Source organism: Phyllostomus hastatus, unplaced genomic scaffold (genome assembly GCF_019186645.2).
Source record: "Phyllostomus hastatus isolate PE091 unplaced genomic scaffold, TTU_PhHast_1.1 phas_scaffold_501, whole genome shotgun sequence".
Taxonomy (NCBI): Eukaryota; Metazoa; Chordata; class Mammalia; order Chiroptera; family Phyllostomidae; genus Phyllostomus; species Phyllostomus hastatus.
In genome coordinates, this window is record NW_025334033.1 from 23,602,059 (window position 1) to 23,719,621 (window position 117,563).

At 37.0% G+C, this 117,563-nt stretch overlaps 1 protein-coding gene across 10 annotated transcripts; it reads left to right on the plus strand.

Annotated features, from left to right (window-relative positions):
* Nucleotides 1-27,917: 27,917 nt before the first annotated feature.
* Nucleotides 27,918-114,830, plus strand: RNF111 (ring finger protein 111). 10 transcript variants are annotated; one of them, XM_045822966.1, is made up of 14 exons: nucleotides 27,918-28,285; nucleotides 66,198-67,093; nucleotides 75,902-76,028; nucleotides 79,709-79,872; nucleotides 83,274-83,468; nucleotides 94,362-94,681; nucleotides 98,287-98,545; nucleotides 102,929-103,277; nucleotides 105,071-105,223; nucleotides 106,295-106,421; nucleotides 110,000-110,092; nucleotides 111,344-111,439; nucleotides 112,609-112,736; nucleotides 114,370-114,830. In XM_045822966.1, the coding sequence occupies exons 2-14, from the start codon at nucleotides 66,217-66,219 to the stop codon at nucleotides 114,485-114,487; spliced, it is 3,006 nt and encodes a 1,001-aa protein (XP_045678922.1). In that variant the 5' UTR covers nucleotides 27,918-28,285; nucleotides 66,198-66,216; the 3' UTR covers nucleotides 114,488-114,830. The 10 variants fall into 10 exon arrangements, with proteins under 10 accessions (XP_045678922.1, XP_045678929.1, XP_045678930.1 ...); XM_045822973.1 differs by having other exon boundaries at nucleotides 112,633-112,736; XM_045822974.1 differs by having other exon boundaries at nucleotides 105,098-105,223.
* Nucleotides 114,831-117,563: the final 2,733 nt, after the last annotated feature.

A 117,563-nucleotide genomic window follows, 5' to 3' on the forward strand; every position in this document is an offset into this window, starting at 1 on the left:
AGATCAAAAGAAAAAACGACATTATAACCTGACATCCGGGTAGTTCTTTGTGGTTTATGGTCCACTCTGACATGCAATAACCCACTAGATCTTTCCGGACTCAGTGAGGTAAAGTTCTGGGAGGCTTAGGGAGATTAAATGTATTGTTCAGGTAGCTGGTAGGTATGTGGACGAACTGGTGATCTAATCCTGGTTTCCTGATTCCTAGCTCTGTCTAGCTGTCTCTATGCAGTCATAGAATTTCAGAATTCAAAGGTTCTTCAGAAATCTTCTGGCACAATCCTCCATCTTTTTTTTTTCTTTTTTTAGGAACATGTGTCCATCTTTTCTTTTTAAAGTGTATTAAGATTTTAAGAAATATATCTAGGGACCCACATCTTGTCACTAAACCTCAGATCTCATTCTGGTGTCCTTCCTACTCAGTCACCATATTCTCACCTTCTGTGAAGCTTTTAAAAAAAGGTTATATACTAAACTAAAGCCAGTATTATATTTAAAGTGAATGAGGCCTTGGTGGGTGCAGCTCAGTGCATTGAGTGCTGGCCTGTGAACCAAAACGTCCGCAGCTGTATTGCCAGGTCCCCCGTAGGGTGTGTTTCAGAGGCAACCAATCAGTGTATCTCTCACACATTGATGTTTCTTTCCCTCTCTTCCTTCTCTCTTTTAGAGAGAAGGGAACTTCTCTCTAAAAATAAATAAAAATTAAAATCTTAAAAATAAGTAAATAAAGTGAATGAGGTTTTCTTTGTCTAAATGTTACAGAACAAGGGGAGCCTGGGACAATATCCTATTACCCAAAGGAACCCCCCAGGTTCATTATGTTTGCTGCCAGAGGAAAGACGTCTCTCAATGCCAGAGATTCGTGAAAAGGAAAGGAAATGTTTATTTAATGCTATACAGACTTAAAGTAGTGACCTAATGTCTTTATCAAAATCCCAAAGTCCCTTAAAACACCCACAAACACACACAGTCCTTCCTTCCCCCTTTGCCCAGTCTGGGGTACCGTATCTCAGAAAAAGAAATAGAAGTCCGTGGCTCAGGCAGCTCCCGGTTCTTCCCAGTAATCCGTCTCGGTGGGTAGGCCTCCCTCAGTTCCTGGCACCATCAGCTGTGTCGCCGGGATCTCTGCTAAAGCCGGGTGGTGGTTCCCCCTTCTGAAGCTGCGGGGGTCCCCACTCTGGCAAAGCCGTGTGGCTCTCTCTCCACTGCCCCAGCCACGTGGTCCTCTCTGCACAATGGCTGCGGGAGTCTCCATTCTGCCAAAGCCGCGTGGTTCTCCCTGCTCAATGGTTGCAAGGAGGGGGGCATCACCACTCTGCCAAAGCTGAGTGGCGGTTCTCTGCTAAAGCCACATGGTGATTCTCTCTCGCAGGGCTGCGGGAGTCCCCACTCTGCTAAAGACCGAGTGGTTCTCTCTCCACTGCCGCAGCCATGTGATTCTCCCCACAATGGCTGCCGCGTCTGGGTTTAAAATCCCTGCATCTGGGTTTAAATCCCCGTGCCAACCCTCCACTGCAGCCTCATTTCCAACTCCTCCTACAATCAATTACAACCTGCCAGCATTCTCAAAGCCTTCCAGCTTCACTGGGCTGCCCTCTTGAGTCTGGGCAGGCGTAGCCCCATGTCCTGGAGCCAATCTTCTCCAAGCTCCCGTGCAGGCGCTGTAACTCAGGGGACCTGCCCCCCAGTTACGTCTTGGTGGAGAAGTTACTTCCATTCCCCTGGCTCAGAGCAGGGCTACAGCTATTTAACATATCTAAGCAACCAGTTGAAGGTTATAGATGTGTTAAATGACCACACCAGAGGTTAGCTGAAAAGCTGTTGCTATGCAAAACAGCTCTCAAAGGCCCTGCTCCAGTGTTTCTTCCCCAACACACACCTGCGGGTGGGGGCAGTGAGGACTATCCTAATCTTTCCTGAACACCTTGAGTTCTGGACCCCATTCCAAATCCCTGTTTGGGGTCTCCCTCTTGGCTGCACCCTGTTACATAAATAATCCATTAATGGAGGTATATTAAAACAGAGATCTGGCCCTGTCAGGTGGGTCAGTTGGTTGAGCTTCACCCTGTACACCAAAAAACTGTGGGTTTGATTCCAGGTCAGGGCACATACCTAGTTTACCAATTCCATCCCCAGTCAGGGTTTGTGCAAGAGACAAACCTATGGATGTTTCCCTCTCCCTTTCTCTTTCTCTAAAAATCAATAAACATATGTGTGCCCTCTCATATGATACACTTGAAAAGAACACATCACCTGCCAAAAATGCCGAGAAGTTTCCTGAATCTCGTAAGCAAACAGTCAGACAAATCCAATTGTAGGACATTCTACAAAGTATGTGGTCTGGAGTCTTCAAAAAAAGCAAAATCATAAAAGTGTTAAAAAACAAAAATTCAATCAAGTAAATTTGAATATCTAATTGTCTTTATTGAGCAATCACAAATCTGGTAGCATTCCATCCAACAAGTAGAGAGTTACTCAGAGAAACTTTACAAATGGAAGGATTTAATAGGCAGAAAATGGGTGCAGCTAGAAAGCTATTAGCAAAAGAAAGAAAGAAAGAAAGAAAGAAAGAAAGAGAAAGAAAGAAAGAAGGAAAGAAAGAAAGAAGGAAAGAAAGAAAAAGAAAGAATTCTTTCAGGCAAGCTTGCCTTCCCCTTAGGGGGTTATTTATCAAACAGATTGCCTAAACTCCCTTTGAGAGATAGAGAAGACCCTCAAGACAGATCACCTCATTGGTATTGACCAGAAAATTACCAATTTACCTATTAAGGTTACTTTCCTGGAGAACGTTGAAACTGCAGTTAGGTGAGGTATTAAGTCTGGGTTTGCCCTTAAGTACAAGTGAGTCCATCCTGGACCTGAATTGTGTGGACTTCAGTAATTTTTCTGGGACAAATGCCCAGGAGCATGAGTGCTATGTGAAAAACAAAAGGTTGATATCCCTAATATAAAAAGAGCTTCTGAAAGTGTTACAGAACACAACAAGGGGGGGCCTGGGACAATATACTATTATTGAAAGAAGGCCCCGGGTCCGTTGTGTCCGCCGCCCTAGGAAAGATGTCTCTCAATGACAGAGATTTGTGAAAAGGAAAGGAAATGTTTATTTAATGCTATACAGACTTCAAGTAGTGACCTAGTGTCTTCATCAAAAATCCTAAAGTCCCTTAAAACACCCACAAACAGACACAGTCCTTCCTTCCTTCCCCCTTTGCCCAGTCTGGGGTACCATATCTCAGGAAAGGAAATAGAAGTCCATGGCTCAGGCAGTCCTCTGGTTCTTCCCAGTTAGTCCTCCATCTCGACTGGGAGACCTCCCTGGGTTCCCAGCACCCTCAGCTGAGTCGCCAGGATCTCTGCTAAAACCAGGTGGTGGTTCCCCTTCTAAAGCTGTGGGGGTCCCCACTCTGTCCAGGCCTCGTGGTTCTCCCTCTCTCAGGGATGTGGGAGTTTTCACTCTGTCAAGGCTGCGTGGTTCTCTCTCCTAAAGCAGCACAGTTCTCCCTCTCAGGGCTGCGCATGGCTCTCCTTCCTAAAGCAGCATGGTTCTCCCCCCTAATGGCCGCCAAGTCTGGGTTTTAAATCCCCGCCGCCAATCTTCCTCTGCAGCCTCATTTCCGACTCCTCCCACACTCGGCTTCACTTGCCAGAATTCGTATCCTTCCAGCTTTACTGGGCTGCCATCATGAGTCTGGGCAGGTGTGGCCCCCATGTCCTGGAGCCAATCTTCTCCGAGCTCCCACGCAGGCGCTGTAGCTTGGGGGATCTGCCCCCAGTCATGTCTTGGTGGGGAAGTTACTTCCATTCCCCTGGCTCAGAGATGATCACAGCTATTTAACCTATCTATGCGACCAGCCAAAGGCTATAGATATGTTAAATGACCACGCCAGAGGGTAGCTGCAAGGCTGTTGCTATGCAAAACAGCTCTCAGTGGCCCTGCTCCATTTGTCCCTTCCCCCAACCCACACCCTGGGTGGGGGGGATGGAGACATCTTAAAATCTCCTGGACACCTTGAGTTCTGGACCCCATTTTAAATGCCCATTTGGGGTCCCCCCTCTAGGCTGCACCCTGTAACAAAAGTAGATAAGAAAAGTCGAATGGTATGTATGTTTTGTTCTTTAATAAACTGACAAACATTTCTAGTGTGGTTGTGCCATTTTTACATTCCCACTAGCAATTTCTGATATATCCAACTTTGCCACATTCTAGCCAGTATTTGGTATTGTCACTTTTTTAAAATTTCAGCTGTTTTCATAGGCATGTAGTGATGTTTCATCAGAAGTTGTGAGTATTAATAACTAAGGCAAATTCACTTCTAAAACCAGGATAAATTCCAAATAGATATTTAAATATAAGAGATGAAGTAGTACAAGTTCTGGAAGAGAATATTGGTGAATTCCCACTTCCTGGCAACTACTGATCTGATTTCAGTTACTATAGTTTTGCCTTTTACAGTTTGTCATATAAATGGAATCATATAAGATGAAGTCTTTTTGTTTTGGCTTATTTTACATAATTTAATGCTATTGAGATCCATCTGTGTTTTAAAATAATTACTACTGTTCTCTGTTCAGTGGCTGAGCAGTATTTCATTATTTGGTTGTACCACAGTTTGTTTATCCATTAACCACTTGACAAGCATTGAGCTGTTTTGAATATTATGAATGTAATTGCTATAAACATTAACATACAAGTATTTGTGTAGACATGTGTTTTCATTTTTCTTGAGTAGATACCTTGAAGTGGGTGGTATGATAATTGTATATTTAACTTCAGGAGAAACTGCCAAACTGTTTTTCCCACCAACAATATCTGAGGGCTTTAGTTACTTTAGATTTTTATTAACACTTAATAGAGTCAGTCTTGGCTTTTTATTTTTATTTTTTTTTAATTTGAACCATTCTAGTAGATAGCTGTTATTTTTGTCATTTTATTTTTATTTAATATTTAAATTACATTTTATTGATTATGCTATCACAGTCCTCCCAATTATTCCAATATTGCCTCCTTCCACCCAGCACCCCCCACTCCCTTAGGCATCCCCACGCCATTGTTCATGTCCATGGGTCATGCATATAAGTTCTTTGGCTGCTCCATTTCCTATACTGCAATTTATACCCCCATGGCTATTCTGTGACTACCTGTTTGTACTTCTTAATCCCCTCACCTCTTCACCCATTCCCTACACCACCTTCCTAACACCATCATATCACTCTCCATGTCCATGATTCTGTCTCTGTTTTTCTTGTTTGCTTACTCTGTTTTTATTTTTATTTATTTATTTTAAGTATATTTAATTGATTATGCTATTACAGTTGTCCCACTTTTTTCTTGCCTTTATCCCCCTCCACCCTATACCGCCCCCCCCAACACCAGCATTCCCCCATCTTAGTTCATGTCAATGGTTCATATTGTATAAGTTCTTTGGCTTCTCCATTCCCATACTATTCTTAACCTCCCCCTGTCTAATTTTGTACCTACCAATTATGTGTTTTATTCCCTATACCTTTTCCCCCATTTCTCCCCCACCCTTCTCTACTGATAACCCTGCATGTGATCTTCATTTCTGTGAATCTGTTCCTGTTCTAGTTGTTTGCTTAGTTTGTTTTGTTTTTGTTTTTGTTTTTGTTTTTTTTTAGGTTTGGTTGTTGATAGTTGTGAGTTTGTTGTCATTTTACTGTTCATCTTTTTGATCTTCTCCTTTTTCTTAGATAAGTCCCTTTAACATTTCACATAATAAGGACTTAGTGATGATGAACTCCTTTAACTTGACCTTATCTGGGAAGCACTTTATCTGCCCTTCCATTCTAAATGAAAGCTTTGCTGGAGAGAGTAATCTGGGATATAGGTCCTTGTCTTTCATGACTTGGAATATTTCTTTCCAGCCCCTTCTTGCCTGTAAGGTCTCTTTTGAGAAACAGCCGATGGTCTTATGGGAACTCCTTTGTAGGTCACTATCCTTTTCTCTTAAAATTTTTAATATTCTCTCCTTATCTTTAATCTTGAGTAATTTAAGTATGATGTGTCTTGGTTTGTTCCTCCTTGGGCCCAGCTTTTTTGGGATTCTCTGAGCTTCCTGGACTTGCATGTCTATTTCCTTCCCCAGATTGGGGAAGTTTTCCATTATTTTTTCTAATAAGTTTTCAATTTCTTGCTCTTCCTCTTCTCCTTTTGGCACCACTATGTTTCGGATGTTGGAACTGATATTCTTATAGAACCAGCCTTATGTTTCACTGATTTTCATATATCCTTTTGAATTAGTGTTATTGTTGTTGTTGTAGAAATACCGAGAAGTGGAATTGTTGGGTCATATGGTAGTTCTATTTTTAATTTTTTGAGGAACCTCCATAATGTTTTCCATAGTGTCTGAACCAATTTACATTCTTACCAACAGTGCACAAGGGTTCCCTTTTCTCCACATCCCTGCCAACACTTGTCATTTTTTGTCTAATCATTCTAGTAGGTGTGAAGTATTATTTCCTTGTGATTCTGATTTGCATTTCTGTAATAAGTAATGAAGCTGAACATCTCTTAATATGCCTGTTGGCCACCTGTGTGTCTTCCTTGGAAAAGCGTCTTTTCAGATATTCTGCCCATTTTTTAATTGGATTGTTTGTCTTTTTTTTTTTTGCCTTTGAGTTGTATTAGTTATTCATATATTTTAGATATTAACCCCTTATCAGATATATAATTTTCCAATATTTTGCCACATTTAGCACATTGCCTTTTTATTTTATTGATGGTTTCTGTTGCTGTGCAGGAGATTTTTAGTTTAATATAGTCCCATTTGCCTACTTTTGTTTTTGTTTCTTTTACTTATGGCATAGATTCAAAAAATCATGGCCAAGACCTTTGTCAAGAAGCTTACTGACTATATTTTCTTCTAGGACTTTCATGGTTTCAGGTTTATGTTCAAGACCTAATTCCATTCTGAATGGAAGTAAGGAAAAATTTGAGTATGGTATAAGACATGGGTCCAGTATTATCTTTTTGCATATGGTTACCACTACTTATTTATTTATATTTTTTTCTAACACTATTAAGAAGATTGTTCTTCCACCATTGCATTAATCTTGGATCCTTTGTCATAAATTAATGGAACATACATGCATTGGATAATTTCTGTGCTCTCTATTCTGTTCCATTGATCTGTATGTATGTGTTTATGTCAAAACCATATTATTTCATTTCATATTTTAAATTTTTAATTTTTTTATTATTTATGCTATTATAGTTGTCCAAATTTTTCCAACTTTGTTCACTCCAAATAGCCCCCCTCCACTTCCTCAGGCAATCCTCACACTTTTGTCAATATCCATGGGTCATGCATATATATGTTCTTTAGCTACTCTAGTCCCTATGCTGTACTTTACATCCCCATGGCTATTCTATAACTACTAATTTGTACTTCTTAATCTCTTCATGTTTTTTTTCCCACCCCTGACCCCTCCTCCCATCTGGCAACCATTGAAATGTTCTTTGTATCTATGATTCTGTTTCTTTTCTGCTTATTTATTTTGTTTTTTAGAATCAATTGTTGATAGATACGTATTTATTGCCATTTTATTTTTTGTTTTTCATCATCGTCTTCTTCTTAAAGATGACCCTGTATTAAACATTTCATATAGTACTGGTTTGGTGGTGATGAACTCCTCTAATTTTTTTCTTGTCTGGGAAGCTCTTTATCTGTCCTTTGACTCTAAATGATAGCTTTGCTGGGTAGAGTAATCTTGGTTGTATGTAGGTCCTAGTTTTTTATCACTTTGAATATTTCTTGTCAATCCCTCTAGCCAGCAAAGTTTCTTTTGAGAAATCAGCTGACAGTCTTATGGGAATTACCCTGTAGGTAACTAACTGCTTTCCTATTGCTGCTTTTAAGATTATCTCTTTGTATTTAACATTTGGCATTTTAAGTATGATGTATTTTGGTATGGGCCTCTTTGAGTTCATCTTTTTTGGGATTCTCTGAACTTCCTGGACTTGTATGTCTATTTCCTTCACCAGTTAGGGAAATTTTCTTTCATTATTTACTCAGATTAGGTTTCCAATTTCTGGCTCTCTCTTTTCTCCTTTTGACACTCCGATGATATGAATGTTGGTATGCTTGAAGTTGTCACAGAGGTTTTATGCGCTACCCTCATTTGTTTGGATTCTTTTTAATTTTTGCTGTTCTGATTGGTTGTTTTTTGTTCCCTTATATTCCAAGTCAATTTTTTTTTTTTTGCCTTCACCTACCCTACTGTTGAATTCCTATAAATTCTTCCTTTCTGACTGGATCTTTTTTATGCTGTTGAGGTTCTCAATAAATTCCTTGACCATCCTTATAACCATTGTTTTGAACTCTGCATCTAGTAGATTGCTTCTATTTTGCTTGTCTCCATTTTGTTTAGTACTTTTTCTGGAGTTTTGTTCTGTTCTTTCATTTGGGCCATGTTTCTCTTTCTCTTCATTTTGGCGGCCTCCCTGTGTTTGTGTCTATGTATTAGATAGAGCTCCTGGGCCTCCCACACTTGGTAGTGTGGCCTAATGTAGTATGTGTCCTGTACAGTCCAATGACACAACCTCCCCTATTACCCAAGCTGGGTACTCAAGGTACACCCACCCTGTGGGCTATATACATATTGCTGTTGTAGTTGAGCCTTGATTGCTGTTGGTGCATTCAAGGTCAGTCTGTGTTCTGTTTTGGGTCACACAGCATAAACTACAAAGTGATCTGCAGAAGTCTGCTACTTGTGCTGGGTTTAGAGCTTTAGAGACAAAGCCAAGTTGTGAATCAAGGCTAGCTGCTGCTAGTGCTGAGTCTAGGACAACTTAGTGAGAGGTGTGGGGCTCGCCTAAGCTAGATGCTTCTTGTTTGAAAGAATTTAGGAAAATCTGAAGTGTGAGCCAAGACATTCCATTCATACTGAAAAGCCACTTGAAATAGTTGGGTGGGCCTGAAAGTGGTTGGGGCAGGGCCTCAGGGAATCACCAAAGGGTGGGCATATTGTGTGAGCCAGGTTGATAAAATCTCAGATATGGTGCCTGCCTGCTGGTTCTGTATTCTCTGAGAGGTGGGCTCAAAAAAGGAACAATGGCCTCTGACCGGGCTTCTGTCTAGGAGAATGTTGCCCCCCAGCTCTCACCCTATTGCTGGACAATTTCATTTATCCCCATACGTGATGATGCCTTTCCATCAGCTGCCCCTGTGCTGGAGCTTAGAGGGAGTGTCTGAGTAAGTTGGTGCATGGACCCTTTAAGCGGTCCTGCCTGGGACTACAGCAGTTTCTGTCTTTACAGCCTTACTCCCCTCTGGTTTTTACAGCTGGACATTATGGTGACTGATCTTCCTGGCACAGGAACCCTAGAGTGGCTGGTCTGGTGTGGGGCTGGGACCCTTTACTCCTGAGATATCCTTTCCAATTTTTATCTGCTACATATGGGTGTGGGAGCAACCTACTCTGCATCTCCACCCCCCCTACCAGTCTCAATGTGGTTTCTTTCTTAACTTTGTAGTTGTAGGACTTCCATTCAGTTCAATTTCTGATGGTTCTGAATGATGGTTGTTTATAATTTAGTTGTAATTTTGATGTGATTGTGCAAGGAGGTGAGCCATGTCTATGTGCACTGCCATCTTGACTAGAAGTAAAAATTGTATTGTTTTAATTACTGTAGCTTTGTAATAGATTTTGAAATCAGGGAAATCCATATTATATTCTTATCCTTACTGGTTTTTAATCTGTTCTATCAGTTATCAACAGCAACATGTTAAAACAATCAGTTAGCACTGATTGTTATTTGTTCATTTCTAATTTAAGTTTTATCAAATTTTTATTAATGTACTTCAAGTTTCTGTTGTTATGTGCTTACACATTTAAGATTGTTATAGGCTATTGATAAATTTCTCCCCTTTATCATTATTAAATGGCTATGTCTGGGATAATATCCATTTCTTGGAAATCTGCTCTGTTAATATTTCTATTTCAAGTTTCTTTTTATTAGTATTAGCATAGCATATCTTTTATCCCTTTATTTTTATCCCACCTGTGTCTTTAAATTTAGAATATTTTCTTAGAGACAGCTTATAATTGGGTCTTGCTTTTTTAAAAAATCTGTCCTGACAGTCTCTGCCTTTTGGTTGGAGTATTTAGACCACATACATTTTCAAGGGTGTCCAACATGTGGCCCATGGGCTGCATGCAGCCCAGGATGGCTGTGAATGTGGCCCAACACAAAATCATAAATTTACTTAAAGTATTGTAAAACTTTATGTATTGCAATGTATTTAATGTGTGGCCCAAGACAACTTGTTCTTCCAGTGTGGCTCAGAGACACCAAAGGTTGAACATCCCTGAAAACTGATTGTGATTATGATATGATTGGGTTTAAATCCACCACCTTGTTCTCTGTTTATTACATTTTGTCTTCTGTTTGTATCATCTATTTTTTTGTTCTATTTTTCCTGACTTCTTTGCATTAATTGAGAAGTGTTTTTTGATTCAGTTTTAACTTTTGTATTGGCTTAGTAGTTACTCCTCTTATTTTTGCATTTTTAATAGTTGATATAAGGTTTACATTTCAAATATTTAACTTATCACAGTCAATCTTTAAATAGTATTGAAATACTGCATATACTGAATAAGAACTATATAACAGCCTATTTCACTTGTTCTCTCCCATCTTTTTCATACGATTAACTTGAATATGTAGTAAACTAAAATAGATTGTTCAACTACTGGTTTAGATAGTAAGTGAACTTTTAAAGAAAGAAAAATAATAAAATCAGTCTTTTACAATTTAGCTTTATATTTACTATATATCTCTTTATCTATTCTGTATTTCCAAATTTCTATCTGGTATTATTTTCCTTCTACTGAAAGATTATTTGAATTTTCTTTTATTGCTGACAAAAGAGATAAATTCTCTCAGCTTTCATAATCTGCAAGTTTTTATTTTTCCGAGATATTTTTGCTAGGTATAGAGTTCTTGGTTGGCAATTTTTTTATTTCAGTACTTTTAGGATACCATCTCACTCACATTTGGTTTCCATTGTTTCTAGTAAGATGTGAGCTGTCTTTGTTGTATTTTTTTCTTCTGTATATCATGTCTTTTTTCTGCCTTTTTTAAGATTTAAACATTGGTTTGTTTGTTTGTTTATTTGTTTTGTTTTAGCAATTTAATTATGTGCCATGGTGGGGTTTTTTTGTGTGTATTATTTGCTTAAGAATTCATTGAACTTGTTGGATTAGTGAGTTTATGTTTTTTATCAAATTTGGAAAATTTCCTAGCTACTTCTTATACTCCCACCATCCCATATGTCCTTCTGGGACTGAAATTATACATATACTAGGGTGTTGGATAACTTTTCACAGTTCACCAATGCCATGTTCATTTGTTCTTTCACTCTTTTTCTCTCTGCATTTTACTTTTAATTTTTTTAATGTTTAATTTATTGACTTTAGAGAGAGAAGAAAGGAAAGAGAAAGACAGAAGGAGAGAGAGAAAGAGAGAGACATTGAATTTATTTTTCTACTTATTGATGCATTGATTGGTTGATTATTGCATGTGCCCTGTCTGGGTATTGAACCTGAAACTTTGGTATACCAGGGCATTACTCTAATCAACTGAACTACCAGGCCAGGGCCTGTGTGTTTTATTTTGAATAGTTTCTATTCTTTTTCTTCACATTCACTGATTTATTTTTTATTCTGGAGTGTCTAACCTGCCTGTAATCCCAGCTAGGTATTCTATATTTTATATATTGTGTTTTTCATAGACAGACATTTCATGTGGGCCTTTTACATTTTACTTTATATTTTTTAAATCATGCTTGTAGTTTTCTCTACCTTTCTAATCAAGTGGAGTATCTTTATAATAGATGTTTTAATGTTCTTGTCTATTAAGCTGTATCATTTCTGCATGTTTTTAAAGCAGTTTTTTAAAAAGATTTTATTTATTTTTTAGAGTGAGAAGAAGAGAGGGAGAGAAAGGGAGAGAAACAACAATCAGTTGCCTCCTGCACACCCCCATCTGGGGACTTGGCCTGCAACTCAGGCATGTGCCCTGACCAAGAAACAAACTGTGGACCGAAGGCCACTGAGCTACACCAGTCAGGGCTCTGCATCTGTTTCTATTAAATATTTTTTCCCCTTGGTTATGGGTCCTATTTTTCTGCTTCTTTGAATTCTTGGCCATATCTTTTGGGCAGCAAACACTGGGAACTCTACATTCTTGGGCGTTCGGTTATTTGTATTTCTTTAATTGTTTTGACTTTTATTCTGGCACCCTATTAAGATACTTGGAATAAGTTTGGTCTTTTTGAGGCTTGCTTCTAAGCATTGTTAGGATGGATCCAAATAGACTCTATTTTGGGCCTAATCTGATCTGACTCTTGAGTTAATGACTTTCCAAGGTTTCTACTTTATACCCTCATATATTTGGAGGTCTTTCCATTTGGACTGTTTACAGCCCTGTATGAGTTCTGGAGTGCTTTGTGTACTCTTTTCTAAAGGTTCTTTCCCTATCCTTAGTAGTTTACTCATATACATGTGGAGGTCAGTACTCAAAGATTTAAGGTGCCCTCTTATGTTTTTGTGAGCTTCCCCTTTCTCTCTTTGTAGCTTCCACTTTTCTGGTTTTCTGCCTTGTAAATTTTAGTTGTCCATGCTTCATTAAATCTCTGCCCTCTCAATTTAGTAAAATCAATCAGGTTTGTTTGAGTTCCACCTCTCAGTGTTTCAGCCAGGAAACTCTTCCAAGGCAGAGAATTGGAGCACTTAAAGGGTTCTCCTTGTTTGTTTACTTTCTCTTGGGCTCACTAAGTCCTACTGCTAGTTGTCTAGTATCTGAAACCTGTTGTTTCACACATCATGTCTGATTTTCTATATATTGTGCAAGGCAGGGCAGTGATGGCCTATTATTCCATTATGGCAGGCAGCAGAAATCCAGATCTGCTTTATTAAACACTTCTCTTCAATTTTGGAAAATTACTTGTATAATCTGATTCTCTGTTTGTAAATTTGACATGAGATCAAATTAAAAGCATTTAATCTCACCAGATCAGAGAAATACAAATTAAAACTTTGATGATAATATCTACCTAAAAGATGTAGGAATCGAATGAAAAGATAAATGTATCATTAGAACACATGTACTGTGTGTATATCTATGACTGGAATCACTGACATGTAGCTGCAAATACATCCTGGGTTGGGGTTTCCTATGACACACTCAAGTAGAGATGTGGAATAGTCAATTTTCATGGTCAGAAGATTGAGACAAAGATATGGAATTTGGAGATATTAGCATACTCATCAAGTAGCATATTAAATTACTTAGGGAGAGAATAAGATACTGTGAAAACTAAAAAGAGATCCTAAGACTAAAACTTGAAAGCAGGACATTTGGCTTTAAATTATGGTAATCTAGATGATTTGTATCCACTTTCCAATTAAAGATAAGTAGAAAAGCTAGATAAGCTATAAATGTCTTAATATCATGAAACGGCAAACAATTTAGTGAAGAAATATAAGGCAAAATACAGGAGAGGACCAGGACCCAGAGAAGTGAGCCATTTTGGAACACCATTTCTTTTTAACTTATTGATGTTTAGAGAGAAAGTAAGTGAGGGGGGGAGAGAGAAAAATATAGAGAAAGAGAGACATCGATTTGTTGTCCTACATATTTATGCATTCATTGGTTGCATCTTGCATGTTCCCTGATGGGGAATCAAACCCACAAACTTGGTGTGTTGGGATGATGCTCTAACCAACTGAACTACCCAGCAGGACCAGAAACACCATTTTTTAATAGATATAATTGACATATAACATTATATTAGTGTCAGGAACACTTTTGTTCTAGGTATGTACATCAATCCTAAGAAGGCAAATGAAAGACTAAGTTGCACTTTGAGAAGCCTTGCTGAACTGGAGGGATGAGGATTGGTACATAGTACTCATCAAAAATGGTGACGCAGCCCCAGCTTTGGCTAGAGCCATGGTAGTCTATTGTCTAGGAAAGAAGATATGCATTGTGGTCTTCCTTGACATTATATTGTGGTGCAGCAAATCATACACTTTAGTTCTTTCCTGCTGACTACCTTGAGCCCCTGGCAGATACAAATAAAAATTATTTGTGGTAGAAGTTAATATCATAAGAGATCTTACATGGTTTCTTTAAATGCAATTTCAAGCATGTCTTGAACACAATAAAAGATACAGAGGCACACAGAGACAAGGTGCCATGAGTTAGAAGCTGCAAGGACAATAAATAGCTGAAAAAGGTACACAAGGACTCTAGAAATGGAATTTTTCAGGCCCAGACTTTATAAAATAACTCTGATTACAGACAAAGTCAAGCTTGAAAACTTTAGCAGGGAACTGTAAACTTATAAAAGGGATATAGCAGATGTGGGAAAAGCAGAAATTCCAGAAGTAAAAATATAATACCAAATTTTAACAATTGGTTTCATAGATTAGCCACAAATGAAGAGAGAATTTGGTGCTGGAATAAATTTCAGAAGAAACTATTCAGGATAAAATAAGGAATAATTAAAACAGGTCACACAGTACAAAGGGCAAGAGATATATCAGATACAGTGAGGAGATCTTACAAATTTAACTGAAGTACTAGAAGAAAAAGAGAGACAGTGGCTCTGAGACAATATTTTGAAGAGATGATTGCTAATTATCCACTAATTCAGGAAAGCTGTCCAAAGCCCAAGCAGAATGAATAAGGTAAATCCTAAGTTAAACCCACAAAGATGAAACTTTAGTAAATCAAGACAGAGAAAAAATCTTAAAACAGCCAGGAAAAAAAGGACAGATTAACTTTGAAAAGGCTATAAGTAAACTCACCACTGATGTGTCAAAGACAAGAGCTTCAGAAGGCATTGAAATGGTATCTTCAAAGTGCTGTGAGAAAATAACTACCACCCTAGAAACACTTCAATAATGAAGGCAAAATAGATACATTTTAAAGAAGAATAAAAGAAATCGTTAACAGCAGTTAAGCATTCAAGAATATTCTAGAAGTGCTCATCATGCATGAGGAAGCAATCATGCATGAAAGATCACATGCAGAAAGCCATGGAGACCAAAGAAAATTATAATTATGAGGATAAACTTAAATCACAATGACTGTGAAAGTAGGGGGTATGAAAAATGTAATAATGTCTTGTGGCATTTAAATGGTACAGAATTACAATACATGACAAAATGTTCTGAGTGATGTGTGCATGGGTGGGTATGTGGTAAATGTTGTTAAACCACTTATAGATTTTTCTCAGGAGGATAATAAAGGTAACAATATGATGTTTTGTTAAGTAAGAATAATTGTGGTAATTTCTAGGGTAACCCACTAAAAGAATGAAACAGTGCGACCACAATGAGATACCACTTTACACCTATCAGGATGACATAAACAAAAAGACAGACAGCAAGTTTTGGCAAGGATATGGAGAAATTGGAACCTTCATGTATTGCTGATAGGAATGTAAAATTGTATGGCCACTGTGGAAAACAGTTTGGTGGTTTCTGAAAAAGACAGTTATAGATTTACTGTATGGTCCAGTAATTCCACTGTTAGTATATATCCAAAAGAATTGAAGACAGGAACTCAAGTAGATACTTGTACATGAATGCTTATAATAGCATTATTATAGCAGCCAATGGTGGAAAGAACCTGAGTGTCTATCAAGAGATAAAGGAATAAACAATTTTAGGATTTTAGGACACTTTATTCTAGGATTTTATTATTTCTTTCATAATTTTCCTCCATATTCTTTGTTCACCCTTTCTGGAACTTCTATTAGATATTTGACCTCTGGGATTAGTCCTCTATAACTTGCACATTTTCTCTCATATTCCTTTTCCTTTTTGTATTGCATCTTGGAAGATTTTCTTGGTGTTATCTTTCAACCTTTCCTTCTACTGAATCTTAATTTCAGAAGTCATCATTTTGATTCTTAAGCATTCCTTTTTGCATTTTTCATGGTATCCTTTTGCTGTTATAAGGATGCCATATGGTTTTCAATTTCTGAGGCTCTTAGGGGTTTAACATATTTTTTCTGTTTGTCAAATTATCTCTGCTTTCTACAGTCATTTTAAAAACTATTTTATTTATTTATTTTTATAGAGATGGGAAGGGAGGGAGAAAGAGAGGGAGAGAAACACCAATGTGTAAGAGATACATCAACTGGTTGCCTCTCACATGCCCCCAACCAGGGAGCTGGCCTACAACCCAGGTGTGTGCCCTGACTGGGAATCGAACCAGAGACCCTTTGGTTTGCAGGTCGGCACTCAATTCACTGAGTCACACCAGTGACGGCTCTATAATCATTTTTGAAAAATGTTCATTTTAGTCTCTTTCACTTTACAGGTTTTCCTCAAATATCTGGAATATCTTGATTGTTAATAAACATATTTTAAAGGCATCATTTTCTCCAATCCCTAGGATATGTTTATTGATTTTAGAGAGACAGGAAGGAGAGAGAGGGAAGGAGAGGGGAGAGAGAGAGAAAAATAGATGTGAGAGAGAAACATCGATTTGTTGCCTCCTGTAAGCACCCTGCCTAAAGATCAAACCCCCAACCTTTCGGTGTACAGGATGACACTCCAACTGAGCCACCCAGCCAGGGTGTCAATAAATATTTTTTTTAAGAAATTTTTTTTAAGAATTGTAGCCTTTTTTTTTTAAGATTTTATTTATTTATTTTTAGAGAGGGAAGGGAGGGAGTGGGGGAGAGAGAGAGAGAGAGGGAGAGAGAGAGAAACATCATTGTGCGGTTGCTGGGGGTTCTGGCCTGCAACCCAGGAATGTACCCTGACTGGGAATTGAACCTGGGACACTTTGGTTCCCAGCCCGAGCTCAATCCACTGAGCTATGCCAGCCAGGGCTAAATATTTTTAAATTATGTACTATAAAACTAAATGTGAAGTCTGTGTAAAAGAGTGATGTGTACTGCTAGGCAGGTGTGGGCAGGAGAAACCTACAAGTATTCAAATGTGAAATATTCAGTGTGGGTTGTCACACTAGCTGCTCTAGTCTCCTAGGCTGGTACGACGTTTCTTCCTGCCCTTGATTTTAGCTTAGGACTTCTTTAGCTGGCAAAGAGAGGCATGCAGAGGTTTGACCATGCCACATAAAGACTTAAAACTGCAGGAATCACTTCTGTTTTTATTTCTACATTTTTTCCTTGGCCTCCCTTGTCTTTGGTCCATATTCCTAGCCTCTGGTGTATTATACAAGGCATATCAGCACCTTCATTGGTGCAGCCCCTTTGGTAGTATTTTATGGTGTCACTATTTTTTTTTTTTTTACTCTGCAACAACAATCACTAGTTCTCTACCTGAATTCTATCTTACAGATATTTAGTGGAAAACTTGCTTGTAGATGACCTCCAATTTTCTTGTTCTTTGAGTTTGTACCTCTTTGGTTCTTTTATCATTTGTTGGGGTGATTTTGGGAATGATAAGCATACGTGACCTTCTACCAGATTAGAACATTTTGTTGAATGATTTGTAGAGAATATTTTCTGTATGAAGATCCTCTTAAATGAGCATCTTTGAGAAAAATATGCTAGAACTTGAGGGGTTCTGAAAAATGAACTTCATGTTGAGATGTTCAAGTAATTTTGATTCAGTAGGTGGCACTCTCTCCTAGTTTAACTCCATCCTAAATTCGTCTTTGAGTAGTTCAGAGTAGAAAGATTTTATTTATCCAAATAATCCAAATAAAAAAGGTTTTAGAATTTGATCATCATCAACTTTGACAAAGTTATGTTTTCAGAATTTAAAAAATTTGCCCTGGCTGGCTGCTTCCTCTGGTCAGAGCATCGTCCTGCTGCACCAAGGTTGCAGGTTCCCTCTCTGGTCCAGGCTCACACAAGAAACAGACAATGAATGCAAAAATGGGTGGAACAACAAATCAATGTTTCTCTTCTCTCTCTGAAATCAATCAATAAAAAAATTTTTTAACTTTTAAATTTTGAGCAAGTTAAAAAAATAAAGATATTAAATTAAAATCTCTAAATAATCTTTCCAAATTTCTGAAACAGTAATACGATAGTGAGTTATGCTCTATCAAAAGTTAAAAATAATTAAAATCTTATCAGGAGCCCTGAGTATGAAAAAGTATTCATAATCGAGATATTAAATATTTTTAAAATCTCCTTTTATTACATGGGCAGTCTCATTTAATTCTTTTCAGTCTTCTTCTACATCTTTAGTTCTAAATATTCCCCAAATACAGGGTCTGAAGGAAGGCCTGCTTGAGTCTGATTGGTAGGGTAATAATATGGGTGTAATAACTTATAGTTTTAATTTGAACATTTCACCTAAAATGTCATGTGATGTGCTTGAATGTGATACTGTTGTTGCAGAATTACATGCTTATGATTTTGTTATAAAAGATTTTGTAATAAAAAAGGGGCATTATTCATGCCAGACCCTGTATATCAGCATTTTAAATATACTCTATAATCTATAAATTAAACAAAGCAGTGGCTGTTTGTAATTCTGTAATCCAAAACCATAATTAAGATACACTTCAGGCAATTAGACACATACCACTGTAATTTAGGGAAACAATATTTTGGATACTTTATCTGATTTATAAATGACAAACAAGTACATAAAAACATCTGTACTTCCTGTTATGATTTTGCAAATAATTCACTCATATGCAAATCACACTTAAAACTTGCAGTATGCACAGGGTTTGCATATAAATCTTCTTAGGTCTGAGGCAAATCATGAAATGTTAAGCCCTAAGGGACTTTGGAGATTATATAGCCTAACTTTTTAAGATTGAAAACTTGTGAATTTTTTTAAATTTTAAAAACAGATTTTATTTATTCATTTTTTTAATAGAGAGAGGAAGAGAAGGAGAAAGAGAGGGAGAGAAATATCAATGTATGGTTGCCTCTTGCATGCTCTGTACCGAGGACCTGGCTCGCAACCCAGGCATGTGCCCTGACTGAGAATTGAACTGGTAACCCTTTGGTTCACAGGCTGGCACTTGATCCAGTGAGCTACACAGCCAGGGCAGAAACTTGTAAACTTTTAAATTGCTAACCAAAGTGAACTCTTTAGAAATCATGAGTTTTAAAAACAGTATTGCAAAAGCATTCCATAAAGTGCTAAAACAACTTACTGTAAATGTTCAGTGGTAAACCTATGACCAACTTTGACCAAGTATATAAAAATACTGGCAATTAACAGACTAAACTTTTTCTGAAAATAGTTGTAAATCTGGACACCTCATTTGTGCTATTAGACTTACATTAACACAGTGGATGGTGGCTTTCCCTTTCCCTTTCTACAGTTTTTTTTTTACAGTTTTATTTTTAAAATATATTTTCACAACACCAGATGGCCTCCAAACCATGCCCAAAATTTGGCCAGATAGCCAGAAGTATTTCAGGATATTTCGGAATGCTTGTCTACAAAATTCAAAGTGTTTTATGTTTCTTTGTGAGTCCATAATTTGTTACCTCAGATGTTCGTTTTTGTTTTTTTTTCCAGAAACTTGAGCCATACAGATAGTATTAGTGCTTGGTAATTCAAATATATCTTGCAGGTTATATTCCAAAGACAATTAGAGAAACTTAAAAATTGATAAGTACTCATCAAAATTGCACAGTTTTTAGAGGTTATCCCCCCACCAAATACCTCCTTACTTTTTCAAAATATAAGTATGGTAATAATTCTGTGGTTATGGTAGTAGTAGGAAATAAGTGCTGTATCTAATGACTCTTATTTCTGTTTGTGTTTTCTTATGTCTGTCTTTCTGTATGTACTATAACAAAGGTTATTAATTTTTAAGCTAAGCACAGTGTCTATTTGCAGTCTTGTAACCTGAAGTCAAATTTTATAAATAAAATTTTGCCCTGGCTGGTGTGCCTCAGTGAATTGAATGCCAACCTGCAGACCAAAAGGTTGCTGTTTGGATTTCCAGTCAAGGCACATGCTTGGGTTGCAGGCCAGGTCCCCAGTTAGGGCAGGTGAGAGGCAACCAATTGATGTTTCTCTCGCACATTGATGTTTCTCTCCCTCCTTTCCCCTAACCCTCTCTCTAAAAGTAAATAAATAAAATATCTTTAAAAATTTATACCTGTCCTGCCTCAATTAATTTAACAGTGTTGTGAAATCTATAGTATTTTCCTTTCAGTTTCAAACTCGAATGATATCTTGGTGCATTAATAGGAAAGTAAAAGTTCTGAGTTGTTAAGCATTCTGACTAGTGCACCTCTTAGGTCCTTTTAATTCTTCCCAAAACTTTTCATCTAAGGAAATAGTTCAGTAAATATTTTCAGCAAGTTCCCAAGATCTCCCTCTCATTGTGCTAAATCTCCAGACTTTGCTTCATTTTCTTCCAAAGAACTCGCAAAGCTGACCATATGTTTACTTACTCTCACTTGCGAATTCTATAAAATTATGAAGTATGTAATGGATGGTAGGCATGCCAGTCTTCTCCTCTGACTTTGGTGATTTGTAGAAGTATTCCTTTTTTCCAGTTATTGCAGATGACCCACTAATTCAGCTCAGTCTTTTCATGTTTAGAGAAGCTTCTCAAATTCCTGCCTAACAGGTAGGTAGGCACTGCTGACCCACGTTACAGGCTAATTTGGTAAACATTATTTTGCTGTGGTTTAGACAGGCAGAATTTGGTTTGGAGTATGTGTTGGATAGCCCTGGTCTTTCCTTAGGTGAGAAAAAATTTGGAAGAATTCAAGTGATTTGGCTAACATTAAGAATTTCTGGACCCTGGCTGGGTAGCTCAGTTGGGTGGAGCGGCATCCCAGTATGCCAAGGTTGTGGTTCGATCCCTGGTCAGGGCACATGCAAGAATCAAGCAATGAATGCATGAATAAATGGAACAACATAATTGGTGCCTCTCTCTGTCCCCGCCCTTCCTTTTTATCTAAAATCAATAAATTTTTTAAAATCTTTTTTAGCCCTGGCTGGCATAGCTCAGTGGATTGAGCGCGGGCTGCGAACCAAAGTGTCGCAGGTTCGATTCCCAGTCAGGGCACATACCTGGGTTGCAGGCCATGACTCCCAGCAACCGCACATTGATGTTTCTCTCTCTCTCTCTTTCTCCATCCCTTCCCTCTCTAAAAATAAATAAATAAAATTAAAAAAAATAATTTTTAAAAATTAAAAAAAAAAGAATTTCTGGCTTCCTAGCAGAAGTGAAAGTAAAACACCAGTCTCCTTATTCAGTAAGTTCAATAAGTATTTGAGTGATAATTTTTTGCTAGAAACAGATGGATATTATATGTTTTTTGTATTTTAGTTTTCTGGAAGAGATAGGCATGTATATAAATAATTATAATACTTATGATAAACGTATATACAAAAATTGAAGAGAGCACAAAAGTGGGAGTGATTATTAGCCCCATAACACGGTTGGGAGAGAGAGGTAAGGAAATGCTTTGTGGAGGAGGTCTGTGAGGAATGGATATGAGTTTACTAAGAAAATAAAGCAAGAGTGGGGATGTGGAGGAGAGAGGAAAGTGTTTTGAAACATAAGGAATAGTAGGTGAAAAGGCTGGGAGATATTGGACAGTATATTTTTTTTCTAGAGAACTAAAAGTAGTTTGAGAAGTCCATGGATGTCTAAGAGCTGGGGTAGGGAATAAGATGGGAACGGGTGGTATGAAATTGCACTGCAAAATCTGGAATTTGAAGAGTTTTATTAGCCAGCCTAGGGTTTTATCCTGAAGGTGATAGAGTTATTGAAGGATTTTACGCAACTTAGTGTCTCAATCAGTTTCTGCCATCTGACCAAGAATCAATCCAGTGACCTTTCAGTTCCCAGGCTGACACTCAGTCCACTGAGCCTGGGCTTGCTTGCAAAAAGACTTCATCCATTTGTTTGCTTCCATATTCTTTTTTTTTTTTTTAAGATTTTACTTATTTTCAGAGGGATGGAGAAAGAGAGGCAGAGAAACATCAATGTGTGAGAGGAATATCAGTTGGTTGCCTCTCGCATGCCCCAGAGCAGGATCTGGAGGGCCACTCAGGCAAGGGCCCTGACCTGGAATCCAACCAGCAACCTTTTGGTTCACAGGCCACTGCTCAATCCTCTGTGCCACACCAGCCAGGGCTATTTGCTGCCATATGCTGATAGTGGTTTAAGACTGAATGGGAGTAGTGTGGTGGCAGTGGTGGGAGCAGAAGCATAGAGATCGGGAGACTTCTGTATGTAATTCAGGTGAGAGATATGTCCCACCCCAATAATCTACAGTTATTTCCCTAAATGCAGCCTTGTGGCACCTGTCCTCTCTGTCTCGGCCTTTTCTGCTCTGGGCTTCCTACCTTTGATTTGTTATCCATCTAATATCCACCTTGCCATCATATTAGTGACTGTTACGATTTTCTTAGCCTCTCTTCTAATTACTCTCCACCTAGCCATTTCAAAAACCAGGTATCTTAGTCAGTGGTCTTACTTCACATTTCACAGAGAAATCAAGGTCATTCATTGAGAAAGTCTTCAATACTCCCCCTGAAGGTAATAAACTTAATTCATTTGTACAATCCCTTCCTCCTCCTCACCTGTTGCAATGAAAGGACTATCCAAGGACTGTCCAAGGCTAATTCTTCCATCTGAGCTTTGAATCCCATTTGCTCTGCTTCCATTGAGCATTCTCTCTCCTTTTAAAAAGATTCTATTTATTTATTTTTAGAGAGAGGGGAAGGGAGAGAGAAAGAGAGGGAGAAAATACGTGAGAGAAACATAGAGATCACTTGCCTCTTGCATGCCCCCACCTGGGGACCAGGCCTGCAACCCAGGCATGTTCCCTGACCAGGAATCAATTTGGCAACCATTCTGTCTGCAGGACGCCATTCAACCTGCTGAGCTACACCAGTCAGGGCAAGCATCTCTTTATTTCCACTATCTTCTACCTCTCCTTTTTTCTGCTGGCTGTTTTTGCTTCAGCATAACTTTTCTTGATTCCATAGTCTTCTAGATGTGTGTCTTTCTTTTTACATTTACTACCAATTTCATGAAAAAGTACTAGCCCTTTCTATCTTCACTGTTCTGTCCTTTCTAAATCAGGACTTCTCAATTGGGATATTATTGGCATTTTGGGCCAATAATAATTGGCACAAAGATAATTTTTTGTTGTAGGGGGCTGTTCTGTTCATTGTAAGATGTTTAGCAACATCTCAGGCCTCTATCCAGTGGATGCCAGTGGCATCTTCCTAGTCGTAACAACCAAAAATATCTCTAGATATTATCAAATAACCTCTGTGGGTCAAATCAACCCCAGATGAAAACCTCTGTTCTAAAATATAGGACAGTTGTTGAAGCTGCTCTTATTTACAGATCTCCTCACTGCCAAACCAATAAACATTTCATATTGTTCATCACCCACTTTGATATTCAAACTCTTTTAAAAATGGTTTTTATTTACTGACTTGAGAGGGAGGGAGGAGGAGGAGAAGGAGGAGGAGGGGAGAGGAGAGGAGAGGAGAGGAGAGGAGAGGAGAGGAGGGGAGGGGAGAGGAGGGGAGGGGAGAGGAGGGGAGAGGAGAGGAGAGACATGGATTTGTTGTTCCACTTATTCATGCACTAATTGGTTGATTTTGTATGTGCCTTGGCCAGGGGTGGAACCTCCAACCTTGGCATATTGGGAAGACCCTCTAAGCAACTGAGCTACCCAGCCAGGGCTCATTAATTCTTTTTATAAATGTTTGTTTATTGTCCTGGCTGGCATAGCTCAGTGGATTGAGCGCGGGCTGTGAACCAAAGTATCACAGGTTCGATTCCCAGTCAGGGCACATGCCTGGGTTGCAGGCCACAGCCCCCAGCAACCGCACATTGATGTTTCTCTCTCTCTCTTTCTCCCCCCTTTCCCTTTCTAAAAATAAATAAATAAAATCTTTTAAAAAATGTTTGTTTATTGACTTTAGAGAGAGAGAGGAAGTAAGGAGGGAGAGATCAATTTGCTTTCCACTTATCCCTGTATTCACCAGTTGCCTACTACATGTGCCCTTGCCAGAGATTGAACCCACAGCCCTGGCTCATGGGATGATGCTCCAACCAACTGAGCCATTTGGCCAGGGCCCCATTGGTCGATTCTTTTATGTGCCCTGACCAGGTATGGATCCCCAACCTTGGCATATGGGGATGATGTTCTAACCAACTGAGCTACCCTGCCAGGGCAGAACTCTTTTTCTTATTTGGCTTGTTACCTACTTTTCTAGGTTTTTTTCCCTTCCATATCCTTCTGGAACTTCTTTTCATTCTTCAACTCTTAAAATATCAGATTGCTCTATATGTCTGTCTCTTCTTACTTATACTCTGAGTGAACTCATTCATAATTTTTGTGTCAGTTATCACATGTAAGTTTAGCCCAAATCTATGTCTTTAGCCCAAACCTCTCTTCTGAGCTCCAGACTCATGTATCCAACAGTTGGCTGGAATCTCTCCTGTGGGTAAATGTTAGACACCTCAAACTCAGCTAGCCCAATAAAGAAATAATAATTTTCTTTCCCACAACCTCCTCTTTCGTGCTGCCCCCAACCAAAAGTCCCAAATCAAAAAAGTTGGGTTTTGCAAACTGTGTTTGTTTCTTGAATGGCACCAATACCACCTATATGCATTAGTATTCATAGTATTCATAAGAATATTATTTAATATTCTTATCTCTTGAACACGCTCCTCCTCATTCTCATTTCTACCACCCTCCATACCTTTTATCTGCCGTCCCAACTGGTCTTCTCCCCTCTACTCGTGCTCCTCTCAACCCTCCCTCTATTTTGCTAATATAAAAGGAGTCTCTAATAGTCAAATTGGATTGTTAGTCCTCTTATTGAACTCCCTTAATGGCTTCCCACAATTTTAAGTATAAATTAGGACAAACTTCTTATACTAGCAAAAACAACCTTGATGATTTTTGTCTACTTTTCTTCCCTCGTTTCTTGATAGTTTCCTTGTATGAAAATACATTCAGTAATACATTCAATAGCTCCTAGTAGAAAATTTGCTTCATGCTCTTTCAGGTACAGGATTCTGTATCTTAGCATGTGCTGATCTTACTGTCTGGAATGCTCTCACCTTTTGATTTCTCTAACTGTCTTTATTAATGTTGCTAAATTTACTTTAAACATCACCTTCTCTTGGCTTTACTACAGTGTTCCATCTTTGTGTTCTCAGCATACTATTACACCATCTGATCCCTTCCACATTATAGTGTAATAATGAATTTGCTTTCTGGGTCTGGTAAAACAGCCAGTAAAGCAGTGATCATGTATATATTTAGTACTCCCATTGCCCAGCACAATGTCTAGCACATTGTAACTGCTTGACTAGTGTTTATTAAACAAATGGATAGTAAAGATACTAGAGCTAGACTGGTGCAGAGTATGGACAGAAATGGATTGATTTTCAATATCTGAGATATTTAAGAGGCTGAAATGAAAGGATGTATAGATTGATTAGAGGTAGGGAATGAGGGAGAGGGAATAGTCCAAGATGACCTTTAGGTTTCTGGTTAGATAACTTGACCCTATTGACTGAGGCAGGAAAGCCCAAGATGGATCAGGTGTAAATACAATATACCTTAATTAATTAATTAACTAATTAATTAATTTAATAGTGTATTTTAATTAACCCCAGGATTTCTCAACTTAATTAATTAATTAATTAATTAATTAAGGACATGATGCGTTAGAGGTGCCTTGAGAGATTAAAGTGGAAATGACATGTCCAGTGCAGTTAGCCATATGGGTCTAGATCAGTCAGTGCTGTCCAATTGGAATATTGTATGAGCTACAAATATAATTTCTAGTAGCCATATTTTGAAAAGTGAAAGAAACAGTTGAAATTAATTTTAATAGTGTATTTTAATTAACCCCAGGATTTCTCAACTGTACCATTAACATTTTGGGCCAGGCAACACTCTGTTGTGGAGTGCTATCCTGTGCGTTGTAGGGCCTTTAGCATCACCCCTGGCCTCTTTGTTAGTAGATGCTACTAGCCACTCACCCTGACCCAAGTTGTGACAGCCAAAATGTCTCCAGATATTGCAGAATGTCCTGGGGCAGGGAGGTGGGGGAGCAAAAGCATCCCTGCTTGAGAACCACTGATTTAACCCAATATATCCACAATATTATTTACACATATAATCAATATTAAACTATATTGAGATTTTTACAAGTTTTTGTTGTTTTGTAATTTTGAAATTGAATATATATTTTCCACTTACAGCATTTTTCAGTTTGTACAAACTACATTTCAAGTGCTCAACAACTATATGTGACCGTGCTTACTTTACTGAGGAGCACTGGTCAGGAGCTTTTGAAAAAAGGCTAGGCCTGGAAATATAGAAAATATAGGCTTAGAAATAACAGTTTAACCCACGGCAGTAGATAAGATAGTCCAGGCAGAATTTGTATTTAGAGGGAGAAAGAGGACTGAGGAAAAATCCCAATCCAGTGCTCTTCCTGTTTCCACACACAATCTATTGGGTTGGCCAAAAAGTTCATTTTTTTTCTGTAGTATGGGTTTAGTAGCACTTTGTTGTCTTTAACTTTATTTGAAACAATTTTGTTAGATTGTATTGTGACAGCTGTCATATCAACATGCATTAAAAAACATCAAAACTGGTGAATTTTTGTGTAGCCATTTTTATATTGAAGATAGAAGAAAATATGCAACATTTTTGGCATATTATACATTATTTTGTCAAGAGAGGTAAAAATGCAAATGAAATGCAAAATAAGATTTGTGTAGTGTATAGAGAAGGTTCTGTGACTGATTGAACATGTCAAAAGTGATTTACGAAGTTTTGTGCTGGAGAGTTTTCACTGGATGATGATGCTCCACGGTTGGGTAGACCAGTTGAAGTTCATAGCTATCAAATCAAGGCATTAATTGAGAACAGTCAACATTCTACCACGTGGGACATAGCCAATATACTCAAAATATCCAGATCAATAAAGTTATTGGTGAAAATAAAAATGTGTGTTTTATTTTACAGAAAAAACTAAATGGACTTTTTGGCCAACCCAATCCTACACTTTCTTCTTATTATTGTAAAATATTTTCTTTACTGAACAAAATGGAGAACATAAGTGAACAAAAGAAAGAGTACTGAGAAAAAGTTGATGACAAAGGGAGGGAATTAATATTTATTGAACACTTAATTGGTAAATAATGTTTGAAGCATTATATAAACTGTCTTATTTAATGTCACAAGAACCTTTGAGGTAAATAATGTTATCTCAGCTTATAGCAAAGGAAACTAAGATTTTTTTGGTTTTAGATATGCTTTTATTTTATTTTTAAGATTGAGGTATAATTGACATATATTTATTTATTATTTATTTAAGAGATTTATAAAGGTTTAGTTTAGTACATCACTGTGATTTGAAAGGAAGTCTGATTCCAAAGACTACATCCTCCTAATGCACATAATGGGTCATTTGTTATCTAATGATTTTTATAAATGATTATGAAGGTGAGTGTGATTGTACAACCAGTTCCTATATCTATGACCACTTTTGATCTGATTCTGGAAGCAAATTCGTTTTGATAGTGAGGTGCCATGATCTTTGTCATTAGCGAGTTTGACTTTGGTATCACACTAAACCATAAAATGTTTTTTAATTGTACTGTAAGTAAGGTCAATAATTACGTGGTTAATTGTAAATTTTAGTTACGAAAAATTAGCTACGATGTACTCAGTATTTTAATTAAATACTGGACGCACAAGCACCAAAGAAAATAAAATACTGTGATGAGCTTCCCAATACAGTTCGGACAAACTGATAAAGCGAGCACAAAGGGGAGGATCGGAGAAGAAGGGGCGGGGCAGTGAGAAACTAGGATCTGAGCAAGCGCAGAAACAAACAGATGTTCACGGAGGCGTGAAGGCTACAGCGCTCTCACTTTCCGAACTGTCGTAAAGCCGCGGACTGTCGTGCTTGCTTGGTAGAGGAGGGATTGGTAAGGCGGCGGCAGCAGCAGAACAGCAGCAGTGGCGGCGACGGTGGCGAGGTGTTAGGTCTGCGCAGCACAGAAACGCCCACAGCTTCGGGGAAGGAGTTCCTGTGGGAGTAAATTAGGCATTCTAAACCCAAACCGGGTGAGCTGGGCCGAACCAGGCGCTGCCGCTCTCACAGTTTTGGTGGCGGTGACAGTCGCTGCTGTTGACTATAGGGGCCTATTAGGCCGAGATCTGAATCGCAGATCACTGGCTCTCGACACGTCCTCTTCCACCCTTCTATCTCCTGTCTTCCTTACTGGGCCAGCGACTCCAGGACCCTGGGAAGAGGGTGGCTAATGATTAAGGTGAGGGGGGGTCAGGGGGTAGAGGGATCGATTAGAGGCCGCGCGTGCGCGCCACGGGGGAGGGGCCGGCCTGGAGGGGAGAAAGAGGAAGGGCTGCGGCGGCGGAAGGCTGGGGTCGGCGACCGGCCGGTTCTTGCTGGCTGCGACTTGACTTAGGGTCAGGGTCTCCTCAGATTTGGTTTTGTTTGAACAGAGCATTGGGCTGCAGACACACCCACACCCCACACAGGAAGTGAGTGTGGGCGAGGGGATTTCTTTTTTGACTCTTCCTACAGTTTTAGGATGGGGGCTGAGGACCGAGTCGTGGGAGTGCGATTTGACAATGAAGCGATGAAGGTAACCCGCACCCGGAGTGCTTGGAGGGCGTAAGTCAGCCCTGACGGTTGGGGAGTTGCCTTCCTGTGCGATCAAGGAACGTCGTCCGCGGAACTGCAGAAACACTGACGCCTCAGATTTCGTAGAGTTGGCTTTGGTCATTCAAAAAGAAGCTCGGTATATTTATTGTCTTTAGATAGTTTATCAGTCAGTGGCAGTGGTCTAGTGGAAATAGCTGTTTTATACTGCAGAAATAGGGTTTTCACAATAGTTGTTCAGTAGGTTATAATAAATTTTTACAGGTACTTTTTAACATAAGTCTAAGTTTTAACATTTAAGGAAATACCAGAAAGTGTAGGGCATTCACTTAATTTGTAGGTGTTTGTGTGCGGAGTGACTCCTTTGTATTGTAAGCTTTCCTGTTTCTTGACTTACATGCAGGACTCTGGAGTGGTAAGATGCCAGCGGACACAGGCTTTATAGTTTTTGAACCTGTCAATCCAAACTTTATTTTATTTGGTATTTGATGTTTAATTTTATTTTAGGGACCTTTTGAACCAAAAGAACAGACTGGGGAAAAGATAAGCTACAGTTTCATTTTCTTTCCCATTTTGTTTGTCATTTCTTTCAAATATTAGAATGTAATTTCGTTATTACGTAAAGATCTGTAATACTGGTTTTACTTAGCTTCAGGAGGGTGAAGATCTACATTTGACAGTTACTGTGCATCTTTTAGTAAAAATTTCGTATCTTATAAACTTTTTTTTCATACTAGTCTTTGGTTGTGTTTGTTAGACTAAAAGAACAGATAGGATGAGAAAGAAGTCTTTATTCTAAAAAGAATCTTAATTTTTTTAAAGTCTTGGATTATTTTACTTTATCTCTTGTCATTTAACCTTGGTAAAAAAAAAAAAAAAAGAAACTTTGTTTACTCCTGGTAATGCTCTGTAAGTCATCCTGAATAATGTTTCTCTCAGAAACCTATGATCACTGTTCAGTAAAAGTCCAGAATTACATTGAATGCCATACACATCTGTTCTTTCTTTCCTGCATGCTACAGATTCTTGGTAACAGCAGGCCCAGGTTTCCACAGGTACTTGGTTTAAACCATTACATGAGGAGTGAGTGGCAAATGTTTAAAAACAGATTACTGAGCTTATGTTTTATTATTTTATTTTTTGTTTATTGATTTTAGAGAGTGAGAGAGGAAAGGAAAGAGAGAATGAAACAGAAACATCGATTTGTTGTTCCACTTATTGATGCATTTATTGGTTGATTCTTGTATGTGCCCTGAACTGGGATGGAACCTGTAACTTTGGTGTGTGCCGATGATGCCCTAACCAACTGAGCTAACTGGCCAGGGCCTGAGTTTACATTTTACGTAGAGGTACTTTATTATTATTATTTAGTCACTCAGTAAGTATTTATTGAATGCCTCGGGTTCTTGGCATTGTTTTTGGTCTTCAGTGAAGAAGGCATGCTGCCCTCATGGAGTTGACATTCTATAGGGGGAAACAGGAAATAAACAGAATAGTTTTAGGTAGTGGTAAGTGCCATGAAGAAAATAGGGCCATGTAATGGAGAATTAATGGAAGGGGGGCTCTAGTACAGATTGAGTGGTTAGAGAGGGCCTCTTTTTAGAGGTAATATTGGACTTGCAATTAGTGACTGGAGAGTGTTAGCCATAGTGGTAGTCTGGAGACAGAGTGCTGCAGACAAAGGGAACAGCACATGTATTAAATTGGGTTTGATTCTGGAGGATCTACAAGTGAAAACTGATTTGTCTGTTAGGGTTTTTCATAATTGCTGGTAGACAGTTTAAAAAGAAAGGTCAAATATATTGTGTAGGTAGCAGCCACATATAATGTGTTGACCTTGTTTAAATCCTGATGCAAACTAAGAAAGTCAGTCATTTTTAGAACACTGTAGGGGAAATTTGAATGTGGATGGGTATTAGATGATGTCAAGGAATTACTGTTAATTTTGTTAGGGATGATAATGGCATGTTTATATAAGAATATGCCCATATCTTTTAGGAGTGGAGACTGAAGAATGAGGAAGAGAAATAAGATGTCTGGTATTTGTTTTAAAATACTTCAAAGCAAAAACAGGAGTGAGGAGATGAGATAGATGAAGCAAGTGTGGTGCAATCTTGATAATAGTTGGGGTTGGGCAGTAGGTATGTGGGTATTAATAATGCTCTCTGCTTTTGTGAGTTGTAAAAATGTTCATGTTTAGAAATGTATTAGAAATAATATATACCATTTATTCAACAAATATGAGTGTTATATTTCAGACACTTTGTCAGTGCTTGAGTTAAAACAAAGAACAGGACTTTTAGGCCTGCCTTGTGAGGAGCTTATGGTTTGCTGGACAGAGTAATAGTCCCTTAGTTTGTAGTGTATTAACGTGGAAAGTAGATTTTTGTGGAGGATATATAGTGTCTTAGTGTTTATGTGGTTCCTTAAAAAGTATTTTTCTTTTTCTAGAGAATTAAAAATTTAAGAAATTCTACTTGAAGCTGGCTGTGTGCTATTGTGAGTCCCTTGTAGCCATTGCCCTTATTCATATGTCCTCTAGGACATCAGGATAAATCACTTGTTCTCACTATCTTTTCACATCCCAATTTGTCTTTATTTAAATTTTTATTTTGAAATTATTTCAAACATAAAGAAAAGTATAAAATAGTACTGAGAACTCTTAAATAGCCTATACTCAGATTTACCAATTTGTCACATTTGCTTTCTCATTCTGCTTTCTGTATCACTTTATTGATTTTTATTTTTTCATTAAAACTTTATTTTTATCCCCACTAGAGGTATCTTTTCATTGCTTTTAGTGAGAGGAAGGGAAAGAGAGAAACATCAAGGTGTGAGAGAAACATCGATCGGTTCACTCCCGTATGAGGCATTGTACGTGCCTGGACCAGGGATCGTAGGCGTCTGGATCCGGGATCAAACCTGCAACCTAGATATGTGCCCTGACCAGGAATGGAAGCTGCAACCCTTTGGTTAAGGGACATGCTCCAACCAGCTGAGCCACACCAGCCAGGGCTCTATATCACTTTAGAGTAAATTGTATATATTATGCCCATTCGTTTCTATCCACTGTGTATTGCATTTTCTTGCATTATCACAGTACATTTACTAAATTCAGAAATTTAACACTAATAATATGAAACTTTAATCTATAGACCCTATTCCAGTTTGCTAAATTTGTCACAATAATAGCATTTGTTTCTTTATAGCGTTTTCCCCATAGGATCCACTCCAGATCTCAGATTGCATTTAGTTGCTGTAACTTAGTTGCCTTTAATCTGAAATAGCACCTTAGCCTTTCTCTTTCATTACATTAACATTTTTGAAGAAGATAGGCTATATATTTTAGCAAATATTCTTCAATTTGGATTTGTCTGATATTTCCTCATAATTAGATTCAGATTAAACATCCTCAGCCAGGAATTTTGTATTCTTTTCAAGGTAGGAACAAAAGTCTGTCATTGGTCTGTCCGTCATGGGTGATGTTGGTTTGTAATTACCTGGTCACAGTGTTGTCTGGTTTCTTCACAGAATAGTTATTGTTTTTCCCCTTGCATCTAACAAGCAATCTGAGAATAACTTTGAGATAATGCAGATATCTGCTTCTAATTAGATCTTCTGTATCCTCATCAAATTTGCCTCTTGGATTTAGCATGTATTGATGATTCCTGCCTGTACTGATCTTTGCTTTGATGGTTGCAAAATGGTTATTTTTCTAACTCCTCCATGTCCTCTACCTTACCAGTAGGCATTCTGTTGCAGGAAGAAGCGTTTTTACCTCTATTATCAATATGGATACATGTACTTTCTATTTTAGTATGGGTTACAATCCATTAGTACCTTTATTTTTTTATGTTCCAGTTGTCCCAGTTTGGCTCAGTGGGCACCTATTCACCCTGGCTCCATGTCTATTTGACAAAAATCTCTTAAACTTTTTTGAGTATTTCGTTGCTTTCTGAAACATCAAAATGTTCCAAGTTTTTCTTGATTCTTTCTGTCTCAACTCTGGAATTAGCCATTCTCAAGAAGGCTTGCTTCCATTTAGTAGGAAATCCAACTTGCTTTTGAGTTGTCTATTTATATATAGCAATAATCTCTTCTTTCCTGGATCAGGACATCCTCTGAGAAACTAAATATAAATTAGATTTTTTATAGTGGGTTAATAGTTCTACGAAGATTTTATTTATGAAGTAATAATTATATAAGTTAGCAGTTTATTATATTTGCCCCCCAAAAAACTATTTTTATTTTTTTAATTGAACTTGTTGAGGTGACATTGGTTAATAAACTGTATAGGTTTCAGATATAAAATTCTGTAATACATCTTCTGTGTATTGTATTGTGTGTTCACCACCCCAAGTCAATCCTTCTTCAAAAAGCAACTATTTTATTTTTCTACTTTTCAAATAAGTGATTCTGATATGATCTTAATGGTGTGATCAAGTGAAATAGAAGGGATAAAATAAAAAGGTTATTTTACCGTGTGTGTGTGTGTAGGAGGTGTGTATTTAGGGGAGGGTTTAACTAATCTGTTAAAAAAATGACGTAAGGTTTACATACTTACAGTGTTTTTAAATCTTAAGACTTTCTGGTCAGAAGGAAATTGTTGCTTTTTAACCAGCTTTGTAAATGAAAATTTTTATTATAATATAGAATAATATTTCTGTATTCTGTAATACAGAAATACGGAAACTCACAGGCACAATATTACATTACATTCAGGCAGTTACTTATACATCTTGGTATATTTCATAGACATTCTCTCACCTGTACATGAGTATGTCCTGTTTTTAACATCTTTAAAACTTGACATATGAGTATTTCCAAATAATATTTTGAATGAGTTTTATTTTTGAACCAATTAATATTTGTACATGGTTTCAAATGTCGATTCCAAAAGGTTTGTACTGAAAAACAGCAGTCTTCTTTGCAACCCCTCCTAATCCCCTAGTTTCACTTCCTAAGCAGAAACATTTTCAGCTCTTAAGATTTCCTTTTCTAGTATTTACCTTCATGTTTCTAAATAGCATTCTTGTATGTCTACTTAGCCTCTTTTGATGGCAGTTTTTGTTTTTTAAATGATTTAATTTTTTAAAGGTAAAAGTAATACATGTAAACATTACCAAATTCATAACACACAAAGGATACACAGGGAAAACTAAGTCTCCTTGCAATCTCTGTGTTCCTACAACTCAGTTTCTTGTTGTTGGAGTTGTATCTCCTTTTCCTATTTCATATGTTTAACAGGAGAGTAGTGGTTTTCAGTATGTGGTGTGGATTCTTAAGGGAGTCTGCAAATGTTTCAAAAGGTCTGCTAGGGTGAAACTATTTAATAATAATACTAAATTCTTCTTTGCTGCTTAACTATGTTGACATTTGCACTGATGGTGCAAATACAGTGGTGCATAGGACTGCTGGCCTTGCATTGCGTATCAAGACAGTGGGAAAAACCACTACTAATTGTTATATTCTTCACCTCTACACATGGGGAAAAAAGATTTCACTTGTGAAGTAGTAAAACTTGTTAATTTTATTAATCTTGACTCGAGTGCATGTCTTTTTAATATTTCATGTGACAAAATAGGAAGAATGTTTTAAAGTGCTTCTGCTGTATACCAAAGTATGATGCTAGTCTTGAGGAAAAACACTTGTGGGTTGACTTGCGAGCTGGGCTAACTAGTTGCTTTTTCATGGAACACTATTTTGTACTTGAAAGAATGACAGACTATGGTTATTTAAACTTGGGTATTTATACATATTTTCTCAAAAATAAATGAAGTGAGCCTGTCGCTTCAGGGAAAACAACTGACAATTTGTTGCCAAGATAAAATTTAGGCTCTCAAGCAAAAATTAGAGTTTTGGAAAAACATATCTGCCACTATGAGCTTGGCAGCTTCTCAGGACCTTTCTGATGACATCAATGGTGATATTAACAAATGTGTGTGTATGTGAATATTTTTCTTCATAGATAGCAGTTCTGGGTAGCAGTTCTAATGCCTGGACTTACTTTCCAATCATCATCTTTTTGTCCTGACCAAACTTCAGTTTAATATATTTTTTCTTTTCTCTCATCATCTTTACTAAGTCACAGTTGCCTTTTTCTCTGATATCTGGAAGAACTCACAGTTTATGTATATTGAAACCAAAATTCTGAAGATTGCCCAAAGAGTATTTAAGTAAATATATGTAGGCTGGACTTGTATTTATCACATTGGGGTTAGGATTACTGTGTTTTTCTAGACTATGAAATATTTTGGGACAGGGTAGCATATTAACTGTCTTCTTAATTATTACCTAATAATTAAGGATTGGTAGCAAAAAAAGAAAAAAAGTTTGTTGAATAAAGTGGTGACATTAACATATAGGATAATGAATCCTTGGTTTCCTCAAATCAGTATCCTAGAATTTTTTAATAGCTTGCTATTTTTGTTTTTTACTGCCAGGATTTTACCTTTGCTATCTGAATACAGATCCACGGAAGACAAAAATGTCATTTAGCCAGAATAATCTTGGAAATCCCTTAAGTTGCCCATAAAATATAAAATATAGACATACCATTTCTCAAAGTCTAACACATCATTTTTCTTTTAGCAGTGGAACAAATTACATTTTATTGTTAAACACCAGATGAAGTAGTAGTCTCTGTGTATGGTCGATGTTGTGGGAAAAATAATGGCTTTAAACATTAGAATCTGACAGCACAGCAATGTGCTCACATGAGAGGTGCATGGGAAATGAGACTAACCAGAGAACAGTAAAATTTTATCGTTTTGTGTTCTGGGCATATAGTCATTGAGCAGAATAGCAAGCATAATCTGCATGGTTTAAATTATCTTTTTCTTGTCTTCATGTAGTTTAGTTTTTTTTTTATTTATTGTAGTTTAGAAAAAATTTTTAATTTATTGATTTTTAATTTAGGAAGAAAGAGAAACATTGATTTATTGTTCTATTTATTTATGCATTAATTGGTTGATTCTTGTATGTTCCCTGACTGGGGATCGAACCTACAACCTTGGAGGATTGGGATGATGCTTTAACCAACTGAGCTCCCTGGCCAGGGCCTTCACATAGTTAATTCACATTGTGAATATGCGCTCCATCCAGAAGTGTTCTCTGTGATCCAGTTTTTAGTATGTCTTTACCTTCAATCTTTAAAACTCTTGCCCTGAACATTGTGGTTCAGCGGGTTGGGCATTGTTCCACAAAGCGAAGTGCCACCAGTTCAGTTCCAGGTCAAGGCACATGCCAAGGTTGAGAGCCGTGTCCCTGATTGGGAGCACGAAAGAGGCAATGGACTGGTCTTTCTCTTTCACACATTGATGTTTCTCTCCCTCTCTTTCTCCCTCCCTTCCCCTCTCTCTAAAAATAAATAAATAAAATCTTTTAAAAAATTAATAGAATGTCAGTCACTTTTCCTGGTTTTCTCTTATGAGTCTTGTTCTCATTCTTTAGAACATACTCTTTAGTGCTCTTAGGTTACATATTTTGACCTAAATGACATAGGCAGAGCAAAAATAACTTTTATCTGAAACTCGTTGGACTTCATTCAAGGAGAAATTGTTTTTTGGGATAGTTTTGCTCACCTTGTTAAATCCTACATGCTCAGTAGCTACCATTTTTCCAAACTAGTTTTCTGTTTTAATTTTATTTACTGTTTTGCTCCAACCTTTGCTTTAGGTCTTTAATAACTCAGAGTTTTGGTCTGATCTTCAAGATGTTCAACTCAAATAGGATAGACTAGCTTGAGGTGAGTGTACTTATAAAATTGAAGGCCTGTTTTTTAAAAATAAATTCAAAGGGAAAGTCAGTGGACTTTTTTGCCAGGATTATTTCTAAGAGCTAGTTGACACTTCAACTTCAAAAACAGCAATAAAAGCCAGAATACGCATACATTGTTTTGCTTAAAATTTTTAACTCTTTGAGGAACTAAAGATTTCCATTTTGCAAATGAGGACATTTAGGTACATAATGGTTAGTAGTAGTGATAAGGTAAAGTGATTTTAAGTCAGTAGGTTTTTGAGTCACTGGCAAAAGGAATTACAAAATGCAGGGGCTTAACTAGTATTTCTGTATTGCCTTTAAGGAAAACAGTAAGGTATATGTTTATGTCCAGTGAGTATAGTCTTTGTCAAAAGAGAGGGAAGGATGGTAATGTTTTATCTGGATGGTATGATTGGAGGTGGGGGCATGTTTTCTCTGTGCTTTTCCTGTGTATTCCAGATTTTCTATAGTGAACGTACATTTTTTTAAGATTCTATCTATCTATCTATCTATCTATCTATCTATCTATAGAGAGGGTAAGGGAAGGAGGAAGAGAGGGGAGAAACATCAATGTGTGGTTGCCTCTCATTTGGCCCATACTGGGACCTGGCCTGCAACGCAAGCATGTGACCTGACAGGGAATTGAACCAGTGACCCCTCTGTTCACAAACTGGTGCTCAGGCCACTAAGCCACACCAGCCAAGGCTAGTGAACATATTTTAAAAAGCAATTTAGTTGAGGTATAATTTATATTCAATAAAACCACATATTTTACTGTATATTTCATTGAGTTTTGGTAAATGTCTATGAGGTCTGTTTGGAAGGTATCCAACCATGTAATATGAAAAATAGAGATATTTATTGAAGAAGATACAAGATACAGGAAACAGTATACATAGGACAGTGACACCTCAGTCCCCTTCAAAGTAGGCATCTTGGGACCTCACACAGTTCTCCCAGTCACCATCAGCTACCCTGTCATTATTTTCCTGAATCTCATTGAAGAACTGAAGTCTCTTCTCTTTCAGAGGTGATTTTAGTTTTGGGAAAAGCCAGAAGTCACAGCACACCAAATCTGGGCCATAGAGGGGCTGAGTGACCTGGGCGATTTGAAGTTTCCTCAACATGCTGTGAAACGTGATGTTATGAGTGGGTACGCTGTTGTGATGAAGCTGCCAGTCACCAGTTGCCCATAGCTGCAGCCTTCTGAATCATCCAAATAGGACCTGTGGAGGAATGTTCAAGCTTCATTCAAAATGTGATGCGGAAACGTTGCTCTACTTGCTCAGTTATTTTGAATGCAATGGCCACACAGTGCACATAGTGGTGTCTACCTCCTCTACTGACTAGTACAGTGAAGTCATTGTTCATAAGTGCACAATGCAGCCCACTCCCCTTGGCTGCCAGGTTACATGGGATGTTGTGCAAACCATTTTCATTATACTGACAATGGCTGGACTTTTTCTAGACAGATGTCATATATCTATATATCCATGTAACCAATATCCCAACGAGGACATAAACATTCCATCACCCTAGAAAGTTTTTTCTTGTTCCTGAGCCACAAGTTACCTCATCTCCTGATCTAGGCAACCACTGATTTGATTTTTACCATTATGGACTAGTTTTGTTTCTTCTAGAACTTCATAGAAATAAAATTATATAGTATCACACTTTTGTATTGAGCTTCTTTTGGTCTTCAAATGTTTCCTCTCCAGCATTTAATTTTTATTTTATGTTGTATAGTTGACTGCAGTATTATAATAGTTTCATGTGTACAATATAGTGATTTGACATTTGTTTGTCCTATAATATGATCACTCTAGCATTTTATTCTGAAAAAAATCTCAAACATAAATAAAAGTTAAAAATTGTGGCAGTGAATGCCCATCTCCCCATCACCTTGATTCTGTAGATAACAGTTTGCTAGTTTTGCTTTATCACATCTTTTTATGTGTTTGTTTCTTTAACCTGAATCAGTCAAGGTTATTTGTGTTTTGTGGTGGTTTTTTGCGTTTTAAAGTAAGTTGCAGACAGTGCATCTACCACTAAACAAATTCAGCTTCTGTATCATTAACTATAGTTGAATATTTGCTTACAGTTCTGTTTCTTTTTTTATACTCAGCCTGTCATTCAAATACAGTTGTTTTTAAAGGAGAATTTATAGCCCTGGCTAGTGTGCCTCAGTGGATTGAACACTGGCCTGCAAACCAAAGGGTCACTGGTTTGATTCCCAGTTGGGGCACATGCCTGGGTTGTGGGTCAGGCCCCCAGTTGGGTGTGTGCAAGAGGCAACCACACATTGATGTTTCTCCCCCTCCCTTTCTCCCTTCCTTCCCCTCTGTCTAAAAATGAATTTAAATTAAAAAAAAGTAAAGTAGGATTTACATATATAATGAAATGTACAAATCTTAAGTCTACCATTTAAGTTTTGCCAAATGTATGCATTTGTGCAATCCAAATCCTTATGAAGATATAGAACGTGACCAGCACATCAAAAAATTCCCTCATGCACCTATCTATTTAGTCTTTTCCCTATCCTTTGTACAATACAGCCAGTGTTTAAATTTTCTTTTTCACTTTAGGTTAGGTTTGTCTGTTCTAGAACATCAATATCAATGGAATCACTGATACTTTGTATCTAACTTCTTTCCTTTAGCAGGATGTTTTTGAAATTCATCTATAATGTTGCAGTACTTGTATCAGTAGTTTTTTCTTTGTTGCTATTTGGTGTCCTGTTATATCTTTGTATCATAATTTGTCCATTTACTTGTTGGGGATTTGTTTTTCCCAAGTTTTTGGTTATTATAAGTAAAACTATGAGCATTCACATACAGATCTTTTTGTGTACCTATGTTTTCAGACCTGGAATGGTTTGAAATACCTTATGGGGAATTACTGGTTCATAGGGTAGATGGATGTGTAACTTCATTAGAAGCTGCCAAAGAGTTGTGTGTGGATTTCCAATTGTGCCACATCTTTGTTAACATTGGATGTTTTTGTGTTTTTATTTTAGCCTTTTATTGGGTGTACAGTTGTATCTCATTGTGGTTTTAATTTGCATTTCTCTGATGACTAAAGATATTCAGCATTTTGACATGCACTTATTGGCCATTTTTATGTTTTGAGATCATTTGCCTATATTTTAGGGGGAGGTTGTCTTATTAAGATGTGAGAGTTTTACATATATTTGGATTCAGGTATGTGTGTATTTATGTATACATATAAATTACATGCATATATAATTGTCTTTGTCTTTAGGTTATTAACTTATCTTTTTGCTTTCTCGGTATTTCTGAAGAGCAGGTTTTCATTTTGATAAAGTTTAGTTTATCAATTTTTAAAAAGTGGTTAATGCTTTTTGTATTTCACAAAATCTTTGCCCATGGTATGATAACATAAATTTTGTGCTATATTTCTTTTAGAAGTTTAATAATTTTAGTTTTTAGGTTTAAGTCTGTGATCCTTTTTGAGTTAATTTTTGTGTCTGGTGTGAGGTAAGGGTTGAGATTTTTTTCCTCGTGTGGCTCACGAGTTCTGCCACCATTTGTTGAAAAGACTTTTCCTTTCCTGTTATTTGTTGAAAATCATTTGGTGATAGTGTGATCTGTTTCTGGACTCCAGTCTATTTTTATGCCAGCAGTACCCTGTTTTAATGCAGTTGAGTTTTAATCTGTCATCTGGCTGTTTGTTTTCTATTTATCTCATCTGTTCTATTCTTCTGTGGTTTTTTTTTTTTATGTCCTGCTCCCTTTATGCTTGTGTTTTTGTTTGTTTTTGTTCTTTTTGTATTATATTTTATTTCCACTTTTGACTTAATTAACTATACTTACATGTTTTATTTATTTTTGTGTGTGTGGTTGCTCTAGAGTTTATAGTATACATCTTGAACTTTTTTCACAGTCTGCCTTCAGGGAATAATAAATAGGCTGACACTATTTCATGTCTAAGAAACTTGTAACAGTCTTCTAATTGCCCTTCTCTTGTTTTTTTGTGTTATTGTCGTGCATTTTACTTTTCATGTAACTAGTTTTGGGAGGATTTCTTTGTTCAAATTGTGTGTTTACAGCTAGAGAATAATCCCTGTGAGGGTATCTCTGTGAGGGAAGGTGCTGGTAGGACTCACTTTATTCCATTCTACTTTTACAAAAGTGACCAGATGGTGATGATTTATGAAAAAGTCTTTAAAATTTGATAAATTCAGACCAGAAATATTGATATTTATGTCTGACAAAAAGATGGTTATATTATATTCTCTTTTAGAGAATTAGATGAAAATTATAACTTGAAGCATTTGTGAGTGAATGTCTCTGAATATTACCCAGACAATAACTTTAGGCAAATTATTTAATGAAACCATTTTTAAAAATTCCTCCCCTGTGTCTCATCTGTATGGAAGATAACTTTAGATTAATACTTTAAATGTATTAAAGTTTTTATTTTTAAGTGATTTTGTTAATCATTCTAAGCTTTTATTTTCAGGTCCTGATTGTGTCATTCAGTTTATATGTAATCCCTTTCCAACTTTGTGTCATTTGAGAACATGGTAGACGTTTCATTTACACACTTATGTGAAATCATGGTTAAAAACAGATTTTGGAATGTGTATTGTAAGCTAATTTTTAATTACTCCTTTTTATATTGCTGATTTTTTATATAATTCTAGACAAGTTTTGTAGTTGATTTTTCTTTCTTTTTTTAATTTATTGATTAGAGAGGGAGAGATGGGAGGGAGACCAGGGCATGTGAGGGGTGAGGGGGACAGAGAGAGAGAGAGGGGCAGGCTGAGAGAGAGAAACATGGATTTGTTGTTCCACTTATTTATGCATTCATTGGCTGCTTCCTGTATGTGCCCTGACCAGGAATGGAACCCGCAACCTTGGCAAATCGGGGATGATGCCCTAAACAGCTGAGCAATCCAGCCAGGGAAATCTTTATTCTCTTTTCACTTTTAAGTGTATTATAGCTTACAGTTCTCTGCCCACTGGAGGGTAATGAAATTGAGACTGTGCTGCCTGATTTGAGAGGTGGGGACTTTGGTGTTACTGTTGAAGATTAAAAGAAGAACATGCCCTGGTTGGGTAGCTCAGTTGTTTACAGTGTCTCCTGATATGATAAGGTTGAGGATTTGATTCCTGGTCAGGGCACATGCAAGAATCAACCAATGAATGCATAAATGGGTGGAACAACAGATCGACTCTTTCTCTCTTTCCTTTCCCCTCTCTCTTTAAAAATCAATAAATAAAAAATGAAAAAAAATAAGGTTATGGGAGAACTTAGGGCTGTAATTTTAGTAATGTAGATTTCTCTGCTTGGTTGAAATGAATTTTGGGGAATTTTGTAATTTGGTGGGCTTTCATCTATTCTTTCATATACTGAAAAGTATCCTAAAAAGTTATCTGATTTCCATTTTTTGTTCCTAACAATAATTCTATACAAATAGTTGTTTGAAGTAGAATGGCACCTTGAGATTATATGCTGTCTATTAGAAGATCATATGTTGTCTTTCAGTCTTTTGGATAATTGATTTTAGACATTTGTAGTTGTACTTCATTATTAAATATGTAGTTCAAGGAATCTCTGCCATGGAAAATAGGGTAATTAAGTCTCATTTCTTCCCATTTCACTTTTTCCTTTTATTCTTCCTGAAAAACCTTCCCTGATACACCCTCCTCTTAAGAATTGGTTTTCTTTTTAAATCATAGAAGTCACTTACAAATGATTTGTAGACTTTCAGGGCAGGTAAATGGTGCAGAAGGAGGTTGGAGTCTCCTTCCAGTTGCTTTGGCTGGATACTGATGTCAAATATTTCTGCCTTGAAACTTTATTAAATATTTTGGAAAACAAATGGAACTGGATCTAGGAAAGAATTTATTGCTGAGTTCTCTTGTGAAACCTGATTTGAAATATTAACTGCAGTACTAAGAAAAGGTTTTAGTCAGAGTTTGTCCTTTTCACTGTAGTTGAAGGAAGCATCAGTACTATATTAACAAGGTGTTCTGAACTTCCCAATTTTATATCTGTTAAAAATTCTGTAGCTTAGCCTTTGTCCTAATGTAATTTAGCCCTCAGTTTTAGGATTGAGAGGCAGCAGGAACCAAAGTTTTTAAATAACAAACTTGAATCCCTTTTTTCTGTTTCATTATTTTGCTTTACAAGATTCTCAAAAAGAAAATAAAGAATGAAAATAAATAAAACATAGATAGGATGGAGGTCACCTATGTTTTCCTTCTTGTTAGTTTGAAGATTGTCCTGGCATATTAGGAACATAGTTTCAAATTTTGCAAGTATTTTATATAGTATTTAAAATTTTTATTCTTTTACCATTTTTAAGAATTTAAATGCAATTTTTGGTACTATTGAAATTTTCATTTTATTTTGTACATTTTCAATAAAAACTGAGATAGCATTGTTAGTCATTAGCATGCTACCATTTTAACTTGGTAAGCAAGTACAAATCATTAACCATGTGTTGTAAATAGCCTAAAACATGCTACATGCATTTTTTCTGATAACACTGTTTCCTGGATGGCTCAGAATTATGATTTTGTGCTACCGTACTGTGTTGCCTTAAGAATCTCTTCACATGAATACTGTTATTTAATCTAGATAAAGTGCTGACTTTTTAGTTATTGGGACAAGTGCCTTAGTTGTTCTCTCTTAATTGTTATTAAGTGCTGTTTGTTATGCCTGGAATCCAGACAGTTAAACTTATTAGCACTGTATGCAAAATAAAATAGTTTCTGTGTGTGGCCTTTCTGACAATTATTTTGACCTTGAGAGAATTGGTTTCCTTTAAGCTGTGTTCCCAAGATTTGAAGCAGCTAGAAATCTGACTTGCAAAATAATGGAGTATCTGTTACTGCCTTACAGAAAGAGAAAAGGGGAGTTATTTGAACAACACGATAAGACCTGAAGTATTTTATGCAAGAGAATTACAAGTAGCTGAATTATGAAAGCTATGGTTTTAACATGAATATTTGCTTGGGTGGGAGTATGAAATTTAAGGCCAAGGACGATACCAGCAAAAAACAGCGTTCATTCCAAGATAGCATAATTCTGTTGTATTCTGCAGTTTGTGGTTCTGGCTTGCTTGTTGAACATTGCTCTGAAAAAAATGTTGAAGGTTTCAAGGTCTTGTTTTGGTATTTTGGTTCTTTTGGTTGATTCTAAGAATGTGGACCTTGATTTAATAAACCAGCCCATCTTCCCTTCCCATCTGATCCACTTAATTACTGATTACTGTGGCTTTAGGTTGGGCTACTTTCACAGCCTAAAGTTGCCAGTTTGAGTCCTTTTCTGGGTAGAGGGATTTTTTTTTTATCTAACATTTAGAGCAGAATGGCATATTTGGTTAGGGTGGATCCTGATAGAAATTGAAAAGTTAGTGATTGAATAAAGGGAAAGATGATGTGGGAGTTTATTCTTGATAGCTTCTATTTTCTCTGAAGAAAGAGGCAGTTAGTCATTTACTTAAAATGAGGGGATGTAAAAGATGTAAAGGACTTGAAGAAATAAATAAATATTTGGTTCCTTTACTATGAGGTTGGGCAGATAGCTATCAGAATTGCCCAGTTGTTATTATTGGTCTAGTCGAGGTTAAAGAAAAAATGTTTCAATAAAAAATACCTTTAATTGAGGAAGAGAGGGAGAGAAACATCAATGCATGGTTGCCTCTTGTACACTCTCAGCTGGGGACCTGTCCTGAAACCCAGCCATGTGCTCTGACTGGGAATCAAAACTGGTGACCCTTTGGTTCTGGGGCTGGCGCTCAAACCACTAAGCAACACCAGCCAGACCTCCAACTTAATTTCTTTCACTAAAAAACAAAAACAGAAAAATTCACACTCCAAACATGAACCTGCCATTTCTTGACATGTCTCAGTATCATTTGGAGTGAAGGGTTTTCTTTGTCTACCATCACATTGTGCATCCTTCTTGTTTTGATTGGATGCCACCTTCTCTATGAAGCCTTTACCAGTGACACAAATGGCTTTCTCCTTTATGTTTATATAGAGTGCTTTTACTTATGTAATTGTCCTTAGCATTCTATATTTTGTTTCTTTCAGTCACACTAAATTATGACCTTGTTGAAGAATAGGACTCTATATCTGACTTATCTCTGCCCACAGATCTAGCATACAAATAGTTACGTTGCAATTATTTGAATAACTAAGCATATTCCATATCAATCAAAATTTTTCACCTTGACTTTGTTTTTGTTAGCCCACCATAATTTGGTTCCACCCTAGCTATTTCAAAAAGCATTGCCTGTTTCTCACAAGGATGTACTCATTGAGGTGATTCTTTTCAGAGTCTGGTATAAGCCACAATACATGGAAAAAATTTATTTATTGATTTTAGAGAGAAAAACATCGATTTGCTGTTATACTTATTTATACATTCTTTGGTTGGATCTTGTATGAGTCCTGACTGAGGATCGAACCCACAACCTTGGCATTTTGGGACAGCACTTGAACCAATGAGCAACCCGACCAGGGCAGCCATAGTAGTTTTTATTTTTGATTTTGATTTCTACTTTAGCATGGCTCAACATATGTGAGTGCTTATTGATAAGAAAAGGATAAAGTTATTTAAAATTGACAAAAATTAGTTGAAAATGTTCATTGTGCTTCTGTAAAGATATAAGACAGTTTAATTCAAGATTTAACTCGTGTAGATTGTTTAATTTTGATAACATAATAGGCATGTTAAAGCAGATAGGCATGTTAAAGCAGATACCTTTCCACATTTAAAACTATTAATCATCTTTAGGTTGGCTTCTATTACTTTAAAAAAAGAAAGAGAACTCCCAGTTCATCCAGTTCCAATCTCCAGGGAAACCTGGAGGCCACTTGTAGCTCAGTTTTGGAAACTGGATGTTAAAATAATAGTAATCTCTAAGACTAGTTTGTAAACTTGAAGCCTTGAAGGTTGGCAGGTTGGTTACTTGGAGTATCAGCAGTGAAAGATTGTGGAGGTTTGTTTTCCTTGCACATTATTTTTTGATTTATTGACACTTTTCAGTTAACCCAACAATAATTACTATACTTTTTAAAATAATTTTTATTTTTAAATTACAGTTGACATAACAACTAATTTTATATTAGTTTCAGGTGTACACCCCAATGATTAGATATTGCATAATTTACTAAGTGATCATCATGATAAATTCCGCACCCATCTGACACTGTACATAGTAATTTGACTATATTCCCTGTGCTGTACTTTACATCCCCATGACTATTCTGTATCAACCAATTTGTACTTCTTAATCCCTTCACCTTTTTCACTTATTCCCTCAACCCCTCTCCTACCTGGTAATTGTTAAAATGTTTCCTGTATCTATGATTCTGTTTCTATTCTGCTTGTTCGTTTGTTTTTTGTTTTGTTGGGTTTTTTTTTTTTGAGTCAATTGTTGATAAGATATGTATTTATTGCCACTTTATTTGTTCATATTTTGGATCTTTGTTTCTTCTTAAAGAAGTCCCTTTCATGTAATACTGTTTTGGTGGTGAAGAATTCTTTTAGCTTTTTCTTGTCTCGGAAGCTCTTTGTCCTTTGATTCTAAATAATAGCTTTGCTGGGTATTGTAATCTCAGTTGTAGGTCCTTGCTTTTCATCACTTTGAATACTTCTTGCCAGTACCTTTTGACCTGCAAAGTTTCTGTTGAGAAATCAGCTGACAGTTCTTACAGAAGCTCTCTTGTAGGTAACTGCTTTTCTCTTGTGGCTTCTAGGATTCTCTTTGTCTTTAACCTTTTGCATTTTATTCATTTTAATTTTTTTTAAATGAGAGAGAGAAAGAGAAGCATTGATTTGTGGTTCCACTTATCTGTGCACTCACTGGCTGACTCCTGTATATGCATGCTAACTTGGGATCAGACTCACAGCCTTGGCATACCGGGACAATGCTCCAGTGAACTGAGCTATCAGGCCAAGGCCAACCTTTTCTATTTCAGTTATGATGTGTCTTGGTGTGGGTCTTATTGGGTTCCTCTTGTTTGGGACTCTCTGTGCTTCCTGGATTTGTCTATTTCCTTCACTGGTTTAGGGAAGTTTTCTGTCATTATTTTTTCAAATAGGTTTTCCATTCCTTGCTTTCTCCCTTCTCTTTTAGACACTCCCATGATGCAAATGTTGGAATGCTTGAAGTTGTCCCAGAGGCTCCTTACACTATCCTCATTGTTTTGAATTCTTTTTTCTTTTTGCTGTTATGATTGGGTGGGTTTTTTTATTTGTTTGTTTGTTTGTTTGTTTTTTGCTTTCTTATATATTTGAAATTGCTGATTTGATTCTTGGCTTCATCTAATCTACTGTTGATTTCCTGTAAACTATTTTTCATTTTAGTTAGTGTATCCTTCATTTCTGACTGGTCCTTTTTTATGCTGAAGTTCTCACTAAGTTCATTGAGCATCGTTTTAACCAGTGTTTTGAACTCTGCATCAAGTAGATCGCTTGTCTCCATTTAGTTGTTTTTCTGTAGTTTTGTTTTGTTTTTTCATTTGGGACCTGTTTCTTTGTCTCCTCATTTTGGCTGTTTTCTCTGTGTTTATTTCTATGTATTAGGTAGAGCTGCTACGTCTTCCAGGCTTGGCAGAGTGGCCTAATGTAGTAGGTGTTTTATAGAGTCCAGTAGCACAGCTTCCCTGATTTCCCTAGCTGGGCACTTGAGATGCCCCCACTACCATGCCCCATGCCCCATGGGCTGTGTACACTCTCCTATTGTAGCTGAGCCTTGATTGCTGTTGACACTCAGTGGGAGGGATTTAGCCCCAGGCCAATTAGCTGCAAGGACTGGCTGAGACCATGGATCCCTCAGCCACAGACCACAGTAGAGCATCAGCTGTGCAGGGGCCTACTTCACAGAGCAGGACTTAACTTCAGTGGGGTCAGGTGCCCACTGAATCTGCCTCTTGAGTGTGTTGCTTGTGAAGGTGGTTGGGTGGTAGTGCTTTGATGTGGTCTAAAGCAGTCCACTGGATGTGCTGGCTCCAGGGCCTCCAGGGAGGTGCAGGCTGAGGTCAGCAATAGCCTTTGCTCTGCCTGGGGGCACCCAGTGTGAGCTACAAAGTGATTTGCAGATGGCTGCTACTTGTGCTGGGCTTGGAGCGGCCTGGATGAGGTCCAGCTGTAAATCAAGGCCTTCGCTGCTGGTGTTGGGGCTGAGGCCACTTAGCAACAGGTGCAGGGCTTGCTAAGGCCAGATGCTGCTTGTTTGAGAGATTTTAGGAAAATCTGAAGCGTGAGCCACTGTAAACAGCTTAGGTGAGTCTGAAAGTTGGGTGGAGAAGGCCCTGAGGGCATCACCAGAGTCAGGCTAACAGCCTTAGCCAGGTGGATGGAGTCTCAGATATGTGGCCTGCCTGGTGACTCTGTGGGATGAGGGCTCATCAAAGAAAGAATGGTCTCTGCCTGGATTTCTGTCTGGAAGAAAGCTGCCCCTCAGCTTTCACACTAATGCCGGACAATTTAGTTCCATCTGGTATGCCTTGCAGGCTGCTGCTGCTGCTACACTGGAGCTCAGATGGAGTGAGTCCGTGGATTGGCTGTTCAGGAGGAGCTGCATGGGATTCCAGTAGCTCTTCATCTCTCTCATCCTCAATAACTTCTGGTTGTTACAGCCAGAAGTTATGAGGACTTCTCTTTCTGACACTGGAACCCTGGGCTGGGGAGCCTGGTGTGAGTCTGGCACCCTTTAATTTCAGGGGTATCTCTGCAGTTGAGACATCCCTCCCAATTTTTATCTGCCACACGTGTGGGTGTGCGACTGGCTTTTTTGGGTTTCCACCCCTCCTACCATTCTCGATGTGGCTTCTTTAATTCCCTAGTTGTAGGGCCACCGTTCAGCCAGATTTCAGATGGTTCTGAATGATGGTTCTAAAGTTTAGTTGTAATTTTGATGTCTAGTTACTATACTTTTAATGATGAAAGATCTTGTGAATTAGTTAGATGATAAATTATTACTTTTCAAGCATTAAAATTTTCTTCATAAAGTTTAGAACATTGTGCCTAGTATCAATAATGAAAAAGCATAGTCAACTCTCAAATTTGGCGATTCCATTCAAATTTGACAACAATCAGATGTCATCTTTCAGTTTCTACCCTGTCTATTAAGTTGTCCAGGGTTGGTGGTCATTTCTAGTTGCTAAGGAGGAATTTTATGCCTAGTCAAGATTTTCATAAAAATCATAGGCATAGTAGGTCTGTCTGTCCAGTAGGTATCCAACCATGTAATATGAAAAATAGAGACATTTATCAAGGAAGATACAAGATACAAGGAACATAGAACATAGGACAGTGGCACCTCAGTTCCTTTCAAAGTAGGCACCTTGGGATCTCACACAGTTCTCCCAAGTGCCGTCAGCTACCCTGTGGTATTTCCCTGAATCTCACTGATGGTCTGAAATTCCTTTCCTTTCAGAGGTGATTATAGTTTTAGGAAAAGCCAGAAGTTGCAGGGTGCCAAATTTGGGCTGTAACAGGGGGCTGGCTCAGTCACCTGGGTGATTTGATGTTTCACCAAAAAGCTGCATGAGATATGCGTAAGTGGGCACTTCAACGTGAAGCTGCCAATCATTTATTGCCCATAGCAGCTGCCTTCTGAATTATCCAAATAGTTTCCATGGAGAAATGTTCAAGCTTAATGCAAAATGTGATGCAGATTCAATGCTCTACTTGCTCAGTCATTTTGAATGGGGCAGCCATACAGTACACATGCTCACTCAATGGTGTCTACACCCACCCCAGTGACTAATGCAGTGAAGTCAGTCTTTGTTCTTGGATATGCATTCCAGTCCACTCTCCTTGGCTGCCAGGTTACATCAGATGTCGCAGAAACTGTTCTAGTTATATTAACAATGGCCAAATATTTTCTGGACAGACCTTGTATGTTTGATTTTTATAGCAATCTGCTTTTAACAACTGTATGTCCTTGTCTAGTGAAAAGGAAATATATTCTGTTCTAGTTATATTTATTCCTTTAAAAGAATCCTTGTAGTTTGATTTCAAAAGTGTAAATGACTTTATTTAAAAAAATCATCATACAGAAATTCATAGCACTGAAGGTGAAAGCTCCTAACCCAGTGCTATAAATCTCTACCCTACAGTTTCAGTCCCAAACTAAGCATATATATTTCTGTATTTCCTCCATGTATATACAAGCTTAAGTTGTTCTACAAAAAGGATCACATTATAACAGTCTTATTTGCAACCTACTTAAAAAAAAAAACAATTATCAGTACTCTCTCTGTCAGTTTGTACAAAACCGGCCTCATTTTGAAAGACGGCTTAACAGTTTGTTTTATGGATATACCCTACTTTTATTTTAGTTGTAAAAATTTAAGCTTGATTAAAAAAAAAATCACTTGAATTCCTTTCAGTTCTTCCCTTTCAGTTGTATATTTAACTCTGTACACTTATTAATTTTAATTAAATGTTGATTATATGAAAGTTCCAGTGAACAAAATGATGAGAAACTAAATGTATACAGTATGAATTTGAATTAATTTTTAGGTTTATGTATTCAGACTATTAAAAAGATAATAATGTTTCTAAAGGCCTAACTTGTCCATGGTGATGGTATTTATGTTTTATATTTTAAAAAGTTAATGCTTCTCATTTATATCAGAGCCAGTTTGGAGTCTTTGCTCATCTAGAAATGAGGTGTCTCTTAACATACGAAGACTGTCTTTTATATCCTATTGTACAGTTTTGTAATTTTTTGGGCATAGGTCTTTTTTCATTGATTCTTTCACATTTTCTTTATGGAATGTATTTTATATGATAATAAGCAACATCTTTATATCTCATTTCATGTTGCAATTAATAAATTTCAGAGACCAGGTTTCCATACCAGATATACTAGACATTTGCCCAGTATACCTTATGATTTGTAGAACTCCCTTCCTAACTAGCTGAAACTGACTCCAGATACTTACTCTCCAGGCTTGATAGGATAGATACACCCTTCATTTTGCCACTGGCCCTGATAATAACAGTCATGGGTAGAACAGCACACTTTATAATATATTGAACTCCACCCCATTTGTACTGATAGGAGACCTAAATAGATGTTAGATATGTTTTTCTTTGATGACTAATACTTAGGGACTTTAGAATACTTTAAACAAGACAAACAAGAAATAATAAGCTCATTGAGCAAGAAAAACCTATTATTTGAGAGCTATTTAACTTATCTTTTTCTAAAAGTGGAATGCATCGAATTAGAAATAAGGGAGCGGAAACATCCAGCTTCTCAAACTTTAATCCCCCATAATAAAAGTTTATCTAAAGTTTTACTTTGTAAATCTGTACAATCTGTAAAATTACTTGCTTTCACAGGTTTTGTGCCAAACAAACTTTGTACTTTCAGGTTCAGTAAGAGCATTGGATTTTATGAACTTCTTTAACTAAGGATTTCATTTGTTTCTAGGTATAAGGGACTGTCATAAACACTGTATCTCATATGTAACTGCTCCTCTAGAAAAGATAATAATAGCCATTTTGCCAGATATTCTGCTAGATACTCTCATTTAACCCTTAAAGCAGTTTTACAAGGTAGATTCTATTATTATTCCAATTTTATAGATGAGAATCAGGGTTAAAGATTGTAAGTAATCTGCCTGAGGTTATACAGCTAGTCAGGGGCAGAGTCAAGACTTGAACCCAGATATTTTTAGTTACAACGAATAACACTTGTCTTTGCTTGACTATTTTACTCCTTTTTGTCAGTGATCCCACGTAAAAGTGGAAAAATTACCTTCCCTGTTTATCACTCAGTATCTTTGAATGTTTTGCTTTCCATAATGTTTGCCCATAGTTCTTAGATTTGTTATATAGCTTTTTGGTTCATTTTTTCTAGCTTCTTAGAATATTTTGAAAATACAGTGTTTATAAGATTTTTAGGCTTGAAATCTTCCTCTAGGTTTGGTCAATCAGCTAGTAGTTTCCAACCCTAAGTCATTTGAGATTAAGTTTGTAGTTAGGGTGGACAAAGACTCTTCATTCACAGAGTAATAAGCCTTATCTGAGGATAGTTAACCCATGTGAAAGTCTGTAAATGTAAACTAGGCCTTGTGTGTGCTTTTCACTTCCCCTTTACCTTCTCAGAGGACGTAATGATCCTGGGTAGACCTCTCATAATGCAGCTTTTAGAGTCTGACAGTGTTAAATGTCTTTGAACTTTTATTCCTTTTAATACTAGGAACAATAATATCCAGAGCAGCAGGGAATGGAGGATGTCCCTGAGCCTCATGATACAGATATCCCATGTCGACTGCCTCAGTTCATTGTCTCTTTGGGTATCTGTTTAGGTTAAGGAGTAGGGTGAACTAGAGAAGATTTAGGTCTCTTAATTTATTTACTCTCTGTATAACTCATTCTTTATTCAGTGATTTTTAAAGGCAACCATACGACTGACCATGTGACTCTAGCAAATAATAAGACACTCCCTGTTTTGTCAGCTTGAAGCCATCCAGTTGAGACTCCCTCTCCCTCCTCTCTACAGAGGCTATTAAGATTCTGAGCTGCTTAACATAGAAATAACAGTGTTCTGGAGGACTGTGGAGGTGAAGAGAATTAGAATGCTAGTTTCCCATTCTATAATTGAAAACATTTGTTAGTATTTTTGGATCACATTAAATTTCCCATTAATTTTTGCATAATTAACTTAATAATGTTTTTTTTAAGTCCCTGTGCATCTTGTTAAATTTGATATGCAGTATTAAATCTCTCCCTCTTTTGTGAGTGGCATATTTTTTGTTATTCTGTAAAATTTTCTACTGTTTGTTTAAAAGAAAATCATTGATTTTGGAGTATGACTGTGGTAAACATTTCTATAATTGGCCTGTCTTATTGTTTCCAGTGGTTTTTCTGTTGCTCTTATCTGTTGATACCATCTGCAAATGATGACAAAAAACACCTTTTTAGAAGATATTTATATGTATAGTCTTGTTTGAATAACTTGACTAGTCTTTCTAGGATGATGTATGGTGATGAAATTTTTTTGTGTTGACTAGAATGAGAATGCCTTTAGTGTTTCACCATTACTCATCATTTTTTTGTGTGTGGGGGGAGGGGGATGGTGGCGGCGGCTATATTTTCTGAATTGTGCAGGCCAAACAAAATGTGTATGAGCAGAATACAGCCCATTTTTTGGTTTGAAGATTTGTTTCTTAACCTTGGACCTTGATGTCCTCAGAGGCATAAAAAGTGGTCTCTGTAGATTTTCAGGGATATGCAACACTTTTTTATTTAATAACTATGAATCAGGAAGTAGCTTGTAAGTCAGGTTCCAGTTTTATAGAAGGGAAAAATCTCTTGCTTCTCTATTCTCTTTTTTATTAGTTATCTGCTTTAAAACCTAGTTGGACCCCTGATATAAGATATAAGTTGTCTGTGGTTCTGGAGCTCCTGTAGTGGAAAATTGGGCCATCGTAAATGCTCAGAAAGAAGTCTTAGACATTATTATTACATAATTTTGTTATAACTATTATTCTCATTCTTCATATTCTCCTCTCTTTCCTGTTGTGGTGATTGGCATCACCATTTACCCAAGCCAGAGATACAGCAACTTTTACTTTTATCCATCCATTTTTCCCTTTTTTTAATTTTAATTTTATTTTATCGATTATGCTATTACAGTTGTCCCATTTCCCCCCTTCATTCCCCTCCACCCTGCACACCCCCCCTCATTCCCCCCCTTTAGTTTTAGTTCATGTCCATGTGTTAACAAGTTCTTTAGCTTCTACATTTCCCATACTATTATTGCCCTCCCCCTATTTCCTACCTACCATCTGTGCTACTTATTCTCTGTACCTTTTCCCCCTCTCTCCTTCTCCCACTCCCCTGTTGATAACCCCCCTTCCCCCCCCACCCCCGTGATCTCCATTTCTGTGGTTCTGCTCCTGTTCTAGTTGTTTGCTTAGTTTGTTTTTGGTTTTGCTTTAGGTGTGGTTGTTAGTAATTGTGAGTTTGCTGTCATTTTACTTTGCATGTTTTTTATCTTCTTTTTCTTAGATAAATCCCTTTAACATTTCATATAATAAGGGCTTGGTGATTATATACTCCTTTAACTTGACCTTATTGGAGAAGTGCTTTATCTGCCCTTCCATTCTAAATGATAGCTTTGCTGGATAGAGCAATCTGAAATGTAGGTCCTTGCATTTCATGACTTGGAATACTTCTTTCCAGCCCCTTCTTGCCTGTAAGATCTCTTTGAGAAATCAGCTGACAGTCTGATGGGAACTCCTTTGTAGGTAGGTGACTGTCCCCTTCTCTCTTGCTGCTTCTAGGATTCTGTCCTTCATTTTAATCTTGGCCATTGTAATTATGATGTGCCTTGGTGTGTTCCTCTGTTGGTCCAACTTCTGTGGGACTCTTTGAGCTTCCTGGACTTCCTGGAAGTCTATTTCCTTTGCCAGAATGGGGAAGTTCTCCTTCATTATTTGTTCAAATAAGTTTTCCACTTGTTGCTCTTCCTCTTCCCCTTCTGGTACCCCTATCATTCAGATGTTGGAATGTTTAAAGATGTCCTGGAGGTTCCTAAGCCTCTCCTCATTTTTTTTTGAATTCTTACTCATTCTTTTGTTTGGTTGTTTCTTTCTTCCTTCTGGTCTACTCCATTGATTTGAGTCCCAGTTTTCTTCCCATCACTATTGGTTCCCTGTGTGTTTTCCTTCATTTCACTTAGCATAGCCTTCATTTTTTCATCTAATTTGCGACCAAAATCAACCAATTCTGTGAGCATCCTGATCACCAGTGTTTTGAACTGCGCATCTGATAGGTTGGCTATCTCTTCATCGCTTAAAAGGATTTGCTCTGGAGCTTTGATCTGTTCTTCGTTTGCGGCATTTTTTTTTCTCCGGTCTTGTTGTATCTGTTACATATGAGGGGCGGAGCCTTAGGTCTTCACTAGGATGGGGTAACCCAGTCGTTGGGTTGTGACGCTGTTTGTGGAGGTGGGGTCTGAGAGGGAACAGTGGTGCTTGCTCCACTCTCAGTCGGATTTCAGTCCCTTCTGCTGCTTCCCCCAAGCAAACTGGGCCTTTCTGGTGCTAATTCCCGTGTGGGTGGGCTTGTGTACGTTCTAGGACCCTGTGGGTCCCTCAAACGCACTCTCCTGTGAGGCTGGGAGTTTCTCCTTGCATTTCAACTCCCACAGGTGTTTTCAATTGGTGTATTGAGGCTTTATTTCCCTGTGCTGGGGCCCTTGGCTGTGCGGTCTGTCTCCCTCCGCAGCTTCATCTGGTTTGTCTGCGCGCCAGTGTGGGACCACTTGGTCAGCCAGCCGCCCTGCACGCCTCACTGGGTCTGCCAGCCGCCGCCTTCGTGCCCAGGCCCGTCAGCCACTGCCTTGTGCGCGAGGTCCGCAAGCCTTTGCTGCGACCCCTCTCCGCCTGCTGCCCGATTCTGCCCAGCCGCCCAACTCCGCCCCTCCTACAGGACTGGATGAATGTGTCTAACTCCTTGGTTGTTGGACTTCCATATAGTTCAATTTTTTGTCAGTTCTGGTTGTTTTTTTGTTTGTTTGTTTCTAAATTTTTATTGTCCTTAATTTGGTTGTGTGAGGAGGCACAGTGTGTCTACCTACGCCTCCATCTTGGCCAGAAGTCCATCCTTTTTTTTTTTTTAAGATTTTATTTATTTTTAGAGAGAGAGGAGAAGGGAGGGAGAAAGAGAGGGAGAGAAACATGGATTGGTTACTTCTTACACACCCCCAACCTGGGACCTGGCCCTGCATCGCAGACATATGCCCTGATTGAGAATCAAACTGGTGACCTTTCTGTTGTGGGATGATGTCCAACCCATTGAGCCACACCAGTCAGGGCCATTCATTCTTTTACTGATGAGTGCAATTAAGAAATACTCATTCTGTGCTTACTATATGCCAATCAGCTGTTTCAGTTGTTAGAGATTAGGTAGTGAATAAGGGAGACTGCTTTTTTGTAACTTGCATTGTAGTGAGGGGACTTGTATGCAATATATAGGCTAACGAGATTATTATAGTCATTGGCAATTTAAGTACTTTCAAAAATCAAGATTTGGTGTTGAGTTACGGGGAAAAGAGGCTGGTTCTTTTTTTTTTAAGATTTTATTTATGTATTTATAGAGAGTGGGGAGGGGAAGGGAAGGAGAAAGAGAGGGAAACATCAATGTGTGGTTGCCTCTTGCGTGCCCCCTACTGGGAGTGGGGGGAACTGGCCTGCAACCCAGGCATGTGCCCTGACTGGGAATTCTTTGGTTCGAAGCACTCCTTTGGTTAGAAGGCCTGTGCTCAATCCACCCAGCTACACCATCCAGGGAAGAGGCTGGTTCTTTAAACGGAGTATGTGTTAGTCACGGTCCTCTAAGAAACAGATTAACTGTACAGAGATTGGGGGTGGGGGGACAGTAAAATATAAACATAATATAAAATTCATTGTTTTAACCATATTAAATGTACAGTTTGCAGTCAAACACACCTACATTGTTGTGCAGCCACCTATGTCCAGAATTTTTTCATCTTTCCCAGCTGAAACCCATTTAACACTGACTCCCATTTCCCTATCCCCCTAGCCCTTGGCAACTGCCGTTCTCCTTTCTGTCTGTGAACCTGACTACTCTAGAAACCTCATATAAGTGGAATCATACAGTATTTGTCCTTTGTTACTGGCTTATTTCACTTTGTTATCAAGGTTCATTCATGTTGTAGCATGTGTCAGAATTTCCTTTTTCTTTTCCTTGTAAGACAATTTTTTTAGAATACATTTCTTTTTTTTTTTAAGAGCAGTTTTGGGTTTATAACAAAATTAAGAGGAAGGTATGGAGAGTTTTCATATACCTGCCCCCCTCCCCCAGTGCATAGATGGCCTATCATTATCAACTTCAATCACCAACTGGTAAATTTCTTTTCCCAAAGATACATCTAAATTGACCCATCATAATCATGCAAAGTTCTATAGTTTACTGTAGGGTTCACTCTTGGTGTTGTATATTCTATGAGTTTGGACATATGTATAATGACACATATCTGTATTATAATATGAAACAGTATTTTCACTGCCCTAAAAATCCTCTCTGCCCTACCTATGCGTCATCCCTCCATGCCCTGCCACAACTGATCTTTTTATTGTCTCCATAGTTTTGCCTTCTCCAAGATATACAGTTGGAGTCATGCAGTATTGAGCCTTTCAGATTAGCTTTCACTTAATATGCATTTATTTTAAAAAATTTTTAAGTTAAGGATTAAGAGCCAATCTTTTTTTAAAAAGATTTTATTTATTTTCAGAGAGAGGGGAAAAGAGGTTGTGGTTGCTTCCTGCACGCCCCCTACCGGGTGGAGGGGAACAGACCTAACCTGCAACCCAGGCATATGCCCTGACTGGGAATTGAACCGGCATCCCTTTGGTTTGCAGGCTGGTACTCAATCCACTGAGCCACACCAGCCAGAGCCACTTGATACGCATTTAAAGTTCCTTCACATCTTTTCCTGGCTCGATAACTCTTTCCTTTTCAGCACTGAATAATATTTCCTTATCTGGATATACCTGTTTAATTATCTGTTTGCCTTTTTATTTATCTGTTCATCTGAACGATGTCTTGGTTCCTTCCAAGTTTTGCTATTTATGAGTAAGTTGTTATAACCATCTGTGTGTAGGTTTTTGTGTGGATTCTTTTTGTTTTAAGGCTGAATAATATTTCTTTGTATGTGTACCACATTTTATTCATCCATCGATGGACAATTGGAGTGCTTTCACCTTTTGGCTATTGTGAATAATACTGCTATGAACATGTACAAATAATGTTTGAGTCCCTGCTTTCTTTTAGATCTATGCTAAGAAAGAGAATTGCTGAATTGTATGGTAATTCTGTGTTAATTTTTTGAGAAATTGCTGTATCATACCCTTTTCTACAGCTGCCGCACCATTTTACATCCCATTAGCGGCTCACAAGGGTTTCAGTTTCTCCACATCCTTACCAGTACTTATCTTTTTTTTTATAATTGTCATCATAGTGGCTGTGAAATGGAATCTTACTGCATTTTTTTTACTTACCTTTCCCTAATGATTAGTGAAATCATTGAGTATTTTTTCATGTGCTTATTGGACCTTTGTACATCTTTGGAGAAATTACTATTTGAGATCATTGCCTGTTTTTAAATCAAGGTGTTTTTGTTGAATTCTGGGAGTTCTTTGTATATTCTAGATATCATTTTCTTATCAGATATATGATTTGCAAATATTCTTTTCTATTCCATAGGTTTTCTTTTCACTCTGTTCATACAGGCATCCCTCATTTTATTGCACCTTGCTTTATTGTGCTTCACAGATACTGCGGTTTTTTTTTTTGTTTTTTTTTTTCCCAAATTGATGATAAGACCTTCTATCAGCAGAAAGATTATGGCTTGCTGAAAGCTCATGCAAAGGTTAGCACCTTTTCAGCAATAAAGTATTTTTTATTTGCTATGTATGTTGTTTTTAGTATATTAGTTATTGCACACTTAATAGAGTACAGTATAGTGTAAGCATAAATTTTATATGCATGCACTGGGAAACCAAAAAATGTGTGGCTTGTTTTTTGCAGTGCTCTCTTTACTGTGGTGGTCTGGAACCAAACCTGCATTATCTCTGAAGCATATCTGTATTGTATTTGGATGCTCATTGTGCAGGGACTTTATTGGGGGAGGTGTGCCTGTGAGAGAAAATGAGGGGGCTAGACAAAACGTAAAATCAGCAGGACTGACCCTCGAGTGAAAGAGTAAAGAAAGGTTGGGCGAAAGTCTAAGGAAGTTTCAAACAAGGCCATCAGGGAGTCCTAGACCCAGAGTCAGCCATTGAAGGAGTCCTGTGTCTCCACAGACAGGCCTAACTTAGTATCCTTGCCACACTTGGTCATTGGCCAGGCACAGCTTGTAAGAACTGTGACTTTGGGTAAATGTAATCCAGAGCACAGCAGCTGGGGCTCTTGATCAATTAGACTCTCCATAGTTGGAAGTCTGCAAGCCACATTCCCATGGTTGCCACAGAGCAGTTAGAGAAGACTTTTCCAAAGAGGTGACATTTAAGCCAAGACCTGAATGGTAAGCAGAGGCTAGTTAGCCATTCAGAAATCTTTGAAACAGCATTCAAGGCATGGGAAACACAGAGTGCAAAGGCTCTGAGCAGAGAAATCTTGCCATGTTCAGAGACAAAAGAAGGCCAGTTTGGCTGCAATCTAGTGAATTTAAAGAGGTGAAGTTGTAAGATAGGGCATGAGATCACAAAGTGTTTGTAAACTGTGGTAAGGAGTTTGGATTTTATTTTTTGAGACATTTGGAAACCACTGGAAAATTTTTAGCAGGATTGTAACTGATTTATAGTCTAACGTAAACCCAAGTTACTAAGTAGAAATGAATTGTTGGTAAAATTAAGAAAATTAGGAACCAGTTCCAGTAATACAAGTAAAAGATTATGGTAGTTTGGACTAGGATGGTAGCAGTATTTTCTATCCAAAAGTTAACAAAATACTTGTGGTTCTGTCTGTCATTATCTCTGCTTTTGTACTTTTCATGTTCCAGTCACTAGTCCTTACTGTCTATATTGTATTTTCTCATCTTATATAGCAATAACCTCTTAATTGTTTCTTGTTCTGTGTAGAGTTTGGGCCCACTTTGATCTGTTTGTATGTCGTATTACCAGATGACCCAACTAAAGTGCAACTATAGTGATGTAACTTTCTAGTTTAAGATTTTTTCTAGGTGTGCTCATTGTCTTACATTTTAGAATATATTGCCTCTTTGCTTCATCTGTCTCTCACCTGTATTGTTATCCCTTTGTCTGACTCTTATTTATCCTTAAAATTAAGGATTCATTCCTGAAGCCTTGCCCATTCACCATTGATAATCTGTTGGTTAAGTGTCCTTGCAGTATCTTCCCTTTGGTGCCTTGTAACTTGTGTTTGACTCTCTCCTCAATCTGTGAGTTCTTTGAGGGTTAGTACTGTGTGTGTTTGTGATTTTGCTTTTGGAGTGTTACTGTGCTGATCCACTGTCTCATGCCAGTCCCCGATAAGCACCATAGACCTGCTGGAACTCTTGGTTCAACAAATGCAATTTTTAGTGTTCTACAATTTTTATCCTGGAACTCATTTACACTGTCTTATTTTCTTCTGTGCTCTGATGACATATCTCTGCCTGTCTCTTTCAGGGAATTATCTGTAGTTATTTATTTATTTCATCTTGATTTTTTTGGTCAACAAGAATTCACACGCATCCTTTGGTAATAGCTAATAGTCTGTCCTCTGAACTTACTCTCTACTCAGGGTAGGTAGCCCTGGCTTTTTCACATTTTTATTTCCCATTTAGCCTCCTAAAAGGAGTTTATTTTAAGTCTTGGTAGTTTCACAATAGTTACTCTGAGTATGACTTCCTCCTTACTCCCAGGTATCAGTCTACAAGTTAATTACTATTTGCTAATAAGTTTATCAAGTTCTCTTTTTCTTTTTTATTAGAGTGTATGCTTGTATACCTGTAAGTATAGAAATCTCTCTTTAAGAAATTTAGTTTATTTTAGGTACTTTGCCAATGAGCCCAGAATTATGCCTATTGGGGGGAAGTATCTTTCTTGCTAATGAAATTTTGATTGCTTAGAATATGTAATGAAGTATATTGTCTATTTGTCTAGCTATAAATAGTGGTGGTTATAAAGCCTTTAGGTGGTAGGAGAGAGTATTCTGTAAGGCACTTGACTTAGTATTTTTTAACTGGTACATATTAAAATAAATGCCAGTAAAAGAGGATTAAAAATTAAAAACATGCCCTAAGTAATATTCCTGTGATACAAATATTATTTTTTCCACTTAATTATATTAAAAAAGATAAACAGTGGACATATTTCCAGTTCATTTTCTGATCATCTCAAACTTTTATAGGAAGGTGTAAAACCATCTTATGGATTTCTTTTTAAAATCTTTTTCCTTTAGAATTCTATAAAATTAATCCTGAAATTTTTATTAATTATTTATATTTGTCATTGGCAGTGAAGGTTCAGAAACAATAACTTTTTACACATTTTAGATGTAGAGTTTATTAAAGTTGTATCAAATAATCTTAATGGGTTTTTATCTCTCTTATACTAACACAAATTCCCTTTATAACATAATTTGCCAAATCCTAACCATAATTTTTTGCTTTGAAAGTTAGCATGTTTAGCTATTGTGCCTTTTTCGTGCAAGGTTTACTAGTAGTTAATTTACAGTGATATCAAGAGTAATAATACTGGTATGCTGCCATCATGCAAACAGCCAAAAAAGATCACATCAAACCAGTACAAAGCGGATTAGTAGTAGGAATTCAGCATTGAAACAGTATAAGGAGATAGATATAGGAGGTCTGTCCAGAAAGTATCCAGGCATGTAAAATGGAGACATTTATTGAAGAAGGTACAAGATATAGGAAATATTGTACATAGGACAATGTTGTCTCAGTCCTCTTTAAAGTTAGACCCCTTACAACCTCACGCAGTTCTCCCAATCACCATCAGCTGCCCACGTCATGTTGTCCTGAATCATTGAAGGTCTGAAATCTCTTCCTTTTCAAGTGATTTTAGTTTTCAGAAAAGCCAGAGGTCGCAGTGCACCAAATCTGGGCTGTAAGGAGACTGAGTGACCTGGGTGATTTGGTGTTTCACCAAAACCTGTGCATGAGATGCGATGCATGAGTGGGCACGTTGTTGTGATGAAGCTGCCAATCACCAGTTGCCCAGAGCTGCAAGGCCTTCTGAATTATCCAAATAGTTTCCATGGAGGAATGTTCAAACTTAATGCGAAATGTGACGTGGGTTTGTCTTTCTACTCATTTTGGATGTGATGGCCTCATAGTATACATGCTCACTCAATAGCGTCTACCACCCCCACTGACTGGTACAGTGAAGTCATCACTGTTATGTATGTGCATTCCAGTCCACTCTCCTTGGCTGCCAGGTTACATCAGTGTCACACAAACTGTTCTTGTTATATTAACAATGGTTGGACTTTTTCCAACCATTGGCTTTGTAAATTAGATCAGCCAATAATTTTTTTTCCCAGAAATAAGAGACAAGATTATGATTTTATCAAATAGCAAATAGTTCAGAACATTCTTTATTGGTCCTTTCTGTTTTGCTGCCTTTTTAGTTAAAAAGTGTAGTGCTGGTATTTATTTTTCTTCTATGAACTTACTCTTCTTTTTCTTAGTTTAAAATAGAACTTGAATTTGTACTCCCTTGGTGGGAACATCTCAGGTAATATGGGATGTTAGTTTTGCATTTAATGACTGCGTGACATAACTTGGAGAATGGTTACTGTTGTGTAGACAAACACACACATGCCGTACACCACCCTTCTCCCTTTCTCCTTCTCCAACACTAATTGAGCAGGAAAAAAAAATCACCAAAAACCAGAGCAAAGTTAACCATAGAGAGTTCATTGTTTTGGCTTTGGGGCACAAACTGATAGAAAAGAAATTGAATTTAGTAAATTATGCTATGAATCACTCCTTTGTAAATTCACTTATGGATTCCTGTTCTCAGAACTTATCTCTCCTTTTGGCAAGTTTTCATTACCTTTCAGGGTCTCCTTACCAAGACCCAGAGGGTGACTTAGTAATTAAGGACAAGGGGTCTAAAACAAATTTTATTTTCATTCAGCATATAAAGATTATTCTCAGAGATCCAGCTCAACACAACTCCTGGGAGACATGGACTTCTGGAAGAACCCCACATCTTTCTGAATGACATAACTCTTTTGATGCTGATCAAAAGAGGGGTCCACAGTTACCTGGTGCCCAGAGAACTTGATACTTGCCCTCTTGACTGTTTAGCAACAGTTTTCTTGAGATATAATTCACATACCATACAGTTCTCCCTTCTTAAGGGTACAATTCAGTGGTTTTTACAATATTCACAGAGTTGAGTGACAACCACTACAATCAATTTTAAAACATTTTCAGTTCATCAAAAATAGACCCTATGCTTTTTGGCCATTACACCTCATTCCTTCTTATATCCCCTGCCCTGGGCAATCAATAATCTACTTTCTATCTTTATAGAGTTAACCTATTTTGGACATTTCTTATAAAAGGAGTCTTACCACATACAGTCTTTGGTGACTGGTTTCTTTTACTTAGCTGGGTGTGTTTGAGGTTCATACGTTGTAGCATGACGCAGTACTTCATTTCTTTTTGGTTACTGAGTAATGGATTTACTTATCATTTGATGCACATTTTTTTGTTGTTTATACTTTTTGGCTGTTGTGACTAATGGTGCTATGAACATTTGTGTGTTAAGTATTTTTGTGGATGCGTGTTTTCATTTCTCTTAGATATATACCTAGGAGTGGAAGTGCTGGATTTTATAGTAACTGTTTAATCTTTTGAGGAACTGCCAAACTGCTTTCCAAAGTGCCTACGCCATTTTATATTCCTACCACCATGTGTGAAGGTTCCTTTCCAACACTTGTGTTATTATCTGAATTTTGTGTTATAGCCATCCTAGTGTACCCCTTGAATCTTTCCTTTTACTTTTTAACATTTATTTATTGATTTTAGAGAGTGGGGAGGTTGGTAGACAGAGAAACATCAATTTTGTTGTTCCACTTATTTAAACGTTCATTGATTGATTCTTGACTGGGGATCAAATCCACGACCTTGGTGTATCAGGATGAGCCTCAGGTACTCTAAGCATCTGAGCTACCCAGCCAGGACTCCCCACCCCTTGAATCTTTTCTTTAATATATTTTATTAATTATGCTTTTACAATTGTCCCATTTTTTCCCCCTTTGCCTCCCTCTGCCTGTTACCCCCACTCCCTCAACAGTCCTCCCCCTTAGTTCATGTCCATGGGTCATGCATATAAGTTCTTTGGCTTCTCCATTTCCTGTACTATTCTTGGCATTCCCTTGTCTATTTGTTCCTACCAGTTGTGCTTCTTAATCCCTGCACCTTTTTCCCCATTTGCCTCCTTCCCTCTCCCAGCTGGTAAACCTCCAAAGGATCTCTATATCTATGATTCTGTTCCTGTTCTGGTTGTTTGCTTAGTTTGTTTTTTTTTAGATTCAATTGTTGATAGTTGTGAATTTGTTGCAATTTTAATGTTCATAGTTTTGATCTTCTTTTTCTTAAATAAGTCCCTTAAACATTTCATGTAATTATGGCTTGGTGATGGTGAACTCCTTTAGTTTTTTACCTTGTCTGGGAATCACTTTGTCTGCCCTTCCATTCTAAATGATAGCTTTGCTGGGTAGAGTAATCTAGGTTGTAGGTCCTTGCTTTTCATCACTTTGAATACTTCTTGCCAGTCTCTTCTAGCCTGCAAAGTTTCTTTTGAGAAATTAGCTGACAGTCTTTTGGAAACTTCTTTGTAGGTAACTGTCTGCTTTTCTCTTGCTCCTTTTAAGATTCTCTCTTAATCTTTAACCTTTAGCATCTTAATTATGATATGTATTTGTTGCGGTCCTCTTTGGGTCCAACTTGTTTGGGACTCTCTGTTCTTTGTGGTCTTATATGTCTATTTCCTTTGCCATATTGTGAAGGAAATATACAAGGAAAGTTTTCTTTCATTATTTTCTCAAATAAGTTTTCAATTTCTTGCTCTTCCTTTTCTCCTTCTGTTATCTCTATGATTCATATGTTCATACATTTGGAGATATCCCACAGGGTCCTTATACTGTTATCCTCATTTTTAAAATTCTTTTTTCTTCCTGCTGTTCTGGCTGAATGCTTATTTCTGCTTTATGTTCCCAATCATTGGTTTGTATTCTGGCTTCATCCCCTCCACTGTTGGTTCCCTGTAGATTTTTCTTTATTTCACTTAGTGTAGCCTTTGTTTCTTCCTGGGTGTTTTTCATTTTGTTGCCTTACTCTATGAGTTCTTTGAACATCCTGATCACCAGTGTTTTGACCTCTGCATCTGATAGGGTGGTTCTCTCCGTTTCATTTAGTCTTTTCCTAGGGTTTTGTTCTGTCCTTTTGTTTGGGCCGTATTTCTTTGTCTCCTCATTTTGGCAGCCTCCCTGTGTTTGTTTCTGTGTATTAAGTATAGCTGCTTTGACTCCTTGTGTTAGCAGTGTGGCCCATCTTGATGAATTTAGCTTCTTTAAATCCTTGGTTGTCTGACTTCCACAAGCTCTATTTTCTGACGGTTCTAGGTGTTATTTCTTTTGAGGCCTAGCTGCAGTTCTTTCTGTGGTGGTGCAGGGAGGTGAAGTGTGTTTACCTATGCCTCCATGTTGACCGGAAGTCCACTCCACCTTGAATTTTAAATCTCATATACTTGTGTTTTATCATTGCATTTAATTACGGGGATTCCTCTCTGATTGGCTGCCCTTTGTAACCTGTGCATTGCTGTGCCCATATGTTGCTCATTTTTGTGTTTCTTTACTAGTTATCCTGGTGACTCCAGACAGTGCTTGATGCCTGATCTTTGATACATCAACTTTTGCCCTTGCAAATAATAATAATAATAATAATAATAATAGAAGATTAAGGGTTTGTTTTTTTTTTCTGTAGAAACAAGCTGTTTCTTTTTTTAAGATTATGGTCATCTGCTCTGATAATAGTTATGTACTAAAATTAAGTAGGAGAACTCTGAGGTTGTATATTCCTGTAACTGCCATTTGTGGAGAAGGAAAAACTGGCTGCTAAATATTTCCCCCACCCCCTCTTTTTAGAAAGCAGTTTAAAAGTGCATGTTAAATACAAAAGTAATCTGTGGTGTTAGAAGTTAGGATATTGGTTAGAATTCCTGGTGGGGGAAGTGACCGGAGGAGATTTCTGTGGTGCTGGTTATCTTAATGTTTCTTGATCTTCAAGGTTGAGTTAGTTATATAGATGCGTTCACTTTGTGAGACTTCATTGAGCTATAAACTTAGAATATATCTGTAATATACTTCAATAAAAACTTAAGTTAGAAATATTAATATTGTTTAATGATATTTTGCACTAGTAAAGCTCTTTATTTTTCACATTAACTATCTTTCCAATGAATATGTTCCATTTTGAGTCAAGATATTTACAACTTTATCACCATTCTTTTTATATACACTGCATTGATATGTATGTTTTAATTTCAAGTCCCCTTGTTCAGCAGCTCATAATTTCAGAGACTGAATAATTTAGATACATTTGGATTAGCTGTAGGAAATTTGATGTTTATGTTCTGCTGTGCTGCTTTAAGTGAATAATCTTCAGCAACTCACACAGTCTTGGCTTGAGTCTTATTGTATGTATCTAAAACTTTCTCAAATGCAGTTGTGCCTACTGTTTATTGGTAAGTTCACACTCTCATTAGAGAATAGAAGAGTGGGAAGGAAGAAAAAGCCATGGGAAAGAGTTATATTTGTACTGATTCATTATTTGTACTGGTTCATTATTTATAGTAAGCCATCTAACGTAGTAACCACCTAAATGTTCAGAAATAGTTACTATAATTAGCACTTTAAAATGTGATACCAGGCTAATCAAAGTCTTCTGAATTCTAATCCTTTTATCCATTTTCACTATAATAGGTTTTAAAAGTGTTTTAACCAAATATGTTACTAGAGATAGAAAGATATACAGTAATATCAGTTTTTGGTTAACAAGTTTTTAAATTGGCCTGTGTTCACTGATCTTTATTTCTAAAAATTGGGTATATGGGTAGAGATAACAGAGGAAAAAATGGTTTTTAAGAATAGTAATAGCTATTTTATGTCTTGATGAAGAAAAGGTAACCTTTCCCTATTTCAGTGGAATCTGAGTATTCTTTATTTAAATAGTATAATAAAACACATTAACAATTATTTTAATATCTAATTGTGTCTTCTAGGCCGTCCTTAAAGTTTCCCATGTCTCAATGGACTCCTGAATATAGCAAGCTCTATACCTTAAAAGTGGATATGAAGAGTGAGATTCCTTCTGATGCACCAAAGACACAGGACAGTCTGAAAGGGATCCTCTTGCATCCAGAGCCCATTGGGGCAGCCAAAAGTTTCTCTGCAGGAGTTGAGATGATTAACAGTAAAGTGGGGAATGAATTCTCTCATTTGTGTGATGATTCTCAAAAACAAGAGAAGGACATGAATGGTAACCAACAAGAACAAGAAAAAAGTGTTGTTGTGAGGAAAAAACGCAAAAGCCAGCAGGCTGGCCCTTCGTACATGCAAAATTGTGTTAAAGAGAACCAGGGAATATTAGGATTGAGGCAACACCTGGAAGCACCAAGTGATGAAGACAATGACTCCTCTTTTAGCGATTGTCTTTCTTCTCCTTCTTCTAGTTTGCATTTTGGAGATTCTGATACTGTGACTTCAGATGAGGATAAAGGAGTCTCTGTCAGACATTCCCAGGCAATTTTGAGTGCTAAAAGTAGAACTCAGAATGCACGGTCCCAAAAGTGGCCTCCTACTGAGACAGAAACTGTTTCCGGATTGTTAATGAAAAGACCCTGTTTTCATAGCAGTTCACTAAGGAGACTTCCATGCAGAAAGAGATTTGTGAAAAATAATTCCTCACAGAGGACACAGAAACAAAAGGAGAGGATATTAATGCAGAGGAAAAAACGAGAAGTGTTAGCCCGAAGAAAATATGCATTGCTCCCCAGTTCTAGTAGTTCCAGTGAAAATGACCTCAGCAGTGAATCCTCTTCGAGCTCATCAACTGAAGGAGAAGATTTGTTTGTTTCCACCAGTGAAAACCACCAAAACAATCCAGCTGTTCCCTCAGGTAAAAATATTTCTTAAATTGAGTAAAGCACGGAAGCTGTTGCATTGTTTTTGTGCCCATTTTCTCATACATTTTAGTGATTCTGTTATATTTAAAAGGAATATGAGACTTTATTGACTTTTTATTTTTAAGCCATATGAATAAATGTTCAAATGCAGTATTACAGAGAACATGTGTGAATGACTTGTGGGCATGGACAGTGGAGAGGAGATTGACTGTGGGAGGGAGGGTTGGGCCTGCTGGAGAGGGCAAAAGGGAAAAAAATTCGGACAACTGTCATAGAATGAACAATCTTAAAAAATGTAGTATTAAACCATGACTCCAGTTCTGAGGTACAAATTTTAAAATTTCCTAAAGTCTTAAATAGAAATTTTTTTTAACTTCTGTATTTCTGACAAAAATTAAGTAAAGCTAGAGGTTTTCTCTTTTTTTAGAAAACCATTTTTATTATTTTATACATATTAGATTATATTTTATGAGTTGCTGACTTATAGTAGTTTTTATTCCTGTAGTGCTTTTCAGTATGTTTAACTTTTATGAGTACTTTTTCAAATAACTGTGTGATGGGTTTCTTTCATATTGAACTTCATTCATAAAAGCAATTCTAGTCACTAAAAAAGACAAGTTAATATTATGTTTCCTTAAGTGTTTTGTTCTTATTGTTTACTATTAACTTGTCATGTTCTTTATAACTGAAAAATAATTTCAAGTATTCAAGAGATAGAACACAAACATTAGTCCTGAGAGTGCTCAGTAGAGCATATGAATAATCAGTTAAAATTGAGTTGATAGAGAATTAGCTCCGTGTACTTTCTCCTTCCCTTCAGTAATGCTGTATTCAACTCGAGTAAGTTTGTGTACAGGTAGTTTCTGAGATACATGTCCCATATATATCATTTTTATAATTTATTGTAATTTAAAAGAACTTGAAGTAAGCTTTGAGTAGTAAAGCCTGAATTGAGGTTCAAGATTAATATCTTGTGAAAGTATAAGGAAGTGGGCAATAGGGAGAACTTTTTAAAGGGCCAAGATTATAAGTTTGGTGTCTTTTTTTTGTTTGGTTGGTTTGGTTTTTCAAATTATAATAGAAAGTTTATTTAGAAAGTTACAGAGGTAGTGGGGGTGAATAAGCAAACAAGTTACAGAGGCAGAAGAAGGGCCCTTGGAGCTTAGGAGAGAGGAAGGCAAAGGTAATGCACCTGTGAGGAAGAAGAACAGGGCAGAAAGGCAGTCATGTTCCCAAAAGGGAGAGTGTACCAGATTATGGTTTTTAATACTGACACAAAGTTTTCTCAGTCTTTACCTGATGTCCTGCTTGTCAAAGGTAGAGCCTGCTATTCCACTGTGCAAACATGGCATTATTCCCTCTTATTTCCTTTATGGTTTCCTTCCTATTCCAAGATGCCCTTTCCAAACCCTGAACCAGTAACTTTGTTCTTAATTTTAGTCTTAGCCATGTACAGTTCATTTTTTATAACCTACCCAAATATTTCTTTTAAAAAGAGTTCATTGAGATCACACTACAACTGGAAGACGGTTACAGCAACCATTCCCTAAGGTTTTAAGAAAGAAGGAAGTGAGAATAGGAATTGTCTTGCAAAATTGTCACATTTCACATTTTTATTTTTCTCATTTGGTTAGAATGTGAAGAGTTTGGGGAGAGGGAACAGCAGAGCTCAATTTTTGCTGGAGATTAGTGAGGCAGGATGGTTGGTGACGTGAGGCAGAAGTTCCAAGGAGCTGATGTTTGTAGGAGGTGTGAGAGTAGGGCATATCTAGGTCAGTGCCAGTGTCTGTTTCTGGGAGGAAAGGAGTCATATATTATCAGGTGTTGAAGACAAATGAAAACTCTATAATTCATTTTTAAATCTTGTTTAGTAGGTATTGTAGCATCTGGTGTTTTTCTGTCTTTCTTAGAATAATTATATTACTTAAACTCCATTATTTTCAGACATTATCCTTCGGTGTTTGTCTCTGGAAAAAAAATCCAAAAGGACTCTTGATGTTTTCTGGTTTCTAGATCAGTGTTTTATTTTAAATTAAATTAAAAAATGATTTGATCACATTCAAATGGTGTGGAATTTTAAAAATACCAAGAAAGTATAAAATAAATAATATTTTGAACTTCCAGTCACATTGGTGACATAGGCAGACATGGCTCACTTCTCACAACCTCATCAAAATCACAACTAAAATATAGAACAACCATCAGAACTGTCAGAAAGTGAGGTGAATGGAAGTCTGACGACTACCGAATTAAAGAAACCACATCCATCCAGACTGGTAGGAGGGATGCAGATGCAGAATGTGCAGGTCCAACATCTACATGTGGTGGATAAAATTCCAAAGGAATATCTCAGGAGCGAGGAGTCCCAGCCCCAGCCCAGGGTTCCAGTGCCAGCAATATAAGTCCCTACAACTTCTGGCTGCAAAACCAAAAGGATTGAGTTGGTGGAAGAAACTTCTGGAGCCCCAAGCAGTTCCTCTTAAAGAACCCACACATGGTCTCACCTATTCAGATTAACCCCTTTGAGCTCTAGCACCACAGTAGCAGCTTGTGAGGCACCAGTGCCATGCTGGGAGAGACTAAGGTGTCTGGCAACAAGGGGAACAGAGGCCATTGTCCCTTTTCTGGGCCCTCATCCCACAGAGCCACGGAGCCATTAAGCTGGTGCCATATCTGAGACTCCATCAATCTGGGTAATACTCTTTGGCTTGCTTTAGAGATCCCCAGAGACTCCACCTCACCCAAGTTACAGGCCCACCCAACCCGCTTTTCCATATGAATGGCTGGTCTTGGCTTTTGCTGCACAACTTCCTAAATCCTCTCAAACAAGCAACAACTAGCTTCAGTGAGCCCCAGGCCTGGCACTGGCAGCAGCCAGTTTACCTTCACGGCTTGGCTTCGCCTGGGAACCTCCAATCCCAGCACATGTAGCAGCCATCTCAGATTGCTTTATGCCTCAGGCAAGGTGGTCCTGGGCAAAACACAGGTGGGGTCTGACTTGGCCTGTACCACCTGGGATATCCCAAGGCCAGCACACCTGGTGGATACCTACAGACCATGTTGGAGCACCACCACCCTGTCCCTGCACAGCTGATCTTCTACAGCTGGTCAAGGTTGGTGGTAAGTGGTGACAGCCAATCCTTGCAGCTGACTGGTCTGGGTAAATCCCTCCCATTGATCTGCTAACAGCAACCAAGGCTCAAATGTAAGAGGAGGATGTACTCAGCCCAGGCTCAGCTGTAAGAGGAGGGTATACTCAGCCCACACAAAGGGCACACCTAGAATACAGAGTTTGAATGATGGGGAAGCTGTGCCACTGGACTCTACAGGCTACCTACTATATCAGGCCATGCCAAGACAGGGAGTCATAGCAGCTCTACCTAATACGTAAAAGAAAAACATGGAGGCAGCCAAAATGAGGAGACAGAAACATGGCCCAAATGAAAGAACACATCAAAACTCCAAAAACAGAACTAAACAGCCCTGGCTGGCGTGGCTCAGTGGATTGAGCATGGGCTGCGAACCAGGCATTGCACGTTCGATTCCCAGACAGGGCACGTGCCTGGGTTGCAGGCCATGACCCCCCAGCAACCGCACATTGATGTTTCTCATTCTCTCTCTCTCTCCCCCCTCTCTCCCCCCTCTCCCCCCCCCCTCTCCCTTTCCCTCCCTTCCCTCTCTAAAAAAAATAAATAAAAATATTAAAAAAAAAAGAACTAAACAAAATGGAGATAAGCAATTGATGAGATGAAGAGTTCAAAACCCTGTTTATAAGGATGCTCAAGGATTTAGTGAGGACATCAGTAGCACAAAACACATCCATTCAGAAATGAAGTGTACACTAATCGAAATAAAGAGCCATTTACAGGGAAACAATAGTAGAGTGGATCAATCAATGATTTGAAACATAAGGAATTAAAAAAAAAACAAGAAGAAAAAAAATCCCAAAAAACAAGGATAATGTAAGTAGCCTCTGGGTCAACTTTAAGCATTCCAACATTTACATCACAGGGGTGCCAAAAGGAGAAGAGAAATACCAAGAAATTGGAAATCTGTCTGAAAAAATAATGCAAAAAAAATTCCTTAATTTGGTGAAGGAAATAGACATGTAAGTCCAGGAAGCACAGAGAGTCCCAAACAAGATGGATGCAAAGGAGGCCCACTCCAAGACACATCATCATTAAAATGCCAGAGTTTAAAGATTAAGAGAGAATCTTAAAAGCAGCAAGAAAAAAGCAATTAGTTACGCACAGGTGAGTTCCCAAAGACTATCAGCTGATTACCCAAAAGAAACATTACAGTCTAGAAGGGATTGGCAAGAAATATTCAAAGTCATGAAGAGCAGGGACCCACAACCAACATTGCTATACCTAGCAACAATATCATTTAGAATTGGAGATCAGATAAAGAGCTTCCCAGACGAGAAAAAACTAAAGTTCATAATCACCCATCCATTATTATATGAAATGTTAAAGGGACTTATTTAAGTAAAGAAGATCAAAACTATGAACAATAAAATACCAAAAATTGAATAAAAAAATTCAACTGAGCAAACAAGAACAACACAGAATCATGGATATGTAGAGTGTTTTGATGGTTACCAAATGAGAGATGGGTGCGGGGAGAATGGGTGAAGAGGAATGGGAGTAAAAGGGAGAAAACTGTATTTGAACAATGATTAAAATAAAATGAAAAAAAAATTTATTATCCTTTAAAAAAAGGTGAAAGGATTAAGAAATACAAATAAGTAGTTAAAAAAAGTAGCCATGGAACAATGATTAAAATAAAATTAAGCCCTGGCTGGCATAGCTCAGTGGATTGAGCGCGGGCTGGGAACCAAAGTGTCCCAGGTTTGATTCCCTGCCAGGGTACATGCCTGGGTTGCAGGCCATAACCCCCAGCAACCACACATTGATAATTCTCTCTCTCTCTCTCTTTCTTTCCCTCCCTTCCCTCTCTAAAAATAAATAAAATAAATAAATAAAATCTTTAAAAAAATAAATAAAAATTTTTAAAAAAGTAGCCATGGAGGTGTAAAGTACAGTATAAGAAATGGAGTAGTCAAAGAATTTACACACCTGACCCATGGACTTGAACAGTGGTGTGGGGATTATCTGAGGGAGTGGGGGTGGGGGGGATTACCTGAGTGGGGGGAGGCAAAGTGGGAAAAATCAGGACAACTCTAATATCATATTCAATAAAATATAATTCAAAAATAAAAGTTTATTTCAAAATAAAAAAGTTTGCTTCTATTTCTTAGGTCTGAGTCTTATTATCCAGAAGTAATCAGTTAGCAGTTTCTTATCTCCTGAATTTACAAAATAATCCATTTCAGAAGAACAGTGATTCTTTAAACAATAGAAGAGTGTCTAAGTGAGTTATTTATATAACTTAGTTACACAGTCTTTCTGTTTATAAAAAAACTATAAGATGAATTTTAATGCATTAGCTACCTTTGTATCATTTATCATTGGAACTTCAAAAATGTTATACTTCTTTTGGACTTTGTTTAACTAATAAAGTCTTTGAAAAAACAAAGAAATTTCATGAATACATATACAAGGAGAGAAATCACTCATAAAGTTGAAATGTAGATTTTTCTCCATTGCAGAATGGTGATGTCCAGTTGGTCAGTTAAAATAAGGGAAGTTTTAAAATAAAACTTTTATTTTTATATATATTTTAGTTTTAAATATGATTCCCTTTGCACACCTATCTTAAACATCTTGTAAATGATTATGAAGCAAGGATCAAAAAGGTAATTTGGAAATTGAATCTAGAATATTAATTTAAATAGCTACTTAGTGTTATTTTGTTTTCTCTGCTTGTAAGATGTTTATGCTGTTACAGAGATATCAACTCTTAGTATGTCTGTGTGTGTAATCTTTAGAACTTAGAAATTACTTCAAAAATTTGCATATTATATAATTGTTAAATCTTATTTTTTCTATTTAATATCAAAGTAGAATTAATTTAGTCTTTTCAGCTAATGGTTTTGGAACAATTGTAGATTCACTGCAAGAAAGATGAATTTAGGCCTTTTACAACTTGTCAGTCTGAAAGTTAAAATGCATCATAGACAGAAATGTAAGAGCTAAACTATATAACTTCTAGAAACAACATAGGAGAAATTCTCAGTGGTCTGTGGTTAGGCAGAGATTTCTTAAATATGTCGCTAAAAGTATGATTAATAAAAAATTGCTAATTTGGACTTCATCAAAATTAAAGACTGCATTAACAGTGCCATTAAGAAAATAAAAAGGGCCCTGGCTGGCATAGCTCAGTGGATTGAGCACAGGCTGCGAACCAAAGTGTCGTAGGTTCAATTCCCAGTCAGGGCACACGCCTGGGTTGCAGGCCACAGCCCCCAGCCCAGCAACTGCACATTGATGTTTCTCTCTCTCTTTCTCCCTACCTTCCCTCTCTAAAAATAAATAAGTAAAATCTTAAAAAAAATAAAATAAAATAAAAAGGCATGGTACTGAGAGGAAATATTTACAGATAATGTATCTGATAAAAGACTTGTATTTCAAATACATAAAGACCTCTTACAGCTCAACAATACAACCAAAGTCCAAGTTAAATGTAGGGAAAAGATTTGAATAGACATTTCATCATAGTGACTAATAAGCACTTAAAAAAATGCTCAGTGTCATTAGTTATTATAGAAATCAAAACCACAATGAGGTATCACTATATATCCACTAGACCAGCTATAATAAAAAAGAGGTAATAACAGTTATTGATGAGGCTTTGGAGTCTCGTTTTCCTGGTGGGAATGTAAAATCATATAGCCACTTAAGAAAATTTGGCATTTCCTTAAAAAGTTAAACATAAATTTATCATAGTAGCAATTACATTTCTAAGTATTTATCCAAGAGAAATAAAAGTACATGAATGTATAAGGACTTGTAGACAAATGTTTATAGAAGCTTTTTATGTAAAATAGCCAAAAATGAGAAAAATTCAGGTGCCCATCAACATAAGATGGATAAGCAAATTGTATATTCCTATGATAAGATAGTACTCAGCAATAAAAATGAATGAGCTATTGATAAAGCAACATGGATAGATCTCAAAGTAAGTACACTGAGTGCAAGAAGCCAGACAAAATTGTATGTAATGTATGATTCCATTTCTGTGGAATTCTTGAAGATACAAACCAACCCATAATGACAGAAAATAGGCCAGTGGTTGTAGGGGTGTAGGGATGGATGGTGACTGACTGAAAGAGGAAATGTAGGAATTTTTTTAGGTGTTGGAAATGTTTTAAAACTGTATTGAGGTGATGGTTATGCTCTATAAATTTACTAAAATAGTGAAATGTACACTTAAAATGGGGTAATTTTAGCTCAATATTCTTATTGTGAGAATATTCTTGATACAAACATGCTTTATAGTTTACCAGTGTATAGTTTGGTGGTTGACCTTTACATTGATAAGTGATAGTAATGAAAAAAATAGGAATATTTACATAAATTTAGCACCAGATTTGTGGCAAAATATAGCAAGAGAAGAAATAGAGCATAATTTTTTTATCTTAATTTTTTTAAGTTTACAGTTCAGTAATGTTAAATGTGTTCACTTTATTGTGAAACAGCTCTCCAGAACTTGGTCATCTTGCAGTGAGAAAAGAAACTTCATACTCATTAACAACTTTACTTTTTCTCTTCCCCCCATCCCTGGTAACCACCATTTTTCTTTCTTCCTTTATGCATCTTTGGAATTGTGTAGGGTTTTTGTGTGTGTGCGTGTGTGACTGGGTTATTTCACTGAGCATAATGCCCTTCAGGTTTGAATGATTTTCTGTTCTGTGTATATACCACGTTTTATTTATCCACTCATCCACTGATGGACATTTGCTTTCACCTCTTGATTATGAGTATGTGTGTACAGGTATCTCTTTGAAACAAAATGTGAATTTTAAAGTATGAAAGCAATACCTCACAAAAGTTGTTTTTAAAATGGAATTCCATGGCACAATAATCTAGGTCAAAGGGGATTAACAGGTGGCTTCAAAATGTAACCTAAAACATACAAGAATATTTAAGGGAGGTATCAAAATTTAATTGGGGGAAAGGGGGGATTTTTTAAGGAATGGTTTGGTAAGACCTATTTCACTTAGTATAATGTTCTCAAGATCCATCCATGTTGTCACAAATGGGAGCATTTTGTCTTATGGTTGGGTAGTAGTCTATTGAAAAATTAGTTTTAGGTGAAGTAAATAATTAAGGGAAAACTTTGAACCAAATATAATATGTATCCATTCTTCAAATAAGCACTTTCCAAACTAAGAATAATTTATTTAAAAAGATGTACAAAACTTAACAGCTTTTATAGCACAAAACTAAAAAACTAGTGTGCGTGTTTCTTAAAAGAATACCATATCACATAAAAATATAACCTGGGAGAAAATATATAGTAAATGTATCTTTATTTTAGATAATAAGTAATAAATATAGAATATGAATATCTCATGTAAGGTACCTTTAGGTATAACAGTGTTAATGTCTCTAATTTTATGCATATTCATATGGAGACACTAAAAGTTTTTTAAGAACAAACAAAAGTTATAAAAGAGGAAATAAACATCTGAAGACATACTGAACAAGAAAGTAGGTAGGTACTTGTACTGTTCTCAGTATGTGTTTTTAGCTGTATTAAAAAAACCTGTCATTTTGACAGACACAGCTTTTACTTTTGTAATGAATTTTGTAGTCTTCGTGTCAAAGTAAAAATTTTTGCATATCAATTAGCTAACTGGAAGATGCCCTTTAAATGTTTATTCCTTTTGTTTTCAGGAAGTATCGATGAAGATGTTGTGGTGATAGAAGCTTCTTCCACTCCCCAGGTCACTGCCAATGAAGAAATTAATGTTACCTCAACTGATAGTGAAGTGGAGATTGTAACAGTTGGAGAAAGCTATCGGTAAGATTTTAACTACTAGTTTATTTGAAATTTTAAATAGAAATATTTAAACATATTTGTGCTGCAGATATTTGCATCTTTCTATTACCTTTTTTTTTGAGGCCTAGTTTAAGTATGTATATAGCAGGCTAGTGGTTTTCAAACCAGGCAATGTTAGACTCACCTGGGAGGTCATAAAGAAATTTTGTTGCCTTGACTGTGTCCCAGACTGACTGAACCAGAATCTTAGGGGTCAATATTTTTTAAGCACCCCAAGAATTCAGTGAAAGCTAAGAGTCAGTGTTCTAGAAAAACAGTATTTTACTTAATGTTTTACAAAATAGAGCTTGTGTTATGATTCAGAGGGTTCATGAAGTCCTTTGCAGTTTAGATGTGAATAATACGTAAATATTAGGGATGATACTAAAATTAAAAGTGAAGAAAAAATTAAGGAATGTTAATAAAGTATTTCCTTTTGTTACTAATCTACTTGTTTCAAGATCTCAATTGATACTAGTGAAGTTTGTGCTCTTCTATCAGGGCAACATAGTATAAAACATTCAAAAAAATTTTTGCCATCCACTCAGGAATTTCATCTAAACTCCGTACTAATAAATGATTGCAAAATTCTCACGTGTTTTGATAAAGAACTCGAAATGACATTGCCATTTTGAAAATCACTTCCCCATCCCCCCAAAAAGAGGAAAACCCTAACACTATATTATTATAAATATATACTGTATTTAACTTGTATTTTAGATGATCACAGATATTGGTAAGAGAAGCAGTTAAATATTTCTCTGTTCCATTTGATGCACCAAACAAATCTATGGATGACTCTTAATTTTTGTGTTGGATTAATTTAGAAATATATTTGCTCATTGTTTTAATTTTTTTTAAGTTTTCATCTTTTTTTAAAAAAATTATTTATTTATAGAGAAGGAAAGGGAAGGAGAAAGAGAGGGAGAGAAATACCAGTGTGTGGTTGCCCCTCGCATGTCCCCAACTGGGGACCTGGCCTGCAACCCAGGCGTGTGCCCTGACTGGGAATCAAACAGCAACTCCGTGGTTCACAGGCCCGTGCTAGATCCACTGAGCCACACCAGCCAGGGCTCATTGTTTTAATTTTTGATGTTATTGATTAAAAAGAAAACATTCTTATTTTGGAAGCATGTTCAAAACATGCTTAGAATGTGCTTTACCACTGTCCATTTTCCCATTGAAGCGCTACTTCTAATTTGTTTAAATTGATTTGAGAGAGAAAGAAAGAAAGAAACATCAATTTGTTCCATTTGTTTATGCACTTTTTGTTTGCTTCTTATATGTGCCTGTACCAGAAATCAAACCTGCAACCTTGGCATATGGGGACAGCGCTCTAACCAACTGAGCTACCCGGCTAAGCCCAATGAAGTGTTACTTCAAATGGCATAGAGGAGAACATTATATAGAATATATACCCTTGTTTGTTTTAAGTTCTAAATGGTTTTCCCAGACTCTGAGGAAAATTGATACTCCATGGTATGTGCCATAGTTACCCTGTTGATTTTGCATAGTGCTTAGTATGACTGACTCAGTTTTATGAACTACAAGGATTGCTAAAATTCATGACCTGTCTTTCCTTGTGGAACTGGAGATCTTTCTTGTCATGGAAATACTTAATGTTCAAGCAGGTGTATTTACCATAATAATGGAGAGTGATTTTTGAAAAGACACACAGTGCTCATGACCCATATTTATTTTACTTATTGTTATATAGAGTACTAATTTTGTCACTGCTTAGCTGGCTCTTAGTCCTTTCTCTTAAGAGAGAATGCACCTGTGTTTCAAATTCTTTTGTGTCAGAATTCAGCATTTGCCACTTATATCACCAGCTCTTCATATGTCAAGTTTTGTGCTGGTGTTCCACTCAGCAAACTTGGAACTTTCAGCAGCTATTAACAGCTTCCCAGAAATGGACTACATAGTCTCATCAGAATCTTGGTTTCTCAAGAATTTTCAATGGTGATCTCTCTCCTTACAAACCCTTTCATCCCCATATAGTTGTTTACTATCATGCTTTAGTCTATACCATTCTTCTGGGAATGTGCTGTCGTTTTGTTACTATGTCTCAGAAATTAATCTTTATACTCCTTTTAACATCAGTGTTTCAGAATTTAAACTTTTTCTAAACTCTGGGTTTGACAGTTGCTGAGGCCATTTTCAGCCCTGTTTGAACTTGGGGGTTCATTTCTGAATGGTTAAATTTGTACCTCTGATGATTGCATATTAATGAATGTGGTTCACCCTTTCCATACATGCCAACCATTAGCTTGTAAACAGTTTTACATTCAGCTTAGGCAAGAAAAATCCCAAATCCATAAGCCCCACCTTTGTAAAAGGTGAAAAATATTTGTTTTTCTCCTGGAGCTGTAGGACTGCATAATCTATAAATTATCCCTTTGTACCCTCAGTCATTCAAATCATTACGGTGAATCCTTAAAAAATTTTAAATGCCTGTAAGAAATTTAGCACATTACAGTGACACATGTGTAATTGAAAGGTGATGAAAGTGTTTGATGTTGAGGGATTGTGGTTACACGCTTTAAAAGCATAAAGCAGCTCAAACAAGTGATGCTTCTTAAGACTGCAAACTGCAGATGTTCCTTGACTTAACAATGAAGTTGAAAATAGCATAAATACCATAAATTGGAAATGCATTTAAATAATATTATATACCAATTTTGCCTCAAAAAATCAGAAAAAGAAAATGTTTTTAATACATTTAACCTCCTAAACATCATAGCTTAGCCTGGCCTACCTTAAGTGTGCTCAGGACACTTATATTAGCCTACAGTTGGGCAAACTTATCAATGAATACACTGTAGAGTATCCATTATTTACCCTCAGGGTCAGGTGGCTGGTTGGGAGCTGCAGCCTGTGGCCACTGCCCAGCTTCATAAGAGGCACCAGTACCAGTATCAGTGGTATTATACGTACCAGTATCATACCACATGCTGCTAACTTGGGGAAAGATCAAAATTCAGAGTTTGAAGTACAGTTTTTACTGAATGCATATTACTTTCGAACCATAGTCATGTTGAAAATTCCTAAATCTAACCATTTAATTAGGGATCATCTGTACTAAACTATCTACAACCATCCTTACCTCTTCTGATCCTAGGAAATCCCTGTGGTACCTTGAAACTCTTCTAGATCAGTACCAGAAAGTTAGCTTGGTTTAGGATACCCAAAGCCATGTTTTGCAAATTCAGTGTGCACTAAACATACACAATCTTGTGGACATTATTAAATGTTAGAGTGTTGATATTGTTGTTACTTTTCCTATGGTGAATACTTTTAGATATTTACATAAAATGTAAATCAATGATGATAACCCATATGAGTATTCAAACCTTTGAAAAGAGCAGCATTCTTGAAACTGAATCCTGTATTCTACACCAATTATTGGTGCAAACTGACAGCATACTATTTTTCATATTCTTAGGTCATTTGGTTTGTGAACATTTCATTCAGAAAATGTTTGTTGAGTGCCAGACATTGTGTTAGTCATAAGTTTTAGTTCTGTGACCATTATTTCTTTGGAGAAGTCTTGCATGAAGTACATCACAAACTGCTTTGTAAGAAAGGCTTATTATTTTTTAGGTAACTAAAACTTTTGTATGTTTTTTATATTTACTAATTTAATACTGATATCATTTAAGGTCTCGTTCAACCCTTGGACACTCCAGATCTCACTGGAGCCAAGGTTCAAGTTCTCACACAAGTCGGCCACAGGAGCCACGGAACCGCAGTAGGATTTCTACTGTGATACAGCCCTTGAGGCAGAATGCAGCAGAAGTGGTGGACCTTACCGTTGATGAAGATGGTAAGGTGGAGTGGTAACAATGTAAAATTATGGAGAGAATTTGATAAAAGGAAATATCTTACTATGCTAGAAACTCCTACTACTGCTTAATGGTAATATACAGGGTCTGGCACAAATAACACCCTCTTTTATATAAAATCATAAGCATGTAATTCTGTAACATAACAATATCACACTCAAGCACACCATAGGACAATTTAGATGAAGTGTTGAAATTAAAACTATAAATTACACCCATATTATTAGCCTACAAAACACTCTCAAGCAGGCCTTCCTTCTGCCGGACCCTGTATTATTAAAGTATAGGGAAGTTGGTAGATTTTCTAATCTTATCTTTCAACCGATATAATAACCTTATTATATAGTGAGTTGTATCTAAAATTTTTAGATAGTAGTTATCTACTACTGACTAACTACTACTACTAGTAGTTATAACTACTATTGCTTGGTAGTTATTTTTTAGAGAAAAAATATTTTACGTGTAAAATCTACAAGTTTGATCTATCCTCAGATTTACCTATTTCTTTATTTATAATATTATTGTCATACTTCACCTTTGGCTATGAAAAATAGAAATGGCACATTTTAAATACAGACCAGTGTGGCTCAGTTGGGCATCATAACTGCAAAGCGAAAGATCTTTGGTTTGATTCCCAATCAGGACACTGGGTTGCCTGGGTTGAGAGTTTGGTCCCTGGTCGGGGTATGTATGACAGGTGACAGATCAATTTCTCTCTCACATTGATGTTTCTCTCCCTCTCTTTCTCCCTCCCTTCCCCTCTCTCTAAAAATAAGTAAATGAAATCTTTAAAAAATTAAATACATACAAGTAAGAGAAAAAGCACTATAACTGAATTTAAATGGTTAATACTGATAATTTGAAATGTCAAATTTATTTTTAAAAGTATGTTATTCTTTAATACAATATATGTACCTTTTCGCTGCTTAGATTTGTTTTGTTTTGGCTTACAACTGCTCCAAGTTACTGAGGAAACAAAACTAGAGTTGGAAAACAGGAGTTAGGGGAAGTGGTAGCATGTCTGAATTTGTCCACATGTTGAGAATTATCTTCAGGTGTTATCAGTTGCATCTTAGAAGGAAATGGTCAGTCATAATTTCCTTAAAGGAGGGTTGTCAGCCATATATGAACTTGTTAGCTTTGGAAGTTACAAGTTGGAGACAAGATACATTAGGTAGGTGAAAAGAGTCAGAGAGCCCTGGCTGGTGTGACTCAGTGGATTGAGTACCACCAGCCTGCGAACCAAAGGGTCACTGGTTCAATTCCCAGTCAGGACACATGCCTGGGTTACAGGCCAGGTTCCCAGTATGCAGTATGGGGTGAATGAGAAGCAACCACATGTTGATGTTTCTCTCCCTCTCTTTCTCTCTTCCTTCCCCTCTCTAAAAATAAAAAATCTTAAAAAAAAAAAGAGGCCTCTGGAAATGAGCTCTTACATGGGCTGTTCACAGTTTGGATGATCATGACTTTCAGAGTACCCGTACTTTGGAATTAAGATGTTTATGAGGAGTCAATTTATCCAGCTGTTGGCATTTCATTTAATAATGTCTTGGTTTTCATTTTTAAGCATTAGAAATTATCTGTAAGTCAGTAGTTAATATAACGGGGATTAATTAAAGATTACTTGGAGTTAGTTAAATTCAGAAAAACTATTTTGGAAACTTTCCGTATGTTTTCCAGGTGACCCCTGTTATCCAGTAAGTAGGAGGAGGTGACAGAGTAGTCTTTTAACCCACTAGAATTAGTGCAACAGAATACTTTAACTAGGTTAATAGTATTTTAGTGATCAGTAGATGCCCTCTTCCCCCAACTAGTTTCTTCCTGTGGAAAGCTTCTATCTTATTAAAAAATAAACCCAAAGCTTAATTATAGCTGTTTAGGCCAGTGGTTCTTAACTGGCTGTCATTTTGTGCCCCTGGAGACATTTGTCAGTATCTACAGGCATTTTTTGGTTCTCACAGTTGGGGGAGAATGCTACTAACATTTAATGGGTAGAGGCCGCAAGTGCTGCTCAACATTCTACAATGTATGGGACAGCCTGCGCTCTGCCCCCACTCCCACCCCCAACAAAGAATTATCCAGCCAAAAATGTCAATACTGCCAAGGTTGAGAAACGGAGATAAACCATTTGCAAATAAACAGAGGTTCCTCCCTTCCTTTTTTAGGTATAAGCAAATACATTTGTTTAAGCATCCAAAGTACAATGTTGCATATAGACCTGCAGGTACTGTTTGTATTTCAGGAGTCAGCCTTCCACACGGTATTGAATAAAATATTGTCCTCTCTCATTCTGTATCACAGTAAGAGAGTCTTTTTTCAGATCTGATTGTTATGACTATGCTGTGGACAGATTTATTTCCATTGTTTCTTTTTAAACAACTGTTTTACAACCAGAGTCTAGAATATTCACAAGTTAAAGTCTACCTGAATTTTCTTTTTATATTCCACTACAAAAATTTAAAATTTGTATTAGAAAGTACTACTTAGCCCTGGTTGGTGTGGCTCAGTGGACTGAGCTCCCAACTGTGAACTGAAAGGTCACTGGTTTGATTCCCAGTCAGGGCACATGCCTCAATTGTGGGCCAGGTTCCAGGTTGGGGGTGTGCAAGAGGCAACTAAAGACACATCAGTGTTTGTCTCCCTCTCTTTCTTCCCCTCTCTCCAAAAATAAATAAATAAAATCCTTTTAAAAGGTACTGCAGAATGTTAATATTTGCAAATAATTTTTGGAAAACATAGAAAAATGCATGCATGAAGGAGATTAAGATACGTTCAATACCATAGATAATGTTTATGACGTGTTTATGTAAAGCATTATACAAAGTGCTTCATATATGTGATAACAGCTCATCCTAATAACAGTTCTATGGAGAAAATTCTGTACTTTTCTATTCTATAGGTGAGGAAATGGAGAGTAATTAAGTAACTTATCCAGGGTCATACTGTCAGTGGTGAAATCAGACTTGCTTTCCAAGCATCTGACTGTGGAATCCATTCTGTACCAGAGAAAGGGCTATTTGTAACACTGTTTTGACAGCATGTAACAATGTGTATGAACATAACAGAGAGACTTACTTTTCTTATGATAGATCAGAAAACTTACATAGTTATTATTTAAGAAATTATGTAAATTGCCTGAATTATTCTAATATACCTATTAGGTATTAGATTTTTTAAATGCAGTAATTATATGTTAGTAACATATTTTAATGTTGCAGTTTAGCCTTATTAAAGCTCTTTTTACTATATATTGTACTTACTAAATAGTTCATATTTTTAAAGTTTGCTTTAACAATTATCTTAATAATGTTAGCTTGGGTTAACATGTAACCCATTACCTAATTTATTTTGAAATGCTGAATAAACATTTTGTATTTTGTAGAACCTACTGTAGTACCAACCACTTCTGCAAGAATGGAATCACAAACCACAAGCGCTTCCACTAACAATTCCAATCCATCTACCTCTGAGCAGGCCTCTGATACTACTTCAGCTGTCACTAGTAGCCAACCCTCCACAGTGTCAGAGACTTCAGCTACTCTTACAAGCAATAGTATGACTGGTACTTCTATAGGAGGTATGTAAAAAATGGGAGGGGAGGAGGGATTCTTTTTCTTTATACTTGTTAGAAAAAGGATTGTTGTTTTTAAGATTTTAGTTGTATTAGCAAATTCATAGTCTTAGAATAATCATGTGTGAACTAAGTAGTCTCAAGTAGAATTAGAATATGATTTCATATTTGAGTTTGAGTGCTATATGTTACCACAGTATCATAGCTCAACTGAAAGAAACGGGAGAATTAAATGGCTGTTACAAAAAAATACTAGCAACAAAATTAAAAAGTAAGTAAATTGAATTTTATCAAAATTTAAAACTTATGTACATCAAAGGACATCAAGAAAGTGAAAAGAAAACTTACAGAATGAGAAAAAAATATTTAAAAGTCATACATTTGATAGGTGTCTAGTATTCATGATATATAAAGAACATGTACAACTCACCAATAAAAAGAGAAACAAGTCTGTTTAAAGACATGCCCTGGCTGGTGTAGCTCAGTAGATCGAGCACTGGCCTGTGGACGATAAGGTCACTGGTTTGATTCCCGGTCAGGATACACGCCTGATTGCAGGCCAGGTTCCTGGTTTGTGGTGTGCGAGAGGCAACCAGTCGATATTTCTCTCCCTCTTTTTCTTCCTTCCTTCCCCCTCTCAAAAACAAATGAACAAATAAAGTCTTTTTAAAAAATTAAAAATGGGTGAAGGATTTGCATAGATATTTTTCCAAAGAAGACAGATAAATGACTAAGAAAGCATGTGAAAACAACATCATTAGTTAGTAGGGAAATGTCAACTAAAACCATAATGAAATACCACTTTACAACCAATAGGATGGCTATAATTTTTTTAAAAAATCAGAAAATAACCTGAATTGACTAGAATGTGGAGAAATTGGAACCCTTATGAATAATCTGGTGGGAATGTAAACTGTTACAGCCACTGTGGAAACACTGGCAATTTCTCAAAAAGTTAAACATAGCTTTTGGTCAAGATGGCAGAGTACTTAAATGCGATAGTTAAAATCCTTCCACAACCAACCACATCAAAATTACAACTAAACTACAGAATAGCCAACATTTGGTACTGCCTGAAATCTAGCTGAACAGAAGTCCTTTAACAAAGGACATGAAGAAGCTATATCAATACTGGTAGGAGGGGTGGAAACATGGAACAGGCTGGTCCCATACCCACAAGTGGTAGTTAAAAATAGGAAGGGTATCTCAGTTGTAGAGGTCTCCTCTTAGGAGTGAAGGGTCCCAGCCCCACACCAGGCTGCCCAACCTAGGGTTCCACTGCTGGGAAGAGAAGTCCCCAAACTTTGGGCTGTGAAAATTGGCCGAGTGAGATGGAGGGCTGCTGGAGTTCCTCTTAAAGGTCATGCACACATACTTACTCTGACTCACTCTGAGCTCCAGTACTGGTGCAGCAGCTCAAAAGATGCCAAGGACATACAGGAAAGAAGAGAATTTTCTGACTTTGGGGTGAGGGTTGGAGGGGCAGGTTTTCCTAGACATAAGTGCTGGCAGATGCCTTCATTCCTTCTGTGGAGCCCTCCACCCACAGAATCAGCAGGTGGGGGCTATATCTGAGTCTCTCTCAATTTTGCTCACACTATTCATCCTGTACTGGTGATTCCCTGAGACCCTATCCAACCCAAGACAACACGTCACCCAACTTTCAGGCTCACTTAAGCCCTTTCCAGTGAGTTTTCTATACAAATGGCCAGCCATTCCTTATGCTGTAGACTTCACGAAGATCTCTCAAATGAGCAGCATCTGGTCTCTTCGTACCTCATACCTCTTGTTAAGTGGTCTTAGGCCTGGCACTATCAGCAGTTGGACTTGGTTCACAACTTGACCTCTCTCAGGCACCTCCAGGCCCAAGCACAAGCAGCAGCCATCTGCAGATCACTTTGTAGGTCATGCCCAGTGTCTCCAGGCAGGGTAGAAGCAGCCACTGACCTTGGCCTGCACCTTCTAAGAGGCCTCAGAACCAGTGCATACAGTGGACAACTTCAGACCACACTGAAGTACCATCCAGCAACCTCCATGAGTGACACATCCAAGGGACGAATTCAGTGGGTGCCAGAGCTCTGCTGAAGCAAGTTCTCCATGGGGCTGCCCTCCCCTGTCCCCCAACCCCCCGCATAACAGATTCTTCATGGTGGTTGCAGCCATTTCTTGCAGCCAGTTAGCCTGAGGGTGAATCCCTCCCATTTGACATGTCAGTAGCAATCAAATCTCAAATACAACAGAGGGTGCATACAGCCCACACTAGGGGTACACTGGAGCACCCAGCTCTGTTGACCAGGAAGGCTGTGCCACTGGGCCTTACAGTACACCTACTACATAAGGCCATTCTACCAAGCCTGGGAGATGTAGCAGCTCTGCCTAATACATAGAAACAGACACAGGGAGGCAGCCAAAATGAGATGAAGAAACATACCCCAAATGAAAGAACAAAACTCCAGAAAAATAAACAAAATGGAGACAGGCAGTCTTCTCAGATGCAGAGTTTAATAACTGGTTAAAGCATATTCAGTGAACTTAGGGGGAGAGTAGATGAACTTAGAACAAAAAGATAGGGAACGTAAAAATGGAGATCTAAAACAAAGGGAACCTTTCAGAAATGAAGAATGCATTAACTGAAATGAAGACTATATTACAAGGAATCAACAGTAGAGGAGGTGAAACAGAGGATGAAATAAATCAGCAATTTGGAAGATAAGGAATCGGAAAACACCCAGTTAGACCAGCAAACATTTTAAAAAAGAAATCCAAAAAATAAAAAAAGTCTAAGGGGCCACTGGGAAAACTTCAAGCATACAAACATTTGCATCAAGGGGATGCCAGAAGGAAAAGAGAAGGGGCAAGGAATTGAAAATTTATTTGAAAAAATGACAGAAAACTTAACCTGGTGAAGGAAATAGATATACATGTCCAAGATGAACTCAAAGAGGCATACACCAAAGTACATAATTAACATGAAAATTTTACCCTTTGCAACAGCATGGATGGACCTGGAGAACATGATGCTAGGTGAAATAAGCCAGTCAAAGAAAGACAAATACCATATGATTTAACTCGTATGTGGAATCTAATAAACAAACTGAACTAACAAGCAAAATAGAGACAGACTCATAGACAGCAGGCTGACAGCTAAGAGGGGTAGGCTAGCAGGTGGGAGGATTGAGGAAAAAGGAGTCATGGACACTGACCACAGTGTGGTGATTGTGGGGTGGGGGGAATGGTGGAGGTATAAGGGCACTAGATGGTAATGGGAAAAATACAGTAATAAAAAAGTATGATATAAAAAAGTATAAAAAGTTAAAGACAAAGAGGGTATCTTAAAAGCAGCAAGAGAAAAGCAGTTAGTTGCATTTAAGGGGGCTCCCTCAGTTGATTTTTCAACAGAAACTTAGCAGGCCAGAGGGATTGGTAAGAAGTATTCAAAGTGTTGAAAAGCAAGGATTTACAACCAAGATTACTCTACCCAGCAAAGCTATCATTTAGAATCAAAGGACATATAAGGAACTTCCCAGACAAGAAAAAGCTAAAGGAGTTCATCACCACCAAACCAGTATTACAAGAAATGTTGTTAAAGGGTCTTTAAGAAGAAGAAGGAAAAAGATGAAAACAATAACAAAATTGTAATAAATACATACCTATCATCAATTACTTTAAATGCAAATATATTAAATAATCCAATCAAAAGACATGTAGTGGCTGAATGGGTAACAAAGCAAGACTCTTACATATGCAGTATACAAGGGACTCACTTCAGATTGAAAGACACACAGACTGAAAAATATTTGAAAATTACACATTTGATAAGGGCCTAGTATCTAGTCAATATATATATCAATAATAAATACCATAGATAATGTTTACTATATGTAAAGCATTATACAGAGTGCTTTATGTATGTGATCTTAGTTCATCCTAACAACAGTTATATGAAGAAAATTCTGTGGAGAGTGGTTAAATAACTTACCCAGGATCACACTGTCAGTGGTGAAGTCAGAAATGCTTTCCAGGCATCTTACCCTGGAATCCGTTCCGTACCAGAGAAAGACACACATAGACTGAAAGTAAAGGAATGGAAAAAGGTCTATCATGAAAATGGAAATGCACAAAACAGCCAGGGTAGCAGTGTTTATAATGAACAAAATACACTCTACAACGAAGGTTATATAGCAAGAGACAATGAAGGACCCAGCAATTCCACTTCTGAGTATTTATCCGAAGAAATCCCCCAAAACATTAAATTGAAAAGACATATACATCCATATGTTCATTGCAGCATTATTTACAAATAGCTAAGGCGTGGATGCAACCTAAGTGTCCATCAATAGTTGAATGGATAAAAAGAAGGGGTGCATTTATATATATACACAAGGGGATTTGACTTAGCAATGAAAAGAATGTAATCTTGTTATCAGCAACAGGGATGGACCTAAAGGGTATTGTGCTGAGTGAAATAAGTAAGGAAGAGGAAGACAAATGCCAGATGATTTGACTTATATGTAGAATCTAAACAAAAAAATGAATAAGCAGAACAGAAACAGACTCGTGATACAGAGAACATTTTGACAGTTACTAGATGGGAGGGGCTTGGTGGGATGGGCGAAAGAGAAGAAGGTATTAAGAAGTACTAACTGGTAGTTACAGAATAGTCATGGGTTTGTAAAGTACAGCATAAAGAACACAGTCAAAAATACTGTAATGACTGTATGGTGTCGGATGGGTACTAGATTTACAGGAGTGATCACTTCGTAAGTTATGTAAATGTTTCGTCACTGGGTTGTATGTCTGAAACTAATAGAATATTGTACTTCAACTGTAATTAAAAAATAAAAGTTTATTTTAAAAAAAAAGTTAAATACAGAGTTGCCATATCACCCATGATTCCATTCTTAGGTATGTACTCGAACTGAAAATGGATGAGAGTTTTAAAAAGTTTGATCATGTGGATTTTCTCAGGGGTTTTTTTTGGTTGGTTTGTTTGTTCTTTTGGTATCATATCTTAGAAACCATTGTCTAATTCAAGGTTACACAGATTTATTCCTGTGTTTTAACAATTCTGTAGTTTTGCCCTGGCCAGTGTGGCTCAGTTGGTTGGAGCATCATTCCATAACCGAAAGGTTCCAGGTTTGGTTCCCAGTCAGGGTACATAGCTAGGTTGTGGTTTCCCTGGTTCCCATATCCATCCCTGGTTGGGGTGGATATGGGAGGCAACCAATCCATGTTTCTCTCTCCCATTGCTATTTCTTTCTTTCCCTCCATCTGTCTCTAAGAGCAATGAAATAATGTCCTCGGGTGAGGATAAAAAAAGTTTAAAAAAGAATTTTATAGTTTTAGCTCATCTCATGATTTCTTATGTTTTGATTAGTAATGATATCTAATTCTTTCTCATCATTTAGTTATATTACTATTATTTCTTAAAAACTTTCTTGATGTTCATATTATTATTTCCATCAGAAATGAAGAAATCTGGAATGCTAATACTTTAAGATCAATAATCTTTGAGGCAAAGATCTGAACTCTTCTCATTTACTCCCCTCTCTGGGTAGCTTTATGTACCCTTATTCTTACCTACATTTTACGTGATGGAGTCCCAACTTCAAAGACAGAGTCCCATCTTTTCAAGATAGTCTTAAATCATTCATTCACTCACTCAAGACCCTTGTTCAACCAGAATTCAGATTTAATCTCATAAGTAGCAACTTTACTTTGAATGGCCTTCTCATTAATATTACTCTTAACTATATTCGTGGGGACTTTTGGTACAGATTTACTTTGTGTTCCTTTTCTCTAAACGAGGAACAGGCCAGGCCAGATTGTCCTTCTATATAAACCTGGTGGAAGCACGTACCAGTTATTCAGGCTACATTAGGAATACTCAATTCTGTTGGCTTTCATTTTTTCCCAAGACTCTATGGAACATCAGTCACTTATTTTCTTCACACCTTGTTTTTACTTTGCACTTTCTTGCATATTTCTGACCTTGAAAAGCTTAAGCCATCTAGCTTTGTCCCATCCAGGTTTCTAAATGGGGCTTATAAAAATCAGAGAACCAAGCATGTTGAACTTAGGGTATCTAATCTTGGGCTTTTGGTAATAAGTTGCCATAGTATGATTTATCAGTTACCTTTTCTTCCCCTCAGCAGCTATTCCAAAATTCCCTCATTTTCCTTAAGACTTATTCCTCCAGGGGAAAGTAAATAAAAAATAAACGGAGATTCTCAAGCATGAACCCCCGTAATTTCCAACCCCTCCATAAAAACTTTTTTATATCTATATTTATCTTTCTGTCCTAACTCCTGCTCCTTTATATTAAACCCTGCGTACGCTCTGCCTCTTATCCCTTCTCGTGACCTTGACCATGCTTTATTAATTATCTTCCCTAAGTCTTCAGCATCTTTGCTGGTTTCATTGCCTTGGTACCTGTACACATATATTTGTGTTTAATATATGTACCCTTCGGTAGATCTTCTTCATCTTAAACTTATTCTTTTAACTTGTTTCTGATGCCTTTCAAAACAAACATGATGTTAAACAGTCTGACAGTAATTTTCTCCTCACCCTGTTTTGTGTGGCTCAGTGGATTGAGGGTTGATCTGCTAACCAAAGGGTCGCTGGTTTGATTCCCAGTCAGGACACATGACTGGGTTGCAGGCCAGGTCCCCAGTGAGGGGCACATGAGAAGCAAGCACACATTGATGTTTCTCTCCCTTTTTCTCCCTCCCTTCCCCTCTCTAAAAATAAAATCTTTGAATAATAATAATAATAATAATAGTTTTCTCCTCTATATTCTCCCAGGACTCTGGTCTCATCTCTTTTCTCACTGGCCTATTTCATAACAATAGTTGTTTTTACCTACCACCAGTTTGCTGATGACTCCCCATTTTGTGTTTCCAGAGCTGTCTTGTTTCAAACTTTAATATCCACCTGCCTATGGGACACCTCCTCTGGACCATCCTGCAGTCACCTCAAAGGCAGCATGCCCCAGTCAAACCATCATCTGTCTGACTTCTCCATGTGTTCCTTGTTTTATGCATACATGAAATCGTATATATTCATTTATTTAACAAATATTTTTCAATTATATACTGTGTATCAGGCACTGTTCTAGGCACTGGGAAGGAAAACATAAATTTTCTGCCCTAAAAGAGCTAATACTCTAATAGATAATAATAGCTAACATCTGTTGAGCTCATAACATTGGCCAGTGATTTATATATATTAACTCTGATCTTTGCAATAACCTATGAGGCAGATTCAATTATTATTTTCATTTTATAGGTGAAGTAATTTGCCCCAAGGTTATGAGATAGTGGAGCAAAAATTCAAACATAGGAGGCGTGATGTGGAGCCTGTACACCTACTTTATGCCAGGATTTCTTAACCTTGGCATTATTGTGTGGGTTGGACAGTTTTTTGTGTGGTGGGCTCTCCTGTGCATTATTGAATACTTAGTATTATTTTCAGCCTCTACCCACTCAACACCAGTAGCACCACCTCCTCTCTAGTTGTGACCATCAAAAACTTCCCCAGGTGTTTCTTGTCAGATGTTTCCTTGAAGGCAACATTGCTTTATAGTGTATTAGAACTAAGTGCTTCATTTGTAATACTGATTGATTTATATCTTAAATTGTCTTCATATTTGATGATAAGCTACTTGAAGACCAAAGATCAGGTCGATCTTTTCTTAGACTTAGCTGCATGCATACCTGAATGCCTATTTTTGTGAGGTTAACTTATATTTAGCAAGTGCTTACTGATTCACCTACATTGTGTAGACGTGTTTCTAATTGCTAGAGATAAAACATGCAAGGCAGGCAACATCATAAGTTATTTTAAAGGCCAGGACTTTCATTTTTACCATTGTATTTTCCAGTGCCTCTTGTAGATCCTTTACCATAACATTATGTGTGCAGCTTGCCAAATGAAGGAATAAATGCGTGAGTACATCTCAGTAGTCCTTCTAGAATTATAGTGAAGGGACTTTAACCAGCTTGATGCCACTGGTCTGTGGAGTTTATTTCTCTGGTATAGGTTTGTGGTTATCTCATTTTTAATGGACATTCTGTGGGCTAATTTCAACAAAAAGTGTTTTATTGATACTTATTTGATCAGATATCTTTACTTCACTTCTAATTTATGGCAGTTTTCTTTGGTTAGTAACTTAAACAAGAGGAGATTCAGTTGCCTTTACTTTGAGTTGCTACCCTGTTTAAGCAACAAAGAGGTTCTGAACTGTAGGAAAACAGACTGTTAATTTAACTGGAGGCCAAAACTGTACCTTAAGAAGTAGAGCTGTAAGATTTGTCTTCTTTTTGAGGCCATACTGTTAGTGATCTGACCCCTTAAATATCTGTTCAGTCTTAAATATGTTATAGTCATTATGCTGCCTTTTTTTTTGGCTGTGATTTTGTATTTGAAGACAAAGAAGGCACAACAGTCTTTCTGAACAAGTGTGTGTCATATCTGTCACTTCAATCATAGTTTTAGCAGTCCATAGATCTTGTGCTAGTTACAGACTCATTTCTGGAGCCTTAGAGTTACACGTAATCCTTAAATAATTGGATTTATAAAATTAAAAGTGTCAGTTGTGAGGAACCAGGAAGATCATTTAGTTCATCCATTGAATGGATTTAATGTCCCAGAGGTTTTCATTTCTTTTCCTGAAATAACAAAGTAAATGACATTCTCTTGTACAACACTTTGACATGGGGGCTGAGATAAAACCCTAAAAATGCTGCAAGAAGTAAAGTCACTGTAATAATCAGTTATTACTACAAATGTTACACCATATAAGAAATAGGCATTTAATGTTTGATTTAGCATAGCTAAGGTAGGCTGTTGATCATGGTCAATTCCTGATATGCTAGTTGTAACTCTGTCCAGGTTATTCAAGAAATTTGGAATACAAATAAGTGAAAGTTGCTATGGAACTGATTATGAGGTGCTATAATATATGTATTAAGAGGAAATACCTTGCTGACTTTCATAGTTTCATGTTATAAATTACTTGTAATATTTTACCTTCTCAACTGATGCTAATAAGATAGTACTAATCCAAAAAGCAATTAGAGATTTTTTTAAATTTTGTAATTTTTTTTTATCAAAGTTTACAGATTCCTGAATTCTAGTTCCCAGGTTAAGAACCTTTACAAAAGGGTTCAGGAAATTAGCCCAGATGGGCCAGACTAGGAACTTGGAAAAAAAACATACTATACAGATACTACATAACAGGGTTTAGGTCACAGGCCTTCTGTAGAACAGCAAGGACAGGGTAGGGCATGTTTGGGAGGGCAGACCCAGGACAATTACGGGGCATTTGCAATCAAACATATCAACCAGAACCTGAAGCACCAGCACCCCGATTCCTTTATGTGAGCCTGCGAATTCCCTATATTGGTTTAGCCAGTTTTGGTTGGATTTTTGTATTAGTCACCAGAAGGTTCTTAAGTGGTACACTGATCCAGAAGAAATTAGCTATAGGTAGTATGAACCAAGTTGGAGCAGAGTATTCCTGGTTTCAGTTAGTCTAGAAATAAGGCTACAACAGTGGTACTCCAGAATCCTAAGGATTCTGAGTAGGTGCCGCAGGGGTCATGGGGATAATGTGGGAGGAGAAGACAGAACTCTGGGTTCTCCACTCTTTTGATTCATGTATGTGTGTGTGTGTGTACACATCTATAAATGTATATATATTCATACACATAGATACACATATCTATTTTTTTTTTGAGAGAGGGGAAGATAGAGAACCATCAATGTGAGGAAGAAACATCGATTGGTTGCCTCTCTGGTGCACCCCAATCAGGAACCAAACCCACAACCTAGGCATGTGCCCTGACTAGGAATCCAACCGGTGACCCTTCGCTTAGTGGGTCAATGCCAAGCCAACTGAGCCACACTGGTTGGGTTCTAATATCTGTATTTTATGTAAAAAAATTTATCTTCATATTTATTTGTTTTACATAGATTCCACGTGATATGTAGTTCGAAGAGAGGAAGCTGTGTTTGAGATGAGTCTGAAACACTGGGATAGACCGTCAGGGGGCACTTTTTGCAGTTCTGGCATGGAAGAACATACTTTCAGAATAACTCTGGGCATGTGGCAGAGAGCATAATCAGGATTCAGATGTTTCACACCAGAAGACTGTCATATTTTCTAGCAACAACTCTGCAAGGCAGTAATTAGTCTTTTCAATAGATGAGAAAGGTTAATTAACTTTCCTAAGTTCGGATTGCTCACTAAGGTAGAATTGCTCAGGTTTAGACAATCTCAGGGTTAGAACTCAGGCCCATCTGACTCCAAGGTTTTTTCTCTCACTGTTCAACACTAAATCACTAGATTATTATAAGACACCTGTAATTTTTCACAGGTCTGAGTTTAGAGGCCAGAGGAAGGGAAAAGTTGTTGGAAGTTAGTGAGACTTAGCCAGGTATGCTCTTAGTTGGGTGATGATGCCTTAAGAAGAGTTAAGGAAGTATGTATCAGACTGCATTATGCAGTGGTTCATGGAGCTCAGGAGTAGAATCTTTGCCTTGTTGCATGTGATGGAAGGACTCACATAATATTGTAGAATTTTAAAAATGCAACTTCAAACTAGCCATTCATTACGACCTAGGGAAAGGTGATCTATTGCTGTATTTAAACATCATGATAAATAGGAGCTTCCTGAAGAATTTAGGCTTTCAGGAAAATCCTAGTGAAGACACTGCCTGAAATTATATGAGATGTATGTTAAGAATGTGGCACTATCATATTCTTATTTACAGAGATTTGAATTTACTAAACATTTCTTAATTTTTTATTTACTTATTTATATACAGGGCCTATTTTTTACATAGTGATACTTGATCATTTGCTTATTCTGTGCATTTTTTTTCTGTTACAAGATGACTTGAGGAGAACTGCATCTAGTGCTGTAATGGAAAATGGCCCTCCTGCAATGCCAAGGTTACCTTCCTGCTGTCCTCAGCACTCGCCATGTGGAGGGTCGTCACAGAATCACCATGCATTAGGACATCCCCACACAAGTTGCTTTCAACAGCATGGCCACCATTTTCAACACCATCACCACCACCATCATACTCCTCACCCAGCTGTCCCAGTTTCTCCCTCCTTTAGTGATCCTACGTGCCCTGTGGAGAGACCTCCACAAGTACAAGCACCTTGTGGAGCAAATACTAGTTCTGGTACCAGCTACCATGACCAGGTATGTGGAATTTGATGAGTTTTTCTTAAATTTTTAAATAGTGATTTTTTTCCCCAGGAAAACAAATCCTCAACGATAAATTTTATATACTAAATAGCTCACTATTCTGTAGCCCACACAAAAGTGGCCTAATTTAGTGGTCTGTGATTTCTTTTTTCTTAGTTAAATCTCTAGGATTCTTTGATGGTCCTAAATTATTGCAGGTAATTGAAGGGACCAGAAATGTAGAAAATCAGAAATGATACTAGTATTTTTTATTCTGGAATGGTTTTTGGTGTTTTGAGTTAAATACAGGTGAATATGATCTTTGGAATTGTGTTTCAAACAAAGTGTTGAAACTGCAGTGTGAACCTGCATCATGAGAAATTGGGAAATTCTCCCAGTTTTTACCCCTTTACCTCCTATCCTGGAGCTCCTTATACTCACCACTCATCTCTAGAAATAAATAGCCTTCTCAGATGCAGACCTGCGGCAAAGATTCTCAGGAGCAGGTGAAATTTTTCATTAAATGGGGAATTGAAATGTCAGCAAAAAGTTGTAATTCAGTAAATTAGTTGATAGCAGTGAGTGCTTAAAATGTCAAATAATACTAAGTATTGGTGGTCACATGGGATAAATTAAGTCAAATTACATGTGCTATTTTCACTTATTGTGTCGTCTCTGTTTACAATTATGATAAACCTGGGTGGCACATACTTTAAAAAAAAAACAAAATGTAATTTCAAGCTAAAATGGTAACTGACCTATATGCTAGGAAAAAAGTTAAAAAAAAAAGATGAAGGGATTAAGCAAAAAACCCCAAAACTCTCATAGACACAGACAGACAACAGACTGGAGATTGTCAGAGGGAAAAGGGGGTGGCGGGGTAGAAGAGGGTAGAGGGGGGCATAAAGGGAGACTTGATTTGGGGTGGTGGACACACAGTACAGTATACAGACGATGTGTTGCAGGTTCGTACACCTGAAACCTATCATTTTATTAGTGTCACCCCAATTAATTCAATAAAAATTTTTAAAAAGAAAATTCAGAGCAACGGCTTTTCTATATCCCTTGACCTTTCCTGAAGTACTTGCTTCATCTTTAACTTTTGACGGTTATCTCTTCTGGATCTGACAAATTAAAATATAATTAAGAAAGAGGGGTATATCCTTAAAAAAAAATACTGGCTGCTGTCATCAAGAGGAAATGTTAAAGGGTGTAGTGGGAAATATGAATGAAGAGATTTTAGATGATGTTTTGGTTTTGGTAACATTTCTAAGTATTAACATCTGCTGATCATCTAGACCCATTTACTTCTTGGGAGCAAGGAAGCAGAAGGAATACTTTTCAGTGGACTGAATGAAATGCCCTGCTTAAAGCAAAATTTCCTTTTACTAGAAATTTGTGCTGAAGAGGGATTTATAATTATAGTAGAAAATGGTGAAGAAGTAGACTGATTTCTTCCACATTCATTCAAGAGCTGCCAAATGGTGGGTCCTTTGTTCACAGAATATTATTGAAGCAGTAAAGTAATAGAGCTGGTTTGAGAGGTCAGTTGTGTATGCCACATTTTCTTTCGGCCTTACTGACTTAATTATAGGTAAAGTCTTTTACATTTCTGTTCATTGTAAAATAAATATAATCTATCTCTGAGTGGAGGGGTTTGGACTGCACAAAACGTGAGGAAAATCAGCAGGATTGGGCATTCAGTGGTGACAGTGGGGATGAAGGAGAACGAACAGAGGGTGTGTTTTGAATGCAGCTGGAAGACTTGTGCAGACCCTTGGTGGACTCTGAAGTTAGGCACATGCGTGTAGTCGAGGGTACTATGACTATATATGGCTGGAGGATAGATAGCCACTAGTCGAGACTTGTGTGGGCTGAGCAGGAAGTGAGGAGTGAGAGACACAAACTGATCTGAGGATTTGTGATTGTGTGGTGTCTTATGATTGATGCCAGGTGGTGGGCAGGCAGAGAAAGAGTGGGGAGTGTTAAGCCTGACAACAAAGAATTTACAGTGGTCACTTGTCCCCTTGTAGCTCTTTTACTCCTTTGTGTGTAGCTTCTTTATCTTTTGAAAGAATAGTTTAGTGTTGTGCATTACTTACAATCTCTGTAACAAAATAATATTTGCCATTTCTGTACCCATCTTGCTTACACTCCCTTTTCCTTCTAGAATAGAATTGAACGAATTGTTGGAATTGTGGGAAAAAAAAAAGAGTGTTCTCTTTGTTGGTTTTTCCCCCTTTCTTTTTATTCTTTACTTTTAACTTTCCCTTCGGTTCCTTCCAGGAGGACCTTCACCCTACTTACTCACTCTCTGGGAGTGTTCTTAATCAGTGACTGGAGAAGAAGATAGGAAATTTGCTCACCTTCGTAGTATGTTGGTACTTTAGTACATTTACAAAATTTTAGTGTAAATAGGAAAGTAGGGAAAGGATTTGAACCATAAATAAACACTCATGACCTTACAATGTTATTCTTAAACTTTACCCAAATCGAGGATGTGTATTGTATTTGCCAACTCAAAAGGGGGCCAGACATTACCGTAATCAGTTGTAGGCACATAATATAGAAGAAGAAAGGACCCCTTCCTTTTCACCTTCCTGCAGCTTCTCCTGTACCATCTTTTTCCTCCCCTTTTAGCATCTACAGGTTTTTCCTATTGTCCCCTGAGCCTAGAGCCCCCTGAAAGAACAAAGACCACTATGCCTCCTCATTGGACCCTTGGGTGACCTGGGCTTCTAATATTACCCCAGCTTTACCTCCAGCTCCAGCCCCTGTCCTTCCTGTATTGAATGGTTCCTGTATATAATCCCATATTTGGCACCAAATCTTTATATCCTTTAGCTATAGTTTTAAAATTACAGCTGTGGTGAACACTAAGCAAAAGCTTTTGTATTTAAATTACTTGAGAAAACAAAGAAGCAGTTCTTTTTGGAATCTGCTCTAGAGTAGATGATAAAGTGTTTTAATTAGGACTTTTCAAAGTGCTTTTGGGAAAAATCTTAATTACTGCTGAGTAGACTCTTTGGTTTATTTTCCAATTTAGCAAATGGGCCTTCCCTAAAGTCATGTTTCTACTGAAAGGAATTGTATGCCCTTTGTTATCTTGGGTAATGTTTGCCCTATTAGAGGTTCAGTTGAATGCTTGCTACATACAGTTTAGAAATAGGACAGTCAAGTTTTTACCTAGAACCCAAATGTTTCATTAGTGTGATTATGTTTTTTAAATAAGTCCTAACTTACTAATGAGAATTTTGGGATAAAGGAGAATATGGAAGTATGATAGAAAAGTTTTCCATCTTTCTGAGGTCTAGATAATGGAAGAGAAATAGACCTTAAAATAATAATTAACTTTTTTCATCTTGTAGCATTATCTTATGTTTGATTTTTAAAAATTGATTATAGATTTTAAGTATATAATCACTACAATTTTTATGGACTAAGATATACAGTATTTTCTTGGTATTAAGTAGATCTTCACACTAAAAGTTTACCATTTTCAAATTTTTAATTCAAAGATTCTGTTTTCTATATTGCATTAGCACTACTTTCATAACATAACATGAAACAATGTTTTGACCAAACTTTAGAAAGATAAAATACAGTTCCTCTTTGTACAGCAGGCTTTGCCAGTAGACCTGAGCAACAGTAGTATCAGAAGTCATGGAAGTGCTGGTTTTCACGGAGCATCTGCATTTGACCCCTGCTGCCCAGTTTCTTCTTCCCGAGCTGCAATCTTTGGCCATCAGGCTGCTGCTGCTGCCCCGAGCCAGCCATTATCACTAGACGGTTATGGATCAAGCATGGTTGCGCAGCCCCAGCCCCAGCCCCCTGCACAAGCCTCACTGTCATCATGTCGACATTATATGCCACCTCCTTGTAAGTATACACTTAACAGGCAAAAACCTTAGAGGCATATAAATGAAGCATTTACATTCCTCCATGAAATAACTGTTCAACAATCTTAATTTATGGATTTTTAGTATTTCCTTGGCCTAAGACTGGGGTGCATTTTTCCCATTTCATCTTCCCTTCACCCCACATCCTTAAACAGTCTTCTAAGGCAAAAAGGTCAGATGTTATTTAAAAGGGTCAGGAAAATTAAAAAGTATCTTCTTTTATTTTACATTCTGACATTTACATTTTAGTATCTATGAAATTAAGATACATTTAAAGGCACATTAGAACCCTATATAAGGAAGTTTTAGGAAATTTAGGTTTATCCTTTCCGAGTAATGGGGAATTTGGAAGTTTAGTAGTTGTTTCCAGACAGAGGAAGTAAATCTTGAATAAGAATTCTAAGCTTAACTGGGGCATTAGAATTCCTTGACAAAAGCTTTACAAATGCAAAAGAGGTTTTCCATACTCGTTTGATGCAGGCAATTAAAATGGAATCAGCTATGACTTTTCTAAAGAAATTGAAATCTATTATATCATAAGAAATGAGAAATGCCCTTAGGCTATGTAACATATGTTTGCTACCTTGTTAAATCAGACTAATAATCAAATGGAAACCTAAATACTTTGATTTAAAAACTGGAAATTCATGCCAGGAATAAACCAAGCTTTTGTTCTGATTACATGCAAGGGATAATTTTCAGTTTTTTATGTCCTTAGATTTATTCTTTCATTTCTGTAATTTTTAAAGTCTGTATGCTGTAGACATAACTAGAGTTGAACCAGAATTTGTAAAGTGAAACCTGGTGATATATCATTTATCATTACAGTAATGCAACTTAACATTTAGAGTGTAAGCTGGAAAACAGGTTTTGAAACAAGTTTTGCAAAGCATTGACAAATGGGCAGATTCTGTGTATGAATACTTTGTATGATATATTTACATAGGCTGATTTGTAGTACTTGCTGATACTCATCTTCAGTTGATTATCTTTTTGGGGGTACTCAAAATGTGTGGTTTTGTGTCTCTCCTCTTTAAAAATAATATGCTGAGACATTTCATAGTAAATCCATTTCTTTTTAAATGTCCTAATAAAGAAAGAAATGTTTTAGACAAACTTGATTTATCATAAAAGTAAGTTGTGTAGTATACATCCTAAGAAGTTCAAACTGTAGAATGATGTAAAATGAGAAGTTAAAAGCCCTTCTCCCCATATCCCACTAATCTTAATACATCAGAGGTAGGAAGTATTTATAGCTTATTATAAAACCTGTTAGAAACTTTATTTTTACACATACACAAATGTACACATACACAAATGTATGTGCATATGCATATGTGTGTGTGAATGTATATATATATGTATACACTTTATACATACATGTTTAGAGATGGGGGAGGGAGGAAGAGAGACAAACATCACTGTGCGAGAGACACATGGATCTGTTGCCTGTCACACGCCCCCAACTGGGGACTTGGCCTGAAACCCAGATATGTTCCCTGACTGGGAATCAAACTGGCGACCTTTCAGTTTGCAGGTTGGTGTTCAGTCCACTGAGCCACACCAGCCAGGGCCATATATACATATACATATATATATATATATATATATATATATATATATATATATATATATATATATATATATAATGGGATCGTAGTAAACAATTTGCTTCTTGCTTTTTGATCTGTCGATGATTTTAAACTTAACAGTGCATCAAGATTTTTCCTATATTAACACATAAAATTTAGCTCATTGTTTTTAATACCTTTATAATATTCCATTATATATTAAATCAGTCCTTTGTTGATGGACATTTAAATTGTTTGTAGTTTTTCAGTCTCTCTGTAGGATAACTTCCTAGGAATGAGATTGCTGGGTCAAAGTAACATATTGAACTTTTAGGAAGTAATATCAAGAACTTTTCTTTTTTAACTGACAAGAACACATAAAATAGAGAAGGGAGGGAAATTGTCTGTAGGAATGCAGAATGTCATTTTTCTATAGTGTTTAGTAGTCTGTTTTGGGTAGATAAACAGTGAATTCTAATGATTTATGTTCTCACCACACACAGAAAGAAGGTAACTATGTGAGGTGATGGATGTGTGTAATTAACCTGATTGTTATAATTATTTCACAAAGTATACATGTCATATCATATTGTACACTTTAAATATATACTATTGTATTTGTTAATTATATCTCAATAAAGATGAAAAATAAAACAATTGCTGAAGAGTTAAATAAATTCATTCTGAAACAAAACTTTAAAATTTTGTAATATTTGTGAGCATTATTTTTTCCATAATGATTATAGAAACCTTTGAAATGAAACTGAAAAAAGTGCTCTGTGACTTCTTAGAATAAAGCATTAATTTGAAAACATAACTTTTAGGGAAAAAAGTTAAAAAATTTGTCTCACAACCTTGTTGAGCTGGTGAAAGTTTTCTTGAAATATATGGTAGCAAGGTTTCCTTTGAAAATAGGGCTAAGTGAGTGTTTGTGCTAACCTGCTGACTGAATCAACAGTTAGAGAATGAAGGAAAGTCTTCTATAATGAAACTGAAGAATGGCCATAGCTTCATACCAGACTACTGAGAAAATCTTCCAACTAAGATGAGATTCAAACTGAAATCCAAGGAGAAGACAACTGTCTTTTTAGACTTCGAACAGATGTGTATCTCTCAGAGTAAGAGAGAGATACATTCTTCAGAGGGACTTGCATCAGTCACTGTGAAACATGAAGATTCAGAGTGAAGAAATGGGGGAGATTATCGTTATAAAGGGCTGATTTCCATGACGTGTGCCTGGCAAATACATCTCTTCACTTTCTCAATGTAGTGCAGGAAAAATGGCACGGGGTGGGGAAAGGGACAAGCAGCAATTAAAGAGTATCTTTGCAGTCTTGCCCAGAAGGACTCTCAAGTCCCCTACCCTTCTATAGTGCTCTATACCAGTCAGTCATAGAGGAAAACACGGTTTATGTATTTAGAAATATATAATATACACATTTGACTACACAAAAGCAAGAAAACTTGTGAATGGCTGTAATTAACAAAAGACGATTTGGGAAAATGTTTATGCCTTATGTATACAAAAAATAGTTACAAATTAACAAGAAAAAGGTGAACAGTAGGCTAGGAATATGAATGGGTAATTTTGGAAGAAACATAAATGGTTAATAAGTACAAGATTTTTCTCAGATGGGCATTTTAAAAATTTAGTGATAGTGTAGGGGTAATCAAGTACTCGTGTACTGTTAATGGAAATACTAATTACAGTAACCTTTTGGGAAGGGTGTTTTGTCAGCTGGTATCTGATTTATTCTCTTAGATTCAGAACTGCTTATAGGGATTTATGTTACAATAATTGTCCATAATTACTGTAGTGTGTGTGTGCACGTGCACACTAGTACATGGGTATATGAAACAGTGTGAGCACAAGGTGGATCATACACTCAGATGTTTAATGCAGCATTTGGGTTGCTTTTATTTTGTTAAAAATATTAGACTTTATCTTATTTTTTAAAGATTTATTTATTTATTGACAGGGAGAGAAACATCGATGGGCAAGAGAGGCATAGAGTACTTGCCTCTCGCATGCCCCCTACTAGGGACCTGGCCTGCAGCCGAGACTTGTGTGCTGACCAGGAATCAAACCAGCAATCTTTTGGTTTACAAGATGGAGCTCAATCCACTGAACCACACTAGCCAAGGCTAAACTTTAATTTTTAGAACAGTTTTAGATTTAGAGAAAACTTGAGATCATAGCTCAGAGAGTTCCTGTATACCCTACATCTAGTTTTTCCTGTTATTAATATCTCACATTACTATAGTTCATTTGATAAAAGTAACCAATATTGGTATTTTTTAATATTTATTTTAGAGGAAGGGAGAGAGAGGCATCAATTTGTTATTTCCACTTATTTATGCTTTCATTGGTTGATTCTTGTGTGTGCCCTGACCAGGGATTGAACCCACAACCTTGGCATATCAGGATGATGCTCCAACCAACTAAGCTACCTGGCCAGGACGATATATTATTGTTAACTAAATTCCATGGTTTTCTCAGACTTACTAGTTTTACCTAGCTTCTAATTTTTATCAATGGAAATTTCTTCAATAAATGTTGGTACATTCCTGTAGTAGAATACTGTGAGGCTGTGAATGAAGTAAAGATATAAATATCGACATGAGAAGATACTGAAGATTATTCAGAGAAAGCAGGATGCAGAGCGGAATTGAACAGACTTGATAAAGTATTCATAAAAATTAAGTACATGCCAATATATTTATTTAATCCAGCGGTATTATATAATAGCAATATGTACTCAACTGCGTGGTGCCTGTGTTTTTCTCTACAGATGCTTCTTTGACAAGACCACTTCATCATCAAGCCTCTGCCTGCCCCCACTCTCATGGAAACCCTCCTCCTCAGACTCAGCCTCCACCCCAAGTGGATTATGTTATTCCTCATCCTGTCCATGCTTTTCATTCTCAAATGTCTTCTCATGCAACATCTCACCCGGTGGCACCCCCACCCCCAACTCATTTAGCCAGCACAGCTGCACCAATCCCTCAGCATCTTCCTCCCTCACACCAGCCAATTTCACACCATATTCCAGCCACAGCACCTCCAGCACAGAGACTACATCCTCATGAGGTGATGCAGAGGATGGAAGTGCAAAGGAGGAGGATGATGCAGCATCCAACGTATGTTTCACGTTTTTAAAAAGATAATCACACTTTATTGATGTTATTTCTGTCTCTACTGGTCTTTAAAATGATGAAATCTGTAGAAGTGGTGGAACTATATTAAATTCTCAGTTCAGTAGGAAATTAATCCCTTACTAACCAGAATCTTCCTCTTATCCTGAGTTGTAGGTGTTGATGAAACAATTTTATATCAGGTTATTTAGTGAATCAAACCATTTTCAGGATAGGATGCAGGGTCATTTATTTTTGCAAACCAATCCCTTGTTTATTTCTGTACTATTCCGTAGTAAAGGAAAATGTAGAGTTGATGATCCTGGGGAACAAGATATAAGATTATGGTAGACATAATTTGATTTATTATATGTTACCGATCAAAAGAAAGAAGAGTATCAGTAGCATTTTTGGATATTGATATTGAAAAACTAGTCTTTAGCATATTTATAAATTTAAACACTAAAATATTACAATCCACAAATAAAAGATTATAATCGAACTTTTCATTTTGCAAATTCAGGATCTGATTTTCTAATTTAGGGCAGTAAACTCTGTTGGTCTAATTCTGCCTACCTATTTTTTTATTTATTATTTATTTTAGAGAGGGGTAGGGGAGAGAGACATAAGTTTGTTGTTCTACTTATTTATACATTCATTGGTTGGTTTCTTGTATGTGCCCTGACCAGAGATCGAACCCTCAACCTTGGGGTATGGGACAGTACTCTAACCACTGTACTACCCAGCCAGGGCTGCCTACCTGTTTTTGTAAATAAAGTTTTATAGGAAAACAACTACATTTGTTTGTTTATGTATTGTCTATGGCTTTTTTCACATTTCAAAGACTAAATTAAGTAGTTACAACAGAGACCAGGTGGCCTATAGAGCCAGCAGTATGTGCTTCTTGGCCCCTACAGAATGTTTGCAAAACTCTTGATATCCTCAATGACCTAGTACTTGTGTAGCTGTTTCCTTTAGTTATATAACCTAAGATTATGTCCAGAATCTCTGGCAGCTATTGCAGCTCTAATATAGTAACCCTTATATAGAAAGTTGCCAATGTAACATTCGTGTCTTCTAGTATACTTTTTCTAGTCATTAAGATTAAAAATGCAAACTCTGTGTGTTAAAAACTAATAGAAAAGAAAAATTACACTATAAAAATTACTACCTGGAACTTTAAAAAAATATTTAAAACCTCATGACCATTTACATTTGTAAATTTGACTGATTTAAGACTAGAAAGAGAAAAGGTAATAATCTGGGATGCAGAATAAAGACTCCGAATGGAGCTGCTAACACTTTCTCAGATCTTAGATAACATGTACTTGGCATATCTTTGAAAAAAATGAACAAGGTTAAAATGCTTTTCTCCTAAAAGTTTTATCCATTAAAGTGGATGAATGTTATAATACAAAAGTGAAGCAAACAAAATAGCCTCCATTTTTCTGCCTAAATGTTTACATAAAATAACTTCTTTTTGCCTGCAGTATTTGCTGGGTTATTTAAATTTTTTAATTTTATTTTTATCCAATTCCTATTTAAAATACTGTAAAGAAGGTATACAAAGTAATGTTAAAATTGCCTTTTTCCTTAGATGATGTTTGAATTGGAGGCATTGTAATAAAAGGGCAGTGAGAATTTTGCAGATTATGGTTTCTTGATTGATTATTAATCATTAATTTTATGTGACTTTTTAAAATTTGTTATAATTTTATGACTGATCTATAGATGTTTGTAATATTAATACCAGATTGTTTCCTACATTAAGAAATAACCAATTATTCAATTATTTCCAGTGGTCTTTTTGTGTTCTGTGTTTCCAGGCGGGCACATGAACGCCCCCCACCCCATCCGCACAGGATGCACCCAAACTATGGTCATGGGCATCATATTCATGTGCCTCAGACTATGTCCTCACATCCTCGACAGGCTCCAGAGAGGTCTGCCTGGTCAGTATCTTGTTTATTTTAAAGTTCTGCTCAGCAGCTTGTAGTAAAAACTATGAGAAGAGATGTTTTGTAGTGGAATGCCATGTAGAATGCTGATGGGGAGAAACTGAATTGCAGCCTAGCTTTGAGTGGGTGAGTTAAAGAGACCTGGAGATGAAAGTGTAGGAGCTCCAGTTCTGGGTCAGGAAACCATGTCAAACAGGAGTAGGGCTTTTCTGTTTTGTTTTGTTTTGTTTTGTTTTTCAGGGTTGTCTAGCATCAAAATTAACTCCCTAAGGGGATCCTATTTTTCACAAGTTCTTTACCCACCTTTGTACTCAAATTTGCCTTAGAACTCCTAACTGCTGCTATTGACAAGGGAAATCCAGCCTCCTAGGCCTCTGGTCTTTTTCTAGAAGAATGGAAGCAGATTTGCATTAATTTTCTTTCTGAATCTGTTGTCTGTAGGCAGTGGGTTGAGATCCTGACCCACAGGACTTTTGAGGCACAATATAAAATGAGAATAAATCAAGATTTGGCATTTACCAATTCTGTTTCTAAAATTTTGTATACCCTTGCTTTATAAGGTATAGAAATCTTTGCTTTCCTCATTATCTTTGATGCCAACAACCCAGAGACACTATACGACAAATGCAGGAGCATCTGTAACATTCATGTAAACCAAAAAAGTGAACTGTTTTGTGTGCTAAAGTAGAATCAGACTTTTAGATTGGAAGGAACCTTCGGAGCCATTCAACATTCAGTTGACCTTTGACAAATGGGTGTGGGTTCATGCAGTCCTCACCCATGTTGTTCAAGGGTCAACTGTATTTCTTTCCTTTGTAAGATGTGAAACTATGTACAAATTGCTTTGGGCCTCCTGGTTACAAAATTGAATTTTTGGGTCTTAATTTCTGCAACGAATTTGAAATTATTAGTTAAATCTTTTTGACTAAATTATTTTTTCTCAACTTACATCTATTAAGAAACTTTAGAGTACTTTTAAAAATGTAAACGCACTCCCTCATTTCTGTTGATAATAAAGACACTGCAAGGATGGCTGAAAGTTAAACTAGAATCATTCTTTGTCAGGGAGCTGGGAATTGAAGCTGGAGTGACCGCAGCTACTTACACACCTGGAGCTTTGCACCCTCACTTGGCCCATTACCATGCACCACCTCGACTTCATCACCTCCAATTAGGAGCACTTCCTTTAATGGTAAAATAAAAGTTTTCCAAAATTCTGACATATTCTTCTTAAAGGATTTCTTTTTTCCTAAATTAAATATTTATTGGAAGTATTTTCAGTGTATTAGTTGTTGTAGGTGTCTATAGAATTTGAAGATTGTTGTAGGAAATTGTGTTAGGAAAAGGTATTAGATATATTAATAGCTGTATGTATTGTAAAATTCTTCTTAATGTAAAAATGGCAGTTTTTTCTTTTATACCAAGATGACAATCTTGGCCCACCATCACTAGGACATGTGATTTATTTTTCATAATGCTAAGTCGTCTGTTCTGATGCATTCATACTGTATTCTCTGATTTACAGAAGGGCTATATTAATTCTCTATATCTGATTTGAACAGAATCAGATTTTGTTGATACCAGTTTGTATTCTAAAGAACAAGTTCAGCAAAAATATGTTGTTTGCTATTCATAAAACATACTAGTTATAAAAGTGGCACAGAGAAGGGAGTAGTTCGGTCTTGTGGTGGTAGAGACACTGCAGGGAAGGTTTCCGTGATGCTGTGTTATGCACGTGACTTCTCAGGCTTTGGAACTGAGAATGGTGCTCTTACAGTGGTTATGGCATATAAAGAGCTGTCAAATAGAGTAAGTATAGCAACTCCAAGTAAGTTGGAATTTCTAGCTCTTAAGGGTGAAGGTAAATTAGCAATATGAAATAATGTTGCCCTGCCAAGAATCTGTGATTCATGAACCTTTGAAATAGAAAGGTCTTGATTGTATTTCTGTTTTAGAGTGATTTAATCAGATTGTACTTAGCAAAACCCCCTCCTCAACTGTGCGGAAAATTGATTTCAGGGTGGGAGGAAGGAACTAGTTAACACATTATGATGGAAGAGGTAATGTTGATAAATCCCTGAACAAAGGCAATGGCAGTTGCCATAAAAATGACGGGACACATTTGAGTGATATTTAGGATGACTTTGAGATTCCTAGCTTGGGTTATTAGGTATGTCGTTGTGCCATTCACTGAGCTGGAGATTAGATGATGGTTTAAGGAGGGGTTAGGTGAGTTAGGTTCAGATGTACTGAATCTGAGATAACTGTGTGTATCAAGGTGGAATGTCCAGTAGGAAGTTAAGTTTATGGTTTGGGCTTCAAACCACAAACTGATACTTGAGTTAGAGATGTGCTCAGCCAGTGTATGCTATGTATGTGTCACATATCTGTCATAATGCAGGAATCTATGGCAGAGGATTAGATTTCCAGGAAAAATGCGTAGACAAGAGATTGAAAAAACCCTTGGGGAACGATAATGCTGTACTTAAAACAAAGGGTTTTGAGAACTGACTGGAGAAGTTGAGGAGAAACAAAGGTAGAATAATGTCAAAATAATATAGTCAGTAGTGTCTTACCCCCAAAAAATGAAGTTTGAAAAATGTGGAATGCATTTATTTGGCATTGGAGCTGTTATTGGTGACTTTTGTCAGGGTGGTTTTAGTAGTGGTGAGGGACGGAGATGGGGTGCTCCTAGATCACAGTAAGGAAGGCGGGAATGCGAGGATGCTGAACACCAGGTGCTTGAATGTGAGCTTGGCTGTGGAGGGAAGGTGGGCAGTACGGTTGAAAATCAGAGCAGGATTAAGAAGTTGACTTAGGTTTAGAGAAACTTGAAGGTATTTTAGATTTAAGGCAACAACATTAGAGAGGACTTGTTTGGAAATACTGAAGAGAGGGGTGGAATACCCAGGGTGCAGAAACAAGAGAAGGGATCAGGTGATAGAGATGAACTTTGAATAGGAGAAAGAGGAAGTTCATCCATAAAAGCCAGAGAAAGTAGACTCGGGAGGGTTTACAAGGAGATGAAGGTTTATATAATTTGGGGGCATGAGTTACTTTCTGATTACTTTTCTTTCTTTCTTTTTTTTTTTTCATTTCCTTGGAGATGTGTAGGGGGTTGGGTTATCTGCTGAGAGCTGAGCAATATTGATCTGGATTATAAGGAAAGTTGGAAATATTTATATAATAGGCAATTTGAAGGTTAAAAGTTATTGCTTATTTTAAACTCTTTACCATTATATGTCTTTTAAAGCTATAAAAATTGTTGGAGGTTTGCTGTGATTCAGTGGAGGTTGATTTAAAAATAGTTTTGGAGAATTACATATACAGATGGAAGAATGGTGCTCTATCCTAGAATCCTCCCTTTTCTAATAGAGTCGACCTGCTATTCACAGTAGTTATGTTTTGTAAAGTTGCTGCAAATGCTAAGTGAATACTGAGCTGTTATTCCCAGGGTAGATACAGAGTTAGGCTACAGCAAGCCTCTGGTCATAACACATATCAGTGCATAACCTTGTTTTAATGTGTATTTCTGTCTGAAGGTACTTTATTTGATGTATATTGTTGACTCATTAACATTGAACTCAGAGCCAACAACACCGTAACTCATGCCTAAATGAAGCTTGTCTACACATATTTCATCAATAAGGCACATCACAGCCTTCTTGCACTTAAAAGCAATAGCCAGCACTTAAGCAGTATGCATGGGTCCCATTTTAAACAACAAAATCACCAATGAAAAGCACAAAAATGCAAACAACATTATACTAAACAGATCACAAAAAAGACACTTGTTGATAGTGTAAGAGCTGAAACAAGAAGGCAGAGCCATATTCTGCCTCAGCTGTGGACACACGTGTTGGGCATCCCCCACTTTTCACTGCTTTGTGCCTGTACAGGAATGATTGTGAGAGCACCAGTACTGGTTTTGGAGTCAGAAGTACGTTTTATCAAGTAGGCGAATTCACCAATGAGGGATCTGTGAAGAATGAGAATTGACCACACCTAACAAAAAATTAGAAAACACTGTTAAAACTTTCTCTAACAGAGCCAAACAAAAAGTGGAGTAGGGCTGCTTTTGGCAATTTAGTGAATTAGAGGATAGGATATGAAACTTTTATCTTGAAGTTAAGTTTTGTTGGAAAATTTTATCCATTTCTATAGCTTAATACTGTTTGATAAAGCTCTCTGAGATTGAGAAGATCTTAACGAAAATTTTACTCTTGCCCTGACGGGCATGGCTCAGTGGGAAGGGCATCGTCCCACAAAGTAAAAAGGTCACTGGTTCAATTTCTCATCAGGGCACAGGTCTGAGTTATGGGCCAGGTCCCTGTTGGGGGCGTGAGAGCTACTGATGTTTCTCTCCTTCTGTTTTTCCTTCACTTACACATCTCTCTAGAACTAAATAAACAAAAACTCAAAAAATGAAAAAAAATTTTACTCTTAATACGTTTAGGCTACCATCAGTCTTGATTGGGTATTTTGTACTTAGGATTCTTCATGCAAAATAAAACAAGCGTAAGAAACCTGTTGCCTCATGCAGCAGCTATTTCTTTCTTTTTCATCTGACTTACATTTTCAGAACTGTTAGATAAAAGATTATAGTTGGAGAGGAACCTAACCTTGTAACAGAATGCTTAGTTATACAGACTTATTGAAGCTGAGTTTTGTGAGGAGCTGAGTAGAGACAAGTGTCTCAATTATTCAGTGTTAACAGTAGAACTGGAGCTGGTGCTAAATTGGTTTAACTTATCTCTTCTGTTAAAATAGGTTCCTGACATGGCAGGCTACCCTCATATCCGATACATTTCATCAGGCTTGGATGGAACATCATTCAGAGGTCCTTTCAGGGGCAATTTCGAGGTATGTAATAAAATTAATGAAGATATTCACCACAATACCTTTAATGCACAGGGAGAATATATGTATTATTAATACAGTTATGTAGGGATGCTGCAGTGACTGGGCATCAGAAGGCAGTAAAATGTCTGAATTTTGTATATTGCTTTTAGGGGCTATTATAGAAATGTTTATAAGCAATATTAATCTTTTTTTAAAGATTTTATTTATTTATTTTTTTCAGAGCGAGAGAAAGGGAGGGAGATAAACAGCAATATGTGGTTGCCTCTTGTGCCCTCTCCATGGGGACCTGGCCTGCAGCGTAGGCATATGCCCTGCCTGGGAATTGTACTGGCGACACTTTGGATTACGGGCTGGCACTCAATCTGTTGAGTCACACAAGCCAGGGCAGCAGTATTAATCTTAGTGTCAAAAGTTACCCAAGGGCCCTGGCTGGTCTGGCTGAGTGGGTTGAGCACTGACCCGCAAACCAAAAGGTTTTGGGTTCGATTCCCGGTCGGGGCACATGCTTGTGTTGTGGGCCAGGTCCCCAGTTGGGGGTGTGCAAGAGGACCGGTCAGTCACACAGCAATGTTTTTCTTTCTCCTTTCCCCGTTTTTGGAGAATAAACAAATAAAATCTTTTAAAAAAAGAAAATAAGTAAAATATTTTTTAAAAATTACCCAAGGATTTCAAGAAGAGTAAATGAAAATAATTAATTTGAGAAATGTGGAAATTTATTAAATCAATTTAAATATCAAATAAATAACCATACTATTAAATGTTAGGGGGGGCAACCTTAATGCTTTTGACTAAGCTTAATATTTAGAAAAATATTGCTGGAGATAAAGTAATTTCATTTGTAGCTAAATATCTTCTTGAATTTTCAGGGAGAACAGGTCATTTGAATGTGATTTCAAGTTTTGGTTTATATCTTCATGTCAGTTTGTAAGTTGGAGTCGGTTGGACTTAGAGCTGTTGGTGGATTTGTGCCCTGTTTTGCCGTCACGGTTTCTTCTTCCACGGGCGCGCACACTGCCTTACGTAGTGCCCTGTGGGGATGTTACCCTGGTCTGTGAGAATAACTTTCTCATTCCACTTCTAATTGGCTGAGAAAAAAATTATATGCCTTGTGCCTTACTGTCTATGGCTTTTTAAACACTGTATTTACATTGCAGGTTTATAAATATGGAACTTGATTTCTTTTGCAATATTAACAGTGCTGTCCCAGGAAAATCGTCTTGGCTTTTAATACTAGTTATTCTTTACCTTCAGGAACTGATTCACTTGGAAGAAAGATTAGGAAACGTCAATCGTGGAGCATCCCAGGGAACGATCGAAAGATGTACATATCCACATAAATACAAAAAGGTAAGAATGTATTCTGTGAAATGTCTGCATTGTTATTAAAATGCATACAATTTAATATGGACCCTTTAGTTTGTGCGGTATAGCAACTACATTATTTATTATTAGAACAGTATATGGATATAATTTTAAAAATTCAAAATATAAAAATATATACTATGAAGCTTCTTACCCTGCTAACTAACCCCAGTCTTCCTTCTCAGAAGAAAAATCATGGTTAAGGATTTCTTAGGTAATCCTCAAATATTTTTATGTGCTTATAATAATGTGCATTTTTTTTTCCACTTCCAAGAATATCACAAAGGGGATGGAATGCACACAGTTTGGCACATTTTATTCTCATTCTTCATCTTCACTCACAGATTACCCGCATTCTTTCTTCAATAGCATAGACAGAATTCCGCCACATGGCAGTGCCATAACTCAACTAGCCACTTACTTCAGTGGACATTTAGTTGATTGACATTTCTTATATTCTATCCCCAATTTCTTGTGTAGTATTATATCTAGAAGTGATGGAGTAGACATGTTAAATAAGTTTCTTTCAACAAACAATGTTCTGTGCTCTATAGAGAATAATAAAATGTATTGTTCTTTGTATTTTTCACCTGTTTTCCAAGAGTATTAACAAGGTGTTACTGCTAAATTTAAGTCCTTTCAACTGTCTAAGCTAAATACTACTTAAATAATACTAAATTAATTATCATTAATTAATTGGAAGTATTATGATAATTAATTAATTCTCATTAATTAATTATCATTAATTAATTTGGGTGGTTTTGGTATATGTACTGCATACTAACCTCAGATGGCGCCACCAGAGCTCCAATTTGGGTGGTTTTTGAAACATTTATTAGTAAAATAAAGTTTCTTTAGCTATGTCCATGATAGGACAGAAATGGAGTTTATATTATGTATCATCTTTATTGTGGATTAAAAGTAATAGATTTCAAACTCATGGTTTGCTACCTTCAACGTTGTTTTTGATGCTGATTATTTAAGGGTTTTACAAGAACACTTAGTTGATGATAGCCACTTGACTCATCCATTAATTCATGACAGTCATACCTGGGAGATAAGTTGTGGGTGAATGTGTGGTTTTGTTTTATTTTGTTTTTCAAGTATATGCAGACTTTACTCAGTTGTTCAATAATGTCATCTCTACTAATAAGGTAACAACTGATTGGTTCTCACAGAGGAAACTGCACTGCAAACAAGATGGGGAAGAAGGTACTGAGGAAGACACAGAGGAAAAGTGTACTATCTGTTTATCTATTTTAGAGGAAGGTGAAGATGTGAGGTAATTAGATGCTAATTATCTAAAATCCATTGTCAGAACTGTACAAGAGGTTTTATTTAAAAGTAGACCAGAAGCCAAATAAAGATTACCTCTGGCACACCCTGTTGCCAATCTCTGACATCTAGAATTGCCATCTTACAGTGAATAAAGGAATAGAAAGATTAAAAGTCTCTGTGTTGCCAATAGAGGGACGGGAAACATTCTGCCCTTTTTGGGGCCACTCCAGGAGTTGGTCATGGAAATTCTGCATTCAAAATTTTCTTTTACAAGTCTTATAGAAAGGAGAATTTGAGAGGCTTTTGAGGCCAAGATAGTTATATTAGTGATTCTCCAAAGCTTAAATAGGGTAGGAGGTGTCCAGATTAGCTGTATACAATTTGTTTTACAGAATCTTTATAAATGACTTTTGTCCTAAAATGTCCTCTAAACCTGTAGGACTGCTTTCTTCTTGCAACCTTGTGATTTAGGAAATGATATGATATTAACCCAATATTAATTTTAGGCATTTTCCTATTATAATGTTTTAAGTAATTGTTTTGTTCTAGTATGTCTTTTTCTAAAGTAATATAATCCATGGGAAACAGGTTTTATAACATGTAACAGAACCATATGGTAACTTTATCATTTTTCTTCAGATGGCTGAGAGAGAAAATATATATAAGCAGTTGTCTATCATACCACATATGTTTTTTAAACACTTTTTTCAGCAAAGATTTATAAATATGGAAGATAATTATTTTTATATTATTGACAATACTGTTTAAGGAATAATTACAAGAACTTTTTCGTTGCTATTTTTACAAAAGTTAGGAAGTCTAAAAATGTATGACAACTCTTAACAGTGGGTAGAAGTAGAAATGGACTTTGAGTTAGTAACTTTTCTCCCACTGTTACTCATATATTTAACACTACTCTGGATTTCCTGGAAGTTTTCTTTATTTCTCAATTTCTGATGGATAACTAACTTTGGTGTACTAAAGTAAACATCTCCATTTAACCTACTTTTAAGAGTAGCACATATTAAGTAAATATAACAATCCATGAAAACACTTATATTGTAAACAATGTAACAATTTTATTAACCTTTAATCAGTTGTGTACTTAAATTTAATGTATAATGATCCTCTAGATAAAAAATAATATTGCATATTAAGACATTCCTTAATTAGTATGATGTGACTGCTATATATTTATAATACAAATTCTAATGTTTCTGAGAGAGAATTAAATATTATTAAAGCACTTGACTAATGTAATGGTTTTGTAATGTAACGGAGTGATTATATGACAGGGAATGTACTGCCAACTCCAGAGTGCATTGGCAGCTCATGTATAAGAAACAAAACTAAAATTAATTGCCAGTGTAATTGTCCTCAAAATTCTTAAGATTTTATATGATTTGGTTCCATACCTGTGGCGGTTAATTATCTTGGGCATTTGTATATTGTATTGCTCAGAATGTCAGTTTAATATAAGTGTAACTCTTATGAGAGAGGCTTTTTTTTTTTAACAGAAGAGGATGATGTCTAGTAACTTCAAACACTACAGTTACGTGTATCATTTAAAAAAATACATGCCATATGCAGTTGTCATAAAACTAATTGTGCTTTTTCGTTTTGTGTGCCTGTGACAGGCGCCTTCCCTGTATGCACCTTTTCCACCAAGTGTGTGTCGACCAGTGGTTGATCACCAATAAGAAGTGCCCCATATGCAGAGTGGACATCGAGGCCCAGCTGCCAAGTGAAAGTTGACACCATGTTTCAGAACTCTCGCCCCGCTCCTCCCCGCCCACCCTCCCGGTACTGCAGTCAACCAAAGATGGCATGACTTACCTGCGCAGACTTGGAAGCCTTGAACTTAGAGTGCTGGCTCTGCTACATGGTACAACTAATGCTAGACCTACAGTTTATGTATACAATTGATTTTGAAATGTATTTATAAAAGCTTTTTTTTCTAGATTTGACATTTTTCCCCTGTATCATTTTACTGTATTTTTGCATGGTTCCTTGTATTGCATTTCTTTGCACATATTATGGGCTTGTGACCCTAAACTTGCAGGCAAGATTAGCTGCTTTAGTAAGTAGAACTTTGTGGTCTTTTACATAGTACCAGGTTTTAAGAATTATGAATTTTTTATCCATTACTAACCTTTAATTTAATCAATCATGTACTTTAGTTTGATGTATAAAGATCCTCTAGAAAATGATAATATTGTGTATTAAGACATTCCTTAATTAGGACAAAAATGGCTGCTGTATATTTACAATATGGAGTTTTGAGTTAAATACCATCCTTAATACTGGGAACAGAATACAAACCATATTCAATCAGATGCAGGTGGTGTTCATAACCACCAGTGATCAATAGAAATTTTCTTGGCATATCCTTTTCCTTCAGCACAATGCAGAGAGTTGATACTGATATTATACATTTAGACTGCTGTTCTGATTATATTTATCTTTTTCCTACTTCGTTTAGAACTTTATTTCCCTGATTCAATTTTTGCTGCTGTGAAACAGCTCTGATGAACACTAAATATTAATTTCAATAGCTGGATTGTACATACTTGCAGATTTAACAAAATTTTGGGGAAATTGAAGAAGACATGTAGTATTTTGTTCAGTCTTCTGCTAAGCACGGATAGTAAAGATATCTGCTTACGTTGGTTTGTAAACACAGTCAGGATTTAGAACCGCAGTCATTGGCAGGTATCTACGCATTCATACTCAAGGTCCCAGGATCACTTTTAGGGATTTTATTAGTTTAAAGATAAATAAAGTTAGCTGAATCTACATGTCTCTTGTTTTATTTCTCTTTAAACTTGAAAACAGTAAATCTGCAGATACTGTGAGGCACAAATTATACTGTCAACCTACTGTCGCGCTGGTTTTCAGACTCCCACTTCATACGTGACCAAGAGTCGATCACTGATTCAAAATTTTTAATTTCTATAGTTAAGATTTACTACATAATATAGAATATAAAGTTAAGTTAACATACTAACATTTCTCCTTTGGAGAAAGTTTTAATCCACTTCAGGATTCATATTATCAAGATACTTTCATATACAGGATAGCCTAATTTTATTTGTTTAAATATGCTTAATATGTCCCAGATTGCAAATGCACCAGTCAGTAGCATCACTGTCTGTATGTGGAAGACATGTTCCCATGGGTCATATGTGAAGATGTCAATGAGCTTGCATTAAGCCACCTGCTTTGTAAGTGGATTGATTAATAAATAACTTATATTTCTATTGTCTTTGTGTTTCATAATTAGTTTTGATAAAACAGTTTACATTAGACATTTTAGAATTCAAAAACAGTGCCCTCCCTGAGGATGGCATTTGTGTAGTTTGGTGTTTGTATCCATTCACTCCCGGCTATTTGCCTTTTTGTATTAAATGTTACACTGTAGTAATTGCCAATATCAAACATGCCCCAGCATGGTATGGGTAGAGATGGAAGATGGACTGGGGTCAAGAAATGTGGATATAAAATAACATTTTTAAAAAGAACACTTGATTAAGCTGCAGTTGTAGAAAAGTGGAGGGCAGGGGTGGGGGGGCCGGAGAGTGAGAGTGACTTGCATCTGTCATTTTACTGGGGGAAAGGGCAAGCAGCCTGGTTTCAAGTCGCCTGTGGAGGATGTAGGGCTTTGCTGCTGGAATCTCGGGGTCTGTGCCGAGGGATTGAGGGTGTCTAAACTGGAGAGAATTCTGTACGATGGAGTTCTCTTACGTTCCCCACAACACGAGAAGTGCAGAGAGATTTCTCTTATTTTTTCAGATTACATCAGATTTCAATGCACGAACTACCTGCTGACCTGCTTAATAATTGCTACTGATTTTTTATTGAAGCCTTATTACTTTAAAATTTATTTCATGCAAATATTTGTGGCATAAACCTGAATTGTTCACACAGGAACTTACTAAGTTACTGCAATTCGTTACAGGAAAATGTGATTAGTAATGAACTGAGTGAGGGAGAAAATTTTTAATACTTTAAATTTTTGTGCTTTGTCTTGGTGTTTTACATATCCTGCTGCATCTTATGTCAAAATGAAAATGTCAGTGATAGCTATCCAAATATTTTAAAACTAAAAGTCTAAACTAAAATTTTGTCGGCAAATCCTATTTTTATTGTTGTTAATATGCAAGTGATAAACGTATTTGAAACATTTTCTTATTCTGGTGACTTTATTTTAGCTGCTAGCATACCTCATCATTTTAACCATAACACTTTGACAAACAGACACTAGGTCTGTTTTAAAAATTGTATTTCTCATACTGAAATTAAAACATAAACTCTGTGGCCCAGGCTGGTGTGTCACAGTGATTGGAGTGTCGTCCTATAACCAAACTGTCGGTTCGATTTCCGGTCAGGACACATACCTCAGTTCCAGGTCTGATCCCTGGTCTGGGCATATATGGGAGGCACCCAATCGATGCTTCTCATTCACATTGATGTTTCTCTCTCCCCCTTCTTCTCTCTCTAAAATAGCAATGAAAAACTGTCCACAGGTGAGGATAAAAAAGAATTCTATGGACAAAAAAATGCATCCTGGTTTCTAACCTAACTTATAAAACCTCTGGAAACACAGTAAATTTTCTTGTTTATTCAAGACTTCATGTGTCACGATGCTGAATATATCAAGGCTAAACTATCCTCTCAATTACAGATTTCAATCATTTTCTTGAACTAAGAATTAATGTGTATTCATACCAAATATTTTTACTAAGAAAAATAGAGGTTTCCAATTTTGTGGTTGGGCCCGCTAGGGACAGTCTCTTCTCTCCTGTGTATTCTGTTCATAGGTTACACAGTG

What these genes read in the sequence shown, in the direction of transcription:
- RNF111 (XM_045822966.1), top strand. Translation starts at nt 66,217, where the DNA reads ATGTCTCAATGGACTCCTGAATATAGCAAGCTCTATACCTTAAAAGTG. An exon ending in ACATTATATGCCACCTCCTT is followed by an intron (nt 98,546 to 102,928) that starts GTAAGTATACAC and finishes TTTTCTCTACAG; the next exon opens with ATGCTTCTTTGACAAGACCA. An exon ending in GAGGAAGGTGAAGATGTGAG is followed by an intron (nt 112,737 to 114,369) that starts GTAATTAGATGC and finishes TGCCTGTGACAG; the next exon opens with GCGCCTTCCCTGTATGCACC.